Source organism: Vitis vinifera, chromosome 8 (assembly GCF_030704535.1).
Source record: "Vitis vinifera cultivar Pinot Noir 40024 chromosome 8, ASM3070453v1".
NCBI lineage: Eukaryota > Viridiplantae > Streptophyta > Magnoliopsida > Vitales > Vitaceae > Vitis > Vitis vinifera.
In genome coordinates, this window is record NC_081812.1 from 1,496,336 (window position 1) to 1,640,514 (window position 144,179).

A 144,179-nucleotide genomic window follows, 5' to 3' on the forward strand; every position below is an offset into this window, starting at 1 on the left:
AGGTATGCTGGTGAGCATCATGTTGGCTTAGGCAAAGAGATGGACAACTTCTTGGCTTAGCACACTTAAGGGGCGAGCAATTTGAGTTGCCTAAGTGAAGTGCACAATTTGGTCCACCACACTTAAGAGGTATGCTAGAGAGCTCTTGTTTGCTTAATATTCAAGGCACACATGAGGGTTGTGCTATATAGCTCTATGCTAAAAAAAAAGAAAAAAAAAGTGCATAATTGTGTCAAACGTAACCCTTTTTTCATTATCAATTCCATAAAACAAAGTATTAGATATAGAGATACAAAAAACTATTTTAGGAAGCTATTCTTCGTCCGTACAATATTTATGGTTACAATCATGTTTAACCCTTGAGTGAAGGGATTGCTAAATGTAAGATTTCCATAACTAGCTAATTGTGGGACTCACGTCAACACTTCCCCTCAAGTTAGTGTGTAAATATCTCTAACACTTAACTTGTCAAGTGAGTCATTAAAGTTTCTATTGGAAACTGCCTTGGTAAGAATGTCAACCAACTAGTCTTCAGATTTAACGAAAGGGAACTAAATAATCTTCTCTTCCAAGTTATGTTTGATGAAATGTCGGTCTACCCCCACGTGTTTGGTACGGTTGTGTTGAATTGGGTTGTGAGATATGTCGATGGCAGTTTTGTTATCACATAATAAATTCATTGTAGAACTAAGAGGAAAATCGACCTCTATTAACAAACTTCTAAGCCAAAGAAGCTCACACAATCCTTTCGCCATGTCTCGGAACTCAACTTCAGCGCTGGACAATGCCACTACCTTTTGCTTTTTACTCCTCCATGTAACTAAGTTTCCTCCCATGAATGTAAAGTAGCCTGAGGTAGAATTTCTATCCAATATATTCCCAGCCCAGTCTGTATTCGTGTATCCTTCAATATTCAGATGGACGTTCTCTGAGAACATTAATCCTTTTCCTGGTGATGACTTTAGATATCAGAGAATTCGAATTACGACACCCATATGGTCTTCACTCGGATTATGCATAAATTGGCTTACCACACTTACGGCGTAAGCAATGTCTGGACAAGTGTGAGATAAGTAAATGAGTTTCCCCACTAGCCTTTGATACCTCACCTTATCGATTGACACCTGATCTGAATATTCTCCAAGCCTATGGTTTTGCACAATTAGCGTATCCATAGGTTTACACTCTAGTAATCTCACTTCCGTCAATAAGTCTAGTACATATTTATGTTGAGAAAGGAACATGCCATTTTTTGACCTTGCCACCTCTATTCCTAGAAAATACTTAAGCTCTCCCAAGTTATTCATTTCAAATTCAGTAGACAATAGTTCTTGTAGCTTCGAGATCTCCTCGGTGTCATCCCCGGTAATTATCATATCATCCACATAGACTATTAATGTTGTCACTTTGCTTTTTCGATGTTTCAAGAAGAGAGTATGGTCAGAGTTACTTTGGTGATAGCCATACTTCCTCATAGTTGAACTAAATTGGCCAAACCATGCTCACGGTGACTGTTTTAGTCCATATAATGCCCTCTCCAATTTACAAACAATTTTGGTCTCAATCGATCTTGTATATCTTGGCAGAATATCCATGTATACCTCCTCGTCAAGGTTGTTGTGAAGGAAAGCATTCTTCAGGTAGAGTTGATGTAGTGGTCAGTCCAAATTTGCTGCAAAAGATAGTAAGACTCTAACGGTATTTAGTTTAGCTACTGGTGAGAAAGTTTTTGAGTAGTCTATGCCATGTGTTTGGGTAAAACCCTTTGCCACAAGTCTCGCCTTGTATTAGTCAATTGATCCATCAACCTTGTATTTTATAGAAAAAACTCATTTGCATCCCACTATTTTTTTTAATGTTTTCAGAACTGGACCGGTCATTGAACCGGAAAAAGTTACCGGTTCACAGTTCATTGGTCGGACCGACGGTCAAACCGCTATCAAATCGGTGACATCATAAATATATATTTTATTATTTTATATATTATAAAAAATTAATAAATTAATAAATTCTATGTAAATTTTGACAGCATCTACTTTGTTTGTTGAGTTTTGTCACAAACATTTTTACCTGTAGAAGTCATCAATTATCATATATGATATCTATTGGAATTTACCCTTCTTCATATAGAAGATTTTCCAATTCTTCAACATCTAACTCTGCTGGCTGATCTTCATCAACTACTCAAAAATCGGTCTCATCAATGCATGCATAGTCAATGGGATCATAAATTCTTTTCTTGTTATAGAACCTAAAAAAAAACATATAATTATTCATAATTGTGAATAGAAGAATTTAAATTCAAAACAACTAAGAAATCATTTATACCGATTTTTTAGGCGCAAATTGTAATGAACGTATACAAGATTATTAAGCCTTTGATGTTCCAATCTATTCCTTCTTTTGGTATGTATACGTTCAAAGACACTCCAATTCCTCTCACATCCAGAAGACGATGCGGTTTGGCTCAATATTAGAATGGCTAACTTTTGCAAATGTGGTGCATTGTATCCATGTAGCTGATTACTACTCAAAAAGTGCTATTTCATAGCTTGTAATTAACTCTTTTAAACACTTTTGAGTAGTAGTTATTGCCTTTTAACCCAATTAACATGTTAAGGACCCTTGCAATCATTTCTAATCAAATTGTGTAAGTTTTGGTGTTTTTGTTAGTAATTTGATCATCAAAACAATCCAAGATTGAGGAGAGTTATTTGGAATCCATGGCAAAGCTTTTGGAAGCTCAAATTCATGAAGAACCAATCTTTGGAGCTCCATAGCCCTTTGCCAAAGTCGTTCAAAGTATGCAAGGAAAGAACAATGGAGAAGAGGAAAAACAGAGTGAAGAAAACAGAAGAAAGCTAGCTGCAATCTTCTTTTGCACTTTTGGAGTACTTCCTGAAGTCCATTCTCTACATTCTATATACCATTTCAAAGCTCAGGAAGTCAAGAATCCAATGCTTCAAACGGTGCGCGATTCGGAGTTGAAACAAAGAAGTTACAGCCACTGCAAGTCAATCACTCTAAAGTGTTGCGAAATCAGCCTTTTGTTGCGAGAATTTCGCAGCCTTTTTGTACAATGCTATGGAATTCCTCTTGAAGCTACCGATACATGCCGCAAGATGGAACGCTGAGAACCTCAAGGTAGAAGCCAATTTCGTAGCCCTGCGAGTTTAACTTGTTGTTGCGAAAATATTTCGCAGCCCTCTTGGGTGTCTGCGAGTCGCATACACCATTTTCACCTGCGAAATGTCCTTAGTGCTTCCTGATATTTGTGCACCGACTCTTTTAGATCTTTTCTTCAGATATTTTTGTATAAATTTCCATTCTTCTCCTTGTAAGCCACCAACCATAAGATTTCTTAGCTAGGAAGGTTGGAAAAGCTTCTCTATATATACCCTTGCATCCACTGTAAAATGAGGATATATGTAATCTAATATATAGAATCAACGAACAGAGCACTTGCTCTGTTTTTCATATATATTCTTGTCTTCTCTTTCATTTTCATTTTCTAGCCAACCAAACTTTGAGGATTTTTCCTCAGAGGATGAGAGGCTAGGCTCTTTGTCTCTTGGAGTGAGGAAAGCCGGGTAAGTTTCCACATACATAATTTGGAAGTTTTGTTGTTTTAGTTTTTAATGAAGAGAAAGTGTGACCCGTTAATGGTTTTTATCTTTTTAGTTAACTTAAAACGCCTTTAAATCACCTGGGCCAACACTTGGTAAGGCAAGTGATTTCCAACCATGGAAATGCACTAGTTTACCCCTTGCGAGCCTTTGGGAGGTGACTTGAAGGTAGGATTTTCTAGAATAGCCAACACTTGGTAAGCTTTTGGACTCCAAGGAGACATCCATTAGTTATCTCTTGCGAGCTTTTGATGGGTAATCCAAGGTTAAAGATCACCTTGAATGGTAAGTGCTCGTGAGAGGCATGAACCATTGCAAGTTGCATCAGTGAGAGGGATTTAGTGTTTGAACCCATTAATGGGAAGCATCTGTACAGCACCGGTTGGAGAAGGAACTATATGTTAATTCTCTAATGCGAGGAAAATAAACAAGTGACCGGAACTCCCTTTTTGTATGAGGAATCTGAGCCTAGTGATCTGAACTCCAAGAAACATCTTTTCTTTGTAAGTAAAATCAGTTACTATTTTTTATTAGTTTAAAACCAAACATCTTTATGTTTTCTTTTAAAGCTAACCTTGAAATGAAAAGACACCAATTCAGCTTTGAATTAATATCATTTGCAAAGTGAAAACCCATCCCAGTGAACGATCCTAGAGCCACTATGCTATAGTAGCTTTGTCTTTGCTACCCTAGTATATGGTGTAATAGGTTATAAATTTTGTTGATTAATCCCTCAATCAAGGAGCACCAGCTGGACATGAATCAGCTGAGACACCAATTGGGCACGAATCAAATGGCGCCGTTGCCGGGGATGGTGCCACTTTGCAGTGATATGATCATTTGAGAGTACTTGTGATCTTCATCACAAGTTTGGTGACTTTTCTTTTCCTTTTACTAACTCTTTTTATTTCTTTATTGTTCATATTTTAGTATACCTTTTCTTTAGTTTTTAGTTTACCTTAATTTTCTTTCTTTGAATTGTTTTTCTTTTGTTTTCTTTTGTGTTCTCTGTTTTTAATTCACAAATTGCTAGTTGTGCATGTCATATTGAATACGAGATAGCAGAGGAAGCCATGAACTTCATGAGTTATGTGGCTGAAGTTTCAAGAGGATGGGATGAACCAAATGCTCGAAATATGGGAAGAATGACGTCTCAACCTAAAGCTAAGGGTGAGATGTATATTTTGAATGATGGTATAAACATGAAGGCAGAAATTGCAGCTATGGAAAGGAGATTGGAAAAGCTAGAAATGACAAATATGCAACCAGTGCAAGCCATCTCTCAAACACCATTGCAAGCTATGCCTTGTGCCATTTGTCTATCTTATGAGCACTTGGTGGATGAGTGTCCTACCATTCCAGCCGAGAGGGAAATGTTTGGTGATTGCAACACCTACAATTCCAATTGGAGGGACCATCCAAATTTCTCTTGGAAACCACAGCCACCTCAGTATCAGCAACCTGCTCAAGCACCACAACAACCCCCAAACCTTGAACAAGTTATGGTGAATCTTTGCAAGGTCATGGGAGATTTTGTTGGAAAGCAAGAAGCCACCAATGCTCGAGTCGATCAAAGAATTGATAGAGTGGAGAGTACTTTGAATAAAAGGATGGATGAAATGCAAAATGATCTATCTCAGAAGTTAGATATTCTCCATGATTCAATCTCAAGGCTTGCCAACCTCAACACAGTGCAAGAGAAAGAAAACTCTCCTTCTCAACCTTATCAAAATTCCAAGGGCATCCATGAAGTGGAGGCTCCAGAGGGAGAATCTTCAATGGTGAAGGAAGTTGAAGAGGTTATCACTCTGAGGAGTGGTAAAGAGGTTGATCTGCCCACATGCAAGCTAGAGCATAAGGTAGAGAGTGAAACAGAGAAAGAAAAGAGGGAGGAAATCAAAGGAAAGAAAAAGGGGAAAAGTACAGAGAAAGATGACTATATAGATGAAGAACCACAGAGGATAGTCATCAAGGAAGAATTGATGAAGAAACACATGCCTCCACCTTTTCTCCAAGCTATGTATGAGAAAATCATACAAACCAAGTCTCAAGTGAGAGATGCAAACTTCATATGGGATTCGGGCAAGCTAAATCAGGATCAAATTTTTTGATGGACTTAGTCTTTTTAAAGACTAGCTAGTCCATATCTTTTTGTTTTGTTTTTTTTTACTTGTTTTAATTTTGATTTCAATGCTTTAATTTTGATTTCAATGCTTTAATTCTAGTTTGTTTTAATGTAATATAGGTTTTTAGATGATCAAAATCAAGAGGAATTGCAAAGAAATTGAAGAAAAAAAATCGGAGCAAAATCGGAGTCAAACGGAGGAAAAACAGGGGAAAAACAAGGGTCTGCGAAATTTCGCAGCCTCTGCGAAATCGGCACTTTGCTGCGAAACCAGTTCGCAGCCTCAGGCCCCTCTCTGCGAAAATTTTCGCAGCTGCGAAAATCACTTTTGGCACACGAGTGCCACTTCGCAGCACAGGAACTCCCATTTCGCAACTGCGAAACGGCTGCGAAGCTCCCAAGCATGAAAAATCCCATTTTCGCAGGGAAAGCTCTATTTGGAAGAGGATTTGGCAGCTGCGAAACCAACTTTTGGCACACGAGTGCCACTTCGCAGCACAGGAGCATCCATTTGGCAGTTGCGAAACGCATTGCGAAGTGGTAAAGCCTGATTTCGCACCAAAAGTCCCATTCCACAGGGAATTTCGCGGCTGCGAAACCAACCTTTGGCACACGAGTGCCACTTCGCAGCACAGTGACCCTCATTTCGCAGCTGCGAAATGGCTGCGAAATGGCTGCGAAATCCCAAAATGTGAAAAATCCCAATTTCACAGCCGCACCCCATTTCGGCAACTGTTTGACACATTTCGATCACTTACCGAAGTTCAAATCATGCGTGCAATATCTCGTTTGAAAGCTTGGGAAGTCACGAGTCCATAGCTTCAAACGGTGCTCGATTTGGATTTGAAACGGAAAAGTTATGGCCATTTGAAGATGACTGTGCAATCCATGAGCGAAAATGTCGTACCTCCATTTTGCTACTGTTGGACACATTTTTGAAGCACTTCCTGGAGCTCAAATTATGCATATGATATCTCGTTTCAAAGCTTGGGAAGTCAGGAATCCAACGCTTCAAACAGTATGTGATTCGGAGGTGAAATGAAGAAGTTATGGTCGTTTGAAGACAAGCGCGCAAAGCTGAGCGAGAATTTCGCAGCCGAGTCACCATTTGGAAGGGTGTTTCGCAGCTGCGAAACCACTTTTGGCACACGAGTGCCATTTTGCAGCACAGTTCTCCTCATTTTGAAGCTGTGATACACCTGCGAAATCACTTTTGAGCTGCGAAATGAGCTGCGAAATCAATTTTGGCCTACGAAATCACTTTTGAACTGCGAAATGGCTGCGAAATGATCTCCAAGCTTCAGAATGGCTGCGAAAATGCTCCAAGCTTCAAAAATGGTCTGTGAACATGCCACTTTTCTGCGAAATGATCTCCAAGCTTTGAAATGGTTGCGAAATCACCTCCAAGCTTAGAAATGGCCTTCAAATTGCAAAATTGACTTGCAAAATGGAGGAAGATTTGCAAAAACACCTTGCAAAGCCAAGGGAAGTTGCTAAAATGCCAACAGAGCCCTACGATCATGCATCTGAAGAGGAGAGCCCTGCACACCCTGGGATCACACACACCAAGCCTCTCACTCCATTTCTGACCTCCTAAAACCATCAGAGCCCATAGCTTCAACTGAGAGCTCCAGCTGAGGATACTATGCCACCAAAGGAGACTACCAAAACAGAGGTCAAAGTCCCGATCCAACCCACTCAAGAGGCCACCACAGACACATCAGCTCCACAGGACCTTACCATTACTTGATCATCTCTTTATTTTTTGGTCTTTACATATTATATTAGTATACGTAGCTCCATGTTTTAATGTCTTATATTCTAGGATTGGATGTATTACTGATGATGCATCATACATAGATATCATTTTTTGTTTAAACTTAGCATTTTTCTATTTCCTCTACTCACTAATTCTTATGTTTTCTTTGAAACATGTGGTTTCTCCTATATGACTCAGACTCCATGTCACTCAAGAGGTACCACTTCCTCCCTATAATTCAATCGCTTTTGTCACATTGAGGACAATGTTCAGCTTGGTTGGGGGGAGAGTTGAGGAAGTAAGTTTTGTTATTAATGCTAAGTTATTTTGGTAATTTAGTTGTTTTTTGCTTAATTTTAAATTTTTTAAGTTTTTTTTTTTCTACTCTCCATGGTTATTAAGGAAAAATTTTCAAACTAAAATTGGAGAAATTGAATTTTTGTCTTTTTACTTGACTTAGATTTTGTATTATGTTTATTAAAGTTGATGAATTGTTGAAACTTCTATTGAAGTCAACCTTAGTTCTTCCACTTTAAGCTATCCACACACTGTGCACAATAGGTTCCGAGTATAAAATGAAAAACTATTTCCCTCTTGACTTAGGAAAATCTTAGACTTGGTACCTTTGACCTCATTTAATAGTGTTGGGACACCTTATAAAAGGCCAATGAGTCTTTGAAAAAAGAAAGAAAGAAAGAAAGAAAAATGTTTGCTTGCCTTGAAACCCGAGCAAGGTCTTAGGGGTATATGGTGAAAATCTTTAAAACCTGGTGCCCTAAGCCTTCATTGGTTGGGAGTCACCGACCTCAATGCTCGTTACAAGGGTGAATAAGTGGAGTTTAACATACTGTAGGTGCTTGGGTATTAAAATTCATTCTCAAAAGTCCGGGGTAAAATCCGAGGAGTTAGTGGTTGAAAGATCCTTAAAGCTTGATGCCCTAAACCTTAATTGGTTGGGAGTCATCGATGGACCCCCGTTACATGGACAATTTAGAAAAAAATACCTTTAAGCCTTGTACTCCTACAATGAAAAAAATTGTGAAAAAAAAGGCGCGTTCTTAGCCTATTGGAGGTTGATTAGTTTGCTAAGTTTTGAAAAAGAACTAGGTTGGGGGGAGAGATTAGTTTAACATACTATATTCGGAAGCTAATAAATAACACTTAGATTTTTGTGAAAGAGTAAGGTTTGATCCTTTGGAAGTGGAAATGATTTTAAAGCTTAAATTTGCATAATGCCTTCTCTTTAAGAATTGTGATTAGACAAGTTATTTGATAACTCTTGTTGAAGTTTGAGTTTTATTTCTTTAATGTTCCATGTGAGAGTTAGATCAGTCATGCCACTTAAACATTTTTTGAAGTGATTAGCATGATGTTGTAAATTATGGTACTTTTATTTTATTTTTCTCTCCTTCATTGCTAAGGGACTAGCAATATGTCGGTTGGGGGGAGTGATTACTACTCAAAAAGTGCTATTTCATAGCTTGTAATTAACTCTTTTAAACACTTTTGAGTAGTAGTTATTGTCTTTTAACCCAATTAACATGTTAAGGACCCTTGCAATCATTTCTAATCAAATTGTGTAAGTTTTGGTGTTTTTGTTAGTAATTTGATCACCAAAACAATCCAAGATTGAGGAGAATTATTTGGAATCCATGGCAAAGCTTTTGGAAGCTCAAATTCATGAAGAACCAATCTTTGGAGCTCCATAGCCCTTTGCCAAATTCGTTCAAAGTATGCAAGGAAAGAACAATGGAGAAGAGGAAAAACAGAGTGAAGAAGACAAAGGAAAGCTAGCTGTAGTCTTCTTTTGCACTTTTGGAGTACTTCCCGAAGTCCATTTTCTACATTCTATATACCATTTCAAAGCTCAGGAAGTCAAGAATCCAATGCTTCAAACGGTACGCGATTCGGAGTTGAAACGAAGAAGTTACAGCCACTGCAAGTCAATCACTCTAAAGTGTTGCGAAATCAGCCTTTTGTTGCGAGAATTTCGCAGCCTTTTTGTACAGTGCTATGGAATTCCTCCTGAAGCTACCCGATACATGCCGCAAGCTGGAACGCTGAGAACCTCAAGGTGGAAGCCAATTTCGCAGCCCTGCGAGTTTAACTTGTTGTTGCGAAAATATTTCGCAGCCCTCTTGGGTGTCTGCGAAATCTCGCAGACACCATTTTCACCTGCGAAATGTCCTTAGTGCTTCCTGATATTTGTGCACTGACTCTTTTAGATATTTTCTTCAGATATTTTTGTATAAATTTCCATTCTTCTCCTTGTAAGCCACCAACCATAAGATTTCTTAGCTAGGAAGGTTGGAAAAGCTTCTCTATATATACCCTTGCATCCACTGTAAAATGAGGATATATGTAATCTAATATATAGAATCAACGAACAGAGCACTTGCTCTGTTTTTCATATATATTCTTGTCTTCTCTATCATTTTCATTTTCTAGCCAACCAAACTTTGAGGATTTTTCCTCAGAGGATGAGAGGCTAGGCTCTTTGTCTCTTGGAGTGAGGAAAGCCGAGTAAGTTTCCACATACATAATTTGGAAGTTTTGTTGTTTTAGTTTTTAATGAAGAGAAAGTGTGACCCGTTAATGGTTTTTATCTTTTTAGTTAACTTAAAACGCCTTTAAATCACCTGGGCCAACACTTGGTAAGGCAAGTGATTTCCAACCATGGAAATGCACTAGTTTACCCCTTGCGAGCCTTTGGGAGGTGACTTGAAGGTAGGATTTTCTAGAATAGCCAACACTTGGTAAGGCAAGTGATTTCCAACCATGGAAATGCACTAGTTTACCCCTTGCGAGCCTTTGGGAGGTGACTTGAAGGTAGGATTTTCTAGAATAGCCAACACTTGGTAAGCTTTTGGACTCCAAGGAGACATCCATTAGTTATCTCTTGTGAGCTTTTAACGGGTAATCCAAGGTTAAAGATCACCTTGAATGGTAAGTGCTCGTGAGAGGCATGAACCATTGCAAGTTGCATCAGTGAGAGGGATTTAGTGTTTGAACCCATTAATGGGAAGCATCTGTACAGCACCGGTTGGAGAAGGAACTATATGTTAATTCTCTAATGCGAGGAAAATAAACAAGTGACCGGAACTCCCTTTTTGTATGAGGAATCTGAGCCTAATGATCTGAACTCCAAGAAACATCTTTTCTTTGTAAGTAAAATCAGTTACTATTTTTTATTAGTTTAAAACCAAACATCTTTATGTTTTCTTTTAAAGCTAACCTTGAAATGAAAAGACACCAATTCAGCTTTGAATTAATATCATTTGCAAAGTGAAAACTCATCCCAGTGAACGATCCTAGAGCCACTATGCTATAGTAGCTTTGTCTTTGCTACCCTAGTATATGGTGTAATAGGTTATAAATTTTGTTGATTAATCCCTCAATCAAGGAGCACCAGCTGGACACGAATCAGCTGAGACACCAATTGGGCACGAATCAGTAGCCTCCACCATTCATCTAGTTACCATTTCATATTAAAAATAAGAAAAAAATAAAACACATTAGCAAGTTTAAAATATTAAGTAGTAAGTAGGTAACTAATAAAAAAGAATAAGCATACTAATAAATGAAAATAATATTTTACCAGGTTGAAGTACTTCACGTGCAGAATAATCAAGTTCTCTTCCAAAACTTCCCAATCGATCACGAAATAACTTCATTTCATTCATTGTTTCAAGCTTGCCTTTCAAAACTTTCTGATCAATAACATCCATGACACCTCCAATAACATTTGGCTTATTACAAAAGTTTTCCTGATCATATTGGAAACATGGATTCAACCGATAAGCTGTTGAATGAATGTTTTTCTTTAGTTGTTGATCCAACATTGCTTTATGATCTCTGTAAAAGGCTTGTATAGTCTTTCGTTGTAGTTAAACAATTTCTTGATACCCAAACAAACCCTATACATGCCTTCATACACATATCCAATCGAAGGCCTTTCGTCACAATCAACAATACGTAATAAGCGCATTAGTGGGGACATAAGATTCACAACAATCAAACAATCATTCCAAAATCTATTATCCAAGATGATGGAAACTGCAACTTTGCTTTTATAATCCTTTGAATATCTAGATTCCACAAAAAATTTACTAGTCACCAAAGCTTGCAAGTCATGTTTATGATCATAAAGACTCTTGAGTGCAATGAATGTAGTAGCAAAGCGAGTTGCACCAGGTCACAAAATCTCTATCCATCATTCTCTTTTTCTCAACCAACTTAACAAAGCAACATGATTATAAACAAAAATTGTCACCTTTGATGCACGTCTTATAAGTTCAGCAACATGGTCCATCTTACCAATATTCTTAAAGATCAAATTAAAACAATGAGCTGCACAAGGTAACCAATTAATGTGTTTATGCTTCTGAGAAATTAATCTCCCCGCGACCACATAATTTGCTGCATTATCAATGACTATATGAACTACATTGAGTGGACCAACCCATTCAATCACCTCATCAAATAACTGAAACAAATTAGTTGCATCCTTGACAATATCCGAAGCATCACGGATTTCACAAACGATATTCCTTCAAGACAATACACAAGGAAGTTGATAAGTGTTCTTTGTCTATTATCTGTCCAACCATCACCCATTATTGTACACCCAACTTTTGCCCAAATTGCACGATAAGAGTCCACAAGTAACTAAACTTCCTTCTTGGTATCCTTTAAAAGATTAACCCGTAGTTGATGGTAATTTGGACCCTTATATCCAGGACCAATTGCAGATATAGCATCCAACATTGGCTTGAAGTATAAGGAATTCACTGCATTAAGGGGGTGTTTGGTACGTCGGAATAGGGAATGAAAATAATATTTTATTTCCTTTCCTATTTCTTAGTGGAATGGAATGAATTTGATGATTCCATTTCTAGCATTTGGATGAACTTAGGAATGCAAGATTGGAATGATTATTTGTTTCCATTCCAATGTTTGATAATAATAGGAATGGAAATGAAAAAGAAATAAATTTACAATAATATCCTTACATATAATTTAAAATATTTTTTTATTTTTACTTTTATTTTAAAAAAATAAAATTTGAGAGGTTTTTTTGTTATTAAATAATAAGACTAAAAAATAAATATATACTCAATAAATAAAAAATTAACCATAAAAAATCGTATAACCCTAATGCACAAATATTCAATTATTATTTTAATGGTTTGTTTACTATTAAATAACAATGATATGAAAAGATCTTCACTGTGGCCCATGCTAAAGTTCCAAAATGAGCCGGAAAAACAAAGGGGAAAAAAAACCAAAAGTTTTGTTTTTGTTTGTTTTTTTCTTTTTATTTTTTTTCTAACCATTAAAAATTTTCAATATTGTAAACACGTGAAATCGAAGAATCTTTTTCCAACCATTTCAATTTTTCTCTCCAATTTCCATTAATACAAGATAAAGAAACATCAAAGATTCCAAACATAAATTAATAAATAAAAAATTAATCGATTTATAGAGAAGAAGAAACACATATAAAGAAGTAGAAGAAGAAAGAGAAAATAAGGCAAACCTGATCGAAGATGTAGAAGGGAGTTTTCAGAACCTAGTTGCAGCAAATAATGACGAATCCTAGATCCAACAATCAAAATGAACATCCAAAACCCTATAAATTAGAAATTGATTTTTTTTTTTTAAATATCGTGGAAGGTTTAATTGATTCAATTTGGAAGAATCACTTGTTGTAGAGAATTGGATGATGAGTGGGTCTCTAGCTTTGCAAAGAAGATAAGAAGTGGATGATGAATGAATCTCTACCTTTACAAAGAAGATAAACATCGGGTTTGAAGAACAAGATAAGAGGGTAAAATAATAATTTAGGTTATTTTATATTATTAAATAGGTTTAATGAATCAGAATACCACCTATTTTTAATGAATGCAAATCCGACTCATAAGTTGGATTTGATTTCTACCGGAATAATTTTTTATTTCATTTCCGTCTTCTTAACATTTATCCAAACATAGGAATAAGGAAGAAAATGAATGAGATGTCTATTCCCACTCCCTATTCCCGTGTACCAAACACACCCTAATAGGAATGCATGCATCATAAAATAATCTCCCAACCGCCATATCCGTTCTCCAAATAGCTTCTTTCCCAGCTAGTACACTCTTCATGGAAGGTTGAGCTCCTTGAGTATTTCTTGTTGCAAAATACTTATCCACCATTGATTTTTTCCTTTTTCCACTATTAGCTGCCATAGGACTTTGCATTTCTTGAACCTCTTCTTCACCTTCTGCCATATCCCTTTCAAATTGTGACACATTAGAACCACAAGGATTTCTACATTCATATGCTTCTTGGGTTGCTTTCTTAGAATTCACAAACTCTTGCAAAGAATTTTCCATTCGAAATCTTACATCAAGAGGAACCGATTTACATGGACCAATATCTCATTTCACTCCAGCAAGATGTTGTTTCATTCTATGAATACCCCCACCTTTTGTAATCTTTTTACAATACAAACAAATAAGAGCTTTCCTTTCATTTGCATATCTTTCTTCAAAAACATGCTCTTATGTAGGATTGATCTTACTTCTAGTTGATTGAGAATTGGTAGTTGAATCTTGACCAGAGGATGGAGTCAAGTTTGATTCAATTTTTTATTTCTCTATCAAATTAGAAACAAAAATCTCACATTAACATAGAGAATGGAAGTCATCAACAATTTAATGATTTATAATCAAGTCATCAACAATTTATAACAATCACATATCAATGGGTAAATTTATCAAAAGGAATAATGGTCATTATAACAAGCATGTTTTGATCCAATTATAAATTTATCTAAATTCTAAAGTAATTTTGTAGAGATATATTGATGGGGTACAAGGAGCAAACCATGAGAATCACGTGCCTGGGCATTCATTAAAGTCTGAAACAGTAGTGAAATCACATGCCACTATGAATGGATGAATCTCACCATTCAATTGTCTTATACTCCTATGCTTTCTAACATTTGGATGGCAACTCCTCTTTATTTCTTCCTGGCTCAGGTCTCAACCACCCCCACCATTCCTCTGTTCAATGGTCCACCCATTCAATTTCAACCCACTTTAACAAATGTACATATGCTTTCCACTTTGAGACAAAATCAAAGCCATATAATTCAGCACCCCTCAAACTCCTAGCTAGTCACTCCATGATTTCATTTTAGCTTCACACAGAGTCTTTAAGAACATAAATTAAAATTATAGACACACACACACACACACACCTATTTTTACTTATCAATGCATTATTTAGTAAGAGGTTTAAGGCTAATTAACCATGCAAGGGCACATGGCTAGACCTGGAATAGTGAGGGAAAGTGATTGTGGATGAATTGAAGGTGGCTTTGGGTATAAAAGCCAAGGAGTCCAAAGGGAAAACTCACTAGGCAAACTCCAATGCCGGGGCGAGCTACCAGCTGGGAGAGGAGGGGGGAAGCTTTCCAAAGCTGGCGATACCTGTGTGAGTGTCGTGGGCCACCGACAGGACCTGTGTGAGTGTCGCAGGCCATCAATGGGATCTGTCTTGATGTCGCGGCAGGGACGCGTCTACGGCGGGCGGAGGAGAAATGGTTGAAGTTTGGAGGTTGCAGTTTGGAGATTTGGAGATTTTCATTTTGTTATATAAGACTCCAAAACGGCGTCGTTTTGATGTTTTTTTTAAAAAAAAAAAATTAAAATCAATTGAATCGACTGGTTCAAGTGATCCGACCTCGGTTCGATTCCCATCCGGTCCAAATGATCGGACCTGAACGGTGACCGACCGGCGGTCGGACCGGTCCGGTTTTTAAAACATTGATTTTTTTTCCTTCCGGTAATGAGACCAACTTCCAGGTATTATTTTTCTTTAAGGCTTCTAGTTCTTCTTACATTGCTTACGCCCACTCTGGATCAGATAACGCCTCCTCAACACTATTGGGAATATGGCAAGAGTATAGTATTTGAGTGAAAGTCTTGAGCGACTTGGACAGACCTTGAGCAGATACTTAATTTGAAATTGGGTACTTGGACTTTCTTTTTTCTTCATTTGAGCTGTATTTGTTCGATGGTTTCCCACAATTATGTCTAAAAGGCAACCCATAACCAGTAGAAGAATCCAAGATATTAGCATGTAAAGGTGTAGTAGGAGTACTTACCTCAAGGACATTCTCAAGAAGTCTTCAGGTACTGAGAAGTGAGGGGACTGAGAGTACTCTGCATTTTTTGGTTCTTCATTCTTAGCTTCTTCATCTCCAGGTTCTTTATTTTGCAATTCGACATGTTCAATCTCTGGTAGTATCTCATGCAAGTCAACCTCTCTATTTCCAGTTCCATGCTCACTCACGGGGGCCATCAACCAATTTGACTCTTCTACTTGAGTCTCCCCCTTAAGGGAAGAATTGGGTGCCGGTGAATCATAAAAATTATTACACTTAAGAAATGTAACATTCATGGTAATATAGGTTCGGTTGGTAGTGGGTTCATAGCACTAGAAACCTTTTTTATGTAAACTATATCCTAAAAATAAGCATCAAACGACACATGGGTCTAGTTTGGTATGTTGATTCTTGTGGAGGTGGACAAAAGCAACACACCCGAAAATTCTAGAAAGAAACATCGATATTGAAGAGAGGGATATACGAGTAAAGAGGATTTGTAAGGGGGTTTAAAAGTGTAAAATCTTAGATGGCATACAGTTGATTAAGTACATGGCAGTAGCCACAACATCCCCCCAATGGCAACTCGACACCATTGCTCCAAGGAGTAGGGCACGGGATGTTTCCAAAATATGTCGATTTTTCCTCTCGGCAGTACCATTTTGTTGTGGTGTAGCATGAGTTCTCATGGAGGAGGTCATGTTGTTGGAAATAGGCCTAAAATCTTTGGTTGATGAATTCGCCACCATTATCGGAATGAAGAATTTTTATCTTGGAAGAGAATTGAGTCTGAACCATGGCATGAAATGCTTGAAAAATGGTGAAAACTTCGTCTTTGGTTTTTAGCTGATAGAGCCATGTCATTCGAGTACAATCATAGACAAAAATAACAAACCAACGGTGACCAGAGGAAGTAGTTATCGAGGATAGTCCCCACACATCGCAGTGTATCAATGTAAATGGACTATTAGTTTTATTCAAGCTAATCGAATAAGAAACTCGTTGGCTTTTAGCCTTAATAGTATCACATGTAAAGTCCACATTCTGCAAACGGGAAAATAAAGATGGGAGTAAATGCAGGAGATAGCCAAATGATGAGCACCCCAACTGCCTATGCCACAACCAAATTTGTCGTTCGTGGCTATTGGTTTGATGGTGTGTGTGATTTGCTTTGCCTAGGCTTAAGTCATCCAAGTAGTACAATCCCCCCTTCTTAGTACCATGCCTAATAATCTCCTTGCTGAGAACATCCTGAAGAAGACAAAATGTAGAGTATATCAATACAACACAATTAAGCTCTTTAGTAACTTGGCTCACAGACATCAACTTGTTAAAGAGAGATGGAACAAAAAGTGTGTAAGCTAAAGAGAGAGAGAGAGAGAGATAGGGGCATAGTTCCAGCCCCTATGATTGGGTAAGTTGCCCCATTGGCATTGGCAATGCAACTCCTCATTGGCTGAGTTGTGTTGGAGAAGTCATTTGGATCAAATGTCATATGATTCGTCGCTCCGAAATCGATAATCCAAGCACCATCATTCCGAGTAGTAGAGCTGCAAAAAACTTGACCACAATTACCTTGATCTAGGGTTGAGGTAGCAGGTTCAGCCATGGGATAAGGGATAGTTGAGATTCAGTCGTGGCCACCGCTGCTCTACCCGGGACATCTTCAGTTACAGGAGCATCTCATTTCTTTTGGGCTTGTAATTCGTGCCACCAGTCTAGGTAGCCATGCAATTTGAAACAGGTTTCCCGAGTATGTTTTGTGATCCCACAATGAGTGCACTTATTCCCATCTGAGTGACCTTTGGATTGTGAGGAAGATCCAGACTTTAGCAAAGTTTGTGAGTGGCCAGATTTCACTCCTTTGATGGCCATAATAGCACCACTAGCCACTACTTCCGCTCTCGATACCATCACAGATTGTCGGAAATCTTCCCTTCGAATGTGAGCATATGCCTGCTCAATTGAAGGGAAAGGTTTCAGGCGAAGAACATCGCTCCAAACATGATCCAATCGATCATCTAGTCTGTCAAGAAAAGTGTATACTCATTCCTCCTGTAACATGGAGTAGTAGTTTTGTATGTCAATTGCACATGCCATCGAATTCAGTCGACGAAAATCGATCTCTCGCCACAAACCCTGTAGATTGTTATAGTATTTCTCTATAGATCCACCTGCTTGTTTCATTCGAGATACACGACGTCTGAGCTCGTATACCTATGAGGTGTCAATTCCATCAAAGTATGTTGTGGTAGTAGAATCCCATACCTGTTTAGTCGTTGGGTAGCGAATAAAGTTCACGACCAAATAATGGTCCATGGAGTTGATCAACCAGTCTTTCACCATGGCATTCTCAATGCGCCATTTATGAAATGAGGGGTCGGTTTCTGGTGGTTGGGGGTAGTCTTCATTGATGTATCCCAGTTTGTCTTTCCTGGGACCATAATCCATAGTTGTAACCATCCAACTTGATGCTAAGTGGAACCATCGGGGAATTAGTGATAAGAGCGGAAGAGGTTTGGACCCTTGACAAAACCTCCATCATCTTTGATGTTAAATTATCAAGGATGGTTTTAGTGGAGTTAGCCATGGAAGCCGAGCAAAAAACTTGACCCTTGCCTAATCAAAAAACAAGGAACCCAAGATCATGCTTTGATACCATGTCAAACGTAACCCTTTTTTCATTATCAATTCCATAAAACAGTGTACAAGATATAGAGATACAAGAAACTATTTTAGGAAGCTATTCTTCATCTGTACAATATTTACGGCTACAATCATGTTTGACCCTTGAGTGAATTTCCATAACTGGCTAATTGCGGGACTCATGCCAACAAATTGAATATTGTGCATCTTAAAGGTATGCAAGTTGTGTTTGCTCCCTACATAGACATTTTTATTCTTAAGAGTTCCCCAAGAGGTTCTACAACATCAAAGTACCTTAAAGCCTATAGAATACTCTCAAAATGCATCAAAATATAATTTTCTAAGATATTTATAACAAGAAAAAGAATTGGGTTAATTCTAAGTACCTTAAACACACTAAAATAGGTCATGTAAATCTATAAAAGTGTTGAGTTTGAGTTCTTATCAAAATAGACATTGTACTAACAACCCATAATCTTAGCCTCAAACTAATGCCCTATGGTTGTACTAATGAATCCACTACTTGTGTGTGTCAAGACTTGCATGCATGCCCATCATGTGTAGCCTACCTATTGCCTACACTTACGTGCACCACTTTGCCTAGCCCTATGCCTTGTTAAGCCCACATGATTGGTGTCACTTCTTATATCACTAAGCATGTCTTAGGCCTTATCTTATGGTACCTAAGTTATGTTTGACACCATGACTTGCTCATTCACATCGTGGCGCTACCCCCATGGTTGCTCCTTGTGGCCCATGGCATTGAAGCCATGGTGCCCTATGTCAAGGCTTGCTTATGCCTTGCTTTGCATATGACATGCAACTCACTTCTCAATCGTGCCCCCACACTAATATAGTGCAGTTTCTAGCCACACCCTAACCTCGAAGTGCACCCATGGCATATTAATCCATTACACAAACATTAAGTTTTCATGCTAGCCTTTCCCTTTTAAGCCTTGCCCTTGCCTTAGGGGTGCCCCCAAATGATCGTATTAGCTTGGGATGTTGGCCTAAACATCTCTCACTATCCCCATCTTTCAATTAAAAAGCAATTTGTTTCGTTCATCATGAAATAGGTTATTTTTCAAGAAAAAACTTGAAAAGTATTAGGGTCTATTTGATTGCTATTTTTGAAAACTGTTTTGAAAAACAATTTTTGAGAATAGTTTTTAAGAACATTTTTTTTGTGTTTTCAAAAAAAAAAAAAAAAAAATTGTGTTTGGGAATTGAATTTCGTAAAACAATTTTTGTTCTAAAAAAAAATATATGTTTGGTTAAGTTAATAAAAAAGTTTTTTAGAATAAGTAAAACAAAAAAACATATTTGAAAGTTAGTTTTTTTTAATTAATAAAATGTTTTCTTTCATTAACTTAATATTATAAATATATAAATAATTTTCATATGCACAATTCATTTAAATTAAAAAAAATTATTCAATTTTAAAATTTTTATACCAGTTATAATTTTCTTAAACAAATGATGATTTTGTAACCATATGTAAGTATATTAATTTCAATAATTTAAGGAAGAAGAAATGGCTTACAGATGGGGATGTGGTAGTTGAGTGGAGCACACCTTTGTGAAAACATAAAAAGCAGTTAGGAAAACACAAAAAGAAAAAAGAGAAAACACGAAAAACAATCTCTGCTTTGAACATCTTTTTATCTCATAACACAAAAAATAAAAACACATGTCTTTCCCTAAACAAGTTTTTAGATTCGGGGATGATTTCGCCCATATAACCAAATATTTCATATATATATATATATATAAAAGCATTCTTAAAATTGCAAAACCCTTTTCCCTATAACGGGAACCATACAAATTCAGTCGGTGCTGGGAAACGTCTCCGGGAAACCGTTTACCCAAATTCTAGGGTTTTAACCCCAAAACCCTGGACTTATTCACTGGAAATTTCCATTTTCCTACAGAAAAATGGCTGATTTACCGGATGAAATGTGGAGACAAATCCTGGAAATTGGAATTCGGAGTTCCAATTTGACCTACAAAGACCTCTGCTGTGTTTCAATCTCTTGCCGGCGTCTTCATCGCCTTTCAAACGACGCCGTTTTGTGGTCCTTCCTGCTTTCTTCTGATTTCCCCCACACTGAAGCCTCTGTGTCCAATGGCACCGTCTCCAGTTCTTCTTTGTCTCCTAAATTGATGTACCGAATCAAGTAAGTGGTCTGTTTGGTTGTCGAGAAAATGGGGGAAAATGAAAGAAAATTTGGGTTTGAGTAGAAATTTGACCTTTCTTTAATTGTTTTGTGATTTAATAGTTCAAAAGAACTAAATAGTCATGGGATTCGTAATTCTATTTTCGGTCTGTTTTTCTCTTGCTCTGTTTGGTTGCTGAGAAAAGGGAGGGAAAGGAAAAAAAAATTGAATTTGAGTTGGATAATTTGATTTGCTTTTGTTTTTTGTCTTTTTTGTTGTTGGTCATTTAAGTGACATGAGGACTGAGAACACCAAACTACGTGGTTTAATTGGGTTTGGTTGCGGAGAAAAGAGGAAAAATGAAAGAAAATTTGAGTTTCGGTAGATAATTTTGATTCGTATATATTTTAGAAGTAAAAAAAATAAAAATAAATGCCATGATAATAGATTTCAGGATTTTGTTCTGTCTACTTTTCTCTTCTCATGCTCTGCTTGGTTGCTATTTAAAGGGAAGAAAATGGAAGAAAATTTGAGCTTAAGTCAGAGAATTTGATTGTGCATATATCTTTCTGCCTTTTTTTTTTTTTCCATCATGCTCCATTTGATTGCCCAGAAAAGAGAGCAAACGGAAAGCAAATTTGAATTCAAGTGGATAATTATTTGTTTTTCTTTGTCAGGTTTAGCTATTGATTTTGGTCATTCAGCTGAGGTTAATACTGAACCAGTGATGACTATCTGATTTAGTTGAATTTGGAAATCCAAAATTTTGCATGATCTTGTGATTTAGAACTCTAATTTTGTGTCCCATGCTCTGTTGGGCGGCTGATAAAAGAAGTAAAAGAAAGAAAATTTGAATTTAAGTTGATAATTTAATTTTTTGTGTGTGTTTTCTTTTGTGATTGTTTTGTGTCATGCTGATGAGGTTAATACAGGTACTGGTTTGATTTCATCAGGTTTGGAATTCCAGAGAAAACCTGCTGTTGGGTTTTTTTCTGGGTCTAGTTATTGTTTTGGTTCATTCAACTAAGTAGTTGAGTTGGAAGACCCAGAAAAACTGCATAATCATAGGCTCAGATTTTTATTTATTTTTGTCTGTTTTTCTCATGCTCAATTTGGTTTCTGAGAAAAAAGGATGAAATTGAAAGAAAATTTGAGTTTAGGTCAATAATTTGGTTTTGGTTTTTTAAATTTTCCTTTCAGTCCTTCAATTGAGGTTTATAGAGCTAACTATTTGGTTTTTGAGTGGGGAAATTTTGAAACATATCATCATTTGTTCGGACTTTTATTTTGTGTTTGTTTTCCACATCATCCACTTGGTTGTCAAGAAAAGTGAGGAAAAGGAAAGAACAAAACCTGCATTCAACTTAACTTAATAGGGCAAGTATTTGGGTTGGTTGAGTTTAGAAATCCAAAATTGAGGATCTAAATGTTTTTTCTCTGCCATTTTCTTGGTTACCAAATAGATGGTTTTGCTTGTTTGGTTGATGAATTTGGAACAAACAGGTTTGATAGAGAAAGGGCTCGGAAAGCTGCAGCCCACCGGCGTGCTGTACTTAGGTTGGAGAGTCAAATTGCTGGGCATTTGAGAAACCTTCAAGAAATACAGATGAAATTAACTGAGGAGACCGAGAAAATGAAAGCAGCAGTTACAGAATTACCGAACTTGCGCAAAGTCAGGTAGTACTTTGATATGTTCATTTTTATTCCTTGCTAGCATGTGTCACTGATTATATTGTAAATACTTTCAAAAACTTTTCTATGACTCTGTAGTCTAGGCTTGAAAGGAAGTTTCTGATGAAGGTGAAAAGGTTTGAATTTGTTTAATAAAGATTGCTTACTGTCCATGTGATTGATGATAAGAAAAAAGGAAAAAAAAAAAAAGAGAGAAGGGAAAGATATTCTTCAGCATTATATTTTCTTCTGCTGATTCAAACAAAATAGAAGGCAAAAAGGAAAAATCAACCCAACTGAGGCAACTAGTTGTATTCAACTCAGTACTCTCTCTCTCTCGGTATCAACCAACAACTTCGTATTTAAAGTTTTCATTTCTTTTCTTTTTCCATATTTTCTCAGTAACAAAACAAAGTGGTGGTTCACTCACTTTGAAGGTGTATAAGATATCAGGTTTTCATTTTGTAAATGAAATCTAAATTATTGTCTTGCTTGCTTTTCGGTGGGTGAAGATTCCAATAGCCCTCAAGACTCATGAGTGCCTTTATATTAAATTCCTTACTGATAGTATTCTAGTTAACGATTGAATTATAGTTGAGAGTTATAAGGAAACACAAATTTAATGTGATTGAGGCGCCTTCATATTCTGACATTTAATTGCAGAAGAAATTCATGGTTTTCAGTTAGGTAGAAAGTTACTGACGTGACCTTGGAATTGATTTGGTACTTTAGGCAAGCTTCAGTAGCTTTGAATGTGTGGCAACCAGAGGTTATCCGGGGTTGGCAAAAGCAAATGGTTGGGCAATGTGTTGTACCTGTTGATGCTCGAATCAATGCCCTTGAGATGGAACTTAAGCTTTGCAGGCAACAGATTGCAGGCTCTGATAATGCCTATGTAACTGCCAATCCTGTTCTAGTTATAACCATGCTACATTTTTTGAATTATGTGGAAAATTATGTCAAATATTTGTGTTCCATGGTAGAGAAATGAGAAGCGAAGGCTTGATGCAGCTAAGGAACGATTGGTAGTCATGAAGTATCATCCTTTACGAGATTATAAATCTACAAGTAGTGGAGTTGATGAGTGCAACAGTCAGAGAAAGAAGTTGAAAAGAGGCAGTGACAGTAAGGCTCCAGGTGTGATTTTGCCCTTTATTTGAAATTTTCATTACTTTTCCAAAAAATCTGTTGGGCTTTAGGCCTTATTCCACTCATCTGTGTTTTTTCTTGGCTTTTGTTTTTCAAGGAATTCTTTTTGTTTGACCTGGTTTTTAGTTTTCACTCTTTAACTTGATTTCCTATCATTTTTCTATTTTTTAAATTTTGGGTTTACCATATTATTTTTTTCTGATCAATGTTCAAAGTTATAGTAACAGTTACGAGTTGGTATTCAAACGTTTAAGCACAATTAAGGTGAGAGTGCCACCATTTTGGATGATTAGGCAGTGCAGATAGAAGCTGATCATGGGTGTACTAGTAAGACCTAGCATGAATTTGGAAACCTCAGTTGTAAAATGTATCAAATGCTTCCTCCTTGTATGTATTGTATATAAAAGAAAAACTTCGCTGGCAGAAAAGCTTCATCCTTATATCTACTAGCAACTCTCTGGCACAGATCAAGATTACACTTATGTAGGGAGCCTCTCTCCATGGTCACAAATCAGTTGTTTGTGTATGTCAAACACTAGTTTAGCCCTCGGAATGTAACTCAGCTGTAGTGCCATCTGGCAGTGAACTAGAGGTCCAGAGTTTGAGCCTATTGATATTTAAGTGGTGTAGAGTAGAGGTGCGGATCCATATCACCTGAGGTATGTTTTGCCTGCAGTTGGGATCCTCACCATACTGGTGGATTTTCCTCATTATCTACAGAAGGAAAAAAGATACATGAAAAACTTCTCTTCTCTGATGGAGAGTAAAGAAGCTTTATTTCATACCTTTTTATACGATACAGTCTCCCCCATGTTGGGGAAAATGTGGGTACCATTAGACTTCAGTAAGTTGGGCGTGACTCATCCTATTGTCATATTTCCAAAAAGCCCGAAACCCCACATGTACTTTGGCAAAAAGTCATCCAAATTCAATGTGATGCAACTTGTCCATATGTAGTAGACCTAGAGATTTATCATAATTCTAGTTCGATATTCAATTAAACTTGGGTGGTCGAATTAGTCTCTTCTTGGATGTGTATGTCCTAAAAAGACAAGCTATCATCCTTGGATTGAGAACCCCAAAAAACATGGAAATATTTCCTGCCCGTTGTCATGTTCATTTTGAAAACAATGGATTCTTTGCAAAAGAATGTATGTTTCAATTTATCATACATGCCATCGCGATATGCAATACTCATTCAGTTCTGAGCTCACCCCTTACTTTTCGGTTTTTCTACAGGTACAAATGAGAAGAAGCTGAAATTGGAAGATGCTTGAACTTCCATTTCTGGTATTGTGACTATGAATCTTTGATGCATATTATATCATATGTATATGTATATGCATGTTGTAACTTGTATATTAGAACTCCAATATGGGTCTGTTAACCCTTTCATAAGGGTTTGTTCTGGAATTGAGAATGATCAAGCATCTTATGAACAAGTTATGATCTATTGTAGATTCCAAACTCATAAAACTAATCAAAGCGTTTAGGACATGGTAGGAATGCTAGGGTAGAGAATGGGAATGTGAAATTCATTCAATTTCGCCTTTACTATTGTGTTAGGATTGTTTTTAAGCACGAGAATAGGAATCAGTCATTGTCATGGAAACCAAATCATAGTTCTCAGGATTTTGATTCTTTGTTTTCTCTTGGTAGTATGATTCATTTTTAATATGCATATCAAGTTAATTTTTAACATAGTTAAAAAATAACCGATTAAAACAAGAATTTTATTAATATTTTTAAGAGGATGTTTGGTAAATCAATTTAATAACTTAAAGTCATTTAATAATTTAATTTGAATATTTAAGTAGATTAAATATATTTGATAGAACAACTCAATAATTTATTTATACATCTTATTTTGATTATGTTGATTGAATGCAATCAAATGGAATGGGATTATGATGCAATGAAAAAAAATTGCATTTCAAAACCGAGCAGAGGGAATAAAATAGTATCATCGGATTGTTAGAGATATAAAAAGTGTTCTTATTATTTGGTAAATCAATTTAATTACTTAAAATGATTTAATAATTTAATTTAAGTTGTTAAGTGTATTAAACATATTTGGTATAATTACTTAATATGACAATTTAAAGTTAAAAATGATTTCAAGTATTAATTCAAACTAATTAACTCTTTTTTAATTTCAAATTTTTTTTTGTCTTATTTATCCATATCTAATGAGAATATATTTAATAACCATAACTTATTTTTTATAGTAAATATTTTAAAGATGAATGTTTAGTAAATAAATTGATTACTTAAGATTAATAAAAATAAAAATAAATTAAGATTAATGATGATAAAAAGTTATTATAATTAATGAGGGTAAATATGTTAATTTGATAATTTGAAATAAATTTTAAGTTAATTTTATTAAATAACTTTAATACTTTAAATAAAAAATTAAGTAATAAATTTTGTAGTGACAACTTAAGAATAACTTAATTTAAAATCAATTTTAAGTCATTAAGTAATAAGTATTAAGTTTTATCAATCATCCACTTAAATGATTAATAGGTAGAGCTATAAAAAAAACTTTGAATTGAATGATTTTTCAAGAAAAAATTAGCCAATTGATGTGTTTGGTTTATGTTTTGATCAAATCAAACTAAGTTAATATGATTGGCTTATGTTTCGGTTTATGTTTTGATCAAACCAAATTAAGTTAATATGATTGGCTTATGTTTCGATCAAATCGAACTAAATCTCTAGTAATAGAAAAATAGAAAAATTGAACCAAACCAAACTTGTTTGGTTGGTTAGATTCAATTGTAGATTGATTTATGTAGGCCAGGCTCAATTAGTTTTTAATGTTTGTTTAAATCCTTACTTAGATTTAGAGTACAAAACACATTTCACATTTTAAATGGAAACCATAATGAATGTATGTAAAAATTAATTTGAACCGTAATCAAATGATAATTAATTACTTTATTAGAGTCCACATAACATACATAGAATTGAACCAAATTCATCCATCAAATAATTATAAAAAATAAATATTATAAATTTGTATAACTTAATTTTTTTTATAAGTAAATATTTTTAATTTTACATCTTAAGAAAAGAGAAAAAAAAAAGTGAAATTAAAATTTCATTTAATTATATATATAATCCAAATTGAGTAAGACAAAACAAAACAATAACCAAACTCATTCCAAATCTAACAATCCGATATAGATTTAAAAATAAAAGAGATAATTGTATTTTCAGCCTAGTTGGGCTTGATAATTGAGTTAAGATCCTTCAATCACTCATAATTGATTACAAGAATATGAGATAGTAATTGACAGAAATACTCATTTGACTTATTTTAGGTGAAAGAGTTAAAGAGAGAACGAGAAATGTGGGTGACTGGTTAGTTTTTTCATTTAATAGTTAAGGGTATTTTAGGGATTTTTTAAAGGCAAATATCATTCCTCTTAATTTCTACTCTTTCATTGGATTGTGAGTTTAATTATAGATGATAGGAGGACCTTATCTCAATTATCAAGTCTATCTGAATTAGAAACACGATCTTCCTCATATAAAATTTCAAACTCCTGCCTAATTTGTTTATTGTGTTCTCAAAATCTATTCTATTAGTAACCAGAGCTGGTTGCAAGAGGCTTTGAATGAAATAAGTAGGCAAAGCGTGTCACAAGTCCCACCAGCAACATTAAGACGAGTTGTTGGATGGGTAGTTGAGTTCGTGAATAAAATAAATATGAAAGGTGTGCCTCTTTGGCACCTACCCTTGTGGTCCTTGCCCTTGTTTTGCTAACAACTCTTCATGGACCATGCCCATTTGCTTTTGAGGTATTCTTCTTTTCAGGGTGGGGTTGACAATTAGTGCAGCTGGTTTCCATCTCGTGGCTCAAAGTTTAAATATTCTATTATATAATTCAATCCAAATCCGACATGAATAATAATAATTATGTAAAAAATATAAACCTAAATAATATCTAATTAGTAAACCGATAACACATCATAATAATCAGGCCCTTCTATTTAATAATGGAATAACCGATTAAAATGGACAAAAGAAACAAGAAATCATAAATCTAACCTCCCATTTTTTTTACCCACAAAAATACCCATTTTGGACAAGAATACCCTCATTTTTTTCTTACAAATATTGAAGGGTATTTATAAAAAAAAAATGGATTACTCTTTAAGTTTAAAAATGGGAAATATTAGTTTTACAAATTTTGGATATTTTCATCATTTTTAATCAATTAATAATTTAATAATTAAATTGAGTTAGTTTTATATATGTATATATAATTAATGTTTCAACCAAACATGTTTTATGACTTAATTGCTCTATTTATTTAAAAATAAATTTAAAAAGAGTCAAATATAAATTAAATAATTTTAAAATATAATTAGGTAAATAGTGGATTAAATGGGTTAATTCAGGTTAAATTCTTGTTATGCAAATTGATAAAAAAATTATCTATTTATTAACGAGTTATGCCGATTAACACGGATTTGACGTAAACCCATTTATACTCAACTCAAACTTGCAAAAAGCTTATTAAGTTCATGTTATATGGGTGAATCGTATCTAACTTTGTCACTCCTATTTAAGGTACATATTTAATCTTTAATCTCTAAAGCTATGTTTTAATCTCTAAAACTATATTTGGTTACTAAATATATTTTTCTCATATTTGATTTCATTGTAAAAATGTCAAAAATTAAATATAATTAAAATTAATTAAAAATTCATATAATTTAAAATAATTTTAAACTATTTGATCTTTATATATAAGTGAAATGGATTTGGAGTAAGTTATAAAAAAAATTATTGATTTTATATCTATTATTTATTTATTCCTTCTACTTTTCCTATTTTAAAACGAATCATCAAATCAAAAGATTCCAAGTGTGCGCTCAATAGCCACATCATTTTCTTTTTTACATTTATTAATATTAACAAAATAAGGGCATTTTAGACTATATATTGAAATACACAAACTAGCCCCTTAATGTGAAATTGGATTTATTTATTTATTTATTAATTTTGGTTAAAATGGAATAAATTTAGTCACATGTATATTTTTTTAATACATCTATCTTACTATACCTTATCATATTTTTCTCTTTATATATGTATTACCTTCTTTATAATACTATTTTTCATGATTTGTAATATTAATTTTTATGATTTTTTGTATTTTTGAACAAATTAAGTTAATATATGTTGTTGTAGTAGGAATTTAATTATCTATTATCCTAATTTTAAAACTTATATATTAATAATTTAAGCAATAGTAGAGTGATATTAATAAGAGTTAAATCATTTTACCAAGTTGTAATAATATTATTAATACTTTTGGCTTGCATGCCTAATTTTGAACATTTTAGGTTTGATCATAAATTGATTTAAAAAAAATAGAACCAACTTAGACTAGTTTATGTCGTAATTGTTTTCGAAAACAATTCTGAAAAGCAGTTTTTAAAAACTGTTTTATGATGTTTTATAAAACAAAATTATGTTAAATATGTTTTAAAAATAATTTTTATATTTAATGTTTTATTTTTAATTATTTGTATAATTATTTTCTAAAACAAATGAAAATAATAAAAACAACTAAAAATGCTATCTGAAGAACAGAAAATAAAAAATAATTTTTGGTTGCCAAAAGTGTTTTTTTATTTTTTTTATTTTTATTATGGAGAATAGAAAACCATTATTTCAAACATACTCTTTATTTTCACTTCTATATCCAATTGAGTAATAAAACTGTTTTTTTTATTTATTTCAAACATATCTAATTCATCAATTCTTTCCTTATATTTTAGTCAATCCAATTCTATATTCAAATAAACCAAATAGTTTCAATTAGATTTTAATAAATAAAATTATATTTTGATACATGAAATTGAATCAACTAATTATATTTTAAGTAAGTTTTTCTTTTATTTAAAAAAGTTAAAAGAGTTATATTATAAATGTTTATATGTGATAATAGAATGAGTTTTTTCGGGTACTTGTCCTGTCCTATTCCCTAATGAGAAGGGTTTAAGTTAAAGATAAACAAGTTCAAGATGGATTTAACAAGTTTTTAAGAATTTGAAATGAGTTGGAATATAACTTTGTCTCGATTATATATAATTTTAAATAAAAAATTATTTTAATGATTTTTTTTTTAAATTTATACTTTTTAAATATAAATAAAATATTACTTTTCATAAAAATAAATTATAAATATTTATAATAGTTTTTATTTATAAATTATATTTATTTTTAATAAAATTTAAAATTTTAAAAAATAAAAATTTTGAAAAATTGTAAACGACGGGGATGAGAATAGATATGAATAAAATAAAAATGAGGATTGGGATGGGTTGCCTGTCCTCAACCCGCCCCGTACCATTCCTGCGTTGTTTGATATCGTGGAAGTACAATGGAAGAGACATGCGACGAGTCTCTTGTAAAAGACAATGCAAGATTCAAAAGAAAAAGTGCTTGAAAGTTATCCTTTAAAATTGTGTTGGCTTCAACCGGAGCCTTTCGTTAAAGCCAAAACCAGAAAGATATTCCAACCAATGCCTTTGTGTGAGCAGCGGATAAAACTTAAGTGTACCGAACATGGGATTATTTTATCCCTTTCAATCTAATAACCCATTATCTACGCGGCCTTGCTCCTCCATTGTTGCAAGGAGTCTCCACACCCGATGGGTTGCACCTAGAATTAGTACAGGTGAGAGCCCCATAAGTTGAAATGAGTTTGATATTGCAGAAAAATGTGTGTTTCGAGAGGTTGGAACGGAAGAGACCCCTGCAATCAGTGTTGCTTTGCAGCACCCTGTTGCAGGAGTTTTCAAGTTCTTTCTCAATTTTGGTTTTCTGTTGAGTAAATGCACAGAAGAAGAAAGGCACAATTGGTTGAGGATTTGTTTTTGATTTATTTTTTGGGGGTTAGATTGTGAAAGAAAATGTGTTCAAACTCGTGTTCTTTTGATGACCCAGATGGTGTTTTGAAACACTGGGTTGGTAAGACTTGATTCTGTGTGGATAGGAGAGAAAAACTATACAGATGTTGTTTGCATAAATCTGCATTTGGGAAGTTTGGAACTGAAGGAACTCTTGAAATCAGTCTCAGTTGTAGCACCTCTTTGCAAGAGTTTGTTACATGTTCTTGCTCACTTTTGGTTTTCTTATCCATTAAACACAAGAAGAAAGACACAGCTAGTTGGGTCTTTTTCTGTTAGACTGATAAAATAAATGTGTTTAAACTCATATCTTTTGATGACCCAGATGTTATCAGAGTTTGTTGAATGAATTATTTGTTGATCAATGTTGTTTTGGTGGAATTTGTATTTTTTTGTGGTAGAATTATCATCCATAATTTGCACACATGCTGTTTGTATAAATGCCCAAAATTTGTTATGAGCTTTGGAAATTTGTTTGAGATACTTGCTTGCAAAGCAAGGGGTGGTGAATAGTATAAAATAAGGAAATTATGGAAATAAAAAACATAGAAGAAATTATGAATATAGAGACAGTTTAGTTCTCTCTTGATCTGTTTGTATAGATTTTCTTGAATTCTTTACTTAATGTTCTCTGTTCCTTGATTTGCCTGATCTCTGTTCTAATAGTGTGAATACTGTTATTCTAAATTTTGGAACTGGTGGCATTACTCATAATGGTTGAGAGCAAATGGACACAATGGCTAATTTGAGATTTTCTTATTTATGGTTTATCTACTTAGTAGAGCCCATCAAATGGATACACATCTAAAGTATTGTCATAAACAATCAACTTATGCATACACATCTAAAACAGAAGTTCCTTTTTTTCCTATTGCAACAAGCCATGCCAAGTGCAACTGAAACTCTTTGTGGGTAAGCATTTGGAGCAAAGCAATACTACATGTTTGGCATTTACTTGCGAAGATCATGGATTGTTGAGATTGTTTCTACAACAATTATGTCCCATGTGTTAATTTTTGCAACACCATATTCAGATTACTTGGCCAGGAAGAGGATGCAATCTTAAATTACTTACAAGCTCAACTCAAGAACATGGATATTGGATGTCTACCTACTTTCTCATTTAAGTTTCATGTGTTATTATCTTGGATCTTTGTGAGCAAACTGAACTTAGGGACTCCTGGAGCAATGGATGCATTGACCATATCTAGTTGGTTAATGGTCATTAGACAGCTCGTGTACATTTTTGGAGGTTGGTGCCCTAATACATGGAGAGGATCTAGCATTTCTGCCTTCACTGATGTACTGCCTGTAGTGAAGTTGTCATATCCTATGGTAGGATGCTTTGGTAACTCCTGTCCAACAAATTTTTTGTCTACTTGCTCAATTCTTTTTGTTGGTACATATATGCTTTATTCTCTTGGATGAGAAATCATTCTTTAGTAAATGAATTCATCTGTTATTGCTTTTAAGTAAAAACTATAAACTAAAGAGTCATTCACAGAAAAATACACATACTGAAGCTACTTTATGACAAGATACAAAAGATGGAAATGCAGATTCTTCACATTCTTGACATGTTCTAGTTGTTTTTGATATTACCTTCAACCTTTTAGGAATAAGTGATTCCAGTAACCTAGATCTTGAAGAATGTGTCTAAGAAAGATTTAACAGTACTATGGTCCAGGACCTGTTAAAGGTATTTTAATATGACAAAACTCAGAACATGCCTGCTCAAAATGTTATGGTGAGGCCCCATCTCCTGGTCCATGCTCTTTGCTCACCTGGATTTTCCCTGTAACTAGGTTGCTAGTTTGAATGTTCATTTAGCCAGGGGATCAATTGGAAGTCCCATGTCTGAAAGCAAAAGACACAGTTATTTTTAATTTCTGGTTAGGTGTAGGAAATTCCATGACTATCCAATTCCTAAGAAAGCTAGAGACTTGGACCCGTTCTTTTGCATATTCATGGGCTAGCTTCAATTCTGGAGAAGAGGAAACAGCATTGGTCAGGCACATTGTGGCTCCATCATTCTATTACGAACAAGATAAAAGCCATTTTTTTTTTTTTTTTTTTTTTTTGAGTAGGGAAGCTGGGAGGCATAATCCTTTGGAGGAGGAATTTCAGGTACCCCTTTATCGTCTGTAACTGATTTTTCTGTTGTCAAGAGTGAAGAGTTTAGTGTGGTCTTCCAGTTTGTTTAATGGTCCTTCTCTGTCTAATGTTCTTTAGAAAAAGTTGTATAAGTTAACTTGCTCTTATTGTATCCTTTCTCATCTCTATGTATTCCAATCAGGGAGATATAATGTCTGATAGTTCTATCTCAGTAGCCTACTTCTGAAATAACAAAGTAGTGGTTCCAAAATAACAAAGTAGGATTAGATATTTCCAAGGGAGATGCCTAAGTCATCTAAGGGCAGAGGAGTAGACCTGTTGTTTAGTTTAGGCAACTTTTTGGGATTTTATTTTCTTAATGAAGATATTGAGCTTGCATTTTAGGGGGGTCACTCCCTTTCTAATAGGTTCAGGATGGATGGCTTGAATTACCTGTAGTTCAGATCTATTATGGTCCCAATACACCTCATGTTGTTGTTGGGGGGTTTTAATGTGATTAGGAGTACCATAGGGCACAGTTGGATCCTGCTTTGACCATTACTCAATTACCGGAAGCATGAGAAATCTTAGGAAAGTTATTAGGGGCTGTGATCTTCTTTGTTCTCCTTATGAGTCTGTCCTTCACATTATCCAATATGCAAGTGCACCTGATGTAATAAATTCTTGTTCTCTAAGAAAAGGAAGAGGCGTTTCCTTCCAGATAGCATTTCCTGAGGTGTTGTTTGATTATTGTCTTATTCTCTTTGGAGGTTCACTTTTCAAATGGATGCCAATACCTTTTTAGTTCAAAAATATGTGGCTTGATCACTTGCTTTTAAAGAGGATTTTAGGAAATGATGGGCAGAGTTCTTTTTCTGAGGGTTTGGAGGAACATAAACTCATGTCAAAAACAGAAAAAAAAAAAGGTTGTGAAGGTCAAAACTCAAGAAGTTGAATGAAGGGTCTTTAATGGTTCTCGCAAAGAAGACAATCATAAGGATGTAAATTTTTGAATGTATTGGAAAGTCTTTACCAACGGTGAGAAGAGTTCAGGACTTCAGGTCCTTTTTAAAAGTGGGTTAGAAGAATTCCTGTGAAAGCAGGAGGCTTTTCGAGGCAGAAATCAGTTGGGTGTAAATCTCATAATATGACACCAAGTATTGCAAGTAGAACTCAACATGATCAATACCAATTTTCTCATAATTGGCTGCAAGTCTCAGAGTAACATAAAAAGATTTGGATTCTGTGTGAACAAATCAAAATGCAAAGTGAGGTCTATGTTAATTTCCAATGGATTACATGAAACAGCTTAATACCATGAAAAAAGACATTCAATTGCTCAAACCTACAAAAGTCTTTGAAAGCCTTTCAATTTTTTAAAAAGAAACTTCTCATTTATGTTTGGTGGTATCACATTCTTATTGCATGCTCATCCTATTATATATATATGTATGTATCTATGTATGTCTGTATGTATGTATATATATTTAAAAATCTTTAACAGCTTAGATTTGGGATAATGCCATTGTCTCCTACTGGTGGGGTATCTATAAATGCAATAGTTGCAATAGATGCCTTCTCCATTTGGTAAGGCTTGTATCAAATTTATTTTCTTCATGCTTTCATTTTGCTTTACTAAGAAAATTACTTTTAATATAATGACCCTGCAGTCTCAATATTAATGCATGTGAATTTATGTTGTGCCTTGTCTTCCTGGCTAAGAAAATTGCTTTTATGTTTGAAAAGCTCACCCTCCTTTCCATTTAATAGTGATCCAGATATTTCATTTTTATAAAATTCTTTTGTGTGTTATTTGTTAGTTTGCGAGTATCAGATGAGCTGGGAAGAGGAAATGCTGGGGCTGCAAAATTTTCTATTGAAGTAATCCTAAGTATTTCAATTTGTATTGAAACACTTTTCTGGATTTTTTGTTTAGTCTTCCATCATGATATTTCATACTCGTTTACTAATGACGAGGAGGTAGCAGAAATTGGCTCAAGTGTCTCTGTCCTCGCTTTCTTAATCTTGCTTAATAGTGTTCAGCTAGTACTCACAGGCAAGTATTTCGTTCTCTGGAACTGTTTCTGCATTGTTTACACACATATACTGATATAAGAGCTTCATTTTGATACAAAAATAATTAGCAAACACTGAATTATTTTCTTAACTTTCAACTCTTCTGAGCAGGGGTGGCTGTAGGAGCTGGTTGGCAAGGAGTGGTTGCAATTATTATTATTGGTTGCTGTTATGTTATCGGGATTCCTTTAGGAGTTTTGCTTGCTTATGTGGTCCATCTTTCAATTAGGGTAAGAAGCTGTGGTCCATACAATAGAACTTGAGATCTATACACGTCAAAATATAGACCACTAATATAATATTAGAATTGGTGATCTAGCAATAAGCATGAGCTTTGGTATTTGATTCAAAATAAATCTGAGATCCATACCATGCTAGTTGAACCATAACTTGAGCACTGATAACTTAATTAATTTGTTTTTGTTGGATGTCAATCTGGATCCTCAAGCATAAGACAGGTAATTCCAATGCAATAATGATTTTATAAATATGTGATTTAAACAGCATGAAGGAGACTTGTATGCTTGTAGATTCTTCATTTTTTATATATATGCTGACATAGACAAATACGATGGAACTGGCTGTCCTAAGACTCATCTGCAGCTGTTTTTCTCAAATGTAGGTTCTATGGGGCTCACTCAGAACCAAGAATTTCTTCTTTGATTTACCAAGTACATGGATTGGAATGCTGTTTGGTGTGTGAATGCAGTCACTTGTGCTTATCTATGTCAGGTGGAAAACTGATTGGGATAACCAGGTAGATAAAATATTAAAAACAAAGTTGTATGGTAAAGATTGCAACTATAGAATAAGTGGATCAATGTTTTCATTTGCTTCAATGGCTTCAGTCAAAAATCTTGATTTGTTAAATAATTAAGGGCCATGTCCTAATTAATAACAAACACCTTTTCATTTTTATAGATCAAAAAATCATCAGAATGTCTCAACAAGTGGCTCTAGAAGCCATCAGAGGAATCTGACCAAAGCACCCTACAAGCCTGAAAGGAATGAAGTATTCGCTATTTTCTATTTTCTGCTCAGAATATCGAGGAAGGAATGAATATGAGGGAGGCTTTTATTCCTCAGTAGGGATGGACATGGGCCTGCTGATAGGATCCTTGGTAGGTTGGACAAGCCATGCATCTGCAGAGTATTGTTAAGTGGAAGGAAGTTTTCCACTTATTGTAATAATTCAGGACATAGTTGGATGTCACATTCTCCCATGTTTATTGGGAGTCCAATTGATAACACATGATATGATGGCAATAATCAAGAGCACACTACTAGGAGATAGGCAAGATCTCAAGGGTTTCTAGCTGACACCATCATTATCATTATTATTGTTTTAGAATTGTTTTGTTATTATTGTAATTATTTTTATTTTTAATATCATTCGTATCCTTACTGTTGTTGTTCCTACTGTTATTACTATTATTGTTGTTGTTGTTCTTGGCATTATTGTTAAATTTTATTATTTTTATTGTTGTTATTATTATAGTCTGTGCTCTATGCTACGTCTACTTCAATGTTTTCTAAGCAAAGACATGTGTATCACAAGTGAAGGTTATATAGGTTGCTGAGAATTTATTTTTACCTTTTAAAACCCTATTTTTGCCAGTTTTTTCCCTTGACATTTTATAACTCTGATAATCAATATATTGGGACAATTTTTAAGGAAATTTAATATGGATAATTACTAATTCTTTCAAATCAATTGGCCATTTCTAGCTGAGATTACCTCTGGGAATTTTCTTTCCTTGGAAAATGCAGGAGGTCCAAACATGCCTTAATCATGAATTTGATTTAGATATGATTTCTGTGTTAGCCTCTGGAAGAAGACTTCAAATCCAGTACATGGTTGATGACAGAATTAATGAAGGAAACTGTTGAATAAGCCATAGTAACCACAGTAACTGTCATTAATGAACTTAAAATAGTTCATAGAATTGCATGTCAAATAAGGAGATTATATTTAGGAACGAGTACAAATCTATGACAATAAATGTAACCTTGATTCAATAATTAAAACCAACTAAGCCATGAATTCATTTTTCAAAACTGTCAGAACATAGATGGAGTAAAAATAGATGAGGCAGTTGATAAAACTTTCTAGTTGTCTCAATAAGTTGGACTTCTGAAAAGCACAACGAACTATTAATTTAACAGCTTAATTAAGACAAAATGATTTTAATAGATGTATTTCTATATATTAAATAAGAAGAAAAATATAAATAGTTGAAATTTTGATGGTCCCTATCATTGGAGAAAGTATTGGATCTGCAGGAGTTACAGTTGGAAAAATTGCTGCTAGCAGCAATCTTGGGGTAGGTGGAAGTAGTGGCAAATCAGTGCCTTGACATGCCAGCTGTGTCCTGATAAAGATACTACTGATGGACCAGGACCAGTTATTTTCTGATACTCTTGCTACATTTTTAATGTCTTTGAACCTTTTCCTTGGTGGTAGTTGTAACTACCAGTATCAAACCTAACAGAAAAAGGAAAAAAACAAAAACCTACCAGTCTAATTGAAACCTACCTTGAAGAACAGTCTTTTACTATCTTTACTATGGTTGACTTGTTCCCTTATTGGAATTTGTTTCTTTCTTTTCCATGGTAAATATAATTTTTTACAGCTTCTATATATTCAGTGGTCCATCATATATTTCCTTTTGTGAAATGAAGAGTAATTATGGATTGTATTTGTTTGTAGAATCACTTGTAAGTTTGTTTGAAAATGCTAACTTCATTGATTATTTTGTATTTTTTTCCATATGTTTACTATTATTGAATTTGAATGATAATCTTGCTACTAATAAAATCATGCGCATTACTGCTAAGAAGTTTGTGTCAAAGTTGAAGACTGATATTTCTTTGTTTCTTTTTTTGTTTTGTTTTTGTGTATTTTCTTTGTTACTATCTACTCTATGGCTTATAATTCCCTTTGTTACCATATCTGTCCCTTTATGTCCTCATCTGTCAGTTTCTTCTTTTATTATTTTCTTATCTTTTCACTTGACATCCTCACAATGCTTGATACAAGCTCACCTTCTGTTGTGCCTTCTGCTCCCCAGTATTTCAAGGAGGAGGTTACAGGACTCAACTCATTAAGCTTCTTTCCACAGTCTTTGAGTTGAACCAATAATCTAATAGAGGTGAGAAGGACATGTTCTGTGAGCTAGACTATAGTTCAAATAAATTTGATATTGCTAAGATATCTATTGCAAGAGTCTGTTACAAGTTCTTCCTTACTTTTGGTTTTCTAATAAGCAGAAACCATAAGAAAAGGACACTGAGTTGCTTATTCTTGTTAGATTGATGGAAGAAAATGTGTTCAAAATCATATTCTTAAATGACCCAGATGATATATACAGTTCTTGAATGTCACTAGGTGAGATTTGATTCTATGTGCATGGATTGAAATTGTATAAATGCCCAAGTTTGTATTGTATGAATGCCTTCTCATTCGTAAGTTGCACCTGTTCTGTTTGTATAAATAACAACTTTTTGTCTGTCTTATTTTTTTTATTAGTGAGCTTTGAGAATTTCTTTTAACTACTTTCTTAAAAATCATGATGTGTGGATGATATATTGATGTAGAAATAAATAAGATAACAGAAAGCTATGAATATACAGACAACTTTATCTTTCTTTACTTGATTTTCTTTTGTTTTTTTGTTTTTTTTTAATTCTTATCTTTTTAGTAGTTTCCCACAAGGAATTTAAGTTTTTTTTCAACAACTCTAAAGAAATGGGAGATGATGGAATGAATTTTATGATTTCTAAATGGTAGACGAGAGTGTTGGAAAAATTTGAACTTTAGAGTTGATTATTTGTTGTCTGTCAAAATCTTTTTGAACTTTAGAATTCCAGCTCATTATAGTGCTTCTGAACTCAACATCTATTGGTTGCATTTAACAAGAGTGTTCTATGATGTTGTTTTTTTAAGTGAATCAACGTGATAGAGACTCTATGATGAAGCACCCCCTAGAACTTTTCTGATGACAACTTTACAATGAGGTTGTAGAATTTTGGAACAAATGCATTTTGATGATTCTAAGAAAAAAGCACCAATGTTGCATCCTTCATGCATATTATATATCTAGAATTTAAAACTTTACTAACTAGAACATTAAAGCTCAGCTATATCCTTATTCTTCCTTTTGTCCTCTTTCTATGACAGGATTATGGATAACCATATCAATGAGAGGCTTCTGAATTCAGAAGCAGAAGGTACAAGTTTGAAAGAGAGGATTTGGGTAGAATCAAAGAAGTTGTGGAGGATTTCTTTTCCTTCTGTATTATTTAGAGTGACATCATTTGGAATGTTGGTTGTGTCACAGTCATTTATTGGTGAAATTAGTGCAGTTGACCTTGCTGCATATGCACTTATGCAAACCATCCTTGTACGTTTTGCGAATGGTGTTATGGTAAGCTCTGTTTATACTTTATAATCCTTTTCCTTGTAACATAATCACAAGTCAGTAGCTTATTCTTTTGATTTCATTTTTTGCATGCTATTACAAGTAGCATCCTAGAACTTAAATACTGCTGGATAAGGCATCATGTTTTTTTTTTATATCGTTAATTATATGAATGGAATGATATATTTCACAAATAAGTGCCTCTATAAAGTTTGCTCTCATTCTATTTCCATTTTGTAAATTGAAGTTAGATTCCAAAATCTGTCTGAAATTTTATCTATTCTGTACTCTTCTAAATTATGCAAAGTATAATATGATCTTGTAGATGGCAAATAAGTCAGGGAATTTGACAAAGGGAAATAAATTGAAACAATTTTGAGCAGAGCCTAAGATGTAGGGTCTTTAATCACCTTAATTAAGCCAATTCACTTAAATTTAAAGCTTCTAACCTCCTAAATTTTTATCATTGTTAAATTTAAAGTTGACTTTATAAAGAAAATTTGAACCCCATTTGACTGGTTTTGATCTCACTGCATTTAACATCTTATTAGAGGTAGCAAAATGAATTAAAAATGATATAATTTATAATTCCCAGAGCATTATGTGGATTAGGCGAACAATTCATTTATTTGTACTAGAAAATGGCCGGCCTGTATGCAAATCCTGTACTTTGAAACCTTAGGCACAATGATACTCTAAAGGATGTAGGTGAGAGAAAAACTTCCAATCTGAAGGATCTTAGTCTCTTTGATCATCTTGAGGGGTCAGTTCTTTTGATGTGTAATCTTAGAGCCCTTAGAATTTCTAAGAAAGTGAAGTTAGAAGAGATCTTGTTGAGAGAGGAAGATGTTGGAGGCTAAATTCCCAAGTGAAATGGTTAAGGGAAGGGGATTGCAATTACAAGTTCCCAAGGGTTGCCAGTGGTAAAAATAAAAAAAGTTGATTAAGTTCATCCAGGTGGCACATGGGCTTGTGTCAATTGATTGACAATGTAACTTTGAGGGAATTTCAAGTTTTGCCTCCACCTTTATAAAGTAGGAATGTTAAGAATTAGAGGATTATATGTTTAGGTTAGTGTTTCTTTGTTTACATGGATTCAAAAATGTGGTTGGAGTGCCTTTCTCCAAGAAGGAAATTTTTGATGTATTTTAGCTGTACAAGGAGAAAACTTTGGGTTCTACTGACTTTCCCTCAGCATCTTACCAACATTGTTGGTCAACTATGGGAAAGGAAATGCTGAAAGTATTTCTAGAATTTTATGATAGTGGAGTCAACAAAAAACCTCTTCTATTGGTATGAAAGATTTTAGACCCATTAGCTTGTACAATTTGTTCTTTTAATAACCATGTGCCATAATGTACACAACCACTTTCCTAAAAAATCTTTACTCCTCACTAAAATCTTCTCAAGGCTTAATTGGACTTTTCATTTTACCTTTCACATCTTATCCCCTTGTCATACGATCTCACTTTTGCTCCCTAACATCCACGCATAGCAAGTTCTATTGCATTCTTTTTTTTTGATGGGTAAGTTCTATTGGATTCTTTGATTCCGAGATGCTACCTTTATTGTGATCTTGAAAGCTAAAAGCTAGAATTAGGATTCTGAATAATTCATTTCGGTTGATTTGATTGAGTTACAACCTATTTATACAAGTTGTATGGTGAGGGGAAGAAAAATAGGCTAAGGAAATAGAAACAAATTCCTACAATTACTCTTAACTTTCTTATCTTACCATAAATATACAGATTTAATTTGATTTTCTATTCAAATCCTATGCTTTTAGTCCATAATCAAATCAAAAGAAATATTTCATGCTTTCCAACACCTCCTCCTCGCGCTGGTGCATGGATGTTATGCATTCCTAGCTTGTCTATTAGAGGATTAAATATGATGTTTATGAGTCCTTTTGTGAAGACATCTGTTAGTTGCTATTTAGTAGACACAAAAGGAGTTACAATTTGCTTGGTCTCAATTTTCTCCTTTATGAAGTGTCTGCTCACCTCTACATGCTTAGTTATATCGTGTTGGATTGGATTGACCTAAAGACTAAAAGAATGAGTTTAGAGGTTATGAATGCCCTCTACTCTGTCTTTGGAGGAAAAAAATGGTACACAGCAACTTGCAAATAAGACACCTGAAAACATCTTCTTACCACATTTTCCACTACTTAAAAAAGAAAGGAAGACAGTGAATCTGTTGGAGAAGCCTCAACCCAACCTCTTGCTTGGCACTTACCAGCATTGCAAAACTAACTAATAACAAGCAACAGTGAATCCATAGACCTCCACAGCAGGTAAACCATTTCTAAGCAAAGCATGGTCCAAAAAATCCCATTACACATGGATGTATGCTTTTTTGAAGTCAATTTTAGATGTCACTCTCTTCTTTCTGTAGTCTAATTTTTACCTTGACCAATTTTTATCTTTATTAACTATCTTAGTGCAAACTATACAGTACCTTGATTTTTAATCCTGTCCCAGTTACTATGATACTTACCTTTGAGGTCTTGGAAAAAATATATATATTTTTTGATAGGTTGAGGTCTCGCATTCTTTTACTCAGTGTTCTGCTTTGGCTCCTTAAAGTTGGGAAGCAAATCAAGCAGGGTATTTTGACCATGAAACTCAACTCCATCGATTTATATTCATATCAGTTTTCAACTTTTGCACAGGCATTTTAGTCTTGTAAGTACTTATAAAAAACATTTTGGTAATTGACTACAAAAAGCAAATATATTTAAATATATGTTCTAGGTTTGACTTACCTTTATTATATTACCTTTGTTTTTCCTTGGGCTAGAAACAGGTGTGGCCTGCATATGTATGGACCTGGTCCAACACATCTTCAGGCCTACTGGTGCAGCATTATCCTTAGCCTTAGCGTAGTCGAAGCCAATCAATGTAAAGTCTCAATATGCTAATCTTCCAGCTAGCCTAACCAATGTTCTACCTTACCTTCAAGGTCAGCCTGAACTGTTACATGCAGTCACTTTATTTACTTGAACTTAGATGTCCACATATCTCTTACCTAGACTTGGTCCAATTACCTCAAAGTATGCATTGCAGCTCTATGGAGAGTTCTTACTTTCCGCTTTAAGTAATTCTTTCCAACCTTTTGCTCTACGTAAAGGCCTCTGTCTCGAAATCACCAAAACCTGGAATATCAAACTCATACTTCCAAAATTCTGTCTAGCAATACAAATGAGTTGCTATTAAAATTGGTGAATAGGATGTACTTTACTAACAAAAGTTGGCTATTTGGCCATTGTTTCGGTGTCATTGGTGAGGACACTAAATGGAAAACATGCGTAAAAGGGTTCCAATAGAATTGGGAACACTAGCAAGGTAACCTTACCCAACAAAGTACGTTTGGGAAAAACTTATAGAAAAGGTTATATTTAGTTCCATGTCATTTAATTGGTGCTTCATTAATAGTTAACATGGAATTGTTCACAAAGCAAGTAAAAGTTCTCATGTCATACTCATCACCATCCCAATCACCACTTCCTCCCATGCAAAAAGAGCCTCCATGAATGCAGGTTAGGATAATCTCTTTCTAAGAATTGGTGTATAGGAAAAGTAAATCACTCAAACCCCATATACCTCTCCTTTTCAGTTGTTTATAGTACCCTGCACAACCACCAATCTAGTTCAACAAAAGGAAAGAAAGAGAAGAAGTGAAACTGAAAACCTTTATTGCCTCTAATCCTAATTATATGAAGCCGTATGTCTACTGGAAAGGAGGAGATGAGCAAAAGAACGATACTCCAGCTCACCATGTTCCATGATCTTGACGAGGACTGTGGCAGCATGCCACTTAATTTTGTTCACCAAAGAACCATCTTGTAGAATTGTTGAAAAAACAGATTTATTTTTCCTTTTCTTTCCCTTTTTTTCTTTTCCTTTCTCTCAGCCTTATTGAATTTATGAGAATGTCTTTATTTGCTATCTTCTAAAATATAACATAGACTAACAATTAGCTTATGAATACACATCAGAATAAAATTCCTACCTGTTTGTTTTGCCTGTTGCAGCTAGGCTTATCAAGTGCAACCGAAACTCTTTGTGGGCAAGCATTCGGAGCAAAGCAATACCACATGATGGGTATCTACTTGCAGCGTTCATGGATTATTAACATTGTTGTTGCAACAGTTATGACCCTTGTGTTCATCTTTGCAACACCCATATTTAGATTACTTGGCCAAGAAGAGGAAATAGCAGCAGCATGTGAAAAATATTCTCTATGGTTCCTTCCCTATATCTACTATCTTCTTTTTTCCAGGAGCATCCAAATGTATTTACAAGCTCAGCTCAAGAATACAGTTATTGGATGGTTGTCTGCTTCCACATTTGTGATTCATGTGTTATTGTCCTGGATCTTTGTGAGCAAACTGCACTTAGGGACTAATGGAGCAATGGGTGCATTGACCATATCTACTTGGTTAATGGTCATTGGAATGTTCGTGTATGTCTTCGGAGGTTGGTGCCCTCAAACATGGAAAGGATTCACTATGGCTGCCTTCAGTGACCTAGTGCCCGTAATAAAGCTCTCAGTGTCTTCTGGCGTGATGCTTTGGTAACTCCTGCCCAACAAATATTTATTTGAATTGCCAAATTCTTTTTTCTTTTTTCAATAACTTCTCTTGGTATATCTATTATTTGTTTTCCTGTACAGGGGATTAGTCTTAAGGAAATACATTCATCTGATAATGATTTCAAGTAAATCCAATGAACTAATGAGACTACATAGATATAAAAGTCTACTGAAGCCACATTAAAACAGATACCAAATATGGAAATTTATATTTGCCTTCCACCTTTTACGAACTAGTGATTCGTGTAATCTAGATCCAGAAATATATGGGGTATTTTAATGACTGAACTCAGACATATGCCTGTTCAAAAGAAATTCCTTATTACCTAAGCAAATTTGGTACAGTGAGAGATTTGAATGACCAATCCGAGGAAGTATCTTAGGTGGCCCAAGTTTCTTTCTCTTTTTTGTTGTTGTTGTTGTTTTTTTTTTTTTTTTTTCTTTCTAAATCTCAAAGGGCTATTTATTTCATTGACAAGGAAATGTCAGTTGCATCATTTCCAGCTAACATAAAGTCATCAACACACAATCCAGACTATAATTGCACCACGTTTTTGCTTGATTAGAACAGTGACCTGGCTTTAGCTAAATCTAAACCTAGTCACAGCTCCATTAAACCTCTGAACCATGTTTTTCAAGATTGCTTGAGGCTATACCAAGCTTTCTTTAAATGGAAACTAGAGCAAAGGTTTCCTGATAGTCCATGCTTGAAATTTGTGCAAATTCTTTGTGTGGGAGTTTTGCTTTGCAACACTCTCAATTATACTATTTAACTTGTGTTTATTGTTAAATAACCATTTGCAACCCATAGCACTTCCTTCGTTGGAAAACCAACTGACTTCCATGTTCCACTTGTTACAAGGGCAATCATCCCTTCATGCATTGCCTTCCTCCAATGGGATAATGACAAAGATTCTGAAATAGTCCGAGGAAATGATTGATAACATACTAGAAGAAACAATATTTAGGAGACAGGAAGTTTGGTGATATGATATCAGAAATAGGTTGTTGGCATACGAAAGCACCCCCTTATGAAGGTTAATGGGAAGATCAACATCGGTACCAAGAATAGCACTGGTAGTTGTTTTTTAATGAACTGAAAAATCACACACATAAAGGTCATGGCTTTGACACAAGAAGGAGGAAACTAAAGTTATATAACCCTTGTAATAAATTAAACAAAAGCAGAAGTAAGACTAGAGGACTATATAGGTGTAATGATTGCAACTCATTGTCTCATATCCCATGCTGTTGATGAAAGAAAATGAGTTCTGTGGTAGCTTCCGTAAAAATGCTGAATAAGCCAATTGAATTGTCTTTGAAATGAGAGGACTTATACATGGGCACTAATACGCCTGTGTAAAATTCAGATGTATTTATGTATATCCACACACGCAAATGAATGCACACACATAATTGACTGAAGTCATAAACCCAATATATGTTCTTAGAACCAAAGCACATAGGAACAAATCCTAACACTAAAAGATACCCATATATAGCTGAATAATACAAAATGAACTATAGATATCATAGCTCAGTGTGATCAATCCCAGATGTCTAATAGTTGGGTGCAAAGTTCATAATATCATAAAAAAGTTGACTTAGGTTTGGCTAAAATAAATTAAAATCCCTAGTGGGTTCTATTTCAATTTTCAATGGATTCACTGAAGCGTGCGAAAGCTATGCAAGAGACATTCAACTGTTTACACTTACTGGGAAGTTTGATTGATCCTCAATATTTTCTAAAAGAAACTTTCCATTCATCTGTAGTGCTATCACATTCTTAATACATGTTCGTTAACGCTAGAGCATCACATCCTAATTCAATTTTTTATTTTCTTTAACAGCTTAGAGTTATGGTACTATTGTATTGTGCTCTTAGTGGCTGGATATCTGAAAAATGCAACAGTTGCCATATCCGCCTTCTCTATTTGGTGAGATTTTATCACATTTTTTTGTTTTAATTATGCTTGCACGTCGCTTTACTAAACCAATGCTTTTAATTTTACGACTTTGCAGTCTCAACATTAATTTTTGGGTATTGATGATATTCCTTGGCTTATTTGGTGGTGCAAGGTATGGCCTTTATTGGCAGAACCAATCTCCTCCTTTCTCTCTAATGATGGATCCACTTATTTCCTTTTAAAACAAATTTGTTTGTTTTTATTTGTGTAGTGTGCGGGTATCAAATGAGCTGGGAAAGGGAAATGCTGAAGCTGCAAAATTTGCTGTTAACGTTGTCGTAATTACTGGAGTTCTTATTGGATTAGTTTTCTGGATTTTGTGTTTGATCTTTGGTCGTGATATTGCGTATTTGTTTACAAGCGATGAAGAAGTAGCAGAAACTGTTACAAGTCTCTCTGTCCTCCTCGCTTTCTCACTGTTGCTTAGTAGTGTTCAGCCTGTACTCTCAGGCAAGTGCATTCTTTGTGCTATGATGACATTAGTTATTGTTTACACATTGTTTATACACATAATAGAGCTACTATAAATCTTCATCTCAATACATAAGTAATCGGCAAACATTTAACATATATAACTATTTTTCCTAAAGTATTTTTTTTAATCTTTATATTTTTCTCAACAGGGGTGGCTATAGGTGCTGGTTGGCAAGGTGTGGTCGCTTATGTCAATCTTGCATGCTACTACATTATTGGAGTTCCATTGGGAGTTTTGCTTGCTTATGCATTTGATCTTTCTGTTAGGGTAAGAAGCCAAATGTCTGAATGGAGAACTTTTGAACTTTACATTCCAGAGCATTAACATATTATATATCACATTTGGTGATTTGGCAATAAGAAGTTTAAATCTTCAGTCCCATTCAAAGAAATCTAATCTATGAACTAGGATCTGCATCTTACCTGGTTTAATATTGTTAAACAATCGTTGGGACATTAGTTCCTACATCAAGCATATTAGCATGGCATACATCATTGGCCTCTTGCACAAATTTTTAAGCTTTTGGGTCAAATTAGTAGTTTAACAAGGTACAAAAGCTTTGATTAGCTGGTGGTCTCCAGTTTGACTCTATCTATTTATTTATGATCCGTGATCTATGATTTAGCTATCCATATATGGGTAGGTGCTGATGCATCATGAGGATGGGATGATAAGTTTGTAGGGCTTGTATGCTTCTTCCTTTCACATTTTTTGGTATTTATACAGAATTTTTTCTTGGGTTTTACAGGGTATGTGGATTGGACTGATGGGTGGATTGATAATGCAAACACTTGCACTTATCTATATCACATGCAGAACTGATTGGAGTGAGCAGGTAGATAAAAGAGACAATTTAATTGTATAGTAAAGATGCAATTATAGAACCAGTGAACCAATGTTTGTCATTTGCCTTTATGGTTTTGATTAAATGTAGAAGAATATAATTTTTCTAGTAATTGAAGGGCCATGTACTCTTTAATAACAAATAGTGGCTTCTTCTTACAGGTTAAGAAGGCTTCCGAACGTATCAATAGGTGGTCCATGAACTCTTCTCAGGAATCCAACCAGAGCTCTTCCCAAGCTTGAAGAGAACGAATTTTGTTAACTGGGTAAACATTGTAGGCCTATTTCTTAATGGCTTTAGGAAAACTGGTAGTTCAACATGGTATTGGAGCTATGACTAACTTGAAGTCTCAAGTTCAAGTCTCTCCTACAATTGATTTGTCTCTCCATGTGCAGGTCCATTTCCAATCAGACAATATCACGACTTTCTCCTCAGAATATGGAGGAAGAAGAAATGGATCAAATGAGGAGATTCTTGCGTTTAGGAATAAAAGTAGAAGCGGAACCAACAACTATTGCTGTGGAATTGAACTTTGCATGTCAGAATTGTATTTTAAAAATGCATTTCTTGTTTAAAAATGATAATTTTGTCACTTTTAAATTATCATTTTTTAAAAATATAATTAAATAAAAATTTTGCTTTTCGTATTGTATTTGAGGAAAAGTATGGGTCTTGGAGTTTCTCCTGTTTGGAAGTGTGCAATCCAAGCATTCTTAAAGATCATGTTTGACCTTCAAACATTGCTTTCAATCTATTATTTAAGAAGCTCTCTTGGATTAACTTCAATGAAGTTTGCATATTAGCTTGTATGTAGGGAATGTGACTTAAGTTTTGGTTTGATATCGATATTTCTATGTTTTTGTTTGATAGCTTTTAATATCTAATTAAGGCCTAGTTATATGGTGACCACTAAGAGGGGCATACGAAAAAGAATTTTCGTGTTTAGAAAGGGAACATAAGAGGCAAAGTCTAAAAAAAAAAAAGTGATAAGAACGTTACAACATTTGTATTCACAAGTGATGAAGTTTTGGTACTCTCATATGAGTGCTTGCATGTAGGTGGCCAAGGAGTCGAGTGGATTGTAGATGGTACTACTGCTTTTTACTGTTTTCTAATTATAGAGCTAGAGATTTTGGCACGGTTAAGATGAGAAGTTCTAGTCACTCTAAGATTGTGGACATGAGAGATATGTGTCTTGAGATCAATGTTGCATGTAGGTTGGCACTAAGGGACATGAGGCATGTACCAGATTTGCGCCTTAATTTGATATTTGGTTTTGCACTAAGTAAGGGCTCATTGATTGCTGCTAAAGGGAATGTATGCTAGACTTTTTATAAGACCCAAGGAAAAGTGTGTAAGGATGAATTGTATGCTGCAAATGGTGCCTCATTGAATTTTTTTTTTTTTTTGATAACCTTGGATGTCCGGGCCAACTTACGAGCATTTCGATTAATCCCACGGGGTCCTGAAGTTAACGACTGGGTAAAACCTCCAATGACCTTGAGAGGACTCGAACTGATGACCATTGGGGAGCAAACCTAAGATCGGACCAATTGAGTTACCCCTTAGGGTTTTCAATTATGACATAAGAAGGGATTGCAATTTTTGGCAAGGAAGCCCTTAATCCCCTTGGCAAAAAATGGATCTTTATCTCTATGCCATTATTATTAGAGAGTTTTTTTTTTTTTTCTTCAATAGTAGCTCTACAAGAAAGTTTGAAAAGTTGGAGCTTAGCTTAGATATTTTAGCCTCATGGATGTGGAAACTCTGAAAGGAAATATATACATTGATGATGCTACTAGAAACATATGGGTTCCATGCCATGGTTGAGTTCAAATGATCAAGCCTCTTAGCTTTTTCAGTAGTCCCATGCCATGGTTGAAAGAGAGAGTAGGATAAAGGTGAAATATCTAAGATAAAAACTGACTCTATCTGACACCTCCAATCCACCTCATTCAATAAAATAAATGAGAGAGAATCAAAATGTGGTACTCATTCAATTTCTTAACATTCATAATTTCATATCTCTGCATCATTCTAACAAAGAAAAAAAAGCTGTTGGAGAATCAAACTTAATTGAAATAAAGTGTACCTCAAAGTTACAGGACTTCTCCCTACTCTCCACTGACCCTCTGTGCAACCTTGGATTTTGTTCCTGATTCTGCCTCTAAACAAATGATGAAGGGAAAACATGGGGAAATGGTGGGGAAGAAGAGGTAGATGGCTGATGTTGACATGATTTTAATATATTTCATGGATGGTTACGACTGTCCTTCCTCTCTCTGTTTGGTGTAGAGTGGCAGCTACAACCACCCACAAATGCACATGCTTCAACCCTCCATCTTTTTGGGTTTTTATTATTATTATTTTTCTAATTAAATATGGCATTAAACCAAAAAAGTTATCGGGATATGAAATCATTAGACCGAAAAAGTTATCAGGTTATAAGTTCAAGGTTGTTGATTATGGAACCAATTGTCTTCAATTTGTAATAATGTCATTTATATTAAAAAAAAATTATAAAAAATAAAATTAATATTTTACTTCGATATTAAATAATTTGGTTTGGTGGTAAAGAAAAAGATATTAAGAAAAAAATGGAAAAATATTTATATGTTTTTCAAGCTATTTTCCTTCAAAGATATTTGATGAAAATGTTAAAAGAGTGTGTTATTTAATTTATTTTTCTTTAATATTTTTCATGAAAAATTGAATAGGAGAAAAATATATATTTTTCTCTTAACATACAAAGATTATATTTGGTTCTCGAAAAATTTAATATTTTTGAAAGGTTTTGTCACCTTTGCTTACACTTAAAAAGTTTGTATTAATGAATTTTTTGTTCTTAAAAAAATTCACATACAAAGGTTATGTTTGGTTGTAGGAAAATTTGAAGAAAGATATGAAAAAAAAAGTGGTGAAAATAGAAAATAGAAAAACAAGGAAAATGTAAAAACACAAAATAATGGATTTAAAGTTAATAAATTATTTTTATATATTTATTCAAATATTTCATTTATTTTCTCTCTTCGATACAAAGATTAAATAACTTAAAAATATATAAATTTTCAACTAATTTTAATTATATTTTTTTAGTAAAATAAATTTTAAAAAAATCATTTTTCTTTAATAATTTTTTTCTTAATACTTTCTTAAAACTAAACATAATATAATAGAACATATATTATTCATTGACTAGAAATTACCTTTTAAATCAACGCATTTAGAATTTTAGAGAAAAGTTAAATAAGTGAAATAAGTTCGAAGTAGGATATGAAGATGAGTTATCGACTTTAAATTTTATTTGTATTTGTATTTTTTATTTTTCCTTTCATTCTATTTTCTTATCTTTATCTTCTTTCCCTCACATTTTCCCTCAAAATTTTCAGGAACCAATCATAGCCTTAGATTTAATTATATCGGGACTAAGTTAATACCTTCCAAACTGTCAATCATATACATTGCTCAACCTTTGAAAGAAATGAGATAGCAGGTCAAGTGGGCTAGTCCAGCCCGCCCCAGCCTATCAGCCCTCTGGATGACAACCACGCCAAGCGGGGCCTAATGTCACGGACTTAGTCGTTCACTAAGCTCGTGCGGCACTTAGGCAAGTCAAGACGCTTGATCTTGCTAAGTCAGCCTTGATCCCCAATGCTTAGCTTGCTTGGCTAAGACACTCGCGACTCGAAAGCTTAAGAGCTTAGTAGGCAACTCTTTAAAGAATGGAAGCTTTATTATCTCAAGAAAGCCTTTACAAGTGCTTGGATGCTCACTTACTTGGTGCCTTGGCCAAATGAGGCCCTCACCTATTTATAGGCACCAATGGAACTCTCTAGAACCTTGGAGGGTTCCTTACAATTCATGAATATTCTAGAATGTCCTACACTATTCTAGAATATTCAAGAGACTTCTAGAATGTCCTACACTATTCTAGAATATTCAAGAGACTTCTAGATTTCTCTAGAAAGCTTTGGACCCTTCTCATGCCTTCTACCATAGTGTAGAGTTGTGTGGACTTCTCTACGCATTTCTAGAACCTTCCACACTCTTCCCACTAGTGGCTAAGTGTGGATGTCTCCAAGGGTCTCTAGAAGCTTCTCACCTCCTATATAAGCCATGGGGAGGGTCATTTGAAGCATCTTGTGACACTCTCCCCCACCTAAGCCGTCGACGTCCTCGTCGTTGCCTCATTCTGAAACTTCTCGATGTGTTTCCAGAATTTTCTCAAGGCATCCGCATGTTTCCAGCTTACCTGCCTCTTAGGTAGTCCTTTCCATCGGACTAGATACTCTATCACAGGAGGGACCCCTTGTCTCCTGGTGACCCGTTCAGCCAGGATATTCTTCACCTCCTTCTCCCGTGAGGCTTCAGATGGATGCAGACCCGTGCGTTTCCGATGCTTAGAGTGTTGCTTCCTCTTACCCATTGAGTTCACCTTTCCCTTAGTGACCTCTTCCATGTGTGTGCGGGCTACCTCAGCTCGCTCTCCTTTTTCCTCCTTTACTTGCACCCCTGCTAATAAGGAGGTCTCAGGCGTACTAGGCTTCGGGTTGAATTGGAGGGCACCTAGTAGCTGCATTGAGCCCATATGTGCTTCGTCCTCCTGCTCCCTCTCCTCGATCATGGCACTGAGCGCCTTCCGCTTTGGACAATCCCGTGCCCAATGTGGACCGTCACACAGGAAGCATTTGATTTTAGGCGTAAACTCCCTCCTTTCCGCCTTATCCCTTCCTTCTCGGACGTTAGAGGTCTTGCTTGATCCCTTTTTAGGAGCATTGTGGTCCCTTGGAACCTCGTCTCCCCCACCCATGGCGTGGCTATCCTCTAAAGACTCATCCTTGGAGGAGTCTCCCCTCTTATAATCCGTTAAAGATTCTGCTATTGCCATAGCAGTGGCTAAGTCTTGAACGCCTCGGCGCCTTAATTCCTGCTCGGCCCACCCTTGCAGGTTGTCCATGAAGTTGAATAGCAACTCCTCCTGAGTCATGTTAGGAATCTCAAGCATGAGCGAAGAGAATTCCTTGACATAGTCGCGTATTGAGCCTGTGTGCTTAAGACGCCGCATGTTTTTCCTAGCCAGGTAAGCCACGTCCTCCGGGTAGAACTGCCTCTTGATCTCCCTCCTGAAGTCCTCCCACGTCCCTATGGTGCAAATGTCTTTCTCCATATCGGCAAACCTTTGACGCCACCATAGAGTAGCTGTGTCAGTAAGGTAGAGGGTCGCAGTTCTCACCTTAGCCGCCTCATCCGTCAATGCGATAGCTTCGAAGTATCGCTCCATATGCCATAAGAAGTTATCCAACTCCTTGGCATCCCGCTTGCCACTAAACCTATGTGGCTTCGGCACCTCCACCCTAGATGCCTCCTGTGTGGCCATGACCCGTGCCGACACAGCAACCTTGTAGATGGCCAACTCTTACCTCACCTCCTGGTCTCGGGCTTCCATGCGCGCAGCCAAGGCCTCCATCCTTGACTCCATGCTAGCAAGCATGCTTAAGACCTTTCCTTGGAAGGACACAAACTCCTCGTGCGACACTGGTTGAACCTGTGAGATTAACACCCCCTCGCGAAGGTCTTGGATCTGCTCCCTTAGATCCTCTAAGCCCTTCTCCATGCCTTGCTCGATCAAGTCCAACCCCTCCCGAGTGTCCGCCTCCACCTTGGCTAACCTTGCCTCCATGTTGGCTAAGGCGTCACGAGACTTATCCTTCCTGTCCCTGCCCCGTGCAGTAGGCTCGATCTCCCTCCCACGGGTTTGCTCACTAGTCTCCTCCACATTGGAACCCGACATGCTTCCTTTGGTATGCCCACCTCGTAACCGCGCTCTGATACCACTTGTCACGGACTTAGTCGTTCACTAAGCTCGTGCGGCACTTAGGCAAGTCAAGACGCTTGATCTTGCTAAGTCAGCCTTGATCCCCAATGCTTAGCTTGCTCGGCTAAGACACTCGCGACTCGAAAGCTTAAGAGCTTAGTAGGCAACTCTTTAAAGAATGGAAGCTTTATTATCTCAAGAAAGCCTTTACAAGTGCTTGGATGCTCACTTGCTTGGTGCCTTGGCCAAATGAGACCCTCACCTATTTATAGGCACCAATGGAACTCTCTAGAACCTTGGAGGGTTCCTTACAATTCATGAATATTCTAGAATGTCCTACACTATTCTAGAATATTCAAGAGACTTCTAGATTTCTCTAGAAAGCTTTGGACCCTTCTCATGCCTTCTACCATAGTGTAGAGTTGTGTGGACTTCTCTACGCATTTCTAGAACCTTCCACACTCTTCCCACTAGTGGCTAAGTGTGGATGTCTCCAAGGGTCTCTAGAAGCTTCTCACCTCCTATATAAGCCATGGGGAGGGTCATTTGAAGCATCTTGTGACACTAAGCTGGGCCACAAAGTCCACTTTGCACCTGTAGGAGGAACAAGTAAGCCCACAAAGAAAGGAAGTGCCTTGGAAAACTAGAGCCACGAGGCAAACTTGGAAGGCAACAAAGCATATAAAGTAGTAGCCATGGCCTAGTAGACTAGGTGAGAGGAGAGACTGAAGAGACAACAGTAGGAATGGGGGTGATGACTAGAAGTAGAAAACCGAGACTATTTAAAAGTAACTATGCATTACTTTCTTGCAAACAACTCAATGATCTCATCCTAGATTGTTTTGAAATATTTTCAACTAATGTTAGGATAAGTAAATCCTAGATCTAGCTAACTAGGGTTGTTTCTTCTCTTGTTGCCTACTTTGGGCTAATGATGTTGTTGATCAATTGAAAAAAAGACTAGTAAAGCAAATAGTTTCTTTTGTAGGAGATCTTTTTACCCTCCTTGAGTTGTACATTGTTATGATTTTTTGTTAGAAATATTGATATGAAAGGGATAAGATAATTTGCACATTTAGAAAAATGACCTCAACTCATTGAAAATTATAAATATAACCTAAGGCCTACTTGGTAATTATTTTTATGAACAATTTTGAAAAACAATTTTTTATAATAGTTTTTTTAAAACTGTTCTATGAGGTTTTATAAAATAGATGTTTGTTTAGGAATTTGAAATGTTTTCTATATTTTTAAATATGTTTTTAAAAGAACTTTTATATGCAGAACTTTGTTTTTAATCATTCTTCATATTTATATAATTATTTTTAGAAAATAATTGAAAACAATTAAAAAATGTTTTTCCAAAAAAAAATAAAATCATATTTTCTATTTTTTATAACATAAAACAATTTTCTATTTTTTGATTGCTAAACATGTCTTTTATTTGTGTGTGTTTTTGTTTTGAAAAATAGAAAACTGTTTTTGAAAACAATTACCAAACACACCCTTAGTATCCCATACTTTTTTTTTTTTCTTTTTTCTCCAAAAAGTGCTTGGATCATAGATGTTATAAAAAAATTTGATGAAGGTTATTTCTATTAAAAAAAGATTATATTTCACACTAATAAAAGATTCCCCTCACACTCTTGTTTTCTCCTTGATAGTATATTCTTGCTCATCTCTTCTTTTGTTACTTGCGAATGAACAAAATATTGAGGAATTGTCCATACGTAAAATCAAAATTATTGATACGGACCACCTTTTTATAATCGAAATAAAGTGAATTTTCTTTTGATTTGGTTTACTAATTACTTTTTGATTTCTTTCATTATTGAAAATGTATTTATCAATAATTTTTTTTGTTGATTCAATAAAAAATTGTGCATTGCTTCTGGGAATATTAATGAGACATAGAAGAATATCTATGTATATCCTTTCAATGAAATTTTTTATAAAATAATGTAATTTGCGAATTAATCGAGAATTCCTTCTTTTTAATATTTGCCAAATACTTTTTTGTGATTCTAATCTTTTAGCATTATAACTAGCTTTGTTAGGGCTAATATTTGTCTCTGAAGTTAGAAAGAGTTTTTTCTTGTCTTTTATATTTTTTTCTATTTTTTTCGAAATCATATGTATATAAATCCATATTATCTTTTTGTAACTTACTTTATTAGTTCATCAATAAATTATTGAAACCAATAAATATAGGCCTACCTGCCATCCACACCAAAATAAATGGAGTTTTCCGAAAAAACCTACTTCCATCAGTGCAAATACAATCACCTAAATTTAAGATGATAAATAATTCCCCATTGGCAAAAGGGTTATCCATTAAGCGGAGAAAATCAACAGAAAGATTAGACTCACGAATCACTATAAATACAAGAAGTCGAGTAAGTGGATTGGTCCGAGTGGAGAGAAAAAAAAAGGATTGAACTTAAAATCTTTTCTGCTTATTGAGCGTGTTATCCCATTTTTAAATTAATTTATTATGCAGCAGCAAATGCTAAGCACAATATGGGTTTGAACGAAGAATATTTAGTCATTACTAAAGCCACAGTCAACGAGGGTACTACCGTGAAAAAATTGAAACCTCGAGCTCAAGTAGTTATCCGATAAAAAGACCCACTTGTCATATAACTATTGTATTGAAAGATACAAGCTTATATAAAAAATATGTCGTAGAAAACTCTATCAGGTGTTTAAAAAAAAAACGGATTCACCCCACTTACTTTTGAAAAGTTTTCTCATCTTTGCTTGTACTTAAAAATTTCTTATTAATGAATTGTTTATTCTTAACTGGATTGGATATTAGACAACGACTGGAAATTAACTTTTAAATCCTGCAAACTTACTATTTTGAAGAATCTTAAATGAGAGCAACAAAATTTTAGAAATTATCATTGATTTAACTCAAATAATTATATGAAAATTTTGTAATAATTCCACAAATTTCTAAAATTTTATAGCAATATAGGCATGATTCAAATAAATGAAACAACTTATCAAGGAGATGATCAAGAGGAACTAAATTAATACCCTCAAAACTATCAATCATACATATTATTCAACCTTCAAAAGAAATGAAATGGGGAGATGAGATGCCATACTCCAATGGCGGAGCTAGGAATGTGCTCTAGGAGGGGCATAAATAAAAGAATTATTTCGGGTCGGGGTGGGGCAAAAATAGGGAGAGACAATGGTATATAGTGTAACAAAAAACATGTTTTCTCCTTAAACAGAAGGCCAAGGTTCAAAACCCTTATTATGATTTTAATTTTTAGGAGGGCATGTGCCCCTCAAGGGCCTTGGCTGGCTCCGCTAGTGCCATACTCAGAAGGGCCTTGGCTGGCTCTGCCAGTGGACTCAGAGCAAAATATTTTGGTGACACATTTGTGCATTTACCTCCAAACCAATTGTTATATAGACACATGAATAAACATCGAAAGAATTCAAAACTGGTCTGTGGGCCATGCAGGGTCGGGCCGTAGGTTGCTCAGCCCACTTTGCACCTCTGAGTGAAACAAGTAAGCCATCAAAGAAAGCAAGTGAGCTAGGAGAAACTTGAAGGCAAAGTAGTAGCTAGATAGTCAAGTAGGCTAGCAAGATGAGCAAGCCCACAAGGAGTCCTCTTCTTCCAAGAGGACAACAGGTGAGAGCAGAGAATGAAGAGACAACAATAGGATTGGGTGATGACAAGAAGTAGAGAACAGAGACTATCACCAAGAAAATAAACTCAAACTATCACTTGCCTGGTTTTCTTCGTGAGGTCGAGACAGAAGCTCACCTTCTTGGACAACAATGCACTCTTTTTATACCAGTCACAGCCAGGATGAGGACCCTTTGGGAAAGAACATAGTAGGAAGAGGGTATATTTCCCAACCCATCCTACAATACACACAACAAATGTGTGAAAATATGATACCAACAAAGCCAGCAAAAAGTTAGTCATCATATATGAAACGATTACTATTATTATCAAAGAGCCAGAATATTGAGCAGATACTATAAGATCCAATTACAACTGAGATTCATTTAATGGGTTACTACTATATGCAGTTCTGATGTAACTTCTTATGTAATTCATTCCTTCTGCCATATTCTTGAGAAGAGAATAGTGAATAGTTCATTCCTTTAGGCTTGAGGGGGGTTCTGGTTGGGTTCTTCTGGAGGCTTCAAGGACCACTTGTTGAGACGCTCGGCTGTTTTTCTAACCTGTAAGAAGGAAAAAGTGCTTGTTAATGAAAAAATGGTCTTCAATTATTGATAAATTAAGATCCTATTTGGACTGGCCTTTTAAAAGAGAAGTTCTAAGTTGACAACAACTTTTTGCCTAAGTTTATGCAGTTTACATAAATGCGTTCTTGCTTTACAAAGAGCTTTACACAAAAGTAAGAATCATTTTGCTTCTTGTGGAAGCCCTTTTATAGCTTATGTGGGAAGATGTTTCATGTTCAATGAAGTTTTCATAACGCCAAAATTGCCCTTCTAAAGTCGGACTTTCAGCTTCAAATTTTAGTTCAAACCAAAGGCAAAAAGCTACCTGAAACAAGGCTTAGATTCTTTTTATATGTGATCAATGTCATTTAGGCAAAAGGCAAAATTAATGTTTTTATTCTGAAAATCTTTAGATTTCAATTTCATGAATCTTCTTTCATCTACCTGTTCATCCCAATTAGTTCTCCATGTCAAGTAGAAAAGCACAAGCGACTGCATGGCCACTCCACAAAGCATTCCAATCCACATACCCTGTAAAATAAATAAGGAAGAAATCAGCATAAATATAAAGAAATATAGAACCTAGAAAGCCATAAGCCTCCTTTCTACTGTTAGATTCACATTATAGAAACTACCTTTTACTATCCTTCAGGGCCCTAACTGAATGGGTTTCAATGTCCCATTAGAACAAAGATTTTATTATTCAATTTATAACAGCTATGTTAAAGTTCAACCAGCAATGTGTGGACAACACCTGAACAACTAAAATCACACTGGATCAAGTCTGAAATTTAACGCTGTCTGATAGACCACCAACTCTACCATTCGATGAAGGATCTGTATCTTGATATGTAAATATCTAAAATGCTATAGCTAGACAGACAACCTCTTACCCTAACTGAGAGATGAGCCACATAAGCAAGAAAAACTCCTAATGGAATCCCAAGAATATATAAGCAACCAACATTGACAAATGCAACCACACCTTGCCAACCGGCACCGACAGCCACACCTGCTTAGAAGAATTTAAAGATTAAAAAAATAATTTCAGGAAGAATGTGTACATGCATAAGAGCATGCTAGCTATTTATTTTACAACTGAGATGGAGCTCTTAAAAATCTCTAAATGTATGTAAACAATTTATCATACAAGAGAAGGAATACTTGCCTGTGAGTACTGTCTGAACACTATTAACCAAGACTGAGAAAGCAAGAAGAATGGAGAGACTTGAAACAGTTTCTGCCACTTCCTTATTACTAGTAAACAAGTATGAAAAATTTTGCCCAAAGACAAAACACAAAATCCAAAAGAGCACTCCAATACAAATTGAAATACTTGAACTGACTTTAACGGCAAATTTTGCAGCTCTGGCATTTCCTTTCCCCAGCTCATTTGATACCCGCACACTATACAAGTGAAAATATAAAATAATTACTTTAAGGAGAGCAAATGACCTAACTGTTACAAAGAAAGAAAGGAAAGCATTTCTGGTAATAGAAGCCATACCATACGGCACCTAGGAAGCCAAGGAAGAACATAAGTGCCCATGCACTAATATTGAGGCTGAAAAATCATTGAATTCAAAGCAATTTTTTTAATAAAGCAAATAGACTATTAATAAAAGAAATTGGATAAAACCTTACCAAATTGAGAATGCAGCTATGGCAACTGTTGCATTTTTCAGATATCCTGCCAATAAGAGTATGATAGCACCATACCATAACTCTAAGCTGTTGAAGATTAAAAGAAAACTTACAATTAGGATGTGATAGTTCTTGCATAAATGAACATTTAGTAAGGATGTGATAATACTGAAGATGAATGAGAAGTTTCTTTCGAGATATGTTGAGGATATTTCAATGCCTTATAAATTTGAAGAATTTGATGTCTTTTGCATAGCATTTCATCTCATCCTTGGTGAAATTCAAATAGACTCTGTTTGGTGTTTCGATATATTTAGGAAAAAATCCCATAATTTTTTATGAGATTTGTGCCCAAAAATTAGAGAGCTGGGATTCATCACATTGAGCAGTGCTTTCTATAGTTGGATTCATATAGGGGTAGATTTTTAGTACTAGGATTTATTTCCATGTGCCTAGTTCTAATTCTAAAAACATCTGTTGGGTTTAGGACTTCCTTCAGTCCTGTAGATGTCTCCTTGAAGTCCTCTTATTTCAAAGAGGTAAAAAATTGGCCATACCTTTGTCATTATTCTATCTCCCTAAAGCTAGAACAGAGTCATTATTATATTTCCTGAAAGGTAGGACAGGTTCCATAGGAATTCTGACAAAAGCTACCAGAGGCTTGAGTTTCTTTTGTGAACATGTGATCAACTTCCTATTAGCACACATATCTAATCTTCTTAGTATCACTTTCACTTCTGTTTATTTTTCGTGCATATTTTGGTTTCCTTCCTACAGTGCCCAAGCCATGATTAGTATCTATCCAACAATGGTGAACATTAAGGGTGATTTTTTACTTCAACAAAAAACAAATACTTGTGCTAATCTCAGTACCAAAGTTGGTCTTGTTATTTGCTTTTTGTAAGGCTCTGCTTTCATATATAAACAACCTATCTCTAACTTCATTTCATGTGATTCTTTGTCTCCTGGACATTGTTTATTATGGTCTGTTATAACTTGTCTTCCATTCCCTGGAATATTTCATTTAACTGAAAATTACAAAGCCAAACTCTTAGACAGAGGATTTACACAAACTTACAATATGAACTATTGAGAGACCTTGCTCTAGCTGCAAAAATGGACTCATATGTGACTTACTACCTCACCTGCTAATCTAGTTTCTGTCTTCCAGTTAGATGTGAGAATGAATCTCCATGCAGTAATCACCAGGAGAAAGTGAGTGGTCCAACTTCTGGGATTCAATGTTTTTGAAAGGGAGGAGGAAAAAGGTGAGCCATTTGAGAAAGCTTTCTACACCCTAAAGTAATCTTGAAAAGCATGGATAAAGAGGTGCCATGGAGTTGTGATTAAGATTAAATTTACACAGCCAAGTAAATTTGCTAATCAAGCAAAAATGTGGTACAACTATACTTGAGATATTGTATACGTTGATGACATTATGTTAACTGGTAATTCTGTAACTGAGATCTCCTTGTTAAAAAACTTGAGTCATCACCTACAGTACATTCTCAGAATTAACATTGCTTAGTTTGAAATTTTTTTCCTGCCATCTGAAATATGCACTTAGCTTATTGAAATAAATTGAAATGCTTGAAAGTAAATCAATAAGTACCCTAATTGGGTTTCACAGTCTGGGTGATGAAGGCAGAAGTCAACGTAGGTATGTCCAGAGGTTAGTGGGAAGATTGAGCTATTTACCTCTTAGTAGATTGGTTCTGCTTAGTCAGTAAAGCTTATCTGCCAATATACATACACATTCAACCATTTCTTGCTGTTTGGAAGCCACATGCAGAGGCGAATGGAGGACTTGAAGCCATGTCTTGATAAGAATATTTTGAATGGTTGACATGATCATGTCAAGACTTCAGACCTTTGCAGATTTTATTTTGGGCTGGTTCTGTTTAGATGGGGAATCTATAGTATCTTATATAGATTTGTTGGCAGTAAACCTTATAATCTTGGCCAAGTACAAAGACAATATGTAGTAGCAAGGTTCAACAAAGAATCTGAATTTTAGAGTAATGATCCATGGTATTTGTAGCTCAGTTGGATCAAGATTCTGGGATCGATCAACATTTTATTTAGGAAAGACTCAAACCGTGTGGAGATTTGTACACTATTTTTGAGGAATAATCCATTTGGGCACATTTTTTGCAAAGGGAATGTGAAATCATGTGTTACTCTAGGTACTGGAAAAATGTTGAGAGTGTGTCACACTCAGCATGTAGTCTACAAGTCAAGGGTCTGACTACAATTGCAATCTTCATATGTTAATAATAAAGGCTTTAGGATTAGGAATAGAGTTATAGTAGTATTTCTTTTTCTCTTTGTTCTTTCATTTTCTCTCTTCTTCTCTTCCTTTCTTTTCCTTTCAGCCAAACAACAGATTTCCGTAACAAACTAATTTCTGATTTCTTCAGACCATTGGATAAGACATTTGAACACATCCAAAATTTTAATCTCCTTGTGATTGTCTTCTCTCCTGCGTATAACCGAAGACCCTATTATTCAACTTCTTGAGTATGAGCTTGATGATTATTTTTATTTTATATATATATATATATATTTGTATGAGGTTATGTACCTTCACACCCTTGCAACAAAACTGTGTCCATTGCTTCTTAAAATCCTCTTTAAAAGGAAGTGATCAATCTGTATATTTTCAAACCAAAAAGGAATTGCGCCCATTTGGAAAGGTTAAACTCCATGAAGACAGGAGTGCGATCCAAAAATAGTCCCATCCATCAGACAACAAGAATCTATCAAGCTTACTGCATATCACATGCTCTTGCATGTTAGGAAACATCATGACGACACTCATGAGAGGGAGTAACAAGACTATAAACCTAATAATTTGTCAAGATTTTTTGTACTTCTATTAATCCTCAACTTTTCATCCCTAAAATTTTAATTAAGACTCTAGACCACATTAAAATCCCCACCCACATAACATGAGGCCCATTGGGACCATGAACAAACATGAAACCTCAAATCAAATCATCCATTTTGAATCTAACTGTAAAGGAATAAGAGCCTCCCAAAATCTCATCATCCCCCACTACTCTAGTATCCAAAAGCATAACCACTCCTTGAGAAGGTCCACTGCAAGGTAAAACAACCTATTCCTTATGCCTAATTGTGGAAGAATATAATTTGTATGTAGGTTGGCAAATTGTCTAAATTTGGGAGGTTATAGCTGTATAATTCTATTATTAAGGAGAGAATTGGACAATCCCATAATCAAGGGAATATGATGTAATTAGGTTAGAAAGGTTCCTATTTTTGGTGCTAGGAATAATTGTATAAATATGTGGTTTTGTACATATTGAAATCAAGGAAAAATCTATTCTTTTTATTCCTTCCAAGATTCTTTAGATCCTTCATGGTATCAAAGCTTTAGGCTTGTAAATCTAGGAATCAAGAAGAGAAGTGTTTTGGCTTCAGCGTCTAGTTCGAAGTTCATTGTCAACCTTTAAGGGTTTCCTTCTCGTCTAAACCTCATTGTTGCTGCAAATAGAGATTGCACCGCCACCTTCGTCTCTGCCTCGCACTGGCATCCTCACGTCGCCGTTGCAAACATAGATTGTTGAATATAATGTATTTATAGTGTATAATCTTTCCTTGTTAATATAGGTCACATGTATGATCTTTCCTTGTTAATATAGGTCACATGTATGGTAGTTAGGACTCCTAGCCTTGTATATATATATATTTCTCAATTGTAAGTAGATTTTACATGAATGAGAATTAAGGTTTTTCTTCTTTCTCTCTCTCTCAACATGGTATCAGAGCCAAGGGAGAAAACCTAATTCTTTTCAGTTTCCCGTGTCATCAACTCCGGGAAACCTTCCGGTGACCGTGTTTCATTCCGGTCACCTTTCCCATCTCCCAATACTTTCCGGTTAGTCGGATCGTCGTCAGAAAACACTCACCGCTGGCAAACTTTTCCGGCGAACTTTCCGACGACAAAAGATCATCCACGCGCAGGCCACGCACAATTTTCTGGCCGGAGACTGTATCTCACGCGCCGGCACGTGAGGGCGCGTGAGGACTTTCTCGGCCACGCGCCTCCTCCTCCAGCCTCGCATGACGCCGACTAGCCTTCTTTCATCCCCGGTTCTGCCATCCGAGCCCTACACGTACCTCTTTTGGGGTTTTTTGCCTCCGCCGACCCTCCAAACAATTGTTCCGGCGAGCTTCGGCTACTTTTTCTCCATCCTAATCCCTGCACGTGCCTAAGGAAGTGTTCTTCTACCTTTCCGGTGGTGCCACGCCGCGATTTGAAGCCGTCTCCCTTTCCAGTGGTGCCACGCCGTGATCTGCAGCCGTATTAGGGCTCTCTTCGATCCAAATATACTTCATTCTCCAGCTAAGTAGATATGGCTACTAAAACTTTCATTTTTTCCTCTGTTATATCTGGATCTCCTATGATTACTTCGGAGAAATTGGTTGGCAGTGACAATTATCTTTCCTGGTCTGCCTCTGTTGAAATTTGGTTTATGGGTCAAGGATATGAGGATCACTTGATTACACAGGAGGCAGATATCCCTGAGGTTGACCACGTACAGTGGAAGAAGATAGATGCATAGTTATGTAGTGTATTATGGTAATCGGTTGATCCCAAGATTCTTCTTCATCTTTGGGCCTACAAAACTTGTTTTAAATTTTGGACTTAGGCCAAAGGATTATACACGAATGATATCCAGCGTCTTTATAAGGTGGCTTCTGCTATTGTCCATATCAGCCAATAGGACTTGGATCTATCTACTTATATTGGTCAGATTGTCTCTCTTAAGAATGAGTTCTTGACTGTGATACCTCTTACTCCTGATGTTGGGGCTCAACAAACATAGCTTGACAAGTTCTTCTTGGTTCTTACTCTTATTGGCCTCCGTCCGGATCTTGAGCCTGTCCGCGATCAGATTCTTGGTAGTTCATCAGTTCCGTCCTTGGATGATGTGTTTGCTCGCCTCCTCCGTATCTCCACTCAAACTTTGCCATTTGATAGCACTTCAGATTCTTCTGTGTTAGTTTCTCAAACTAACTCTCGAGGAGGCCGTAGTAGTACCCAAGGTAGAGGTCAACGTCCCCATTGCACCTATTGCAATAAACTTGGCCACACTCGCGATCGTTGCTATCAGTTACATGGACGGCCTCCTCGCATTGCCCATGTGGCCCAGTCCTCTGATTCTCCGCTGCCTCAACCTCCGAGCTCTTCCGCATCTCAGGCTTCTGTTGCCCAACCTGGTAATGCCTCTGCCTGCCTTACCCACACATCTTCTCTTGGACCCTGGATTCTAGATTCTGGAGCTTCTGATCACATATCTGGTAATAAGGATCTTTTCTCCTCTATTACTACTACCTTTGCTTTACTTACTGTTACCTTAGCTAATGGTTCTCAAACTATGGCTAAAGGTATTGGTTTGGCCCTTCCTCTGCCTTCTCTACCTCTCACTTCTGTCCTTTATACTCCTGAATGTCCTTTTAATCTTATTTTCATCAGCAAAATCACTCGTACTCTTAATTGCTCTATTACATTTTCTGATAAATTTGTGACCTTGTAGGACTGGAGTACGGGGAAGACGATTGGCATAGGACGTGAGTCTCAAGGCCTCTATCACCTCACCTCGGATTCATCTCCTGCAGTTTGCATTTCCACTGATGCTCCTCTCCTCATTCACAATCGTCTGGGCCACCCTAGTCTCTCCAAGTTCCAGAAGATGGTCCCTCGTTTTTCCACTTTGTCGTCGCTTCCGTGTGAGTCATGTCAGCTTGGGAAACATACTCGTGTCTCGTTCCCAAAGCGTTTGAATAATCGGGCAAAGTCTCCTTTTGAGCTTGTCCACACTGATGTTTAGGGTCCTTGTCGGACTGCGTCTACTTTAGGATTTCAGTATTTTGTCACTTTGATTGATGACTATTCTCGATGTACTTGGTTATTTTTAATGAAAAATTGAGCTGAGTTATTCTCTATTTTCCAAAAATTTTATGCTGAAATCCAAACCCAGTTCAATATTTCTATTCGTGTGTTACGCAGTGACAATGCCAGGGAATATTTTTCAGCCCCATTTACTTCGTTTATGTCTCATCATGGGATTCTTCATCAGTCTTCTTGTGCTCATACTCCTCAACAAAATGGGGTAGCTGAACGCAAAAATCGACATCTTGTTGAGACAGCTCGTACTATCCTCCTCCATAGTAATGTTCCTTTTCGTTTTTGGGGAGACGCTGTTCTTACCGCTTGTTATTTGATTAATCGTATGCCCTCCTCTGTCTTACACGATCAGATTCCTCACTCCCTTCTCTTCCCTGACCAACTACTTTATTTCCTTCCTCCTCATGTCTTTGGTTGTACTTGCTTTGTTCATATTCTCACCCCTGGACAGGACAAGCTTTCCGTCAAAGCCATGAAGTGCCTCTTCTTGGGATATTCTAGACTTCAGAGGGGTTATCGTTGTTATTCCCTTGAGACTCATCGATACTTTATCTCCGCTGATGTCACCTTCTTTGAGGACTCACCATTCTTTTCCACCACTTCTGAGTCTTTTCCTGTTTCTGAAGTCTTGCCCATTCCCATTGTCTTCCCACCTGATGCTATGCCTCCTCGACCACTTCAGGTTTATCATCGTTGCCCTCGTGTCGTTGCTCTGGTTTAGTGTGCAGGTTACGACGTTCTCTATATGGCTTGAAACAATTTCCTCGAGCATGGTTTGGCCGTTTTAGTTCTGTTGTTCAAGAGTTTGGCATGCTTCGCAGTACAGCAGACCATTCAGTTTTCTATCATCATAACTCCTTGGGGCAGTGTATTTATTTGGTTGTTTATGTGGACGACATTGTCATTACAGGCAGTGATCAAAATGGTATTCAAAAACTAAAGCAACATCTTTTTACCCACTTTCAGACCAAAGACTTGGGAAAACTCAAGTATTTCTTGGGAATTGAGATAGCTCAATCCAGTTCTGGTGTGGTCCTTTCCCAAAGGAAGTATGCTTTAGACATCCTAGAAGAAACCGGTATGTTAGACTGTAAACCGGTAGACACACCTATGGATCCGAATGTCAAACTTGTACCAGGACAGGGGGAGCCTTTAGGAGACCCCGGGAGATATCGACGGCTTGTAGGTAAATTGAACTATCTCACCATTACTCGTCCAGACATTTCTTTTCCTGTGAGTGTTGTTAGTCAATTCCTACAGTCACCATGTGATAGCCATTGGGATGCCGTAATCCGCATTCTTCGATATATCAAAAGTACACCAAGCCAAGGTGTGTTGTACGAGAACAGAGGCCATACTCAGGTTGTTGGTTACACAGATGCAGATTGGGCTGGCTCACCCACAGATAGACGTTCCACTTCAGGGTACTGTGTTTTTATTGGAGGTAATTTAATATCTTGGAAGAGTAAGAAACAAGATGTAGTGGCCAGATCTAGCGCTGAAGTCGAGTATCGAGCTATGGCTTTGGCAACATGTGAACTCATATGGTTGAGACATCTTCTTCGAGAGTTGAGATTTGGAAAGGATGAACAGATGAAACTCATCTGTGATAACCAGGCCGCATTACATATTGCATCAAATCCAGTCTTTCATGAAAGGACCAAGCATATTGAAGTTGACTGTTATTTCATTAGAGAGAAGATCGCATCAGGATGTGTTGCTACAAGTTTTGTTAATTCAAATGATCAACTAGCAGACATCTTCACTAAATCTCTCAGAGGTCCTAGGATTAAATATATTTGTAACAAGCTTGGTGCATATGACGTATATGCTCCAGCTTGAGGGGGAGTGTTGAATATAATGTATTTATAGTGTATAATCTTTCCTTGTTAATATAGGTCACATGTATGATCTTTCCTTGTTAATATAGGTCACATGTATGGTAGTTAGGACTCCTAGCCTTGTATATATATATTTCTCAATTGTAAGTAGATTTTACATGAATGAGAATTAAGGTTTTTCTTCTTTCTCTCTCTCTCAACATAGATCTTGGATTCATTGGGAAAGAAATAGGAGAACCCAACAACCACTTTCGTCCTTGTGTTGTGGATACAAAAGGAGATTAAGAGCTCAAGACCTCCGATGCAACTACCGTAGACGACTGCTATCTTAGATTGCCACCAACTAGGATTCTAACACAACTCTGAGCTTTGTGTGTTGTCTTCAACGTGTTATTTAAACCTTTAGAAACCTTCAAAAAATTTTATATTTCTAAAAAAGAAATGTTAGAAGTATCAAATCTCGCTATCACCGCTTAGTCTAAGGAAGTGATAACCAATCACCTTATGAGAGAATTCTAGAATATTCAAGCAACATACAGACTTAATGGGAATAATTATTTAAAATGATCACAACTTGTTCATACCTTTCTAAAGGGAAAAGGGATATTAAGTCATCTCCTCAGAACCAAACCAAAGAGAGGAGACTCTTGATTTGATGCCTAAGACGAGCAAGACCCAATGATCATGACAGATTGTGGAACTCAATGACCCCTGAAATTGATGACACGTGTATGTTCCTAACCACCGCTAAAGGCATATGAGGTGTTATTCACCAAACATACTTAAAGGCACTAGATGTAGCCCAAGTATACAAAACAAAAGTCAAGACCAAAGCAACAAAATAAGAAAACAAGCCCGTCACAAAGTATGCCAATATGCTGAAAAATCTATCACAAGAACTTGGTCACTATTGATACATTGAGACAAAATGACCTAAGGATGCAGTAATCTTGAAGAATTATATCGATAAGGATTGAGTTTACTATTTTTTTCAGTTGGTCTTAGTGCTGAGTTTGACCGAATTAGAGTTCAAATACTTAGCAAAGAGTTCCCGACTTTGAATGAGACTATATCTATCATCTGAGTGGAAGAAAATAGGAGAAGTGTCATGCTCAAACCTTAGAATTTGGAAGGCTTGGCTATGGTTGCTAACAAGGGAAATGATTAGAAGGCAAGCACTGCTGATCACAATAGGGTTGATTGGTTAGGAACTCCAAATTGTGATAACAAGCATGGCTTCTGGTGCACTTACTACCGAAATGCAAGACATACATGGGAGTGATGTTGGAAACTCTATTGCAAGCCATCAACATCTAGTAAAGAGTGGGATTACAATGGAGGGTAGTAAAGGGATAATGGGCAAGCACACTTTTCTTCTATATAACCAATTGAAGAGAGACCTCTAAAACAAGGCGGATTAAACCAAGATGAGATTGATAAATTGAAAACTTTGTTGGAAACTTTTTTATATATATATAAATAAGCAAAATTATTGTATTACGAAGAGACGTTAAAATAGCGACCCAAAGATGCACAATATAGAGACACTCACCCCCTTACAGTTGAACCAAAACAATAAGAAATACAAAAAAAAACCTTCACTTTCATTGAGAACCCACCAAATCAATAAAATCTATTAAGGTCAAAGGACCATATTTTAATTTGGTCTCAGAGTAAATACACAAAAGAAGCTTTCAGCCCTTGGATGGACAACGCACTATCTTCAAAGGCAATTCTATTCCTTACCTTCCAAATGGACCAAAACAAACATAATGGACTCGCTTGCCAAACAACCTTACGATTTTTACCCATAAAAGACCCTCCCTACCCTAAGAGGGTTTCCTTTACCGAAGAGGGAAACACTCAAGATACTCCAAATAATGAAAAGAGCAACATCCACACTTCTCTTATCTTTTCTCAATGGAGAAAGAGGTAATCTATAGACTTCTCATATGTTTGACAAAAAAATATCTATTAGCTAAAGCCCAACCCCTCTTTTGAATTCAGTCCAAGATTAGAACTTTTCCTCACAAAGCTTCCCAAGCAAATAATCTTATTTTAGGTTGTACAAAAGAATTCCATATAATATTTCAAAGGAAAGAAACTGGAAAATCCAACTCTAAGGCTCTATAAAGAGACTTTGTTGAGAAATTGTCATCCTTCGAATCCATCCACCTCATCCTATCCTCTTCATCCACATTCACCTTCTTTCCACCCAAACAACATAACAACCTTTCCACCTCATCCAACTCCCAATCATTAAAAGTTCTAAAGAAGCAAGGGCTCCAATTTCCCCCCTTTTCCCCACTTGCTGAAACAGTCTTGTTGGGAACTCTCGAGAAACCTTTAAATGTCTGCTCACTAACACTTTCAAGTAAGTTCCTATTTTCATTGGATAAAAAGTCTTGAGTGAAATCTTTGTCAATTTATAGGTTATAGATTCAGGTGCCACAGATCCCATGACTCAATCATTACATAAATTTAACAACTATAACCCTTGTCCAAGTAGTAGAAAAATAGTCACAAGTGATGGTTCATTAACTACCATTGCAGGTCTATGAGATGTCTAAATTAGTCCTACACTCACACTTAGAAATGTGCTTCATGTTCCAAAGTTGTCCACTAATCTTTTCTCTATACAAAAACTTACACAAGATTTGTGTTGCAATGTGATTTTTTACCCTACTCATTGTGTATTTTAGGACCAGGATTTGGCGAAGACAATTGGACTTGTTAAGGAATAGAATGGGCTATACTACCTTGAAACACTAAACAAATCATCTTTATCATTTCTTTCTGGGCACCATCTTTTCAATAAAGAAAAAAATTGGCGTTACTATCATAGTATTGGACATCCGTCGCTTAGAACTCTTAAGATCTTTTTCCTTCTCTATTTAGGAGATTGAACATTGAGAACTTTCATTGTGATGTATGTGAACTGGACAAACACAAGCATACAACCTTTCCAACTAGAAATAAGAAAAGTTTAGATCTTTTTCATCTAATTCATAGTGATATTTAGCGTCATTTCCCTAATATTTCTGAAGCACGTTAGTTTTTATCTTTCATTGATAATTGTACTAGCATCTCTTGAATCTTCTTACTTACACACAAATCTGATGTGAGTTTAGTGTTAGGATAGAGCCCTTAAAAGCATGATATGTAATAAATTTGGAATTCATTATTTATTTAATAATGTTCCAGTTTCACTTTTATCTATCCTTATTCCATGTATTATACTTTATGAGCATTCTTGCCTGCATCTTTTGCATTGTACATGACTTAGGTGCATTAGGAGTTGCACAGAAGATCTAAGTTACGGGCTTCTTCCAAATAGATAACTTGTTTACAACCGGTTCTTGGGTTTAGGCGACCCATTAGAGATTGTAGTGCACCACCTCCTAATTAGAGGGATGGTTGGTCTTGGCTATCGTGATGAGTTTTCCATAGTGAGTGCACTAGTGTGTGCATGGTTACACATTGGACAGGACCTACAGTGAGTCACGACTTAAGGCTATCAAGTAGTCATAACCTCACCAAGCTACTTCATTGTGTTGTCTCTTAACTTTGAGAGAATAATGAGTTTGTGCTAAAGTTAGTAATGACTTTGACCTACGGGTGAGATCGTAAGCTGACCATATATTCCCTATGGATTGGGTCATTGTTGATGAAAGCTGGTAGTAATAGTTATTCTCAATAGAGGCACCATGAAATCTCTTGGGATTGAGACAGTGTGTCCCTTTGGGTGATCTTAAAGAGGTGTGTTCATGGAAACTATGGCCATAGTAGTTCCTTAAGTGGAACTTGACATAGGTTTGAGAGATAAGATATGTCAATTGAACACACAATAGGAGGATCTGTAACTCAAGGATGGTAGAGGTAATCTTGAAAGGCTAATAACTTTCACCTAGTTAGACTACGGATACCAGCTCATGGGAAGACTGGACACAATGGATAACAGGTCATCGACCTAAGCATTTGGTGTCTCATTGTTATTTACATAGGATACTGGAATTCAGTTGATTCTCTGTAGTGGGATATTGAATCAAATTTAGAATTGGATTATGAAGGAGCCAGTATTCCTATGGGTCCCAATGGTCCTCGCTCTGAGCTCATACCTTGTTGGCATGAGTTATGAGGGTCAGATTGGCTCTAGGTTCACTTTTGTGCATAAGGGCGTTTTGGTAATTATGTAAGGTTGCATAGGGGTAAGTGAACAAAGTCTCTAGATTGGGCTAATTGATTAATTAGTAGGCCCTATTGGGTTAATTAATCAATTAGGACCCGTTTTGGGTTAGATTAAGTTACCCAAACCCATGTGGGTTCAAGTCACTTAAGCAAACTTAAAAATCCTATAAATACCCCCTGAGGGTTAGGGTTTCCATTGTTTGTCTTTCACCATCCAAAGAGATTGAGAGTCATAGCCTCCACCATTTTTTCTTTCCCACCAAAAGTGTGTCAAGATCAAGGTTCGAGTCATTGGGTAGAAGACTTCGGGTTTACGAGACTTCTATGATTTCGATCTTCATCTTCACCATGTGGATTTGATTTGGGAACATCCAAATCTAAGGTATGGTTTTCGTTAGCACTTTCTAAATCCTTTTAAAGTATAAAAATGCTATTTTTTTTGTTGTGCATAAGATTTAGAAAAACCCTAGGATAGTTATGCATGTTCCTAACATGATTTGGACTTGGGAAACAGAGATATCCGGGTTTTTCCTTTCATTTAGTTCTCCAAAATTTCTATAACATGATAAAAACTAGTTTGGTGTCAAAATCAAAAGGTTTTGATCTAACAATGCTAGAGATTATTTCAACCAAGTCCTAACTCTTTACTTTCAACAAGAAGGAATAATTCATGAGTCATTATGTGTAAACACCCCACAACAAAGTAGAATTGCTGAGAGGAAAAATGGTCACCTACTTGATACAACACAAGCCTTTTTGTTCCAAAACAATGTGCCTAAATCTTATTGGGGGGAAGTCATCCTAATTATCATACATCTCATAAACCGATTACCTTTTAGAATCTTAGGTTTCAAAAGTCTCATAGAAATGCTCTCAACGTTTTATCCTAAGATATTTGGGCGTGTGTCCTTTGTTCATGTTCACAAAACAGGGAAAAATTGGATCCAAGAGTAATTAAATGTATTTTTGTGGGATATTCCTCAACTCTAAAGGGATATAAGTGCTACCATCCACCATCGAAAACTTATTTTCTCAGCCAATGTTACTTTCAACAAAAGTGAGCCTTATTTTACCGCTTCTTATTTTCAAGGGGAGAATTCCATCACAGAAGATAAGAATTAGGAGTCCTTTCTCATTGACACCACCCCCCCCCCCCCCCCCCCCCCCCCAATAGTGTCCGAGCCAATATCCTTACCCTCTTTCTCTGAACCTAAGTCATCTGTACTATCCCTTAAACCCACTATTGAACAAACTAGTGAGCCCATGGTTGCCCTTAAGGATCGAATGACTGGCAAAATGTTCTTAAGGAAGAAAGCAATAGTCTTTAGACTTATGCAAGTCCAAGAATCTAAACTGACTCCTGGAAATGAGGGAACAACTTCTTATCCTCCCTTACAAACTGAGTCAAAACTTCATTTTGAAAAAACCATAGATCAGAACCTCCTTATTGCCATTAAGAAGGGAACTAAGGAATGCATGAAACATCCTTTTGTATCCACTTTCTTATGTTGTATCACTTGAAAAGTTTTTACCATCCCATAAGAGTTTTCTTATGAGTTTGAATAAGATTCACATTCCTACTACTCTATTTGATGCTTTATCTAATGAAAATTGGAAACAAGCCATGGATGTAGAAAATGGAGGCCTTGGAGAAGAATAAAACTTGGGAGTTGGTGGATTTGCCTACAAGAAAAAAACTAGTGTGACGTACATGGGTATGGTTAAGTATAGAGAAAATGGGTCATTAGAGAGGTACAAGGAAAAATTGATGGCTAAAGGATATACTCAAACATATGATGTAGATTATCTAGAAACATTTGCCTCTGTTGCTAAGATGAAAGTGATCAGAATTCTATTATCATTGACAACTAATTATAACTAGGATCTACAATAGTTTGACTTAAAAAATGCATTTTTGCATGAAGATCTAAAAAAAGAAATTATGTGGAGGTCCCTCTAGGATTTGGAAGTAACCTAGCCGCTTAGAAGGTGTGTAAATTGAAAAAAGCTCTATATAGACTGAAACAGTCTCTAAAGGCATGGTTTGGAAGGTCTGCCAAAGTAATGAAAAATATGATATATATAAACAAAGGGAGTTATAGCTCTTTTGGTGTATGTAGACAATATTATCATGACGGGGAATGATAAAAGGGAGTACACTTTAAGGCAATGCTTGACTAAGGAATTTGAGATTAAAGAGTTAGAAAGGTTGAAGTATTTCTTAGGAATTAAGGTTGCACATTCTAAGTAAGAAATTTTTATTTCTCAGTAGAAATACATAATGAACCTTCTCAAAGAAACATGGAAGTTGGTGTGTAGGTCAACAAACACACCAATAGATCCTAATCATAAGCTTTGAGAGGCTGAGAAAGATGTTGTCGTAGATAGAGAGATGTATCAACATCTAGTAGGGAGACTCATTTATATCTCTCACACATGACCAAATATAGCGTATGTTGTGAGTGTGATTAGCTAGTTCATGCATAATCCAAAAGAGGTTCATCTGCAAGCTGCTAACTGAGCATTACAGTATCTTAAAGGGTCTCCAACAAAGGACATCCACTTTAAATGAAGTTCGAGGCTAGTGCTTGAAGCATACATAGATTTAGATTATGCTGGATTTGTGGTTGAAAAAAGATCAACCACCAGGTATTACACCTTTCTTGATGGGAATTTAGAGATTTGGAGAAGTAGAAAACAAAGTTTGGTGGCTAGATTCAGTGCATAAGTGGAATTTCACGTAATGACTCAAGGAGTTTGTGAGCTACTATGGTTGAAGATCATTTTGGAAGATTTAAAGATTAAACGGGATAGACCAATGAGACTTTACTGCAAAAATAAATTTGCAATCAATATTGCACATAATCCAGTGCAACATGATCGAACGAAGCACATAGTAATAGACAAATATTTTATTAAGGAGAAACTAGATGATGGATTGATCTATACTCCTTATATATTTATTGATCACCAACTTGCAAATATACTCACCAAAGGTTTAAGCAGTACAATGTTTCAAGAAAGTGCATCCAAGTTAGGAATAGAAAATATCTATTCACTAGCTTGAGGAGGAGTGTGGAACAATGTAATTTATACGTAGGTTGGCAAATTGTCTAAATTAGGGAGGTTATAATTGTATAATTCTATAATTAAGGAGAGAATTGGATAATTCCATAATCAAGGGGATTTGATGTAATTAGGTTAGATAGGTTCCTATTTTTGGTGGTAGGAATAATTGTATATGTGGTTATGCACAAATTGAAATCAAGGAAAAATTCATTCTCTTTATTCCTTCTAAGATTCTTCAGATTCTTCACTAACTTCTTAAATACTTTTAATCATTCTTCCATCGAACACTTCATATTTGGGTTCTTAGATTGACCAAATCTGGGTCCAATTTCCCAAGGACCCCAAATGGCTCAAAAGTTTCATTGAGAAAATAAAACCCAGAAGAGCATCCAATCTAAACAATAGATCTACATACTCCAGTCCTTTATCCTTTGATGCCTTAGACATCTAGTTTTGACATGTTTAACTCTAATGGATAAAGGAACCAGCCCAACCCATCAAAACTACCAATTCATGACTTCAGAATAAGGCTAGAGCAGTAGCAGAACTCTCAGATGATACATCTCCCTGATTGGTATACTCATCACGAATCGATCTGATATACTAGGTTTCATTCTGTATGAGCAGTTCAACTATTCATCACTTTCTCCAGGACATCAGAAATAGAATGATTATTAATATAGACTGGAGGCCACAATAAACTCTTCAATCACAACAGTAGCAATATCAGTTAAAGACATAATAAGTTGTACATGGGACTTCCTCCTCCAAAGGATGTTGTGTCTCAGCTCTCCTGCTCCTAAAAAAACTTGTCTAAAATAGAATGATATAGTGACAATCTGCCCAACTGATACTGACTGTTCTAGTTCAAAACTGAAGCTAGCACATGAGGAAGTAAAAGAACTAGTTTCTCCCCTGGATCCAAGTTTCCTCCATATACATTGTGAACGAGGATCCTTAGTATTCAATTCATCATATGGTTCCTTACCCCTATCATTAGATGAAGGGTTAACTACATTATCTGCTTCTGGAAATGGGATCTCTGTAATTGGTCCTTGGCTAAGTGAACATCTAGGCTAGCGCCCTAGGTGAAGAAAAATCCAGCTGGGCACCATGAGCATATATTCTGAGCAGGCATGTTCTGTAACAACTTCAGGGCCTATCATATCTTGCTTAGAATCCTTTTCTGGATCTGGGTTATAGGAATCACAACATGAAAGAGAAATTTTTGTTTTAGCCATTTCTATATATTCAATGTATTCTACAGAAGGACTAGAAATGGTAAAAAAAATAGTGAAATAAGAAATTGAAAGATTTCATTGATATTTCGAAAATTTTCAACAAGTTAATGTTATAGGTTCTTCTCACTTTTGGACGATAGAGACGTTATGCTCATGAATGAACTTGTTGAAGTTGTTAGAGTTATTTATTATGTTCGAGTTATTTATTTTCTATATTAGAATTATTGTCTTTCTTTTTAGGAGTAAGGATAAATTAGTGTTTTTCCTTTTATTTCCTTTGATTGTAAACCTATTTAAACTCTATTTGTATTTTTCAAGTAATCATAATAAGAAACCCTAGACTTTCTTTTCTCCATTTCTCTATGATTCTTTTGAATCTCACAGCTGCAAATTCTAACCAAGGTACATCTTTTTTAGCATAGGTTGATAGCCAAAATTTGCATTTCCATCTTTTATCAGTGTGTAGTTGGTCTCTTAGGGCATGTGTTTGATTTGTTCTATCAAAACAGTTACCTCTTCTTTTTTTTCCTTATATACATATTAAAAAAAAATGTTAATAGAATTTACTTGGAATCATTATGAAGGGAATATATGTCCTCAAAAATGATCTTTTGCCCAAGAGAAAAATGTATATGTATACCAGGAAGAAAAAAATCAAAAAATTAAAAGTTAAACAAAATAAAACAAAATAAAAAGCACTTAGAAGGCAAACTTAAAATTTGTGAGACAAAAGTTACCAAAGCATCACACCAGAGGATATTGAGAGCTTTATAACAGGCAGTAGGTTAGCAAAGGCAGCAGTGGTGAATCCTTTCCATGTTTCTGGACACCAACCTCCAAGCACATAGACAAACTGAGAGATGACCACTAACCAACTAGATATGTTCAATGCACTCATTGCTCCAGGAATTCCTAACTTCAGTTTACTCACAAAGATCCAGGACAAGAGCACATGAAACACAAATGAGAAAGCAGAAAGCCATCCAATAACCATGTTCTTGAGCTGAGCTTGTAAATACCTTTGGATGGTCCTGCTGAAAAGAAGATAGTAGACATAGGGAATGAACCACAGAGAGATTTTTCCAGCTACTGTTGATATCTCCTCTGCTTGGCCAAGTAATCTGAATATGGGTGTTGCAAAGATGAATAGAGGTAACATAATTTTGGCAGCAATAAGATTAACAATCCATGTCCGTTGCAAGTAGATACCCATCGTGTGGTATTGTTTTGCTCCAAATGCTTGCCCACAAAGAGTTTCGGTTGCACTTGACATCCCCTGCTGCAATATAAGGAAATTGGGGAGTTGTGAAAGGTGTTTATCCATGAGCTAATTGTTTATATATGACACTGTGATATTTCAGAAGATAGACTATCATCATAATACATTTCTTGGTTTGGTAATCTTAGTATCTTATAGGAAATATAGACATTTCAATATATCAATATGCACATTTTCTATACATGCACACTCCCCTTCCCTGTCCACCCAGAACAAAAAAATAAATAAATAAATAAAACCATTTTGGACAATGTATTCATTCTATGCATGTGTATATGTATATATATACCTATGCAGTAGATGAAGGCAGGAAGGTTAGCAGCCAAAGCAGTTTACACTCTGGTGAGTCCTAATGTCAAATTTAGCAGAGATGATGATGAATCCTTGAGCGATCCAGGATAGCATATAAGAATTGTTGGAAAATTAATTTTTCCTTCATATTTTTAATGATAAATTTAAGATTCTTTCCTACGCTTTTTCTTTTACCTAATACTTCCCTGATCCAAATGGAGAATGAGGTAGAGGATTGTCATCTAACATTTGTAACAAAGTAAGAATGATGAATATTTATGCTTCACCTTGATGGGAAGTTGTTATAATGTATTGGGCTTAAGCTAATTGCTCTAACTATCAGCCTTAAATTTCTGGATGTTCACCCCTTTTTTCTGTTCTCACTCTCTCTTCCTTTTCCTTCTCAAATCAGTAAAATAACACAATATGAAAAATATTCCAACTAATAATCTTCATAAGCAACAAAAGAACCTAGAACCAGCACTCCTATCAACAGATCCCATTCATCACCATTCTGGGGGGCTTGTGGTACCTACATCTTCTCCTAGATTAAACAATCAGCTTATTTTTTGATTGCTAAGGGTTTTGGCCTGAAGAAACTCCCTAATGAAGGTTCAAAAAGGATTGAAAAGATACTATAAGAACAACCACACAAGGAACTGGAATATGAAAGAAATGGTTAGGCTGCCAGAGACGGAGAGACAGACAGTCTTAGAGAGTTCTTAATCCTCATGCCACTCACACAGAGATTTACCTCCATAGAGACCTAATCCCTTAATGAGCTTGGAACAATGGCTCACTCTCCACCACCACGAACAGTCTTGTTGAGAGAGGCTCGGCAACATTGCAAGACCTCGTAACCCCAACCCCATTAACCTACAAAAGCCTACCCTTCTAGTGAAACAAAATCTGAGTATTGGTACTCACAAGGAGACTCAAACATAGCCCGTTATCAGCAGCTATATTTGAGATTTTCTGCTCTTAGCTCTGATCACTGGAGGCTTTCCATTCCATGAGCTCAAACCATTGAACAAAGAGCCCCACTTCTCTAAGGACCTATTATGGAAGATTTGCTACTGTGATTATGGAGAAACTTGGTGATTGCCTCCTATTGTGGCCCCATATCTCCAACAACGGTTATTGTGAGATGAATGCATCCCTTATTTCTTGTTCATCTTGTCAAATTTATTCAATTCTTAAACCTTAAAAATATCAACTTGGAACCTAATTCAATTTACAATCAAATTGAGAATATAATGATAAACAAACTCTAAAAAAGTGCTTATTTTCAGCTGTAACATAAGAGATTGTATCCAACAGGATTCAAGCTTTAAGGTGATACTTTGAATAGCATTACTCAAAATGAACTTGGAAGAATGAACTACCAACTTGCAGATAATGGTATAAGTAAAAGGAATAAGTACAAAAGAAGAGCTTACCAAGACCCCGCTTACAAAAAGTACAAGGATGGTTTGAATGAGTGCATATGCAGCAAGTTCTATCTGACCAAAGTGACCAACAAACAATTGTGTCACAACAGCCATTCCAAATGAAGCCACCCTAAATAACATAGTTGGGAATGCAATCCTCAATGTCTTCTTTGATTCTTCCCAAATCCTCCCTTTCAAAGCATTTTTACCTTCTACTTCTGAACTCTGAAGCCTCTCTTCATTATCGCTATCCATAATCCTATCAAAAGAACACAACAATGAAAAAAACAATGGCTTGGAATTGGGCTTTATAGCTAAAAAAATTTTAATTTAAGATGCATGAAAAACAATGTTCGCCTTTTTTCTTTAGAATCATCAAAACATACTTGTTTCAAAACTCTATAACCCCATTGTAGAGCTAGCATCACAAAAATCCTTTTTGAGCATCATCATATAATCTTTATCACCATTTGAATGACATAAAATGAGCAAATCATAGTATTTCCTTGCCAATTGCTCCCAATGAATGACAAGTTAAAGAACAATATAATGAGTCCAACTTTTAAAATTCAAGATGATTGCAACAACGTATTAGTTCATTCTACAAAGTATCCCTTTCCATGCCAATAAAAAAGTTTCTTCAGGTGGTCTTCTTTTATTTTCACAACCAAATAAGGTTTGTAATAGCTGTATGCCTGTAACTGAAAATTATAGTTTTTAATTCCTTAAAGCCTAAAGCCTTAACTTGGGAGCTTATAAAGAGAAGCTAGAGGGAGAAAGGAGGAGAAAACTTTGTGAAGAAAGGCTTCTTACTATTCAAGGATTCAACCTTTCAAGTTAGGGAAATGCATATGTTAAATCAGAACTAAAAAGTCCAAAGCAGCCTAGTTTGATAGATTAGTTCTTGGAGATGTAATTTGGAACTTATGTGTTGAATTTGTGTTATTAGAGATGGTGTGTGATTAATGTTGATCATTATTTGTCAAGTTTACAAACTCAAATTATATGCTCAGAATAAGATTAACTTAGACTAAGTTAATTATCTACCTCTAAACATTCAATAAAATTCTATCAACCCTAAAATCTATTAAGTTAAATGAAGACATAAATCAAGAAAATCTATTTAAAAAAAAAATTAAAAATCAAAAGAGAAACAACAGTAGAATCATTTCTACATTCATAATTTTCTTCTGTTTCTCCATCTCCATACTTTTCACATTATATTCCTTGCAACAAGGATTTTTTAGTAACAACAAACACAAAAAAACCTGGGCATTTATACAAACAGCATATATGCAAGCTAGGAATAACACTCGTGTATATTAGAAATTCTATCGTATCCACAAATAATACAAATATGATCAAACCTCTGTTTCATTCAAGAAAAAAAATCCCATCTGGATCATCCACAAATAGGATTTACAAAGCATTTTCTTTAACCAAATTTGGCCAGAACAAATCCAACCCACCCATATTTCACTCAAACAACTAATATACCGTTTGGGTCATCCAAAAATATCAGTTTAAACACGTTTACCTTCTCCAATCCATCCAAGAAAAAAAAAAACAAAACAAAACAAAAAAACCCAGTGCTTCTTTCGACTCATTCAAACTCATACGACTTGTGATTCTCACCTGAATTGGAATATCGGTGGTGGAAGTTGAGAGAAGAAGGTCGGTGGGATGAGTCCTGGGGAGTCCTTGGGTGAAGACAGTTGCGGAAATGAACACATTCAAATTCTTAAGGGGTTGAGCATACATTCTGTTATAGGTGAAGTCGATGTAGAGAGAGGTTCAAATGATTCGGGAATATGGTTGAAGTCATATGCCGAACTCTGGGGAGCATCAACTGTGAAAGACATTACTCATGAAGAAATAACGCACTCAAGACGTAAGTCGTGACTTTCTTTTTCTCATAATAGAGCCCTATTTGGTTACTCTCAAATGGAAAACAATTTTCTTCTTCTTCCTTTTTTTTTTTTTAATTATTATTATTTTATTTTCTTTTTTTTTTTTTTTTAGATTTTTAAAACGCATTTGGCAAACTTTTGGAAGAAAACATTTTTTTTCCAGAATTTGTTTTAAAAATAGGTTGTGTTTTTAGAATAAATTTTATGTTCAATTATTTACTTAGGGTGTTATAAGTAATAATTGAAAATACAAGGAATATTTTAAAATCTACTACGTTATACATGATTGAGATTCAAGCATAAAAAGAAAAAATTACTTTTTATATATGAGTTTCAAATAAAATCTTATTGTTAATATTTGAGAACTATTTTTAAGAGATGTTTTAGGTCATATTTGACTCATCGAAAATATTAAGAAAAGAAAAAAATGTTAAAAAACTATTTTCTTATATTTGATTTTACTATGAAAAACACTAGGGTTAAGGTTATATTCGTGGTTTTCAGAGGCTAGGTTTGGTCTATGAAAAATTTGAAGGAAAATATGAGGTATAAAAAATAGAAAGGAGACAAAAAAGTGAAAAAAAAAAAAAGAATTTAAATTAATAAATTATTTTTATATATTATTTGAAACTCATTTCACTTAACACTAATTTTAACTCTCCAATATAAAGACTAAAAATTTTGAAATATATAATTTTTTTTATTAATTTTAATTATATTTAATTTTTTTATGTTTGGTCCTCCAACTAAGAAAAGAAAGAAGAATGATTTTTTTCATGCTTGATTGTCCTATAGAAAATATGAAAAATGATACAATATAATTAAAATTAGTTAGAAATTTAAGCATTTTCAAATTATTTAATCTTTGTATTGACAAATTTAACTAATTAAGATGAATTTGAAGTAGCAAATAAAAAAAAAAATTATTGGCTTTAAATTTATTTTTTATTTTCCTTCAATTTTCTTTTTCTTTTTTTCATTCTACTTTTCCTGCATTTTCTCCCAAATTTTTTGAAAACCAAACATAACTTTAAGGAAAGAAAAAAAAATATTAAGAAAAATAATTTTCTTGTGTTTGATTATATTTTGAAAAATAACAAAGAAAATCAAATATAATTAAAATTAATTAAAAATTTATAGATTTTTCAATTTTTCAATCTTTAAATAATTTATTGATTTTAAATTTATTTTATATTTTCCTTTACTTTTTTTTTTTTTTTTTTACGTTTCCCTTTATTTTCTTTTCTTAGCATTTCCCTCAAATTTTCCAAAATCAAACATAACCTAAAGAAAGTCAAATATAATTAAAATTAATAAGAAACTTATATATTTTAAAATTACTTAATCTTTATATGAAAGAGTTAAATAAGTTAAATAAATTTGAAGTAGAATATAAAAAAAATTAATTAATTTTAAATTTATTTATTTTTATTTTCTTTCATTTTCTATCATATTCTTCCTCTATTTTCTTTACCTCACATTTTCTCTCAAATTTTTTGAACCAAACATAGCCTAAAGAATTATTTTAATGTTCCCAAAAAGAGCCTAGATTTTTACAGCATGTATTTTTCATTAAAAAATATATATTTTTAAGTGTTTGGTAGTGTTTTTAAAAAAACAATTTTGGCATAAAAAATGATTTTGGAAAAAAAAAACATTTAGCAAAATTAAGGAAACACTTTTAAAAATTTTAAAATTTTTTATAGTGTTAAAAAAAAAAATTCACTTGTATTGTTATTATGAGAAACATTTCATAAATGATTATTCTAAAAACACTTCAAATAAAAATACTATTAAATGCACTTTTAATGGATTATGACTTTATGGTCTCTTACTTATGCTTTTTATATTTACGAAGTTTCTAGGAGGCTTTGTAGATGGTTTTAGGCTCGACTCTAAGAAAAGATTAACATAACTTTTATTTTAACATTCATATAACAAAAATGAGATTACTTTAAAGAATTCATTCTTTTATATCCAAATTAAGCTTATAATCATAATCGTTAATATTAATGATATCAAGTTTTGTGTTTCATTTTTATAATTAATCTAATATTTTTTTAAGGCGATAATGAATTGAAATTAAGATGTAATTGATCATAGAGATTATGGGAAAATAGCAAAAAAATACCCTAGAGTTGTTATTTTTTTCAATTTTATTTTTAAAAATTGTTCTAAAAAAAAAAAAAGAAGAAAGAAGAATAACCAAACACAAGCATAGGTTTTAAAAACTTGTTTTCTAGTTTTAAAATTCAAGAATTATTTTAAAATTGTATGGAGAAACAAACCTTAAAGCATCAATTTTATTTATACTATTCACATTCTCATTCCCATTGCCTTGTTATCAAGGATGAAACTTTCTCCAAACGAAAAATGGTGGAGAATATCCTCCAAAGTCCATTTCACCAATTGTTATTATTATTGTTCTCTTTCTCTTTCCACCCTCTCATAGACATTCTCTTGTCACTCTCTCACAGACAAGGATCAATTATTCTCAATTTCATTCTCTTGCCACTCTCAAAGCCATATGCCATTCCACTGCAAAGGAGACATCATCTTTTCCATCCACCCATTTTCCATCTTGGCCCATTTTAGGCACAACCACTTGTGTCTGCCCATTTTAGGTCCAATCTAGGCCCATTTGTGCCTGCCCATTTTAGTCCCAATCTAGGCCTATTTGGGCTGCCCATTTTAGGCCCATTCACTCCCAATCCTAACACTTTTGTTTGTACTTTTATGTCTATTCCTACTTTTGTTTTTGTTTTATTTTTATTTATCTTTAATTATTATTTTTGTTTTGGTTTTTATTCTTACTTTTATTTGAATAAATATATAATTTCATATTACAAATTCATAATTGCATTAAAATAAATTTAGTTCATTTAATCTAAATATATATAAGAATAAAAAATTAATATCCCATATATCCATAGATTAGAAGATACACTCGAAGATTTTCTACCTCTATCATATATCCTTTATGTGAAGTTTAGCTAGATGGATTCAAAGATACTCTCAAAAATTTTCTTCCTCTATTTTGTGAAGTCTCACCGAAAAAGGGATATGGTATGTGAATTGAATGGTGGTCAATTTTACTAAATTTTTAGTTTAATGACGGAGAAAAATGATAGTAAGTAATTAAATCAAAATAAAGTAAATAAAGAGGATGAAAGAGAGATGAAACATTGTACTTATAGTGGTTTGACATAATCCTTACCTATGTCTACTCTTCTTAAGTTTCAACTAATTTGAAGGTTCGACTAACTTCTAATGCTTCAATCCACAACCTTAAAGATACCTAGATTTTGGTTTTAATGGACCTTCCACAATTTTCTTCGAAAAATATTTTACTTTTGAACGCTCCTTTCTCACTTTAAAATAGAATACAAATGAAAACAACTCCTATTTTGCAAGTAGTGGCTTGAGAAATATAAATGTAAGTTAGGATCAAAGGATGGTGCACACATGTATGCAAGTTAGTTTCAAATGTACTTAAACAAGTTTAGAAAACACTTTACAAATGATTAAAAATTGTTTCTAGAAGTTATCTTAGTAATCATTCACAAACACTTCCTTTCTTTGATTTATTCATGGTGGGTCGAGCACAATTCCATGTTATCCTTATGCTATATTTGTAACTAGTTTAAAATAGTTTTAAAACAATTCAAGTTTTTGGAATATTTTTTAAAACAATTTTAAAAAATAATTTTTAAGAGCATTTTAAAAAAATAATTCTCTGCTGTTTTTGGATAAAAGTTGGTTTGGGAACCTAAAATATTCTCAATGTATTTTTTGTACTTCCAAATATTTCTTTAAAATATTTTTTTTTACATTATTTTTCATAATTGTATAATTATTTTTTAAAACAAGTTCACGAGCATGGAAATTCAAAAAATTATTTTCTATTAAAAAAATTCTCAAATGTGTTTTTCAGTTTTTTATTTATTTAAATTAAACTGTTTTTAAAAACAATTTCCAAATAGATTCTTAGAATCTACATATAAATTGTAACAAGGGCTAATTGAAAAGACTAGTGCCTCCTCTCTTTCTTTTATAAGCAGTTTGGGGCTCTATGTGACATTTGATATAATATCACAGTTTATGGTGCTTCACTTTTACATATCATATGGTATTCTTGTTCCAGGAAAATTTGAGGAAAAATGAGAGAAAAAGAAAAATAGAAAGGAAAAAAAAGTGAAAGAAAATAAATAAAAAAAAGATTTAAAGTTAATAAATTATTTATATATGCTTCTTCAAACTCATTTAATTTATTTTTCTCAATTATATAAAGATTATAACTATGTTTGGTTTCGAAAATTTTGAAAGAAAATATAGAGGAAAAGTACAAGAAAGAGTGAAGGAAAAAAAATTCAATAAATTATTTTTATATGTTTCTTTAAACTCATTTTACTTATTTTCCTTTGTTATATAAAGATTAAATATTGTAAAATATATAAATTTTTGACAAATTTTAATTATATATATATATATATATATTCAATGATAAAACCAAATATGAGAAAACCATTTTCCTTAATTTTTTTTTCTTTAATACTTTTTGGGAACCAAATACAACCTAAATAATTTTAAAATATATAAATTTCAAACTAATTTTAATTATATTTAATTTTTTTTCTATTTTTTTGTGATAAAATAAATACGAAAAAAATTATTTTCCTTAACATTTTTTTTTTCTTTTTTTGTTATTTTCTATGAGTGTTTAGTTAGGTTGGCAATTTCGGACAAAATTCCTAACTATCCTATAACTTAGTTTACCAATCCCTTTTTGGACTACTTGACTTTGAAGATTAAGACTTTACTAAGAGGCTGAGGTATGTAGTTAAGTGTGTGGTGATTAAATGTGAATCAACCTTATTTTTCATCTTTAAATGAGTTAAGAAAGCTTAAATAAATAGTTTTTGGTGCAAGGCTTTTATTCCCCTGTTTCTAGATTGATCCAGGTGTAGGGATAGATCAATCAAACTAATCTGATTCTAAAATCAATTTCCAACCCTTGGATTAAGGGTTTCATTCTCATTTAAAATAAAACTTTCTCCCATTTTTGGAAGCAAAGAGAGTTGTAGCCATGTGAGAGCTTTTCTTTCCTCTCTATTGTGAGTGTGTTTGCCTCCTAAGAAAATCCTACAAGTTTTCCAAGAAATTTTTCTTAACATGGATTTTATGAAAATGAACATGGGTTGATTTTTGAAACATTCATATCTCATTCTCTTGGTTTTGTGCAAAAACCCATTTTCTTCTTGTGAGGATTCAAGAAGAGGTCGAGATTAAGCTTGGTGCGGACTCTAAGTGTGCTTCGAAAGATGAAGGTGAGAAGCTGAAAGTGAAGGTACTAGTCAAGTGGTCCGGGAAAGATTGGTTGGCTTGAGTTAGGTAAAGCTTTGCACTCAATTTTTATTTTTCATAGTGGAGTTTTTCAATCGGTGGTAGACCCATAGTTTTTGATCTCTTAAGAGATTTTCCATATAAATTTGTGGTGTTACATTGTCTCTCTTTGTCTTCTTAGCATCCGTTTTTCAGTTTCACCAATTTATTAGAATTTTGAAGAGAAATGGCTATGAATCATCTTTGAAGTTGTTTTTTATTGTTGATCATTGACATTTTGAGGTATATTGGTCTTGTATTTATTTGAATTTAGTTTAAGTTGATTTAAGTTTGGGAGTGTTGGATCATGTGCATGTGAATTGCATTTTAATATTGTTGGGGAGTGTTGTTGCATTCATATATGCATGTGATTTATAATTTGCGTTTTTGAGAATGTGTGAAGAGAATAAAAATATTCAAAAAGTTTCAAGGTTTACTAATTTGAGTTGAGAATTTTTTTTAATTGGTCAAAACACCTATTCACCCTTCCTCTAAGTGTGTTCCACTATTGAGATTCACGTTTTCAATTGGTATCAGAGCAAGTTTTTAAAGAAAAAAAAATCATTTTCAGTACTTGAATCTCAATCATGGAGCCTCATTAAGAGGGAGTTTCCATTGGGAAACCACTATTTTTAACTGGCGAAAATTATTCTCATTGGAAAGTGAGAATGGAATATTTTCTCAAAATGCAAAGTGAAAAAGTTTGGAATGCCGTTGAATTTGATTGGTCTCCACTTAAGGTGTTGGATAGAGAAGGTAGACCAACTAATGGTCGCAAGCTTAAGTTGGAATGGAATAGAGATGATAATGAAGCTAGTGAGAAAAATGTTAGAGCCATGTATTTCATCTTTAATGTCATTAGCACATATATAAATAGATTCAATCCAAATTAAGCCATGATTCTCACCAACAAATAAATAGTTAGGATTTGTAGTTATTGACCAAGCAAAAAGAAAGAAACCTCATTACTTTATTACTTTATTATTACTTTAGATCAAAACCGAGTCTTAATAATTGATAATTGTTCTTGAATCAATGTGTTTATTCGTTTGTTATTTAAGGTGAATTCAAAATTGTTCGAATTGTGTAATCGTCAATAACTGACATTGGTAAACAACCCAAAGCGATTTGATTATAATTCAATTCGTGACGATCAGAACTGGAAAGTTCATATTCTTCAATCATTGATAAACAATTTGTTGGACAATACTCAACGCAATTACCACAAAATATTCAAATTCCGAAATCAGTATTGTAATTAAGCAATTGTTTCTTTTGAATATTAGTTTCCAATTTTCAATCAACAACAAGTAGATCTATAGGACATATAGGAACACATACTTCACAAGCAATGCATTTATCAAATTCAAAGTGGATTCGATTGTGGAAACGCTTCGATGTGATTAATTTTTCATAAGGATATTGAATAGTTACAGGTAAACGATTTGCATGGGACAAGGTAGTCATGAAACTTTGACCAATATACCTTGCAGCTCGTACAGTTTGTTGACCATAATACATGAACCCAGTTACCATAGGGAACATATTGTGAATATCTAATCATCGAATAATTTATTGTTTGTTTCTTTCTCTTGTTTGAGACAAGTTGTGAATATCGTATTCTTTTATAGTGAAAGGAGTTGGGAAGAAGTTGTTAATAATAGATTATCTAGAGAAATAGGCAAAAGAAATTTCCATCCAATATTTAATAGTTGGTCCATTCTCAGCCTAGGTAAAGTCCATCTTGTTGTGATAGGAATGAACAATAACAAATAAGTTTTAGCTAATGTAATAAAGATACCAATTGCCATTCCAAAGACTTCACCCACTTTATTTATTTCAAAAAACTCCGAAACAAATATGTATGGAATAGAGAGATCCCAACCTCCCAAGTAAAGAATTATTACAAATAATGAAGAAACTAGTAGATTTAAATAAGAAGCAACGTAAAATAAACCAAATTTGATACTCGAATATTCGGTTTGATAACCTGCTACTAATTCTTCTTCTACTTTTGGTAAATCAAAAGACAATCTTTCGCATTCAACTAGGGAAGAAATTAGAAAAACGATAAACCCTATAGGTTGACGCCACAAATTCCACCCCCAAAAATCATATTTTGACTGCGCCTTAACTATATCAACTATACTTGAACTGTTAGATAATCAGAGTTGGTGATAACATCACTGTTCCCATCGCTATTACAGAACCGTACATGAGATTTTCACTTCATACGGCTCCTCGAGGGCCACAAATTAATATAGGGACCAGGTCGGTATTATTTATTTATGTTGATATATTTGTAGGATAGATAGAGTCAAAATCTACCAGAAGGTTCCAGAATTAGGCCAATGGAATTCTGTCTACTATAATCTATAATAATAATAAATAAAAAAGGTACTTTTGAATTTCTCTCATCCTTTAATATTTTCTTTGTTGAGTAATAACTTAATCCTTAATACTCCTTGCAAAAATATCAATAGATATTTCAACCCCGCATTTTCCATTATGAAAAAAATTAGACATTATATTAGTTCATGAATCTTGACAAGAATTCTATCTCTATGAATATGGATATAAGAAAGAAAGAATAAGAAAAGCTTTTTTTTTCTATTGTCATTACATTTTTTTTCGTTGCTAGTCTTCTTTCTAAAAAAAAGTGAAGAGGGCTTTAAAAGAAAGTAAATGATTATTTCGTTCCTGATAGCTATTTCTTTAATTAGTGGATAGGAGCATACTCTGGATCAGAATCATAGGGAGTACTGCTTGATCATTTCTACTAATTTAAAGCCCCAATTAGTATTCCTTTTATGCAGAAATGTCCCTTGGATAACTTACATATTATCCATTATTAATCCTTTATGTACCTTAGTGTTCCTAGCCATCCACTTATTTTTGCTCAATCCCCTCGTTATGGTACTACATATATGTTAATACATAGAAAAGATAGTGAAAACAAAACTCTATACAGTTGGTCTTTTGAACCCGCTTCAAGTTGTGATTGATGCCTAATCAACCAATCTTGGGATAAACAGTCTCTACTACTTGCTTATGTTTATTTCCGCTTAACTCTTGTACATAGGAAATGAGACTCAATCCTTTTACTGTAAATTTATAAGCTGTTTTATTTCACTCATATAACTATCTGATTTAGTTTATCAACCCGAATGATGAATAAAAAATGACGATATTTATTCAATTCATTCAACTTCTTTCCTAGAAAAAAAGAAAGAAAAGAAATGGAATAGAGAAAGGTTTATATCTCAATGAATCGTACATAGAGATATTGATAACACACATAGAGTTAATGGTATTTCATAACTAATTGATTGAGCAACAACTTGTAGACCACCTAAAAAGGAATATTTATTATTTGATCCATATCCTGACATAAGAAGTCTAATGGGAGCAATACTTGAAATGGGGATTCATAAAAAAACACCGATATTGAGATTAGATAGAACAAGGTTAAAGCCAAAAGGAATTATTAAATAACTTAATAGAATTGATATGATTGCTATGGATGGTCCGATACTGAATAAACGAGTATCTTCTCTAGATGGAAGAAGATTCTCTTTGAAAAGTAGTTTTGTACCATTTGCTAGATCTTGAAGAATTCCCAAAGGACCGACATATTCAGGTCCAATACGTTGTTGTATCACTGCAGATATTTCTCTTTCTAACCACACAATTATTAGTACACCTATTGTGATTCCCAATAAATAGGTACAAACATCCATATGATCCCACAAACCTCTTTTAAGTATTCCAATCGGGAAAAAGAATTGATATCTTGTACTTCTGGTGTATCAATTATCATTTGAACGAACAACTTCTCCCATAATTATATCCATGCTACCTAGTATCATCATAATGTCAGCCAATTTCATTATTTTAACTAATTGAGGAAGAATTTACAAATTGATAAAACCCAGCAGTCGAATTTTCCATTTCCAATGAAAAACTTCTATCAGAAAAATTCCCAATTCTCCATTTGGGGCTTCGACTCTCACATAAAGTTCTTGTTTCGACAATTCAAAAGTGGGAAAAGGCTTTTTACTAATAAATCGATATTCAAAATCATTCAATTCGGGATCCCTTGCTCTATCAAAGCATCGGATTTCTAAATTCTCATACGACCCTCCTAGAATTCCTTCCAAAGTCTGTTGAATAATTTTCCTTCAATTTTTTTGGGAATTAAACAGAGCCTAATCTTCGTATCAAAGAGTTAAATAAGTAAAATGAGTTTGAAATAACATATAAAAGTAATTTATGGACTTTAATTTTTATTTTTTTTTTGCTTTGCTTTTTCTTTCTTTTGACTTTTCCTTTTATTTTCTTTTCCTTATTTTCCTCAAAATTTCCAGGACCAAACATAACCTTAGTGTTTTGGGGAAATTTTAGGGAAAAGGTGTATGGTAGAAGTATTTCTTCTAGTGTTTTAAACTTAACCAAGCTCAAGATCTTAGGCTATATGGAAAAGTATTAAGAAAAGAAAAAAAATGTTAAAGAAAATGATTTTTTTCATGCTTGGTTTACCATGAAAAATACCAAAGAAAGTGGAATATAGGTAAAATTAGTGAGAAAGTCATATATTTTCAAATTATTTAATCTTTATATAAAAGGGTTAAATAAGTGAAATGAATATGAAATAGGGAATGAAAATAATTTATTGGTTTTAAATCCATTTTTTATTTTTTTCACTTTTTTTTTCTATATTTTTTCTCAATATTTTCTTTCCCTCAAACTTTTCGGGAGCCAAACATAACCTTAGAATAACTTAAACGATCTTTAAGTAATTTTTGAAGCCCGTTTAATCCTTAATGGCACTAATTATATATTGGTTTTCACTTTTTTCAATTTTTGAGAAACTTATCACAATTTAAGAAAAAATTTGATGATATTTTATCAAAAATCAAAGATAAAGTGACTTTCAACATTTTAATGCAATTCTAATTCAATATACCTTTGACCTTACATGCATATGGACCAAAAAATAAGAGTTTTGTTTGGTTGTATGATTTTAAAACAGTTTTTTGTTTTTAAAAACGGAAAACCATTTTTAAAAATGCTTAACATTGTTTGGTTGTTGTTCTCAGGAAATAATTTTTAAAAATAAACTGAAATAGTGAACATTTCTTAGAGAATAAGTAAAAGTTATTTTTATTGGTTTTTAAAAACAAAAGGAAAATATAGAAAAATTAAGAAAAAAAAGCCATAAAAAAACAAACAAAATTGAACATTATATCTCATTACGATCTAATACCCTATAAAAAAAATCTTAAAAATCTAATCTTCGTTTAAATTACACCTACTTTTATAAATGTCCTTCAACTTCTCTAATTTTTTTTATATAAAAAAAAATTCAAATGAAATTATACTTGATACATTAAATTTATTAATTTTCATAAATAATTTAAAACTCAAAAACTGATTTAATTAATATTAAAAAGTCATAAAACTCAATAACATTAGTAAGTCATAGACCATAATTTAATTTACATGATATATATACATATATTATTATATTTTTACAATTTTTTTTATTTAGTAAATAAACTCCAAACAAGACTTAATGCATTGGATTCGTTGACAATTTATTAATTTTTAAAGACAATTTAAAACTCAAATAGTGAACTAATTAATACTAGAAATTTATGAATAGAAATTAGTCTAGAATGATTTTGTTGTTTCTCTTTTATATAGAATCATTATTTTTCGATTTTTATTTACTAGGCAAAGGAATTCTAAATTAAATAAGACTTAATGCGTTGGATTTATTAATGAATTTAGTCATTTTTAAAAATAATTTAAAACTCAAATAGTAAACCAATTACTACCAGAAATTTGGTTTAGGACGACTTTATTGTTTTCTTTTATATAAAATCCTTTATTTTTTTATTTTTTTACTAGGCAAATAAACTCCAAATTGAACAAAACTTAGTGCGTTGGATTCATTAATGGGTTAACTAATTTTTAAAAATAACTTAAAACTTAAATGATGATCCATTCAAAATAAAAAATTTATGGACAAAAATTGGTCTAAAATAACTCTATTGTTTCTCTTTTACATAGAATGATAAACCAGACAAATAAGCTTCAAATTAAACAAGACTTAATATGTTGGATTCATTGTTAAGTTTAGTAATTTTTTTTATACATTTTCTCGTTATAAAAATAAACTTTAAATCAATGACACTTTGTATTGAATTTATTAATGGGTTTGACAATTTTTAAAAATAATTTGGAACTCAAAAAATAGATCTAGTCATTAAAAAAATAATAGATCAAAATTCATATATTATGAGTCATAACTTCATTGTTTCTCCTATACACACAAATATATTTTTTGAATTTAGATAAATAAATCATAAATTAAGTAAGAAATAATTAATAGTTTAAATTTTTTAGTGAATTTTTTATTTTTTTTAAGAATAATTTTGAATTCAAAAAACCGATTTAATTAATTGCATATTAAATCAAAAGATTCAAGAATATCATGTTTGTAATTCAGTACTAAAAGTGTACGTGAAATGAAAAAACTTAACTCATTTACATGGTAAAAAAGCTAAACTTTATTCATTATTTATTTTAAATAAAATATTATTTTAAATTATTATGATTCATTTTTAACCAAAAAAAAAATTATGAAGGTGGTAATATTCTTATATTTCTAACATATACTAAAATAGTATTTTTTTCTATATAAAAAATATAATTTATGATTTTATTATAATATTATTATTCATGTTTTACTAAAAACTATTTATTTTCTAATTTATTTGTAATTATAAAATTACTTTTATTTTTAATAAGACTTGAATTAAATTTTATTTATATTATATATATAAATTGAATTTGCAATGTTTTTACAAAACTAAAACAAAAAAATTATTTCTAAAAACAACTTATCCAAACAAGTTTGTTGTTTTTTATTTTTAAAAATTGTTTTTATAAACAATTTACCAAATACCGTTATTTTATAAAACACTAGAAAACTATTTTTTGTTCTTTAATTTAATAACAATTTTTAAAAATAAGTTTCAGAAAACATGACCAAACGAGCCCTAATTAGGTGTCTGTTTGGTAATCAAAAACAATTTTGAAAAATAGTTTTTGAGAACAATTTTTAAAAACTATTATCTGATTTTTGTAGAACAAAAGTCTGTTTGAAAATCTAAAATGTTTTTAACATGTTTTTAATATTTTTAAATATGTTTTAAAAATAATTTTTATATATAGTATTTATTTTTAATTATTCTATACATTTGTATAATTATTTTTTAAAATAACTCTAAAAAAAAAGTGAAAATAATAAAAAATAATTAAAAAATTAAAAATAGAAAACAAAAAATAGTTTTTAGTTGCCAAACGTGTTTCCTACAAGTTTTTATTCTGAAAGGCAAAAAAATGTTCTAAAAAACAGTTCCTAAATAAGTCATAGAAATCTTATGTTTGTGCATGGTTTTGCATCTATGGATTGATTAGATCTTTTAATTAGATTTTATTAATTTTAAACTTATATAATTAACACTCAAATAGTCACATGTATAATTAAATATTTGTACTTTATTTTGTGACCACCAACATTTATTTATGGTAGAAAAGGCTTGGACTAACATAAGCCACGATAGTCTTGAAGATTTTCCACGCAAACCACATTTCCCATTCAATTATAGCTCTTATGTATGGCTAAGGTGTTACCACGTGACCCATTAGATTGCTCTCTTAAATGTGTCACTTAGGATGTCACATTTTGCCAAAAATAAATAAAAATAAATTCGAAGCTCTCTTTCATGTGCAAAACATCCCTCCACGTCAAGTGTTTTGGCACAGCTTTTAACGTCTTAAACCAGCTCCTCTGTGGGTAGATTTCTAAAATTTAATGCATATGGAGCTACCAGTCAAACCTAACGACACCATCCTCATAAATGCCAAATTAATATATTTGTTATTATTGTCAAAATAATAATAATTATTATTATTATTTTGGCATTTTCTATGTTTGTGTAAGTTAGTGTGGTTCCAAGTTTCCGATAGAAAGTTATTTTAGCCTAATCTTCATATCAAAGAGTTAAATAAGTAAAATGAGTTTGAAATAATATATAAAAGTAATTTATTGACTTTAAATCTATTTTTTACTTTGTTTGATTTTTTTTTTTTTTTTTGCTTTTTCTTTTATTTTCTTTCCTTTATTTTCCTCAAATTTTTTAGGACCAAACACAACCTTCGTGTTTTGTGGAAATTTTAGGGAAGAGGTGTATGGTAGAAGTATTTATTGCTTGATTTTTTTCATGCTTGGTTTTACCATAAAAAATACCAAAAAAGTGGAATATAAGTAAAATTAACGAGAAAGTCATATATTTTTAAATTATTTAATCTTTATATAAAAAATTAAATAAATAAAATAAATATAAAATAAATAATTAAAATAATTTATTAATTTTAAATCTATTTTCTATTTTCTTTCATTTTTTCTTTTGTTTCTATACTTTTTCTCACCGTTTCTTTCCTTCACACTTTCCCTCCCTCACACTTTCCCTAAAACTTTCTGTTTCCAACTGAAAGTCAATGAGAAAGCACAGTAGCAACCAACTCAACATCATGCATATTAGATGGAGTTTGGGTTCCACTTTCTTCACGGATTTCATTTTCTTCCCTTGAATAGCTCTCAAAATTAATTTAAAAAAAAAAAATCCAACTGATTAAAAAAAAATAATAAATGAAAGTAAAGAGGAAAAACTCTCCTGGGTGTTTGGTCCCAACCGGCTTCCCAGTGATATTCAATGGGCTTCGTCAAAAAGTAAAACTCATCATCAAGAGTGCCTTTCCTCCTCCAAAGTTGCTGGGAGGAGTATACAAGACTCAAACCATTCAGCTTCTGTCCATATCCAATTTTGGGTTGCACCAGCAGTGTAATACAGGTGAGAATATGATAAGTTGTATGAGCTTTTTGCAAGATTTTATGAAAGAAAATGGTGCTCAAATTCATGTTTTTTGATGACCCAGATGGTTTATATAACTTGTTGAGCAGTGGGTTGTTTTGAGTTGGCATGCTGTTTGAGGAAATTCTGAAGTGTATGTAGTGTTCATCTTTTATTGCCTGGTTCACTAACAATACTCACTATAAATCAGTGCCCTTTCTCCCCCATGGTTGAAAGGAGACTGTAGAGTCTAACTTAAGCCTCTCTCTACACTGATTGGATTGAACCAAGACTGCTGGGTTGGTCGGATTTGTACTGCCAATAAATCTCTCGCTATCCCCTTGTGGGATTTGCAAGAATGTACTAGCTTTAGCTTCCACAATTGCAGGTTTCCACCAACTGAAAACAACAAGGATAGAGCTAGTTGCTTCTTTTTTGTTAGAGTGATGAAAGAAAAAGTGTTCAAAATCATATTCATCGATGACTAAGGTGGTGCATTTTCTTGAATGAGTCACTGGTGACTTGCAATTGAAACTGAATGGCCTTTTAATCAAATAGAAAGGGAATTTTTGCATAACCAACTGCTTTTATATTACAACCTTATTCAACTTTTGAAATTCCAGATTATTAGAGTGCTTTTCAACTTGTCATGTGTTGGTTTCACTTGATAAGTTCATAATATGAAGATTGTTATTTTTGTTTGATTGAATGGCGAAGGAGATTCTATGATGAACCTCCCAAGAACTTATTGTGGTGATCCCTCTACAATGAGGTTATAGAGTCTGGCAGCATATGAACTGAGATTATTTCCCTTATCATGTTTCTATTACAGGATTATGGATAATAATATGGAAGAGAGGCTTCTGAGTTCAGAAGCTGATAGTACAAGTAATCTGAAAGGGAGGATTTGGGATGAATCAAAGAAGATGTGGAGGGTTGCATTTCCTGCAATATTAACTAGAGTGACAAGCTATGGCATGCTGGTTGTGACACAGTCATTTGTTGGTCACATTAGTCAACTAGATCTCTCTGGATATGCACTTATGCTAAACGTCATTATACGTTTTGTAAATGGGATATTGGTAAGCACTTACTTGTACTATATATTCCTTCCATTTTATTGTAGTTGCAAGTTGGTCATGACCAAATCTTGAACTCCCCATTTCACTGGTATTCATCTCACCCTTTTTCAATGTTCTACTTAATTCCTGCCAAGATGAAGGAAAGTTACATGAAACAGATCTTTGCAAGTCAATCCTAGCCATATATCATATATGATAAAATCGACACACTTTTGGGGGTTGGACCTAAGAATTCAACCATTGTTTCTAGTTCCTATTTTACCATGACCACCACCACCACCTACATTTGACTACCATTGTTATAACTAGCATTTCTTGCATCACAATCAACATACCACTATCACCAGTATTATTCCTATGGTCAAGATCACCATCTTGTCTCACACGGTGATAAGTCTTGGCATATGCAGATTAGGACAATCTTGTCTTAAGGATTGCTGCATGTGACTATTGGTAGGTGTTGGTAAGTATTGGCTACACACCTATCTTTGAGGTTGGATTACTATGTACTGGGTCTTGTCCTGTTACTAACAACCTCTGCTTTTCAATGTTTCTCGTATGCCTATGTGACTACCAATTTTTAGTTTGTTCAAAGGAACAAGAGAAAGAAATTGAAAAAAATAAAACCCTAAAGCCTCACAAAACTCTAACTCAACTGTGGTGGTGTGCCCACAATTCTCATAGAAATTTTATTTATTTATTTCAGAAGAAGGGACAGGCACTTGAATTTGTGGAAACTATGCATATTGAATTGATAAAATTATCTTTATTTGCAATAAATATTATCCCCAATGAGAAATGAATTCTGATGTTAGTATATCTTCTAAAATAACTTGTCATAAACAGACAATTAATTAGCTCATACATGCAAATCCTGATAGAACTCCTTTCTTCTATGTTTTTCTATTGCAGCTGGGCATGTCAAGTGCAACTGAAACTCTCTGTGGGCAAGCGTTTGGAGCAAAGCAATACCATATGATGGGTATATACTTGCAAAGATCATGGATTGTTGATCTTGTTGTTGCCACAATTTTATCCCCTATCTTAATTTTTGCGACCCCCCTATTCAAATTACTTGGCCAGGAAGATGACATAGCAATAGCTGCTGGAAATTTCTCTCTGTGGCTCCTTCCCATTCTCTACTCCTTTGTCTTTAGCATGACCATCCAAATGTATCTACAAGCTCAACTCAAGAACATGATTATTGGGTGGTTGTCTGCTTCCTCATTTGTGCTTCATGTGTTGTTGTCCTGGATCTTTGTGATCAAACTGAACTTAGGGATTCCTGGAGCAATGGGTGCATTGATCATATCCAGTTGGTCAATGATCATTGGAGAGTTTATATACATCTTCGGAGGTTGGTGCCCTCAAACATGGAGTGGGTTCAGCAAAGCTGCCTTCAGTGACATACTGCCTGTAGTAAAGCTCTCAATTTCTTCCGGTTTTATGCTTTGGTAACTCCTGATCAACAATTTTTTAGTTTACTTAATTGCTATGTTTTTCCTCTCTTCCAATTTATATGCTTTGCTTCTCATGAAGATGTCATTTTTAAGAAAACAAATTTGTCTAATAGCCATTTCAATTGAATCCTAAAAACTAAGGATATAAAATTTCAAAGGAGAAAAAAGATATATTGGAAATTCTTTTAAAAAAATAGATATCAAGGATAGAAAGGAAGATCTTGCATATTCGTGCCAAGGCATGGTGGAAAAACAAATATTTTGGTTATGTTTCATATTGTCTTCCACCTTTTTGGAATTAACATTTTCAATAACCTAGGTCTGTAAGCTAGGTTAAATAAGAGGAATTAAATCTTGAACTTGTTAGGGTTGTGGGTTTCACCTAGATGTTCCTATAACTTAGGATGCTCGCACAAATGTTCTTAATTAAGGACCAATAGAGAGCTTATCTATGATACCTAAATCCTTTAATTTCACTTAATGTACGCATGTCAACATGACATGACATAGGTGTGGGTATGGGATCTTTGTTGGATATGCATATTTTAATTTAGGTGTGACAGTTAGATATTTTAATTGATATCTTTTTACTCTTTCAATTTTCTTAGTAATAATTACATTATAGAAAAAGAAGAGTTAACTGCTAAGTGAATTTTTGTAAGAAAGTTTAGGGATAAGCAGAAAAGAAAAAAGATTAAAGGGAAAAGATAAATTTTTTAAAATGGATATCTTCACTTTTTAATTGATTTTTCTTTTATTACGTCGTATCGTATCCTAATACCCTTCCCCATTTTTTAGATCCTTTTAGTCGAGTCCTTGTATACTAAAATTTGAATTTTGAAGGATTGAATACTTAGACATAGACTCTCATTCGACACTCATAACTGAACCCATGCAACATAGAAGCCCATTTCCAAAAGCATATAGCACAATTAATCATTCATCCCTAGTTGGTGCTAAGGATTCCCATGATGACTCAAGGACTAGGGAGGCCTGGTAGTAGGGATAATGACTATAAAAGGAGCCTTATTCACAACATATATGGAAGGGAAACTTTAAGCCAGGACACAAAGATTGAAACTAGTTCTTTTTCATCTTAGAGCCTAGTTTTAATTATGAAGCAAATCTAAAAACTACGCACACATGTAGGAAAGCAACATACACAAGAAGTTAGCTACTTGGGAATCAAAAGATGAAATGTTGGCGAAGGTGACATGTTGATGAGGGGAGGTCGGTGTTGGTTTGTAGTGGATTCAAAGTCCTTCGATCTTTCAATAGAAGTGGTGGGGGGAACTTGAGAAGCATTATTGAGAAAAGTGGGAGAGGTTTTTCAACCTAGATTAGGTTTGACGATTTGAGCTTACTGTCACAAGATTCTTCCAAATGACCCTCCCCATAGGTGTTATATAGAGGACAAGAAGTTTTTGAAGACTTTTGGAGCCATCTACACTAAGTCATTAGTGGGAAGAGTGTGGAAGGTTCTAGAGATGCCTAGAGATATCCACACATCTCTACACTATGGTGGAAGACATAAGAGGAGTCCAAGACTTTCTAGAGAATTCTAGGGATCTCTTGTATATTCTTGTACCTAGGCTTGTACATAGAATTGTGTAGGATGTTCTAAATTATTCTTGAGTTGTAAGGAACCCTCTAAGGTTCCAAAAACTTCTTAAGGTGCCTATAAATAGGTGAGACCCTCATTTGGTCAAGGCACCACCCAAATCACTTCCTAACCAAGCAAGTGAGTTCCCAAAACACTTGTAAAGCTTCCTTTGATTCATAAAAGCTTTCATTCTTTAAGAGTTGCCTACTACACATTGTAAAGCTTCCAAGTCGTGAGCATCTTAGCCTAGCAAGCTAAGCATTGGGAGTGAGACTGACTTAGCAAGATCAAGTGTTTTGACTTGTCTAAGTGTCGCAAGAGCTTCGGAAAAGACTAAGTCCATGACAATTGGTATCAGAGCGCGGCTACGAAATGGGCATAATAAAGGAAGCATGTCAGGCTCCAATGTAGAGAAGACTAGCGAGCAAACCCGTGGGAGGGAGATCAAGCATACTACACGGGGTAGGGGCAAGAAAGATAAATCTTGTGATGCCATAGCCAACATGGAGGCAAGGCTAGCCAAGGTGGAGCTAGCCATGGCAAACACCCGGGAAGGGGTGGACTTGATCAAGCAAGGCATGGAGAAGGACTTAGAGGACCTAAGGGAGTGGATCCAAGACCTTCGTGAGGGGATGTTAGTCTCCAAGTTCAGTCAGTGTCGCACGAGGAGTTTGTGTCTTTCCAAGAAAAGGTCTTGAGCATGCTTGCTAGCATGGAGTCAAGGATGGAAGCCTTGGCCACTCAAATGGAGTCTCGAGACCAGGAGGTTAGGCAGGAGTTGGCCATCTACAAGGTTGTTGTGTCGGCACGGGTCATGGCCACATAAGAGGCATCTAGGGTGGAGGTGCCAAAGCCACAAGGGTTTAGTAGAAAGCGGGATGCCAAGGAGTTGGAAAACTTTTGATGGCATATGGAGCGATACTTTAAGGCTATCGCACTAAATGATGAGACGGCTAAGGTAAGGACTACAACCCTTTACCTTACTGACACAACTACTCTATGGTGGCATCAGAGGTTCGCCGATATGAAGAAAAACATTTGCACCATAGAGACGTGGGAGGACTTCAAGAAGGAGATCAAGAGGCAGTTCTAGCCTGAGGACATAACTTACTTAACTAGGAAAAACATGAGGCATCTCAAGCACACAAGCTTGATACGCCACTATGTCAAGGAATTCTCTTCGCTCATGCTTGAGATTCCTAACATGATTGAGGAGGAGTTGCTATTCAACTTCATAGATAACTTGTAAAGATGGGCTGAGCAGGAATTAAGGCATCAAGGTGTTCAAGACTTAGCCACTACTATGGTAATAGCAAGTCTTTAATGGATTACAAGAAGGGAGACTCCTCCAAGGTTGAGTCTTTGGAGGATAGCACGGTACGGGTGGGGGAGACGAGGTTTCAAGGGACTATAATGCTCCTAGAATGGGATCAGGCAAGACGCTTAAAGTCTGGGAAGGAAGAGGTAAAGCGGAAAGAAAGGATTTTACACCTAAAATCAAATACTTCCTATGTGATGGTCCACATTGGGCATGGGATTGTCTTAAGAGGAAGGCGCTCAGTGCTATGATTGAGGAGAGGAAACAAGAAGACGAAGCACATATGGGCTTGATGCAGCTACTAGGTGCCCTCAAAGTCAACCCAAAGCAAGTAAAAGACGCAAAAGGGGAGCAAGCTGAGGTATCCCACACACACATGGACAAAGTCACCAAGGAAAATGTGAACTCGATGGGCAAGAAGAAGCAATACTCCAAGCATCAAAAGTGCAGGGGCCTACATCCATTCGAGGCCTCACGGGAGAAGGAGGTGAAGAATATCCTTGTTGAACGGGTCACTAGGAGACAAGGGGTCGCTCTTGTGATAGAGTATCTAGTCCGATGGAAAGGACTACCTAAGAGGCATGCAAGTTGGGAACATGCAGATTCCTTGAGAAGGTTATGGAAACACATCGAGAGGTTTCAAGAAGAGGCAACGACGGGGACGTCGACGACATAGATGGGGGTGAGTGTCACAAGATTCTTCCAAATAACCCTCCCCATAGGTGTTATATAGAGGGTAGGAAGCTTCTGGAGACTCTTGGAGCCATCTACACTAAGGCATTGGTGGGAAGAGTGTGGAAGGTTCTAAAGATGCCTAGAGATGTCCACACATCTCTACACTATGGTGGAAGACATGAGAGGAATCCAAGGCTTTCTAGAGAATTCTAGTGATCTCTTATATATTCTTGTACCTAGGCTTGTACATAGAATTGTGTAGGATGTTCTAGATTATTCTTGAGTTGTAAAGAACCCTCCAAGGTTCCAGAAACTTCCTAAGGTGCCTATAAATAGGTGAGACCCTCATTTGGTCAAGGCACCACCCAAATCACTTCCTAACAAAGCAAGTGAGTTCCCAAAGCACTTCTAAAGCTTCCTTTGAACAAAAAAACTTCCATTCTTTAAGAGTTGCCTGCTACACATTCTAAAGCTTCCAAGTCGTGAGCATCTTAGTCTAACAAGCTAAACATTGGGAGTAAGGCTGACTTAGCAAGATCAAGTGTTTTGACTTGTCTAAGTGCCGCACGAGCTTAGGAAAATACTAAGTCCGTGACATTACGCTGCTTGTTGGAAGAGGTGGAGACTTGCTGCAGAGATGAAGGCTTGGTGAGGTGGAGTAAAGCATGGGAGGAGGGAGAGAGGAATTTCAAGTTGGAGCATCGGTTGAATGGGGCAGGGAAATATTTATTTTGTTCGGTGGTGACTGAGGAGGTGAAGAGGTTTTCGTTTGAAGGGAGGGGCTTCCATGGGGGGTGGGCAGTTTTGGCAGAGAAGCTTCGTAGTCTAGGAGTCATCCCCTCAGTAGAGATTAGGGGAGTAGTTTCCCCTGTAAAGGCAAGGAGAACTCAAAATGAGGGGACTGTTAATTGGTGGAACTTATGCAGAGGTGGTTAGGAAGGATCTGGGCATGGTTGGAGAAGCCTTTTGGCTACAGTTGGGGGAGAGTAAGGTGAAAAGTAGGGAGGAACAGTTGAGAAGTTATTTTCGGTAGGGTGATTTGGAGAGGATTTAGGGCCATTTCCAGATTTATGTTCACTGGAAAGTGTGGTGACAAACCTTTGGTCTTTAAAAGGAGGGGTGAAGATCTCAGTCTTTGGGGGAACCCTGCTTTTGTTTGACTTTGAATAGATCTCCGAGACAGAGTGGGTGCTTCCAAGAGGATCTACAAAACTCAAGGAGTTATATCATTTCTATTTATGTATGTCAATACTGGATGACAGGTGCTGGATGAAAGTAGCTTTTGTTCCAAAGATTGCTTTATTTATCTTCCAATAGAATGATTACCCTTATCATCTTTTCTCCAACCATAACTATTTTGAAACCAAAGTTCCCTTCATAAATAAACCTCCAGCTTGATTGGTAGCAAGTAGCAAGGCTAATACTAATGATTACTCTTCATTCCAGTAGTCTCTGCAAAGTTCCATTTTTTGGATATTTTGTATGTCCGGGGCTAGTGGGCAGATTTCAATTGATTTTTCTTGTTTCTTTCTTCATCTCTTATTCCATTTGGCTGATATTATTTTCTTCCACCATCACTTCTTCAGTGATATCAAAGGATATGCTTGGAATTCTGGTATTACCCTTTTTGGTTTGCAGTAGGAAAAGCAGTTGTATATTTTAGAAATGCACTTTCTTTACCGCTTCGTGGGTGGTTTGCACCGATTGAAATGCTAGAATTTTTTTAGTAATATGCATGCCGTGAAGAGTTATGAGATTGGGTGTCCATCTTGAGCTCTGTTCGGCTGGTTCCTCTCTCTATGCTAATGGAAGATTAGGTTGTAGTTTGTGAGGAATGAGGCTACAGATAGAAAACCGGTATTCAAGTGGATCCCTTCTCCCAGAGGAAGGATAAAACTTAGCAATCTTGTTGAGATGAGGAATGAGAGCATCCTAAGATATCATAGAGGGACAACTAAAGCATTGTTTAATAAGGAAACCCACTAGTCCCTCTCAGGAGGATAAAGGACAAACCATGGATGCACAACTCCTCCAAGAACTTTGTATTTGGTCAACCAGGGACTCAAGCCAGGGACATCATATGCTTGCGCAAAAGTGCCTGCCTGTGGGGCAGCTGTGGTGTGTTCTCCAAGACTGAGAGGAAATGGTTGGGGTAATGTGACAAAATCGGGATTCTCTTGAAGGTCTGAGAGAAGCTTCAGCTAGATGGTTTAAGTCTTTATATTATTACGGCGAGGTTTCAGTGTTGCCTTCCTGAGTTCCTCCAGAAACCAGATAATGTTGGCTTTATTTCCCAGGAAGTCCTAGAACTTTCCATTAGCCTTGAGCTGATGTATCAATGGCAATTGGTTGCTGGATCAAGGTGTAGCCTTTCTGGGTAAGAGAGGAACCTGAACTTTACTGTTCCACTTTCAGATCATCAAAACTTTATGATGATAGAGCTTATCATGATCTAGGTAAATGATTGAAGTCAATATGCTCAGATGTTTACTATTAAATACATCATTTATAAAGGTCTTGTCTATTTTACGAACATATGAGTTACTTTGTCTTCTCATATTTCATTTGCACAGCTAAAATAACATGAAGGGCATCTCGTTTTCAGCCTTTTGAAATAATGATGATAAATATGACATTTACTTAAAGACATTACAAGATATGACACCATCAAACTTTTTGTACCAGTGCCTGGAGACAATGTAAAAACATGTAGACTCAAGTCCACAATCATATTAGTACAAATCTTAACAAAATGACAAAAGTTTTCATACCATCATCCATAGCTTTCTCCATGCTCTTTTCCCTAGTTTCAATTTGCAGGGCTTCCTTGTACAGTGCTGCTAAGCATTGTCAATTAGCAAAAGATAATGCAAAAGAGCTGAAAAACAGGCCAGGTTTTGCTAACTTTTGACGATCTTCTTATAGTGGAATCTGAGATTCTACCTCTAAATTCTCCGTCTTAAGGTTTTTGGACATCCCCACTAGATATCTCGCCAGGTCTTTACAAATTCAGCATTTTTTATTGAGGTCTTGTTGTTCTGTTGGGTCTTTATACATGGAAGATTCATTGGATATCACATCATTCTAATGATTTTTCAATTTTCAGCATTCCAAAACCCATAACCAAAACAGCATCAAATTCCATATTCAATAAAAAGACACATTTGAGACTTAGGATCATGCTTATTCCTATCCTTGGAATCGGTATAAAGATGAGAGAGAACCAAAAATTTTCAAAATGTCCTAAAGTTTGCCTCGTTGCCAATCCATGCATCCTCTGGTGTCCAAAGGAACCAAAAACCCTACACGAATCAAATAAGTTGCATTACTCATAGCCTATACCTAGAATTGTTTAGGTAATCTAGCATGAATCCCTGCAGTCTTTCCATGTCCAGAATAGTTCTATTCATGATTCAACAACATCATTTGGCTGCCATGTTGCAAGATCGTAGTCTTTAGAAGCACCATTACAGTACTCACATCTATACACGACAAAGGGCACATCAAAGTGCACAGGGCATATACACGGCACCAAAGAGGCACATCTGAAAAGAGGGGACATAAAAAACTTCATTCCCTTAGCAAGAGCCCAACCAATCAACAAAATTCATTGAAGGCATATCCTACATCTATGTACAACTTCACCTGCAAAAAATGATTATCAAGAAAACAACTTTTCAAAGCATGATCTGATTGCTCATTAAATGACCTTCGATCCCTTTCTTTCCATGTAGTCCAAAAAATGCACAAGAGGGTTGCTCTTCAAACCTTCTTACATCTTTTGCCCACGAAGATCCCTGCCAAATTAAAAGAGTTTCTTTGACTTTGGGAGACTGCACCCAAGAAACACCAACTAGAATGAAAAGCAACTGTCTTGGTATAATATTGAAGGAGGTTGTGATCAATGGATTCTTTTTTGACTTTACAAAGACAACATCTATTAGCCAACAATCACCCTCTCCTTTGAAACTGATCTAGGGTTAACACCTTTCCCTAGCTAGCTTCCTTTGGGAGGAAACCCGCTTTAAATGGTACCATGGATTCTGGATTACATCTGTGGGAAAAGGAATTGAAGCCCCCAATTCCAATTTAACATATAAAGACTAGATTGCTTCAATTTTAAACTTCTTTCATGTTTCAACCATGGCCCTCCATTTCCCAGAAACATCAAACACATCAGTTTTTTGTTTAAAGGAATAGTATCACAAATAAATGAAATGAGGTAACAAGAGAAAATACAAGAGGGTACCTAGGCTGGTCAACACACCGTAGCATGAGGTGCAAACCAAGTTTTATGTACAGAATTGTGAAGTTCAATGCAATGAGACGGACAGTCAGTTATTACTAATTTACTTTGGAATTTAAACCACCCTTAAGGCTTGTTGGTAGCTTGTTATACATCCTAAACCCATATCCTAACGACTTAAGCTTTTAGAAAAGTTGGTAGAGTAACATGGTGTTAGACCTAAAGTCTTGGAGGTCTCGAGTTTTGAGTCTTTCTTATTGTTCATTACCCTATCTATGTACTTGTAATCTGTAATTTCTAATGTCTCTCCAAGTATAGGTATAGGGGGCACACATGAGGGATTTGAAAAATTGGAATAAATTAATTTCTATGACAAATTTTTTATTTTAGAGTCTTTGATTTTGGTGGTGTAGGTATGGCGCTACATGTGAGGAATTTGAAAATTTGTAGTAAATTCATTTTGAAATCAAGTTTTATGATTTTGGTGTTATTGGATTCCTTTTTTACTAAAGAATCTACAAAAGTTCATGAAGTTTAATTTTATTGAGAATCGAATGAGTTATGAGGAAAAAAAAACCGCATATAGTAGATACTTTGTTTTGGTTTTAAAATTGAGGATTTATTTCAAATTTATATCTTATTCAACTTAAATGATTCCTATGTTGTTGGTTTCCTTTTTGAATAAGGATTCATTAGAAAATTTTAAATCTAAATTTACTTGAGAAATAAGAGAGAAAATGATTATATATATATATAAAAGAATACATCTCAATTATTTTATGTTTTTCTTGTTGTAAGTTTGTGGGTTTTTGGTAAATTTAGTTCAGTTAAATTGCATAAAATTCATATAGTGTCAAACTCATATCCTGACACCTTAAGTTTTTAGGAAAGTTGGTATCTTAACATTTGTCAAAGAATAAAAAAATTGAAAATCATCTCAGTGCTGATGATTATCACATTCTTATTACATGTGCATTTATGAAAGAATTATCTCATCCTAATTATTGCTTTTTTTCTTCCTAATCTTTAATAGCTTAGAGTTATGGTACAATGCTATCATACTCTTATTGGCTGGATATTTGAAAAATGCATCGGTTGCCATATCTGCCTTCTCTATCTGGTGAGATTTTATCCAAACCTTTCTTTTGTGCGTGTGTGCGTGTAGGCACATTTGTATCTCACTTTACTAGGCAAATTGTTGGTAATGACTTTGCAGTCTCAATATTAATGCATGGGAGTTTATGATAGCACTTGGCTTCCTCTCTGGCTCATGGTATGGCTTCTATTACTAGAACCAGCTACCTTATTCAACCCTATAATGGACTCTTTTACTTCGTTAAATAGAACTCTTTTATTTTTTTATCTGTGTAGCGTGCGGGTATCAAATGAACTGGGAAGAGGAAATGCCAAAGCTGCAAAATTCTCTATAAAAGTCGTCCTAAGTACTTCAATTTTTATTGGAGTGTTCTTCTGGATTTTGTGTTTAGTCTTTGGTCATGATATTGCATACTTATTTACAAGTGATGAGGAAGTAGTAGAAATGGTTTCAAGTCTCTCTGTCCTTCTCGCATTTTCAATCTTGCTTAATAGTGTTCAGTCAGTACTCACAGGCAAGTACTTATAGTTACTTTTCGGACATTAATTTTACAGAGTTTAAGAATTTCAGCTTGATACGATAATAGAAAACATATACATATATCAATATCTTCTCTCTTTTCAATCTTTCTATTCTTCGTAGCAGGTGTGGCTATAGGTGGTGGTTGGCAAGCAGTGGTTGCAATTGTCAATCTTGGTTGCTACTATGTCGTTGGGATTCCATTAGGAGTTTTGCTTGCTTATGTAGCTGATCTTTCAGTTCGGGTACGACGTTGCATCCTTGAGTCTTTTTTTCTTTTCAATTAAACACGACATTTTTTAATATGTTTTTGAGACAACAGTGGATGAAAACCATTTCCAAATCCATGCGATCGTTTTGATAGATGTGACTCAAATAGTATGAACAAAGCAAATGCGCTTCTAGATTCTGAATTTGCTGTGTCTTCCGGGATTTCTTCTTTGATTTTACAGGGTATGTGGATTGGAATGCTGTGTGGAGTAGGAGCACAAACACTTGTGCTGATGTATATGACATGGAGAATTGACTGGGATGACCAGGTAGACACAAGAACAAATATGAAATCGTTGAGTTCGCTATTATAGAACAACTAGTACATTGATGATATTATCTGCCTAAGCAGCTTAGATCAAACATGAAAGAACTTGATATTGGTAATAATTGAAGAGGCATGAACTGTTTAATAACACATTGTGATTTCTTCTTACAGGTTAAGAAGGCATCAGTTCGTTTGAATAGGTGGTCGTTGAAGTCTCCAGAGGAGTCTAACCAGAGCACTCTTCAAGCTTGAGGACAGTGAACAATATCACTATTCTCTGCTTTGAATATGGAGGAAGAAATGGATTTATGAGAAGAACATTTGCTAGAATTTAGAATATTGATCGAATTAAAAGCCTGCTTGAGAATGACTCTGATTAAAAGGCTTTTATTTTGTAGTACTTTTGCTAGTAGTGCTTCCATTCAAAACGGGTTTTAGGAGAATTATTTGGTGTTTAGATATAAACCAAGAAAAAAAACAAAAGAAAAATCAAAGGATGATCTACCAAGTAATTGTCTTGGAATCACTTAAAGTAATTCTATGGATTTTTAAAAGTTTGGCAAAAACCTAATTTCAATGAGGAAACGTTGTCAAGCATGTTGTCAAGCATGTTATTAAGTACTTCTAATTCTCTTAAAATCATTCCCAATTGAACTTGAAATCTTAAATAAATTTAGATATAGTAAAATTTTTTCAAGATATTGACTGTTGTGTAATAGTAATCTTTTTGGATTTTGATTGGGTTTTAGAAATAATAATCCTTTCGAAAGGTTTTATAGGTATAAGGTACCATATTACGTGTTAATTTCTTTATGCTGCTTCTAAGGGTTATGGTCAACATTTCAATCGTTAAACCCTAGCTCAACATCGAAATGACTCAAATTTACCGCTAAGCTCGTATTTTGATTATTAGTAGTGATATCTTGAACTTAGAGGCCAAAGACATCATGATCATTTCGCATATTTTACTTGAAGACCAAACATGCAAAACACAGCAACACATACGCATAGACTTAAAGCTAGAAATCAAAACTAAAATATAATTATAGAATAATTAATAAATATTTTCAGAGTTTAACTAGCTAATAACAAAATTCTGGCCTAATAAAATGCAAATCAAAACTAAAATATAAAGAAGAATTAAACCCTAAGGTTAAAGAATAATCTAGTAAGCTAAGTAGAATCCATCTTAGCCCTAAAGTCACACTCCTCATCACAGTCAATGTTTGGAATATGTGAAAGGGTTTTTAAAACTAAAGAAGTGAGATAAAAACTTGATAAAGAGCATAGTATAAGTATTGTTATTCAAACAAAAAGAAAAAAAAAAATTGTAATACAGATTAGAAAATTTTTCATTAAACATATTCATATGCCTTTTGAAAAATTACATATTGCAATTATAATAAATATATTAGAATTAAACAGAATTGTGTGATACTTTTGGAACTAGATGAGAAGCAAGCAAATTAGGTGCTACTATTGGGTGACTAAGTACTCAAACTTGGTTTTCCAATCCTTATCAAGTAAGTGATTAAGGTCAATACATTACCTTTATTGAGTTATCCATAGTGCTTTGTTAGTAGCACTTCTATTATAAATACTTTTAATGATAATTGCTTAATATTTTGTTATAAACTAAACATACTTTAGTAGTGTTTTTGGTAATGTGTTTGTACACAAATTTTTTTTTTTTCAAAAAAATTAATGGCCCATTTGAAATTTGATTAATTTAAAGATTGGGGTACAATATCCATAAGGTCTGTTGGTTCTTCCGAGAAGGAATTTTACTTGGGCCTTCACTTGGTTTTAACCTCAGCATGTCTTAGGCTTGAGCTTGGACCTTTGCATGTCTTAGACTTTGGTTCATGTTCACCAAGCTCATGAATGCTTAATCTTGGATTGAAGATGCCTCGAGCTTGATCTTCAAATATTTGAACTTATTCTTCAAATATTTGAATTTGATATTCAAATCTTCAAAATTAATTTCTGAATCTATGAACTAATTTTTCGGATAAATTGAGTTTGAATATTTATTAGCTTTAAAAAATTTCTTGAATCATCAAAGGGAGCTTTTTTCATCTCTTTTCAAGTGTGAAAGTCACGTACATCTGTTAGTGTGATTTTGATAGCTATGGAGCCTCTTATTTATAAAAGTTAAGAGGAACATATTTGCATACTTTTCTCATCCTTTATAACATTCCTCTTTGATTAAATTAATATTTAGAAAGATTTTGAGACATATTTGGATAGTCTTGATCTTTAAAGCATTATATTTTAATGATATTTCATATTTAGGAAATTTGGAAAAATATTTTAAATATCATTTAATTTATTAATGAGAATTTATAGTTACCTTTCTTATTATTGAATTCACCAATTTTATTTATTTTGGTAGCCATATTTTAATTATTGAAAATTTTTAATTCTTTATTTAATTGAAAACAACTTGTCTTCATTTTGTGTAATGTCCATGTGATACATGTCACAATTTGATTTGATGGACTTATTACCGAGTGCATGACTACTTTTATTTTTCCATGTGTTATTTTATTATATGCTTTATAACGTGTGGCAATTTTTTATTTAGCCACAACTTAAGAGAGGAAAGAACCTTAGTTACCACCCCTATGTGAGATATCCACCATCTCTGATGCTTGGATTCAAGGAGAAAGAGTCATTGCAGTTGAAGGTTTTAGGGTTTGTGAGATCTACGACATGTATGATGCATATTTTTTTATAAGATTTGATTTGGGGAGATCCGATCTTAAGTATAATGCGCTAAATCTTCTATATCTAAGTTTTATTACATGTTTGCTTTCGTTGTTTAGATGTAGAGAGCCTTGAAAGTAGTTTGCATGCTTCTTAAGCGATCTAGAGCTAAGAATAGGATTGAGAATGGAATAATCTAGGGATTCCCAACATTAACTACTAGACTTAGAGTCCATTTGAGGGTGCTTTTACAAATATTTTTAGGATAAAAAGTGCTTTTGGAAAAAAAAAAATTAGACATTTGCCAAAATAAAAAAATAAAAAAAAACTACTAAAAAGAAAGAAAAATACTTGTAGTACTTCATGAAGATGCACTTGATAAAGAAATTCAAATAAAAACACTCTCAAACACACTCTTATTGTCTTCTTCTATGAAAAATGACTTAGAGTTTCAAGTTATGAGGCTAGAACTTGTCTTGGAATCCATGTAGAGATTTTTGACTTGTAAAGAATAGATGAGAGATAAAGATTATCCTATCGAGCGTGCTAGAAATTTGAATACACAAGTTTCTCTATAAGATAAATTAATTTCCAAATTGAATTTGATTAATCTAAAGGAATGTTTTACATTCTCTATTTAGTTTTCTAGTTTTTCCGAGAAGGAACTTGACTTGGGCTTTGACTTAGTTTGAACCTGGGCATGTGTTAAGCTTGAATCTAGACTTCGGTTTGTCTTGATCCCAAGGTTAGACCTTGACTTGTCTTGGGTTGGACTCAGACTTTGGCTTGGCTCACATTCACCAAGGACACAAATGCTTAATTTTCGATTGAAGATGCCTCAAACTTAATCATCAAAATTTTAAACATGATTTTTTAATTTTCAAACTTGATTTTTCAAATCTTCAAACTTGTTCTTCCTTTGAATCTTTGGACTTGTTCTTCCTTTGAATCTTCGAACTTGTTTTTCCTTCAAATCTTCAAACTTGATCTTTGAATCTTCAAAGGTTTTGATTTTTTTTTTTCTAAATCCTCAACCAGACCTTTCTCGAATTCTTCTCAAGTGTGGAAGTCTTACAATGTTCTATTAGTATAATTTTGAAAGATAAAGAGTCCCATATTTATACAGATTAAGAGGAACATATTTGGATAGTTTTATGATCCTTTACAAATATAATTAGTTAATTAAATTAATATTTAAGGAGACTTTAAGACATATTTGGGTGACATTGACTCTTAGTATATCATTCTTTAATTACAATTAATATGTTGAAAATTTAGAAAATTATATTTGGATATTTTTTATTTTATTTTTAATAAGAGTTAATAATTATTTTTTGATTATCAAGTCCATAATTTTTATTATTATGGTAGTTATATTTTAACTACCAAATTCTTTATTTATTTATTTTTATTCAACATGTGATTGTGTTATAATTTAGTTGATGGAGTTATTGGCAAATGAAAACTTTTATTTTGCTTTGGATGTTACTTCATTATATGTTTCATACATGTGGTAATTTTTTATTTGGCCACAACTTAAATTAATTATGAACATCTAATTTTTCCAATTATCCATAATTAATTTAATTGTGTATATGATAAATTCTAAAAAGTTACATTTTTCCCTTCTACGGTATTATATATCAAAAAAGTGATTTCTAAAATATTTTCATTATTAGAAAGTGTTTTTAACCCTTTTTAAAATCATGCTCAAACGTACCCAACGCTAAAGCCCATGGTATAAAAAAAAAAAAAAAAAAAAAAAGGCCTTTTATTCAATAATTTGATCTTAAAATGTAAGATAACAATGTGACAAGTGGCCTAATATGGTCACTAATATCTTGATTAATATGCAGCCATACTCTATTTAATGTCATAGTGACCATGCTTTCTCAACATAATAATTGGTATGCATTGACTTATCATTATCATTTGTTTTGAAGGCACACTCTTTCTTTATATGCAGGCATTTATGTTTTTATTTTTTATTAATTGGGTGGACAAATCAAATGGGAAGACTCTCTATCATCTTACTAATTTTTAAGTATCAAAATGCTCATATCAAGTAATCAGAGTAAAAGCATACACCCAAATACAACTTATATATCAATTAGATAATACATTAATGTGTAACCTATTAATTAATCAAGTCTTATTTAATAATTAAGTCGAGTCAAGTTTTATTTGAGCCAATATGATTAACCTTAAACTTGATATGTTTGTGAATTAGTTGATTTATTTATTCAAAATCAATATGATTGTTAAATAACAAAAAACATGTTGGTTTGAATTATGGAATCGTATAGATCAAATTTTATCATCCCTATTTGAAGGTGTCATACATCTTGCTATCTAAGCATATACCATTCGATTGGATGGTTTCATCTTATGAAGACAAAAAAAAAATCTCTTGATTGTTAAAGAATTTAATAATAAGTGTTGTTCTTTAATAAATGATAACTCAATAAAATATATTTGGTTTTTTTTTAATCATTTACTATTGAAAACTATTTTTTGATGAATGATCATTGAGGAATCAAACACAGAAATTGATGCAATGATAAAATGTAACTTACCAAGTTCATACACATCAAATGCAATATTAAGATGATCAACCTTACTATTAAATTAAGTACTAATTATGTAGTTCTTTTTAGAAATTATGCTCCAAAGTGTTGAGAACAAATTGGTTAGAATACCTTGCAAATGATATAATAGTAACAATTTGCAAATTAGAAAGGATATTCCCTCCATCATTTTTCGATGTTATGATGTATTTACCTATTCATCTTGCAAGTGAAGCAAAGGTTGTTGCATTAGTGGAATATCAATGAATGTATCCTATTAAGTGGTATATTGTGATTTTGTGAACCTTATATTTATTTCTTGAATGTGGTTCATGCAAATGTCTAATTGTTAATTAAATTTGATTAATAATAGTTATTTATGCACATTATTGTCTTACGAGCATAATAAGAGTCATCTTGAAGGTTCAATTGTAGATTGATATATAGTAGAAGAATGTACAACATTTTGTTCGAGGTTTTTGTATGATGTTAAAACCAAGTTTAATTGTGAGGAGAGGAACTACATCAATTTGAATGAAACAATAGTTGGAGGTTTATCAATTTTCAAATGCATGGGACATTCTCTAGGAAAGTCGACATGTCTTGTAAGTTGTAATGAGCTTAAAGGAGTTGTCACAAGCACATCTATACATGTTAACCAATTATGAATAAGTGATACCTTTTATTAAATAAGAAATTTGTTTCAATAAACTTTTATTTTGTCTAAATTATCATGCAAACAATTAATTAAATTATTGATTTCTTAATTATTAAATTAACATTCTATTTTAGAGAGCTCAAACAATCCATTAGGGCTAAAATTCATATACGTGATCGAGAAAGAGGTATAATTTACACCAAAGGGTTTATTAATTAGTTTCAAAAACATGTAAGTATAGTCCTTTATCTAGTTTATTTTATCAACATTCAAATTATACATATTAACTATCATATCTTTTGGATTTATAAGTATAATACAAATGCTAAATGAAAACAAAATGTTTTATCATCTATTAGCACTAGCTCATGGTCCAAATACATCAATAACATGTTATAAAGGTTATTTTGTTAATGGATTCAAATTCCACACTGAGGAACGTGAAAAGAGAAGAAAAATTCAAAATAGTGAAGTTGTTGTAATTGTAAAAACATCAAGTTTTTAAGTACAAGAGCTATGAATCTAGTTACGACTAACGTTTCCTACTATGGGGTGTTAACTGATATAGTTGAGCTTCATTATCTTAGTGGGAATAAAGCCTTTTTGTTCGAGTGGGATTTGTGGAATGTAATGAATATTAAAGGAGGAAAAATTTATGAATATGGTTACACTTGTCTGAATTTTGCATCATATTATTAACAAATAGACCTCTTGTGCTTGCTTTTCTAGCAAAACAAGTATCCTAGGTGTGAAATTCAAATGACTCAAATTGACATATTGTTATAAAATGACAAGCTTAAGGAATTTATCTATAAACGAGGGGGTTTCTTATGTTGATCAAGAGCTATATCAACAAAATGTACTAGATGATATTCATTATCGTATGCATGACTTGGTCATTAATGATATCATTGATTGGGTGGTCGAACCGGTAATGTCATAAATATATAATTTATAAATTATTAAAATTTAAAATACTTATAAAAATAAAAATAATAATTTATATATTATTTAAAAATTAAAATTTTATTTGAAAATCATAAAATCAGTTTTAAATTAGAAATTTAAATTAAAATCATAATTTTAATTAAAAATTTAATATTTATTTTTCAATAAAAAACTTATTTTAAAATCAAATTTTATTTAAAATTGTAATGTTTTTATTAATTTAAATTAAAATCATAAGTTTTAAACATCCCGAAGTAAAAATAATAATGAGACGAGTTAAAAAAAAAAAAAAATCTGGAAGAAGGGAGGAGAGGGGCAAGCAAAAAGGGGAAGAGGGTTTTGGTAGGTCACGTAGGGGGGTTTTCCAGCAAAGTCGTAGGAGGACAGGGATGGGTGGGGTCCTGCAAAAAGGAGAAGAGGGTTCCGACAAGGTCGCGAGGGGTGGGGGTGGGGTTTCTAGTGCTGGGGTAGGAGGGTGGCTTTGTAGGAATGGTGGGGTCCTGTCTGTGATAGACGGCGAGGGAAGTGGGAGGGGGGCTTTTCTAGTAGGGTCGCGGTGGGGTTTCCGGTGCGTGGGGTGGGGAGGGTGGCTTTGCAAGGGGGTGGGGGTTCTACCGGCGGGGGACGACAAGGAGGAGGGGCTTTTACAGCTTAGGGTGGGAGTTCCAACAGGGTCACGGGGGTGGCTTTGCAGCACGGAGTGCTTTTCCAACGACGGGGGATGACGAGAGGGGGCTTTTCCAGCGCAAGGTGGGGGTCTTGCATGCAGGGGACGACAACAGTGGAAAAATAAAAAAAGTTGAACCAGACGATTAAGAGGGAATCGTCCGATTTATCCGGTTCACCGATCAGACATCAGTTTCATCGACCTAATTCCGGTTCAAACACTTTTTGGCCTAAATGTTCGAACTGAACTAAAACTATGATAGATCGATTCGATCCATGAATAAAAATGATGCTCCATGAAAAAACTATAAATATTGATACTGTACTATCACATGGAGATAAAGGTATTGAAAGCGGATTTAATAATTATAATGATTAGGGGCACCCTGTAGCTAATTTTTTTGGTAAGCCAAAGCATGCCACATGAGTCACATTCATATGATTTATATGAAATTATATATCTTTTTGCTTTGGATGATAGATATGACATTTCAAAAAGAAAGAGTACGAGACATGTTAGGTTCTTTATAGTCCTAACCCCCACCTACTACTCTCCACCTAGTAGTACTTCTTAACCCCCACCTACTACTCTCCACCTAGTAGTACTTCTGCTATGTGAGGTCCTTTTTGGCTGTTTTGATTTGACTATTGTTAGTATAATAAAAAAAAGTTATGAATTTCTCAACTTCATTGGTATGTTTACTTATTTTTATAATTTTTTTATTATACTTTCCACAGGTTTGCCTTATTCCAAGAAAAGGAGTCATGGAACCTAGACTTGCCTAAGGCTATGGGAAAAACTAGGAACTGAATTTAATTCCATAGGCCAATTTATCACTCAAGACGGGTAGGAAAGTTGAAAAGTGAGATGGGGACATTGATTGGTTCTCAGCACGATCAAGTGCCTTACATGATCTTAATGATGATAAAATAGCGAAATATGTTTAAAATTTTTACTTATTTATATATATTTTTATTCCTTATCATTATTTTTATTTTTAATGATATATAAATTACCTTATAAAAATGTAATCACCGTTCAATTACCCATTCGACCATTGAACTATGAAATTTTAAATCAAACTTTAAACAAAATTTAAACTAAAATTTAAGGATGTGCTTTTCAAACAAATAATGATGACAAAATGTACGTAATAGATGTCTTCTCGAAACTATGAAAAATAAAAAAATTCAAGCATTTGAGAGCTCTAAAATTACTAAATAAACTTACATATTGAGGTTATGGATCGACTTTGATACCATTTATAACAACATGCATCCAATCGTGTAGATGTTATTTGTTTTTTAAAATGGTTTTTATGATTTTAAAATATATTTATAAGATTAAGAAGAGCTTACACTTATATAATGTCATGAACTTTCTCCTTTTATGCCAAGTGAAACATTATAATTTCAAAATTTATATTATAAGGATATTTAACATAAGTGCAACTAATATTCTATTACACACAGATATGTCTCTAACTAAAGATGAAAAAATTGATTTTTAGAAATATATTGGTAGTTGGATTTTACAAAAATATCGAAATATACCAAAAAAAAATATTGATGAATATTTTAACAAAATTAAAATATCAATGACCGAAAATTAATTAAAATTTTAAAAAATAATAAAAACAATAATATATACATTGAAGTTATTTTAAGAAAGAAATTAATACATGATGATGAGTAATATAAGGGGCTAGAAAATATATTAATATTAAAATAAAAATATATTTAATACCTTTTATTTAGAAATATTGAAAATTTTATTTATAAATTTATATTTTTTTTATATTTTATTTATTAAAAAATACATCCTAATATAATTAAAATTAATTTATTTAAAAATATATATATTAAATGTTAAATCACATTTGGTTCGGTTGGTGAGGCGAACATGTCTGACAGTTGGGCTTGATGATATATGAAAATCGCGAAAAAGGCCATTCAAACAAGTCGACCTCTTTGTATGTATGGGTTCGAGACTTTTCTCAATAGTACGGTAATTTAAAAAAGTTATGCTTAAATTATTGTATTAGAAGAAGTTATTACAAATATATGGTAATTTTTGCCACATAGGAGAGAGGAGATAGGAGAGAGGAGAAATGATGAACAGATAAATTTTTTTAAAACCAAAATCATCTTTTCAATGCTCTTTTCAAACAAAGGGAACTCGTCTCTTCAAGAGACGAGTTCCATGAAAAAATATATATATATTTTTTATCAAAAAAATTCCCAATTTAAAAAATAAAATAAAATAACAATTCCGAACTCGTCTCTTGAAGAGACGAGTTCCATGAAAAAAATATATATATATATTTTTTTTAAAAATTCCCAAATTATATATATAAAAAAATCCTAAATTATTAAAAAAAAAAAAAAATTCCTCAAGGGAACTCGTCTCTTCAAAAGACGAGTTCCCATGGAAAAAAAAATTCCCAAAATAAAAAAAAAAATTCCTAAAAAAAAAAAACAATTCCTCAAGGAAACTCGTTTCTTCAAGAGACGAGTTCCCATTAATATATATATATATATATATATATATATATTTAAAAAAATTCCTAAATTATTAAAAAAAAAATTAAAAAATTCCTAAATTATTTAAAAAAAAAAAAAAAGCAATTCCTCAAAGGAACTCGTCTATTCAAGAGACGAGTTCCCATGGAAAAAAAATAATTTTTTTTAAAATATATTTTTTATTTAAAAAAATTCCCAAATTAAAAAAAAAAAAAAAAAAAGGAATTCCTCAAGGGAACTCGTTCCCATGGATTTTTTTTTTAAAAATATATATATATTTTTAAAAAAATTCCCAAATTTAAAAAAAAGAAAAAAAGAAAAAAAAGAAGAGGAATTTCCTCAAGGGAACTCGTCTCTTAAATATTTAAAAAAATATATATATTTTTAAAAAAAAATTCCCAAATTTCCTCAAGGGAACTCGTCTCTTGAATAGACGAGTTCCCATGGAAAAAATATATATATATTTTTAAAAAATATATATATTTTTTTAAAAAAAATATATTTTAAAAAAAAATTCCCAAATTTAACAAAAAAAAAAAAAAAAAGGAATTTCCTCAAGGGAACTCGTCTAGACGAGTTCCCATAAAAAAAATTCCCAAATTTTTTTTTTTTAAAATTTCCACAAGGGAACTCGTCTCTTCAAGAGACGAGTTCCATGATTTTTTTTTTTTTTAAATTCCCAAATGAAAAAAAAAACAATTCGCCATGGAAAAAAAAAATTCCCAAATTTAAAAAAAAAAAAAAGAAATTTCCTCAAGGAAACTTCCATGAAAATATATATATATTAAAAAAAATTCCCAAATAAAAAAAAATATTTGGGAATTGTTTTTTTTTTTTTTTTTCAATTTGGGAATTTTTTAATATATATATATATATATATATATATATATATATATATTTAAAAAAAATATTTTTTTCCATGGGGGAAATTCCTTTTTTTTTTTTTTAATTTGAGAATTTATTTTAAATATATATATATATATATATATATATATATATATATATATATATATATATTTTAAAAAAAAATATATTTTTTTTCCATGGGAACTCGTCTCTTGAAGAGACGAGTTCCCTTGAATTCTTTTTATTTTTTTTTATTTGGGAATTTAAAAATATATATATATATATATATATATATATATATATATTTATGGAACTCGTCTCTTAAAGAGTTGTTTTTTTTTTAATAATTTGGGAATTTAAAAAAAAAAATATTTTTTTTCATGGGAATAGACGAGTTCCATTGAGCAATTGTTTTTTTTCTTTTTTCTTTTTTTAATTTGGGAATTTTTTAAATATATATATATATATATATATATATATACATATATATATATTTTAATGGGAACTCGTCTCTTGAAGAGACGAGTTTCCTTGAGGAATTGTTTTTTTTTTGAGGATTTTTCTTTTTAATTTGGGATTTTTTTTTAAAAATATATATATATTTTTTCATGGAACTCGTCTCTTCAAGAGACGAGTTCCCTTTGTTTGAAAAGAGCCTTGAAAAGATGATTTTGGTTTTAAAAAAATTTATCCGTTCACCATCTCTCCTCTCTCCTATGTGGCAAAAACTACCATATATTTGTAATAACTTCTTTTACTACAATAATTTAAGCATAACTTTTTTAAATTACCGTACTATTGAGAAAAGTCCTATGGGTTCGCCTTTATTGTCTTTTGAAATGATTATTTTTATAATATTATTAAAAAAATAGAAATTTCAAATTGTGAGAAAGATGAAGGAGTCCAACATGAAAAAGCTTACACTTCAATTATTAGTCACTATAATTTACATTGTAAAAAGTGGAAAGAAAAAGGGGTAATCTCTCCCTATCTCTCCCTCTCCGTCGGTATGTCTGTCTGTCTGTCTGTCTCAGTCTCATAATCTGTGTGACAACCCAGTATGCAAAGTGCCTCTTCTCTCCCCCTCATCTCTCCCATTCTTCAGGAGCCTGAAGAGTGAAGCCAAGATTATCTCAACACTCCTTGACTTGCAACAAGAGTTCAACCCAGGTGAGAAGAGGACAACTTCTATTTTCTGGAGTGAAGTTTTGGAGAGTTTTGAACTGAAGAAACTCTTTCAGTCAGTGACACTCGTAGCACCACTTGAGTGCCCTTTTTCATTTTATTTAATTTTTTTTTTGTTTTTAATGACCCAGATGGTGTATGTAGTTTATTGAATGAGTCTAGCTATCTGCCCTTTTTTTTTTCAAATGCATCCAAACATATTCATAGTTTTGGACGACCCATATGGTATTTATAGTTGTTTTGGCCTTATGTACTAATTGTGTGGTATGCAACTGTCATTCATGACTTGCATACACTCTGTTTTCACAAATGCCCAGTATTCTGTGTGTAATCTTGTTTTTATGTCTGTTCTGTGCGCTTCAAAAACCAAGAGTTCTGATAAGATACAGAGAATAGTGAGGAAAATTTGCTGTTTTGTTCCTTTTAGGTCTCACTAATGATATATGTTCATCGTTTGATTATTCTCATTTCTAGAGGTTCTTAACATTTACATGATTGGAATACAACTGAACTTAAACCATTCTTTCTTAGGTGGTTGAAGGCATATATGATGATAGAAAAGGAACAGGAAAGAAATGTAGATGAGATCTTTTAATCATCGAATTAGCTAAATCTCATCCATTAGTTCGTTTGGATGTCTCCTTTTTTCTTTTTTTTTTTTTTTTAAATTAGATATTTCTATAAAAAGTAGAATATCTTGTCAAAAAAAGTATAGATTCGTTTTCCATCTTTAAAAATCACTTTCAGAAATTTTAAATTTTGGGGTAATAATTTTTTTTTTATACCTCAATTTTTTTTTTTAAAAAATAGTTTTGAAATTATTACTTTTTCAAGTCTCGAAAAATTGTTACTAGTATTTTCTGATTTTAAAAGTAGAAAATAGAAAGTACGTCGAAACCAACAATGGGATGCGGGTTCCTTTTCTATAGAAAGAACATGCCTATGACAAGTGTCTAAAGTGCTTATCTAGCATGATTTCTAAAGGCAACCCACAAGATGGGAATCTAGATCCTCTGTTGCAACAGAAAGCACCTCATGATGCTTAATGACCATGGTTCATGGAGTTTAGTTTGCATGTTGCTGGAGAATGGGATTGGATGGTGAGACTCAATTGATACCCCTGCTGGATTGGGTGGGTTTTGTAGTCAAGCTCCCTTCTGCCTTTGCACTTGAGAGCCAATCTCCGTCCAGCCAAAGAAAATCTTCTACATAAAACATTTGGCTTGATGAGATCCCAAGATTTATCTATCTTTTCCTTCTTGATCATCATGGATCATGGTGTTTAGTTTGCATGTTGTTCGGGAATGGCACCGAATGGTGAGTTTCAATAGACAAATCTTGTAGGTAAAATGTTTATCCTGATGAGACCCCAAGATTTATCCATCTCTTTTTCTTCTTTTCTTAGAATTGCTTTGTTGCTGTGCAAATTGATACACAAATAACTAGCTCTCCATATTTTCTATCTGAACAGAAGCTCTTGGATTGAAAGTATACGCAAATAAGAGGTGGGATGCTTATTGAAATTGGTTGGAGTATAGTTTTGCTGTGCACAAGCATAGAATAGAGGAAATAACTGGACTTTATTCTTAGTCACTGATATAGCAAAACTATTAGAGAGGTGTCAAGGTAAGCAGCTTATCATAAAATATATTATGGGGCCATGGAAGGAGGTAATTTCATTATAGGATTGAGTAAAGAACATGATGGAAGAGGTTAATTTACCACTTCATGGCTATGGGAAGGTGTGTATACCTGCCATGTATTCTCAATAAGTCTCTTTTAGTATGGAAACATTCGGAAACTTTCACAAGTTGATGATGTGATGAGGAAGAAGGTTCAATTCATGCAGGCCAAGCTGAAAGGGCAAGCATGCTTATGGCATCAAATATTTTTCAGGATTAATTGAAGCTAAAAGTAAAGCACTTTCGTCCTACTAAACACTAGAAAAACTCGTACAATGGGATGTTTTTTCTTCAAACAAGATGGAAAGTCTGTTGAAGTGTATATCTATATATAGAGGAGTTCCATCAGAGAATTATTTGGAAATGGGTGCAAGGAAATGAAGCCCAACTTGCTGCATGCCTGCTCTAAACTATGGCTACCAATGAAGATTTTATTTGAGAAGGTAGGCACATACTAACCTTAGAGCGTTTAGGTTTCAATCTATCAATGACTATAGGTTTTAGTTACAAGTGCTAAGAGATACTTCAAACTCCGTTCCCTGTGGAAATAAGAGAGAAACCAACTATTATAATCTTGAATTTCAAAATTCCAGAGTATTATAGTGTTCATGAACTCTTTATTTAGTGTGTAACTTCAGTTTCAGAAACCAATAAATTTTTGTGATGTCAGTTCTACAATAAGATTATACATGGGATATATTACACACATCTCGAATTTGATAATTTATCAAATAAAAGCTTAAACCATGATTCTAATTAACCTATTATATTTCCTTATTCATGTTCTTATGACAGGATCATGGATAACAACATGGAAGAGAGGCTTCTCGGTTCAGAAACAGAAGGTCCAACTGATTTGAAATGGAGAATTTGGGAAGAATCGAAGAAGGCATGGAGGATCACATTTCCTGCTATGCTATCTAGAATTACTGCCTTTGGAATGCTGGTTGTGACACAGGCATTTATTGGTCACATTAGCCAACTAGATCTCTCCGCCTTTGCACTTACACAAACCATCCTTGTGCGCTTTTGCAATGGGATACTGGTAACTTCTTGCTTATACTTCATGTCCCTTCGTTTTATAAGGTGTTTACAAAAACCACATTTAGTAGACTCATATAACTTTCCAAGGTGTTTACCACATAAAACATCTCAATTGATTCATTTTTACCTATAAATTCCATCAAAAACAAAGAAAAACAAGGTCGACATTTTTATTTGAAAATGAAATTTATTGACTCATGTTCTTGGATTTGTGAAAAAGGACTTAGGACATTAATCCAAGGGCTTCCCGAGTCAATCATCCTGATCATCACCTCCTCCCTTGCAAAGACAAGTCTTTGTTCGTGCATATTGGGAGGGTCTCATTTTCTATTGTTTCCAAAGAAGGAAAAAAACTTAGGAGTCTTTCTTTCCCATGCTTAATATTCTCCACAAAGCTCTAGCTCACCATGTTGAGGGGACAGTAGTGTGATGCTGTGCCACACAATTTCCATCTACCAAAACCAGAAATATAAGTCTATAATCCTCATATCCTAAATACTATAACTTTAAAATTGTTGAAACTATTCTGTTTTTTTATTTTTTTCTTTTTCATTTTTCTTTTTTCATCTTCTTTGGAGTTGGTTAGAGAGACGCTGGAGGCAGAGGCACGGTTTGGGTTGCATGTGAAGAAACTTTATATATGAATTTATTATTTGATTATAAATAGCCATATTCTCCAGATGGGATATGTATTCCCATGTTTGTCTATCCTTTAATGCATTGTCATAAGAAACAATTAGCTCTTACATACACATCTTAATACAAGGCTTAATTTTCTTTTCTTTTTTCTTCTCTTCTTGTTTGTGATTTTTTCTTTTTGCAGGTGGGCATGTCAAGTGCAACTGAAACTCTCTGTGGGCAAGCATTTGGAGCAAAGCAGTATCATATGATGGGTATATACTTGCAGAGATCATGGCTTGTTGATGTGACTATGGCCACAATTATGGCCCCTTTGTTCATCTTTGCGACTTCCATATTCAAATTGCTCGGTCAGGAAGACGACATAGCAATAGCTGTTAGAAGTTTCTCTCTGTGGTTCCTTCCCTTTCTCTACTACCTTGTGTTTAGCATGACCCTCCAAATGTTTTTACAAGCTCAACTCAAGAACATGATTGTTGCATGGGTATCTGCTGCGTCATTTGTGCTTCATGTATTGTTGTCCTGGCTCTTTGTGATCAAATTGAACTTAGGGATTCCTGGAGCAATGAGTGCATTGACCATATCTTCTTGGTCAATGGTCATCGGAGAGTCTGTGTACGTCTTTGGAGGTTGGTGCCCTAAAACATGGAGAGGATTAAGCAGCGCTGCCTTCACTGACATACTGCCTGTTATAAAGCTCTCTGTGTCCTCCGGTTTTATGCTTTGGTAACCCCTGATAAAAAAATTTCAGTTTCTGTACTTTTTTTCCTCTTGTTTCATATATGCTTTTCTCTCATTAACAAGAGATCATTGTAAGGAAATACATTTACATGATAATAATTTCAAGTGGAATTTACAAACTAAGGATACCATATTTTATAGAAAAATTAAGTACAATGAAAACACTAGTTAAGTGCCAAAGATAGAAAACTAGATGAAGCATATTCTTATCCTAGCTTCGGTTGTAATCTAGACTTTGAAGAAGCTTCTAAACCAGATATGTGGTAACAGGAATGGAGCCCAAAACTTGTTGAGGAACTTAGTATGACCAAATCAGAAGATACCTTTTAAAACATATGGTAATGCTCCATCTTCTGGTCCATAATTATGGATGCTAGCCTGTATTATATCTCTAACCGATATTGCTATTTCTGTGAGTGAAGAGTTTATTGGCAGCCTTCCAATTTTCTTTAGTGATCCTTCTATTTCTAATGTTCTTTGCTCTAGAGGGTTAAACTCTTACAATATCCTTATTCATTTCTTTGTATTCATACTTGTTCCTCTGGGTTATGATCCTTGAGGCTAGAGGTAAACAAATTTTTTCATGCTTTGGCCCATCTTAAAATTTTCTTGTATGATGATATAATGGTTTTGATGGGTTGGATTCGGGTTCTTTGTCTATAAAGATTAGATATCTCCAAAGGAGATCCCAAGTCATTTAAAGGCAAAGAGTGGGGGATTGGAAATATTATATATATCTATCTTTTAGATTAGATGGCTTTGAAATCTTTATTTTCTTAACCAAGATTCTGAGTTAGAATTTGAGGCATTTGGTTTGTAGGAGGACCATTATGATTCCTCGGGAAACTGTCTCCAGATCTAGTCATGATTCCAGTGACCAAACTAGAAATGGTGAACAGAAAAATGATGTTGAGTATTCGAGAAGCTAGGTATAAGAAATAGGCTCTGTTATGCTTCAGGAGGTGTGGTTATGCTTTGGTATTCTGGAGTGGTGTAGGATTAGGCAAATTCAAAAGGTTCTTTACTCCCTTTCTATCAGATTCAAGATGGATGATTTGAATTACCTGTGGCTCGCAGCTGTTTGATGTTCCTCCTATGACCTTCTAAATCCCCCTTTTGGGCACCAATTCCTGGTGCAAAAATCATGTGGTTCAATAAACTTGTTTGAGGATTTTAAGATATGATGGATGGAAGTCCATTCCCAGGGTTGGAAGGGATATAAAGTTATGCGAAAAAAGACCTTTGTCAGGTTCCAACTCAAGAAGTGGAAGGAAAGCTCTTTACTGATATCCATGACAGAAAAGAGATAACTATAAGGATATTGAATTTTGCATGTGTTGGAAGGTCTAAGAAAATGGATAGAAAAGTGGAAGAATTTTAGATCCTGTTTTAGAAATGAGCTAGAGGAAATCATTGTGAAAACAGAAGTCAGTAGTGATGGAAACCAGCTGTTTGGTAGAAAGGAAAAAAGTAGAGAAGAAGAAAGTGAGAGAGAGAAAATAAAAAAGGATGACTGCTGTAACTATCAGCCTAATCCTAAAGACTATATTTTCTATATATGAGTGTAATTGCAACTATATAGCAAGTGAGGAGTGTATTCTCAACTACATTTCTAAATTTAAGTATATTGCTTCTGTGCTTAAGAAAGATTCATTCTATATCAGAGACTATAAGAACAAATTTCTCATGTTGATGAACATAAATCTATTCTACCAACTCATCATTTAGAAAAATGGCTCTAATATCAAGCTGCTCTAACTTCATATGATTGGGCTATGTTTCATTATGGGGTAAGATACTTGATTGAGGCCCAAACCATCTTTTTGTGTGTAACCGTTTGTCACCAACCATTCTTCGAACCTATAAAGTGGTATCCTCCAATCCTAGAATTCCTTTAATTATTTCTTTTGAAGGCATATTTGCAACCAATGATTTTCTTTTGAAAAGATTTTAATCTCCTTCCTTATAGCAACAGTTCATTGTGTAGGCTCTTTACTAGGTTTAAGATAAGCATGAGGTTCCTCTTCCTCAATACTTTCCACCATACTAAGTGCATAAGTAGCCAAAGTACAAAATTATACCTATGAGATGGTCTAATATGCCTTCCTGTTCTGTCTAACTAAACTATATGTACTCCTATGTTGTATATGTTTCCTCACTAAGATGTTGTATATCCTTTTGCTTGGCACTAGAAACACACCCGTGTATAAAGACACACATGGCTTGAGTGAAGCCTTAAAACCCATTGGAATCCACTTATTGTAGAGTTTATTGGGCTTCTTGGAAACTAATCCTATAGTATTTCCTACATATAAATGAATCATATAGACGGACATAATTGAGTGATGTCTCAAATCTAATAGATGTTCTTAGAATCAACTAGGAATATTTGAGCCCTACTAGGCCCAACCGCAGGGAACAAATCCGAACACTAATGAAATTCCTATATATAGTTGAATAATATGTAAACCAACTACAGAATGCATAACCCTACTATGATCAACTACAACTATTTAATATTTAGGTGAAAAAACATCATAATAGCCTAAAGATTAACTTAGACTTCGCCAAAATAAAAGTCAGTTGTTTTCACTTAGATGGGATTTTGAAAGACCTAAAATTATTTTTATTCTTCTTTAGCTGTATGGGTAAATCACATTCATAATACATCTTATGATAGAGCTATGACATCCTAATTATCATTCGTTTTAAAATCTTCGACAGCTTAGAGTTGTGGTACAATGCTGTTGTACTCTTAGTGGCCGGGTATTTGAAAGATGCATCCATTGCCATCTCTGCCTTCTCAATTTGGTAAGGTTTTGTCCAAATCTTGTTTCATTTATTTTTTCGTTTCACATTACTAAGCAACTTGGGTTTTAATTTATTGACTTTGCAGTATTAATATTAATACCTGGGAATTGATGCTATGCCTTGGTTTCGTAGGTGCCTCATGGTATGACTTCTATTACCAGAATCACTTGCTTCCTTTCTCTTTAGTGTTTCAGTTACTTATTTCCCTTACAACAAACTTCTTTATGTTTTTATTTGTATAGTGTGCGGGTGGCAAATGAGCTAGGGAGAGGAAATGCTAAAGCTGCAATATTTTCTATTAAAGTCATCCTATGTAATTCAATATTGATTGGAGTAATCTTCTGGGTTTTGTGTTTAGTCTTCGGTCATGACATTGCTTACTTGTTTACAAGTGATGAGGAAGTAATAACAATGGTTTCAAGTCTCTCAGTCCTCCTTTCTTTCTCAATCTTGCTTAACAGTGTTCAGCCAGTACTCATAGGCAAGTGTTTGTTTCTCTGGTCTGATAATACTAATTATTGTTTACACACATAATAGAGTGATTTAAGAGCTTCATGACAATGCTTTTACAAATGATGGAAAAAATCAAAATTATTTTCTTAATCTTGGAACTCTTCTTAGCAGGGGTGGCTATAGGTGCTGGTTGGCAAGGTGCGGTTGGGATCGTTAATGTTGGTTGCTATTATGTTGTTGGGATTCCAATAGGAGCTTTGCTAGCTTATGTCGCCGATCTTTCGGTTAGGGTAAGAGTTGTGCATTAAGGTCTAAAACTTTGGATCCTTACAAGTCAAAATATGCAACATCTATTGAACTTGGTGGCATTTGACTTGTATTGAGCTTTAACTTTAGTGGTAGTAGCCTAATTAGCAAATATGAAATTTGAATGACATTTGATCCTACATTTTCAGCATTTATCTTGAATTTTTTCTTTGTTTTTACAGGGCATGTGGATTGGAGTACTGTGTGGAATAGGGATGCAAACACTTGTGCTTACCATTATGACATGGAGAACTAATTGGGATGAACAGGTAGGTGGGGTTTGTCTTTTTTTTTTTTTTAAATATAACTTAAAATTAAATAGTGTTTGATAGTATTAAGTATCAACTTGTTTGCTTTTTTAATATTTTATTTTTATTAAGTATTAAAAAGTTAAAAAAAAAGCAACAAGTTACTTTTAATATTAAAAAAAAATAAATATTTTGACTTTTTCTATTTAGCAAAAATTTTAAGAAACAAGTAATAAGTCAACAAAAAATTTGACTTTTTCTATTCAGTAAAATTTTTTAAAAATAAATAATAAGTTAGCAAAAAATGAAAAAACAAACGGTATGGAATTTGAAAGTTAAAAAAATACAAATAACATTGTAGATAAGAAAAGAAAAATGAAGTTGTACAATAAAGATTGAGAGTGTAGAAGTAGTTTATCGACGCTTTGATCAAACATAAAATGCTTTAATTTTGATAAAAAAAAAAATTGAAGATCTAATTAGTGTTTTATATTAACAAGTATTAATTTTTCTTTCAGGTTAAAAAGACATCTGATCATCTTAATAAGTGGCTCTTGGAGTCTTCAGAATCAAACCAAAACTCGCCTCAAGCCTGAAAAGAGTGAACCATATAAGTACTTTCAACCCAAAACATGGAAGAAGAAATTGATTTCATAAGAATGAATTTGCATATGACATTTAGAATACTAATTAGATTAATCTTCGATATAAGAAGATATCATAATATCCGATCAATGATTTTGATTATTTAAGAGTGATCTATCCTTTTGAATGTTGATAAGTGAAGTTGTATTAACCTATTAGGCTAGTAAAAGTGAACTAAGATTGAATTTTTCTCTCTTCTTGCTTTTTGCTTGTTTACATTAAGACTCATATCACTTTAATTACTAAGGGTTCAATTATCATTTCATATGTTAAATTTTGACTCAATGCAAAAATGACTTGAAATCAACTATTCAAAGATAGTTAGCTAATAACTAATCAACCAATAGAATGGGGTATTAATAAATTTGCAATGGTTACAAGGGGTTCAAGATGCTAGATCAAATGTATTTGGCAAAGTTGGTGTATGTAAGAGACATTTTCTTTAAGAGATGTACCAATGTGGTTGGACAAGAACTTAAAATAGCACTTTTTCTTTATATTTTCTTTAGGCTATGTTTGGTTTTCAAAAAGTTTGATGCAAAATACAAGGAAAAGAAAACATATAGGAAAATCAGAACGAAATTAAAAGTGAAGAAAAATAAAAATAAGATTTAAAGTCAATAAATTATTTTTATATTATATTTTAAAATCATTTTTAAATATTTAACTCTTATATATAAAGATTAAATAATTAATTAAAAAATATATGAGTTTTTTATATTAAGATTAAATAATTAAAAAATATGAGGTTTTTACTAATTTTAATTATATTTGACTTTCTTTTATATTTTTTATAATAAAATCAAATATGAAAAAATTATTTTCTTTAACAATTTTTTCTTCTTTTTCTTAAATTTTCCAATCTAATCGTAAGGTTTCATCCTTCATTATCCATACACATCTATTATTGACCAGTGTGAGATGGTTAGAATTCGATTGGTGTGGACCCCGCATTTCGGCTCATGCGTTTTCCACTCAATGGCGAGCTCGATTTTTATTTAAAAATGATTTTATTTATTAAAAAAAAAATGACTTGGAGTCGCCATTTATTTTTGTTTTATTTTTAAAACGGTAAACAAAGTAAGAAAGAAAACTTTAAGTGTGATTCCTTATTTTGGAAAAGGTGATCTATGAAAAATCAGATCGGGTTCGGGAGTCAGGTTACTTATCGGGAAGGTACGGTAAAGACTGTAACACCCCTCTAAGTCCCTAAAGTCGGGTCTCTACTAATAAAATGAAGCTGACATGACAATTGATGAGTAAGTCAGTGGATACCTAGAACGAATCATGCACATACGAGAATCAGAACATGTAAAAAGAACGATCAGGATGCGGGTAGATACGTACCTAGGCAATGAACCAAAATGAGCTATCAAGAAATGAGGTTAGTGCACCAATAATGGATATAAAACATAGCACACGTGCCACTAAATCGAGTACGAAGTCATCACGTGTCGCAACTCAATCAAATCGATCTTCAAAGGAAACATCCAATAATGTTGGGCCCCCACCAAAGCTCGTCTCATTCTTGCATGAATTAATTTCGTAAATTCCATCACTTGGAATTATAGAATTTGATTCACGCTTATTTTTAAAACATTTTAAAAATCATGGAAGTTATGAAGATTGCATGCTGAAGGAAATGACAGTAAAATTTTATTAAAAATGTGATTTTTGGGACTTGAAAACTCCAAGGTTGAAAAATTTGGAGGATGAGAATTATTTGAAAGGTTGGAATTTGGAAAATCATTTGAAAAAGGGGTTAGGAAATTATTTTTGAAATCGAAATGAAGGAATTTGAGGGGTGACACATGGCCCAAAAGAGGCCATGCAAACCGAAAATCATACAAGTGGGCCTGGGATGTGAGTGTTGGGACTGGACATGAGATAGCCAATGAAGTTAAAGCAACCATAGCGACACCAACTGCAAACTCCTCAATAGGATCCCTTTCTTGTAAGATTAAGCTCCTCGGGACTGATAGCTGAACCATTATTACAATCAGACAACACAAGGAAACCATGAGGGAAGGATGATGACTCAAAGATACGACAGAGAAAGGACGACTCTGAATGTCACAAATACGGAAAGATGGTGACTCAAGGTGCCTAAACGAACATGTACGATGGCTCTGAATGCCGAAATGAATGATGGTTTGGAACGCCGAAAACTAAGAAAGATGGTAACATCAAATGCCTGAATGGGTATGAAAAACGACTCTGAACGCCAAAACTAAAGAAAAGAAATGACTTAAAAAGGCCCGAAAGAGCGTGCCCAATGGCTCTGAAGGCTAGAATGGAGGCAAATGGTGATGGGTCGAATGAAAGATAGATATGGGGACTTTGAGTGTCGAACTGAAAATGTGGTCCTGAACACCAAATAGAAGACAAGTAATGGCTTTGAACACTGAAGCGAAGATGTGGCTCTGAACGGTGAAATGAATGATGTAATGACTCTGAACACCGAAACGAAGATGTAATGACTTTGATTGCCAAACGAAGATGTGGCTCTGAACGCCAAACGAAGATGTGGCTTTGAACGCCAAATGAAACAAAACATGGCTCCAAGCGTCGAATTGAAGGTGTGGCTCTGAACGTCAAACAAAAAAACAAGGATCTGGACGTCGAAAGGGAAATGTGGCTTTGAACGCCAAATGAAAAAAAGTGGTAGCTCTGATGTTGAAATGAAAACGCGGCTTTGAACACCAAACTGAATATATGGCTTTGAACGCTAATATAAAGAAAGATGGTGCCATCAAATGCCAAAATGAAAATACGGCTCTAAACGCCAAACTGAAAAGAGGTGGTGGCTCTGAACGCCAAACGAAAAATGATATGATGACCTTAAATGCCGAATTAGAAACATGGCTCTGAACGCCAAACGAAAAATAATCAACGACTCTGAACGCCAAACTGGAGATGCGATGGCTCTCGATGTCAAAATGAAAAAAGTGGCTATGAGCGCCAAACTGAGGATGAACAATGGCTTTGAACGCTAAATGGAAAATGACTCTAGATATCGAAATGAAGACAAACGACTCTGAATGCCAAAATGAAGATACGACTCTGAATGCCAAGATGACCATGCGACTCTGAACGCTGAACTAAAAGTGTGGCTCTGAATGCCGAACTGAAGATACAGCTCTAAACGCCAAGATGACAATGCGGCTCTGAACGCCAAATAGAAAATGAATAACGACTCTGAACGTCAGAATGAACATGTGGCTCTAAACTCCAAATGAAAAATGATCAACGACTCTAAATGCCAAATAGAAAATGAATGATGACTCTGAACGCCGAAACAAAAATGTGGCTCTGAACATCAAACGGAAAGATGATGTGATAACTCTGAATGTCGAACTAAGGACAAATGACGAACTCCAAAATGAAGATATGGTGAATCTAAATGTCGAATTGTAAGAAAACGGTGGCTCCAAACGCCCAATTGTGAACTGATAGCTAGGAACGTCAAGCTGAGAGAGATGACTCTAAACGTCATAAACGAGAAGACACGACGGCTCTGAACGCCAAGCTGAAAAAGACAACTCTGAACGTCATGGCTGAGAGGACATGGTGGCTTTGAGCGCCAAGCTGAAACAATAGCTGTGAAAGTCAAGCTGAGAGATACGACTCTAAATGTCATAAACGAGAAGACATGGTGGCTCTGAACGCCAAGTTGAAAAGGGGCGACTCTGAATGTCGTAACCAAGCATGTATGGTGGCTCTGAACACCAGAACTGTAAGAAAATAATGAAGGGGGAATATGCCCCAGTGTAGCATGTCGCCATAACTCTCAATCCATTGGAAAGGTCTGAAAAAGACTCCACGAGTCTCGAAATATGCTCTACTAGCAAGTCAGAGTGATCAAATCGACTGTGAACATAGTTTCACAACTCATCTGACTGGACCGTGATGCCTGACGAGATGTCATAATGAGTCGGACGCCTCTAACTCAAAATACTCTACTGTAGGAGTCCATCGTCATCTGAAACGAATGATCCACTAGGAGTCTCAAGAGAATAGTCTGTTGGGGTAACCACCGTGATCTCAACGCAACATTCTACTGAAGAATCATGGATTGCGAGATAGTCAAAACTTGAATGTTGTGCTCTACTGAAGGCTCATCTCGACGAAAATCACAGGAATAATGATCAATAAAGCAAATAAAATATCTCTTAGTCGAGCGATGAAGGCTGCATCGGATCTATGAGAAAACCATAATCTCTACAGCTGAATGAGAGAAATATGCCCCAGTATGGCATCAGATGTACCCGATCAGTCCTGATGACTCGCAAATAACTCAATGGGGATGCGCAAGAGATCTAACATGTACTCCACTGAAATGGTGATGTGGGAATCCATGCGCCTAAGATAACTCCATTCAAGAATCAAAACAATATCAGAAAGTATGAGCCTGACTGAATGACTCAAGAAAGGCTTCCTGGAGTGTTAGGACAAAATGAAATCGAATCATCAACCTGGCACATATCTCATAATTAGGGATGATCATGCGAATCGGTGGGGATGTACAAATCTCAACCAAAAAGGGAATATGCCCCAGTATGGCATCAAATGTGTGACAGGTCAGAAAATCAGATGACATTAAATCATCCGTCATCAAATGCACGGTCCTAGTCATCCACGTCCATAACAGAATCAAACCCACAGATCTAAGAGGTATCTCTCGGATGGAGAAGCATGATGAAATCTAAGTGTCGAGAAGTGCGGGCTTAATTGGATGGCTCCCGAGAGGCTCCACCGAGAAATCCTCGTAAAAATAACGAACATGTCATCGCCTCGGTGCGCATCCTGTAAGTGGGGGTGATCATACAACCCCATGAAGATTTGTAAACCTCACCCAAAACGGAAATATGCCCCAGTATGGCATCAGATGTACGATGGGTTGGAAATTAGATGACATGAAACCATCTATCATCGAACATGTGATCTCTGTGATCCAAATCAAATCCAAACATCTACGGAACGCCTACCGGAATAAGTATCATGATGGAAACCAAATGTCAAAAAATGAGGGTCCGGCTAAATGGATCCAAAGAGGGTCCACCAAGGTATCATGATAAGGTAACAAACATGTTAGCGTCTCAGTGTGCGTTTAGTAAGTGATGATGATCGCGCAACTCCATGAAAATCTACAAATCTCAATCGAAATGGAATATGCCCTAGTATGGCATCAAATGTGTGGTAGATCCGAAAGTCAAGTGACACCAAATCATCAATCATCAACTATGCAATCCCGGTCATCCACGTCCATAACTCATAAGCGGAGATAAACATGCAACTTCCATGAAGATCCATAAACCTCATCTGAAATGGAATATGCCCCAATATGGCATCAAATGCATGGTAGATTAGAAAACCGAATGTCACCAAATCATCCATCACCAAGTGTGTAATCCTAACCACCCACGTTCACAATTGAATCAGATTTGTAGATCAAAGAAGCGTCTCCCAGAAGAAAAAGCATGATGATATCTAAATGCTAAAAAGTGTGAGCCTGACTGAATGGCCTAAGAAATACTCCACTAGGGGATCATGATAAGATAACAATTGGCTATCAACTCGACATGCATCTCGTGAGTGATGAAGGTCATGTGACTCCATGAAGAGGGGCATTGTACGCCTAGAATGGGAGATTGCAGTCTACGACTCTAAGTCAAACCACTGAAGGGTGACTAAAATCAAGATGATCAACTCACTAAAAATGAGGACACAACTATCTCTGGAAATGGGGTATGCCCTAGATGGAACTCAAAGGAAAGAGATGTCACTAGTGAAACCAAAATGAGAGGATGCCATAAATGAAATTAATGGTAGGGAGATGTCCTAAACAAACTGAATGAAAAGGGATGCCCTAAACAAACTAATGGAAAAAGGTTGCCCTAAACAAATTGAAGGAAGTGGGATGCCCAAAATAAAATGACAAAAAGGGGATGCCCCAAACAAACTAAAGGAAGGAGGATGCCCTAAACAAACTCACAGTAGGGGGATGCCCTAAATAAACTGACAGTAGGGAGATGCCCTAAATAAACAAACAGTAGGGGGATGCCCTAAATAAACTAACAGTAGGGAGATGCCCTAAATAAACAAATAGTAGGGGGATGCCCTAAACAAGCTGAATGAAGGAGGATGCCCTAAACAAGCTCAAGGAAATGGGAGAAGTATGCAATCTGCAAACGAAAACACCTAAAGCAAAAACAAGAAACAAGGAATGTGGTCTACAACCAGAAACACCCAAAATAACCCTGAATAAGTGGATGAGATAACAAACTCAATGAAAAGGGAGGATGCCCCAACAAAAGACTCGGAAGTATCAACAAATGGGTTGAACAACCAAGAAATCAACAGAAGATATGATAAACCCATAAATGGGGTATGCCCTAGTATGACAACTCATAAGAATCAAGAAGTAGAACGAGTAGAGAGAAAATTTGCAAAATATTCATGAACTTAAGGATGGGGGTATGCCCCAAGGTAAAATAGTAACCAACATAAGACACAAAATGTCACCATATGAGACACTCTAGGTTATGTTCAACGATGATGCAATGAAAAAGTCTAGCATCAATGAATAAATGCTTAAACAAGACTATACATCACAGAAACTAATCAAAGTAAAACTAAACTAACGGACCAGACAAATGCTGACCAAGACTCTAAGTCTGAAATGTAAGCAAAACAAGACACAACATTTCAACTATCAACATGAAAACATCATCACAAATATATCAACAACCTAATAGGCCCTGCCATCATGGAAAATGTTGAACCTAATGTCCAAAGGCATGTGAAAACTCAACCAGAAAGCTCAAGACTAATCTACATCTTCTTCTGATCAAAAGAAAGGGATAAAACCATGTAGGATGATGAAATATGTGGGCTCAAAAGATGTGAGACTTTGACAAGATGGATGCAGGTATAATGGTGCTGAATGTAGGATATATGAGTGTGTAACAAAGGAAAAATGGGTATCTAAGTCGAACCAAGTATGTTGAGAAGTTTGAACCCAAAGTGTCAACGACTCTACGATCCATCAAAGCAGCGATCATAAATAGGAGGTGAAGTCTCAATGTCAAAATCAGTAAGGTGGCTCTACCCCAGTATGAATGCATCCTCTCAAAATGGGTAAACCCTCAATGCAAGATAATATCCGAAAAACATGTGTCTGGCATAAACCATCATCTCACAAAATCCATCACCGATGGGTGGGCAATGCCCCAATGTAAGCAAACATCGATGAGAGGTGTACAACCAATCATACATCATCTAATCAAAATGAATCTCCACTCCTCAAAGTCATCGTGGTGGTGTGAAGAGAGTATCCGACCGCATCTAAAGAAAAAACATGTCCCAATATGAAAAAGATCAATCAAAGTGATATGTCTCAACAAAAATGCGCTCTGACATGATCATGCCCAGATGTAAGTTGATATCTCTAAGATCAATCACAAATGAAAGGATTATGCCCCAGTATAACGCAATCTCTGAAATGACTAAACTCCGCCGCATGCTCTCATAAGTGTCAGTATCTTGATCCAAATAATCTCAAACATCTGTCAACAATGATGAGAAGGCTATGCTCCTATAAACACATCCAATCAAATCACCCAGTCATATCTTATACCCCAATGTGAAAGGAATCTAATTACCTCCAAGGAACAGCTATACCTCAAAAACCATCGTCGACTGAGAAATATGCCCCTATGCAAAGTACACTAGATGAAAGATACCAATCATGCCTCATGCTCCAATGTGAAAAATGACGCCTGATCTCCTCTGAAGGGTGGCCATGACTCAAAAATCCATCATCGACTGAGAGAAGTATGCCTTGGCATAATGGCCATCTAAAAAAATCAAACCTCGACCAAGAAAGGTGTGCCCCGATGCGATGTATCAAACAGAATGGCTGCATACCCGATAAAAAAACTCTCTGAGGTGGCTATGCCCCAATATAGGGTCATACCATAACTCCTGGCTTATCATAATCAAAATGCTCTCCAACCAATCCCAAGTATCGCCCACATGAGAGCTATCAAAACACGATGCATGATATCATGGCCTCAGGGTGGTCTTAAGACCTAGAACGTAACGTAGGCTAAGGTAATAAGGTGAAAGAAATGAAAGGAAACAAGGCTTAAATACCCAATGATCAGAAACCCACGCCCTCATATATGAAATGCACTATGTATAGTAAATCTCGTGAGCTATGGACCTGAGGATGCCTAACGCGAATATGATGTCGATGAGGAGACAAATGAAGCAAAATGAACTGATAGTGATGTGTAATGATGACGCGAAGAGAGTATCAAACCTGAGATGGGTTGCTGTAAGAAAAGAATAAGACGTGAAGTGAAAATAATGAATCAGAAGCGAAAATGAGGATAATGATAAGACAAATAACATAAAAAGGAGTAGTGATCAACTCAAATCAGACATGGAGTGAAGTCAGATCAACAATGAACGTAATGATGGAAAGGACAATGGCCCAGAGCTCCTAAGAGAAGGTCACTCATCTCGCTCTCAAAATATACAATAAGATGAATACAAAACATGGAAGGTCTCGGAAAGCTCACATACGAACTCCCATCAACAAACATACTCAATCAAGTGACCCTCGAACATCGATATACACACTCAATGATAGAAAATAATACACATGCGTTTTTTTTTCCATTCATTTTTTTTATTTCATTTTTCATTTTTTTTAACATACATATAAAATGTACATGCTCTAAACGCAAACGAAAAAAACTCCCAAGATGAGGTCAAAAAAGGATAAATATACTCTCAAATGCTAGTATAGCATAAACTCTCTCTGACGAAGTGACCTTCTCAAACTGAGGATCCCTGGATCAGTGTCCGTGGGATAGATAGTGGAAATGATATGATTACCCTCCATGTAATGAACTGAGGGGGATCACCACTCAGGGCGAAAGGAGATGGTGCAAAACAAGCAGCAGGTAGAATAGAGAAAATGAGATGAATAACACAACCGATGAAGCGTGATGAAAATGCAGTGGTGTAGTGATAGGAAAATATAATGAGAAGAGCGTGCCCCTAGGTCCAAGGCTCATGAAACTCCCAAACAATGAATGCATGTACTAAAGGGCCCCTATCCCGGTGTGAAAAATGTGAGCAAGGCGACAAGAAAGAAAGGCTATAAAGCGCGTGCGAGGCTTAATGGGCTAGCAACGAACTATATATATTAAAAGGGTGAAAGGATACATGGCTAACCGAAATGAAGGTCACCCATCCTGCAACCATAGTCTCAAACATCGTGCTCTCAAACCCTTAAATGATCAATACTAAAGATCAATATCCATCTGATATAACCACGTCAACCCTCTGGAATCGTGCACCGAACCATACTGCAAATGCTCCACAATAATCTCAAAGGTAATCCTCTCAAAGCAAAGTAAATGACGATCTCATCAGGCACAACTTTTCATCACAAGCTAACTCTCATCATACAAGATCAATCTTTATACTCATGACAGAATAAGTGACAGTCCATCAAGTAATCGACCAATCCTCACGTCATAAGCCACCCAAAAATCGTAAGCCATCCCTCGCCACGCGAGATCAACCTTGGGCTCAAACTCCTCACACTCTACCTGGTCAGATCAAAGAAATGATATACAAAGCTAGAACAGTTAGGGATGGAAAGGTTATGTAATGGTCTCAAGGGTGACGCTGTGTAAAGCTCGCAATGGGTGGATGTAGGTCAAAACAAAGTCAAGGTGTGAAAGTGAGTAAGGTATCGTTCTGATCATAAGAGGATGGGTCATAGTCTCAAACTCCCTAGGTCAAAACTCCGATCCTAGGCTAATAAGCTCAATATCCTCCATGATAGGTCAGGCCTCAAAACCACAATGTGCAAGTGAATAGATGCCTCAAGTCAAAACTACAACACATCATATGATATATGGTCATGTGACGAAAATCAAAATTTGGATGTATGACAGAGACTCTAAAGTCATAAAAGTGTCCACTATGAGATGACTACAAATGTGACTAAATAACTTCTATCAATAATCCAAAAAATGAATGAGGTGTGAAAAACCACACTGTCATGAGATCGATACTCCATTTATAACAAAATATCCTTGATTCACTTTCAACCCGAGCTCCATAAAGAAAAATGATAAGGTGACAAAGGTGAACCATCTCAAAATTGGTGTGAATGTGAAAACATGCCTTTCACCTCTCTGTAATGAAAATATCGGGTTGAAAATTGAAATAGGCAAATCGATCAAATAATGAAGTATTGAGCCCATGACATGTGGAGAATGTGAAAAAGTGAGCATAATCAATGAGCATATACCAAAACGTCAAATAAAAAGTGACAACAAACCGAAATAATGCTAACTTAAGAAAGGAAATCTATCTAAAACCCCTAAGAAGAAAATGTGGCAAACTCAATGAGTGACAGGAAGAAACCAAAATCATACAACAAGGGGTGGTCCAATTGATACTCAAACTCGCACCAATATCTAAGCACTCTCAAGTGGAGACCAAAAAATGGAGTGTTAGATCTGAATTGTAACTAAAGAGGCTCTGAAGGCCCTCAGATGCACCCACGTATAGGGAAGGAAGTCTTGATCGAAGGATTTAAGGCTCAACCTATAAGGTCAAGGTGGCTCTAAAAAGAAAAAATGGACTTTAATGGATCCTTAGTAGAAGCGATCGTACCCTCCGGTAGTATGCAACCCTCTACATGCCTTCGAAGAGACAAGACGCTTCCGTGCAAGGTGGTCATCACCTCCACACATGCACTACCTTGACATCCCAAGGGATTTCCTATGGTGAAAGCTCTCACAACTCTCAACATTCAGTGGTCGACTAAAGTACGCAGTGAGTGGTGTAGGTGCATCCGAAACCCCTAGGAAGCTAAAACAGAAAAAGAAATGCATTGGCCACACAAACATCCATGAAACCTAGCTCAGGGCTATACAAGTCTTCAATGATTGGACTCCAATCAACATCAAAGTGTCGGTCACCTCTAGAATGCTCCCAAACATCGGTATAGCCCATCGCTAGACCCTACTCCTAACATTTGGCTCGGTCAGAGTAACAAACACACACAAGGCCTCACACTTGCAATAGTGAGAACTAGAATGAAGGGAATGACCAAAACCAAGAGAGTTGGAGGTAAGAGGATAGATGTGCAGCTCACATGGACATACGACATGTAGTCATATAGAAGAACGACAATCATGCAACATACAGTCAAGCAGAGTACAAGATATATCACTCATGTACACATACAAGCTATGACAATCAGGTGAAAAGTGATATAGACATCATGCTCAAAGACGATCAAGAGAATATACAAACAAGTGAATCAATGTGTCAAATCAAGCAATATATAACAATGAATCCATACATGCAAGGCGATCAAAACAATCATGGAAAAAAATCAGAATCACTATGCTAAGCAAAGCAAGATAAGCAATCAATGTAATCAACATATCAATATCTCAAACAAATATGGCAATGAAGTACTGAAGAAAGAGCTATTTCAGAATCCTCGATTAAGACAAATCGGCCATCACAATCAGCATGTCAAATATATCAAACAAATATACCAATGAAGCATAAAAAAAATCACTATATCAAAGTCCTCAACCAAGATAATCAACCAACACGATCAACATGTTGATGTCCCAAGTGAAAACAAACAACCAAACATGCATCCAATGGTATCGGGAACTCTCAATGTGAAATCAAGAGATAAGTGCCCACTAATTGACCAATCAAATGCCACATTTGCTTCATCTTAAGTTCAAGCTTGACCCTCTAAAAAAAAAAAAAATCCCCAGTGGAGTCGCCATTTTGTGGACCCCGCATTTCGGCTCATACGTTTTCCACTCGATGGCGAGCTCGATTTTTATTTTAAAATGATTTTATGTATTAAAAAAATGACTTGGAGTCGCCACTTATTTTTGTTTTATTTTTAAAAGGGGAAACAAAGTAAGAAAGAAAACCCTAAGTGTGACTCTTTATTTTGGAAAAGGTGGTCTATGAAAAACCAGATCGAGTTCGGGAGTCAGGTTACTTATCGGGAAGGTACGGTAAATACCATAGCACCCCTCTAAGTCCCTAAAGTCAGGTCTCTACTAATAAAATGAAGCTGACATGACAATTGATGAGTAAGTCAGTGGATACCCAAAACGAATTATGCACATACAAGAATCAGAACATGCGAAAAGAACGATCAGGATGCGGGTAGATACGTACCTGGGCAATGAACCAAAATGAGCTATCAAGAAATGAGGTTAGTGCACCAATAATGGATATAAAACATAGCACACGTGCCACTAAATTGAGTACGAAGTCATCACGTGTCGCAACTCAATCAAATCGATCTTCAAAGGAAACATCCAATAATGTTGGGCCTCCACCAAAGCCCTCATTCTTGCATGAATTAATTTCGCAAATTCCATCACTTGGAATTACAGAATTTGATTCACGCTTATTTTTAAAACATTTTAAAAATCATGGAAGTTATGAAGATTGCATGACAAAGGAAATGATAGCAAAATTTTATTAAAAATGTGATTTTTAGGATTTGAAAACTCTAAGGTTGAGAAATTTGGAGGATGGGAATTATTTGAAAGGTTGGAATTTGGAAAATCGTTTGAAAACGAGGTTAGGAAATTATTTTTGAAATCGAAAGGAAGGAATTTGAGGAGTGACACGTGGCCCAAAGGAGGCCATGCAAACCAAAAAATCATACAAGTGGGCTCGAGATGTGAGTGTTGGGACTGGACATGAGATAACCAACGAAGTTAAAGCAACCATAGCGACACCAACTGCAAACTCCTCAATAGGATTCCTTTCTTGTAGGATTAAGCTCCTTGGGACTAATAGCTGAACCATTATTACAATAAGACCACCAAGAAACCATGAGGGAAGGATGATGACTCAAAGCTTAGCGAGATACTAGTCATTTGCTTTGTTTGCAGAGTTAGAAAAACATCATTGAGTGGCTATCCCAATGTCAGTTTCAGTTCGAGAACCACTCGAGATGGTCATAGCCCGAAATCATCGCACTTACTTGAGATGGTTGTAGCCATGAACTTTTCTGTGACTGTCCCTTAAGTCTCAGGGTACCCCTTGCCAAATCTTCTTCCTTAAGGATGGCTTAACAGCAGCCAGAACATTTCCGTTAGAGGGATATATAACCTCCCCACTTTAAAACCTGGAAGACAAAAATCTATTGACAGCTCATGCACTATGGCCCACTACTTCTATCTCCACTCAATATCGAATCCTTTGCGTTCTCTACATACCAGTCTCGAACTAGACCCAATGACAACTTATTTTCGGCTTAACTAAGTTGAATAACCCACAATGGCTTACTCAATCCACCATCAGAATCCTCCAAAACTCTCTTCAGTTCCCATGTAGAACCGCTCAGGCCTGCCTGGATAATATTGCTTCCTAAACTGGTTCCATAAGTTAAGCGTTGGTCTCAGGCGTAAGAGTAGAAGACTAGCCACTTTTGCAGTCTATTAACCTCAAGAATATTCACTATAGTTCATCCATCCTATGCCTTCTCATGTAGCGTATTCTGTAGTGATTCTTCGAATTCTCTTTTCTCCTTCTTTAACACCACTTCTAATTCTGCAATATGATGCCTTCATTCAGGTGCCTTCATGTCATTCAGTGACTCTATGCCTGACTCAGTTTTGCATCAACCATTCCTCAAAAACTATAAAATCGTGGGTAATCCCTATGGTGAAAATGACCACAATTGGCAACTCTGCTTGTAGCAGCATGGTTTGAAAGACCGGATTTCAAAATTTTCCAAAAGACAAAACCCATACAACATCGTCTTTCACACCGACTAGTGGCCATGATTATCTTGTTTAACTCTCTGGAATACAAAAGCAAGCTAAGTGACATTGATAAAAGGAAAGATCCTTCCCGACTACCCAGTGTGTTGAGAAAAGTACCCAAAAGGTTATAGAGCCTCTCAATTGCAAGCCAAACTTGCCGATATATTCGACTTTGGGCAACTGAAACTTTCATATCCACAAACTTACATTCAATCGGGTGGTAGTGTCAGAAAAAGAATAAGAATTCAGTTCAGCATCATCGGTATCCGGATACCCAGAAAAATATTAGGACGGAGACCCGCTTTCCTCATTATCTACATGATTTTCTTCACATGCTCTACATCCCTTAACATATTATACAAATGGCCTCGACTAGTGGGCGTTCAAGTACGTGGGAGATGAAGCCAAACAGGTTTTTGTGAGGGTTTGATGGAATAGTTTGGCTTAATGGGTGGTGAGAGGAGTGTCTCGGTGGGTATAAGAAACGGGTATGAATATGGGTAGAGAAATGTGGGCATAATGGTTAAAATGGCCATGCAAGGCCATGCATAGGTGGGAGGAAATGGAGTGCATGGTGTGGTGTAGAGAGAGAAAAGGTGGTGAGAAAGAAAGTGAGTAAGTTGGGTGTTGGAGGGTGATGATATGCATGGGGGGTATGAAATATGGGTATGATGTGGCCATTCATGGCCATGCTAAGGTGGGAAGACATGGAGTGCATGGCGTGGTGTAGAGAGAGAAAAGGTGGTAAGAAAGAAAGTGAGTAAGTTGGGTGTTGGAGGATGATGATATGCATGGGGGGTATGAAATATGGGTATGATGTGGCCATGCATGGCCATGCTAAGGTGGGAAGACATGGAGTGCATGGCGTGGTGTAGAGAGAGAAAATGTGGTGAGAAAGAAAGTGAGTAAGTTAGGTGTTGGAGGGTGATGATATGCATGGGGGGTATGAAATATGGGTATGATGTGGCCATGCTAAGGTGGGAAGACATGGGTTTTGCGGGTATACGAGTAATGGGAATGCATGAAGGAATGTGGAGAGTAGAATGGGTACGTGGTGTGGTGTAGAGAGAGAAGGTAGTGATGGGTATGTGAGGGTGGTGATATGCATGGGTATTGGGGGGTGATGATATGCATGGGTATTGAGGGTGATGGCTATGCATGTTGGGTAGGGTATATAAGCATGGAAGGTTTACATGGGTATGAGGGATGATGGCTATGCATGTTGGGTAGGGTATACAAACGTGGAAGGTTTGCATGGGTATGAGGGGTGATGGTTATGCATGTTGGGTGGGGTATACAAGCGTGGAAAGTTCGCATAGCTATGAGGGGTGATGGCTATGCATGTTGGGTAGGGTATACAAGCGTGGAAGGTTTTCATGACCATGAGGGTGGTGATATGCATGGGTATTGGGGGTGATGGCTATGCATGTTGGGTAGGGTATATGAGCATGGAAGGTTTGCATGGGTATGAGGGCTAGGGTGGCCATGCATGTTGGGTAAGGTATGCAAACGTGGAAGGTTTGCATGGGTATGAGGGGTGATGGCTATGCATGTTGGGTAGGGTATACAAACATGGAAGGTTTGCATGGGTATGAGGGTGGTGATATGCATGGGTATTGGGGGTGATGGCTATGCATGTTGGGTAGGGTATATGAGCATGGAAGGTTTGCATGGGTATGAGGGCTAGGGTGTGTTGGCGTGAGTTGTATAGTAAAAGGAAATTAGAGTAATTATAGAAAATAAGATTTCTTTCCTTCACAGGTTAGCTTAATTATAGGAGCAAAATCTGTATAGCTTAGAATAGAAAATATATTCTGATATATACTCGTAGGGTTATGGTAACAGAAGAAGAAAAGATTGAATAGAAAAAGAAGAACTTTTTGACATGGTATCAGAGCCTAACCCTGGTACTCACCTACCTTAAACATTGCATCTCTTACCTCGCCCACCATGTCATCCGATGCAGAACCCCAACTTGCTGCGTCTCAATCCGATTCCCTCTTCTCTGAATTCACGGCTAAGATGACTGAAGCTCTTACCAAAGTCCAACCACCAACTCTGACCACCGAACCCTCTACTGCTCTGATTGGCATCAAACTGGATGGAACCAACTATGTTCTCTGGTCCCAAGTTGTCGAGATGTATATCTCTGGCAAAGACAAGTTGGGATATATCAATGGTGATATACCACAACCACCTTCGACGGATCCAACATTTCGAAAATGGCGCACTGACAACGCCATTGTCAAAGGTTGGTTGATCAACTCCATGGATCCCTTTTTGATAGGGAATTTCATTCGGTTTCCTACAGCTAAGTTGGTGTGGGATTCCATTGCTACCACTTACTTTGATGGTAGTGACACATCTCAGGTCTATGATCTTCGACGTCATGTGACGCAGCTTAAACAGACTAGAGGCTCCCTTGAGAAATACTACAATGACCTCCAAGGGTTGTGGCGTGAGATTGACTTCCGCCGCCCTAATCTTATGGAGTATGCAGTTGATATTCACAACTATAATCTTCTTCTTCAAGAAGACAGAGTGTATGTTTTCTTGGATGGCCTGGATGATCGACTAGATAAGATTCGGGGCGACGTGTTGCAGCTTCGTCCATTCCCTACTGTGGAGCAAGCGTATGCTCACGTCCGCCGCGAAGCTCTCCGTCAATATGTTATGATCACTAGCAGTGCAGATGCGGTTTCTGGTGCTGTTCTTGCAACCAAAGGACTCAAACTTGGTTCCTCTGTCCAACCTCCTACTGTGCACAATGGCAGACCTAAGTCTCGTACATCTTCAGAGGGCTTGAAGTGCTCTCATTGTGGCAATTCGAAGCACACTCGTGACACTTGTTTTAAACTGCATGGGTATCCAGATTGGTGGAATGATCTCCGGGCTAAGAAGGGTCGTGACGCGGGCACTAAGGATGAAGGCTCCACTACAGTAGTTGTGGCTACTGCCGAACCTCAACTCTCATTCATACCACATATGACAATGCCGAACTCAGGTAACTGTGGTTATGCTTGTTATTCTTCGACTAATGATGGTTATCGTGGTGCATGGCTATTGGATTCTGGCGCAACTGACCATATGACGTTTACTGCTATGGATTTCACCACGACGTACCAATATCGCCAATGCTAATGGTGTTATCTCCCCTGTCACTGGTGCGGGCACTGTGACCTTATCCCCTAAGTTGCAGCTGCATAATACTTTGCTTGTTCCATCCTTATCTCATAACCTTCTCT

General features: G+C 34.8%; 7 protein-coding genes across 13 annotated transcripts; 5 read left to right on the plus strand and 2 right to left on the minus strand.

Annotated features, from left to right (window-relative positions):
• Window positions 1-17,348: 17,348 nt before the first annotated feature.
• On the minus strand, window positions 17,349-18,116 carry LOC109122985 (uncharacterized). The gene is made up of 3 exons (XM_019221507.1): window positions 17,934-18,116; window positions 17,763-17,882; window positions 17,349-17,621 (listed from the first exon to the last, which is right to left on the minus strand). The coding sequence occupies exons 1-3, from the start codon at window positions 18,114-18,116 to the stop codon at window positions 17,349-17,351; spliced, it is 576 nt and encodes a 191-aa protein (XP_019077052.1).
• Window positions 18,117-20,030: 1,914 nt separating this feature from the next.
• Window positions 20,031-24,739, plus strand: LOC100251817 (F-box protein SKIP24). Its single transcript, XM_002273273.4, has 5 exons — window positions 20,031-20,488; window positions 21,972-22,145; window positions 22,872-23,034; window positions 23,123-23,276; window positions 24,528-24,739. Exons 1-5 carry the CDS (start codon window positions 20,247-20,249, stop codon window positions 24,563-24,565), a joined length of 771 nt encoding a protein of 256 aa, XP_002273309.1. The 5' UTR covers window positions 20,031-20,246; the 3' UTR covers window positions 24,566-24,739.
• Window positions 24,740-29,641: 4,902 nt separating this feature from the next.
• Window positions 29,642-35,810, plus strand: LOC100852515 (protein DETOXIFICATION 20). Its single transcript, XM_010654857.3, has 5 exons — window positions 29,642-29,992; window positions 34,255-34,374; window positions 34,506-34,624; window positions 35,017-35,151; window positions 35,316-35,810. Exons 1-4 carry the CDS (start codon window positions 29,881-29,883, stop codon window positions 35,095-35,097), a joined length of 432 nt encoding a protein of 143 aa, XP_010653159.1. The 5' UTR covers window positions 29,642-29,880; the 3' UTR covers window positions 35,098-35,151; window positions 35,316-35,810.
• A 1,552-nt stretch (window positions 35,811-37,362) lies between these two features.
• On the plus strand, window positions 37,363-47,483 carry LOC100262031 (protein DETOXIFICATION 24). 2 transcript variants are annotated; one of them, XM_002267795.5, is made up of 10 exons: window positions 37,363-37,546; window positions 38,575-38,821; window positions 42,852-43,393; window positions 45,262-45,348; window positions 45,434-45,490; window positions 45,590-45,828; window positions 46,002-46,120; window positions 46,602-46,688; window positions 46,859-46,962; window positions 47,093-47,483. In XM_002267795.5, exons 2-9 carry the CDS (start codon window positions 38,579-38,581, stop codon window positions 46,937-46,939), a joined length of 1,455 nt encoding a protein of 484 aa, XP_002267831.1. In that variant the 5' UTR covers window positions 37,363-37,546; window positions 38,575-38,578; the 3' UTR covers window positions 46,940-46,962; window positions 47,093-47,483. The 2 variants fall into 2 exon arrangements, with proteins under 2 accessions (XP_002267831.1, XP_010653160.1); XM_010654858.3 differs by having other exon boundaries at window positions 37,382-37,782.
• An 8,976-nt stretch (window positions 47,484-56,459) lies between these two features.
• Window positions 56,460-79,537, minus strand: LOC100256934 (protein DETOXIFICATION 24). Of its 2 annotated transcripts, XR_002030584.2 has the most exons (10): window positions 79,287-79,537; window positions 77,661-77,910; window positions 75,389-75,930; window positions 58,378-58,464; window positions 58,241-58,297; window positions 57,902-58,140; window positions 57,627-57,745; window positions 57,369-57,487; window positions 57,178-57,264; window positions 56,708-56,730 (listed from the first exon to the last, which is right to left on the minus strand). XR_002030584.2 is itself a non-coding variant. In XM_002267845.4 (9 exons), exons 1-9 carry the CDS (start codon window positions 79,382-79,384, stop codon window positions 56,650-56,652), a joined length of 1,560 nt encoding a protein of 519 aa, XP_002267881.2. In that variant the 5' UTR covers window positions 79,385-79,534; the 3' UTR covers window positions 56,460-56,649. The 2 variants fall into 2 exon arrangements, 1 of the variants encoding a protein (XP_002267881.2); XM_002267845.4 differs by lacking the exon at window positions 57,369-57,487 and having other exon boundaries at window positions 56,460-56,730; window positions 79,287-79,534.
• A 14,147-nt stretch (window positions 79,538-93,684) lies between these two features.
• On the plus strand, window positions 93,685-106,970 carry LOC100251800 (protein DETOXIFICATION 24). 2 transcript variants are annotated; one of them, XM_002267887.5, is made up of 9 exons: window positions 93,685-93,867; window positions 94,700-94,949; window positions 95,862-96,403; window positions 105,285-105,371; window positions 105,468-105,524; window positions 105,623-105,861; window positions 105,993-106,111; window positions 106,319-106,405; window positions 106,576-106,970. In XM_002267887.5, exons 2-9 carry the CDS (start codon window positions 94,704-94,706, stop codon window positions 106,654-106,656), a joined length of 1,458 nt encoding a protein of 485 aa, XP_002267923.1. In that variant the 5' UTR covers window positions 93,685-93,867; window positions 94,700-94,703; the 3' UTR covers window positions 106,657-106,970. The 2 variants fall into 2 exon arrangements, with proteins under 2 accessions (XP_002267923.1, XP_010653162.1); XM_010654860.3 differs by lacking the exon at window positions 93,685-93,867 and adding an exon at window positions 93,870-94,021.
• An 11,291-nt stretch (window positions 106,971-118,261) lies between these two features.
• LOC100241535 (protein DETOXIFICATION 24) lies at window positions 118,262-127,268 on the plus strand. Of its 4 annotated transcripts, XM_010654862.3 has the most exons (10): window positions 119,481-119,850; window positions 119,978-120,631; window positions 120,984-121,233; window positions 122,056-122,597; window positions 125,337-125,423; window positions 125,509-125,565; window positions 125,666-125,904; window positions 126,048-126,166; window positions 126,365-126,451; window positions 126,949-127,268. In XM_010654862.3, the coding sequence occupies exons 3-10, from the start codon at window positions 120,988-120,990 to the stop codon at window positions 127,024-127,026; spliced, it is 1,455 nt and encodes a 484-aa protein (XP_010653164.1). In that variant the 5' UTR covers window positions 119,481-119,850; window positions 119,978-120,631; window positions 120,984-120,987; the 3' UTR covers window positions 127,027-127,268. The 4 variants fall into 4 exon arrangements, with proteins under 4 accessions (XP_002268005.1, XP_019076989.1, XP_010653164.1 ...); XM_002267969.4 differs by lacking the exons at window positions 119,481-119,850; window positions 119,978-120,631 and adding an exon at window positions 118,262-118,491; XM_019221444.1 differs by lacking the exon at window positions 119,978-120,631 and having other exon boundaries at window positions 119,479-119,823.
• Window positions 127,269-144,179: the final 16,911 nt, after the last annotated feature.

Excerpts from the sequence above, each read along its gene's own strand:
- LOC100262031 (XM_002267795.5), top strand. The coding sequence starts at position 38,579 with ATGGATAACCATATCAATGAGAGGCTTCTGAATTCAGAAGCAGAAGGT. Across the intron at positions 38,822-42,851 it reads GTTTTGCGAATGGTGTTATG|CTAGGCTTATCAAGTGCAAC; the intron begins GTAAGCTCTGTT and ends TGCCTGTTGCAG. Across the intron at positions 45,829-46,001 it reads TGTTCAGCCTGTACTCTCAG|GGGTGGCTATAGGTGCTGGT; the intron begins GCAAGTGCATTC and ends TTTTCTCAACAG.
- LOC100852515 (XM_010654857.3), top strand. The coding sequence starts at position 29,881 with ATGGGATTATTTTATCCCTTTCAATCTAATAACCCATTATCTACGCGG. Across the intron at positions 29,993-34,254 it reads TGCACCTAGAATTAGTACAG|TCTTCCATCATGATATTTCA; the intron begins GTGAGAGCCCCA and ends TTTTTTGTTTAG. Across the intron at positions 34,625-35,016 it reads TGGTCCATCTTTCAATTAGG|GTTCTATGGGGCTCACTCAG; the intron begins GTAAGAAGCTGT and ends TCTCAAATGTAG.
- LOC100241535 (XM_019221444.1), top strand. The coding sequence starts at position 119,798 with ATGTTGTTCGGGAATGGCACCGAATG. Across the intron at positions 119,824-120,983 it reads TTCGGGAATGGCACCGAATG|GATCATGGATAACAACATGG; the intron begins GTGAGTTTCAAT and ends TTCTTATGACAG. Across the intron at positions 121,234-122,055 it reads GCTTTTGCAATGGGATACTG|GTGGGCATGTCAAGTGCAAC; the intron begins GTAACTTCTTGC and ends TTCTTTTTGCAG.
- LOC109122985 (XM_019221507.1), bottom strand. The coding sequence starts at position 18,116 with ATGGATTATGGTCCCAGGAAAGACAAACTGGGATACATCAATGAAGAC. Across the intron at positions 17,883-17,933 it reads GCTACCCAACGACTAAACAG|GTATACGAGCTCAGACGTCG; the intron begins GTATGGGATTCT and ends GACACCTCATAG. Across the intron at positions 17,622-17,762 it reads TTCGTCGACTGAATTCGATG|GCATATGCTCACATTCGAAG; the intron begins GCATGTGCAATT and ends TCAATTGAGCAG.
- LOC100251800 (XM_002267887.5), top strand. The coding sequence starts at position 94,704 with ATGGATAATAATATGGAAGAGAGGCTTCTGAGTTCAGAAGCTGATAGT. Across the intron at positions 105,525-105,622 it reads GGCTTCCTCTCTGGCTCATG|CGTGCGGGTATCAAATGAAC; the intron begins GTATGGCTTCTA and ends TTATCTGTGTAG. Across the intron at positions 106,406-106,575 it reads GAATTGACTGGGATGACCAG|GTTAAGAAGGCATCAGTTCG; the intron begins GTAGACACAAGA and ends TTCTTCTTACAG.
- LOC100251817 (XM_002273273.4), top strand. The coding sequence starts at position 20,247 with ATGGCTGATTTACCGGATGAAATGTGGAGACAAATCCTGGAAATTGGA. Across the intron at positions 20,489-21,971 it reads AAATTGATGTACCGAATCAA|GTTTGATAGAGAAAGGGCTC; the intron begins GTAAGTGGTCTG and ends TGGAACAAACAG. Across the intron at positions 22,146-22,871 it reads CCGAACTTGCGCAAAGTCAG|GCAAGCTTCAGTAGCTTTGA; the intron begins GTAGTACTTTGA and ends TTGGTACTTTAG.
- LOC100256934 (XM_002267845.4), bottom strand. The coding sequence starts at position 79,384 with ATGTGTTCATTTCCGCAACTGTCTTCACCCAAGGACTCCCCAGGACTC. Across the intron at positions 58,465-75,388 it reads TCCTCTGGTGTGATGCTTTG|CTTAGAGTTATGGTATGGTG; the intron begins GTAACTTTTGTC and ends AATCTTCAACAG. Across the intron at positions 58,141-58,240 it reads GGCTTCCTAGGTGCCGTATG|TGTGCGGGTATCAAATGAGC; the intron begins GTATGGCTTCTA and ends TCACTTGTATAG.